Genomic DNA, 121,896 nt, shown 5'->3' with positions numbered 1-121,896 from the left:
CTCTAATAATTTAATGAAACGTCAAAGCTTCCGCGCTTCGCGCGGCAGGGGGGGGGGGGGGGGGAGAGGAAATCAATTCAGACAAGGATTAAGAGTCGAGAACGGTACTCTTTCTCTAATGATTTAATGAAACGTCAAAGCTTCCGCGCTTCGCGCGGGAGGGGGTATGGAAACTGAATTCAGACAATGATTAAGAATCGAGAACGGTACAACGAATCGTCTTCTTTCTCTAATAATTTAATGAAACGTTAAGCTTCTGCGCTTTGCGCTGGAGGGGGTAATCTGAATTCAGAGAAGGATTGAGGGTCGAGAATGGAACAACGATTATTATCTTCTTTCTCTAATAATTTCATTATACTATGAAAGGTCAAAGCTTCCGCGCTTTGCGCGGGAGGGGAAAACTGAATTCAGACAAGGAATAAGAGTCGAGAATGGTACAACAAATCATCTTCTTTCTCTAATAATTCAATGAAACGTTAAAGCTTCCGCGCTTTGCGCGGAGGGGGGAAACTGAATTCAGACAATGATTATAAGAACCGAGAACGGAACAACGAATCGTCTTCTTTCTCTAATAATTCAATGAAACGTTAAAGCTTCCGCGCTTTGCGCGGAGGGGGGAAACTGAATTCAGACAATGATTAAGAACCGAGAACGGAACAACGAATCGTCTTCTTTCTCTAATAATTTAATGAAACGTCAAAGCTTCCGCGCTTCGCGCGAAAGAGGGGGGGGGGGGGCGGAATCAATTCATGCAGACAAGGATTAAGAGTCGAGAAAGGTACTCTTTCTCTAATAATTTAATGAAACGTCAAAGCTTCCGCGCTTCGCGCGAAAGAGGGGGGGGGGGGGGGCGGAATCAATTCATGCAGACAAGGATTAAGAGTCGAGAAAGGTACTCTTTCTCTAATGATTTAATGAAACGTCAAAGCTTCCGCGCTTCGCGCGGGAGGGGGTATGGAAACTGAATTCAGACAATGATTAAGAATCGAGAACAGTACAACGAATCGTCTTCTTTCTCTAATAATTTAATGAAACGTTAAGCTTCTGCGCTTTGCGCTGGAGGGGGGAATCTGAATTCAGAAAAGGATTGAGGGTCGAGAATGGAACAACGAATTATCTTATTTCTCTAATAATTTCATGAAACATTGAAGCTTCGGCGCTTCGCGCGTAATGGGGAGGGGGGAGGGGAACAGCGAGCTGCCCGAATATGAATTTGTTATATCTTTTCTCGTATATTTTGGTGATAAATAACACTTTCACAAAATACATATTATTCTCAAATTTTTGCTCGCTCGCTTCGCTCACTTGCCGAATTGTTAAACCAGAAAATTACTTTTTCGGGCAAGAGGCTTCAGCCCCCCCCCCCCTCCCCGATGAAAATGTCAAAAAAATTACCGGTATGGTGCTTCTAATATGACCTTGTCAGTATTGGTATGTTGAGTTGAAAATGTATGTTGCAATTTTCAAATTTCCGGCCCCCCCCCCCTATTGGAAAATCCTGGATCCGCGCCTGAAGAGCATATGTTTTTTTTGTAGTCACTAATGGGCCACGAACAGTAAACTAGTAGAAAATTCCTTTCCAGAAGCTTCTGCGACAAGCACTATCCTCCACTCGGGCTGTGCATGCACAGATTTGCGAACGAACGTTCGATACGTACATCTTGTAACACTGCACGTGTACCGTTATAATAAGGGGCGCAGCTAGTGGGGAAACTGAATTCAGACAAGAATTAAAAGTATGTACAACGAACCGTCTCCTCTATCTAATAATTTAATTAAACGGCAAACAGCAAATGGAGGGAGGCAAATGAATTCAGACTAGGATTAGAAGTAGAGAACGGTACAACGAATCGTCTTCTCATTATTAAATGCCAATGAAACGGCAAAGCTGTCGCGCTTCGCGCGGGATGAGGGGGGCAACTGAATTCAGACGATCCAACGAGTCGGCTTTTTTCTCTAATTATTAATTTTAATGAAACGTCAAAGGGATGGGCGGAAATGAATTCAGACACGGATTAAGAGTAATAAGTTAAAGAAACGTCAAAGCTTCCGCGCTTTACGCGGGAGGGGGGAGGGGGGGGGGGAGGGAGGCTGAATTCAGACAAGGACACGATACAACGAATCGTCTTCTTTCTCTAATATTGAATGAAACGTGAAAATTTCCGCGCGGGATGGGCGTAAATTAATTCAGACACGGATTAAGAGTAATAATTTATTGAAACGTCAAAGCTTCCGCGCTTCGAGCGGGAGGGGGAAACTGAATTCAGACAAGGACACGATACAACGAATCGTCTTCTTTCTCTAATAATTTAATAAAACGTGAAAGCTTTCGCGCGGGATGGGCGTAAATTAATTCAGACACGGATTAATTAAGAGTAATAATTTATTGAAACGTCAAAGCTTCCGCGCTTCGCGCGGGAGGGGGGGGGGGGGGGTGAAGAACTGAAATTCAGACAAGGATTTAAAGTCGAGAACGGTACAATGAATCGTCTTTTTTCTCTAATTATTAAATGAAACGTCATAGCTTCTGTGCTTCGCGCGGGAGGGGCGAAACAAGAATTAAGAGTCTAGAACGTTACAACGAATCGTCTTCTTTCTCTAATAATTGAATGAAACGTCAAAGCTTCTGCGCTTCGCGCGGGAGGGGGGAAACAGAAAAATAACTTAGTTCCTGGCGCAGTTTTATAGGGTTAAATTTGTAGACATCTGGACATTGGCATAAATATATTTGACGGAAATAAATTGGTGGCTAGTTTTGTTGGTAATCGGTGGCTTCTACACCCCCCTCCCCCACTGAAAAAGGTCTGGCGACGCCCCTGATAACAAGTACCGGTGGACAATAATGCGCCAAATGTGGTTCTCAAATTGCAAAAGATCCCTACTCTTGGAGGGGGTAGGAGAAAGCAATTTCACGTCATCTTACTCCAGGAAGTGTCTGAAAATGCGTCTAATGTTGTTCTAAAATTGCAAATGCTGCCCACTCTGGGACCCCCCCCCCCCCCCCGCTTGGTCGCTTCGCTCCCTCGCCGCTGAAGCCTCGCTCTGTCGCTTCATCGTTTTACATATATTTCACCCCATGCCATGTTGTGCCCCCCCCCCCGGTAAGAAATTTCTGGATCCGCCACTGATGCATATACCCCTTGAACTTCGGGGGCTCCCGCCAGCTAGGGCTTTGCCCCTAGACCCCACTTTGAAAAAAAACGTTCAGCGGGGCCTGCATGTAAGAGTGGGGTGATGCGGATTTTTTTTGTCAGCCCCCCCCCCCCAAATGTTTTTGCCCATTACGCCACTGCTGACACGAATGAATGATAACGTGCAGTGTACAGCGATTGTCTTTGTTCCATACGCAATTGACCCACTTGATCTTTTGAAATATAAATAGAATTCCAAATATTAACAGAGGTTCTTGTCAATCGTAAAATTATTACCAGCAGCGAAAGGTCGAGCTGAAATATTAAATTTACATGCGACTACTACGGGAGAGTACAAATTAAACAGGTGTTGCTACCGATGTCTGATTCTATTTTTATAGACTTATTGATAGATATGAAACAATTTCCCCTTTTGGAAGTATTTCCAGCATATTATTAGTGTGTGTGTCTGACGCGGTTACTGGCCGAATACAGCAAGGTCTGTTTATATCATGCTAAAGTCAATTTTGTTTTAAATGATGAGGAAAAAACATACTAACAGCCCCCCCCCCTCCCCCACAAACAAAGGGGGTAGATGGGAGGAGGGATCTAGGGCCGATGACCTTTCATTATTAATATCATTATTATCATTAGGCCTATTTTTATCATCATTAATTTCACCCGAACAATCCTAAACATCACTCAGAGTGGGGGGGGGGGGGGGGGGGGCACAAAGGCACTTCTCTGTTAGATTAAAAAAAAAAAAAAAAAAACACCTACAAAAAGAAACCACACAACAAAACTATATAATTTTTTTAGACATTGTGATTAACATATTATCAGGGATGATTCCAATATTTTTTCCCACTCTGCATACTGCTCAAGCGTCATGCTTTGCAGTTGGGTGTAATGGTATTCATTTGCGAGCGAGCAAATTTAAGATTTGCGAGGTTATTAACAAAAGAAAAAAGGGACAGGTGTCAGAATAAAAGAGACACCCGACAGAGGTGAAAGGGGGTATGTACCAGAGATGAAAAGGGGGCGCCTCTCAGATTAGTAGAATTGCGATTATCAGAAGAGAAGGAGCACTTTACGTACCTGAAAAGGGCACTTAGGCTACGAAAATTAAAAAGCAACCCTTATTACAAATGAAAGGGGAACTTATCGAAGGAAAAGGGCATCTATAAAATTTTAATCAGGGCATTTATGTGAACGGGAAGGGCTCGCAATAAAAGGGATAAGGCGCACTAATTAGAAGGAAGAGGGCACTTATGAGAAAAGACAAGGGGACACGTGTCAAAATAACAGGGGCACTCTTCAGAGATGAAAAGGGGCACTTATTAGAATTGGAACGAGTACATATTAGTATGAAAAAAGGTGCACTCTTCAAAGAAAAAGGGGTACCTCTCAGATATGAAAAGGGGCAAGAATCATATGTTGTAAGGGGCACTTATATAAATGTAGAACGGGCACCTATCAGAAAGAAAAAACGGAATTTACTCTGTAAAAGCGATAAAGGGGACACTTTTTGAAGACTTGAACAAGTTCTGGGGTTCTGTTCCCCCCCCCCCCATCCCCATGGAGCCTCTGCTCTGATATCACTCTCACCTCATCATACGCACCACGAAAAAACATAAACAAAAAGACATTTTTTGAAACGTTTCACGTCACAATCTGTGTCGTGCAGTTTTTAATCAATTCTGGACTCCTGTTTAAACTTTTTTTCTTTACCAACAGACATCACAGCTACAAAGACGGCATTATAAGCTACACGAGCGCTGACTGTACTTTTCCAGCTTAAAAAGTATAAGAAAAGAAAAAAAAATCACAAATAATAACTATTTCGTTCACACAGCACTGATTCCCACGTCTTGCTGAGAAAGGGACTAACATGGACCGAATTTTTTTTTTACCCTGGGGAGAAAATAGAAACAATTATTCGGAATAAACTTCGTCCGTAAAATCTTTGGCCATTACTTTTATTATGTATCATTAATTTCTGTGATTCCCATTGTAATTCTGGAATTCTCTGAGGAGTACATGCATAGGACTTCTCATCAAATGAATCGCTTGTTTATAAACAAACTATATCTTAGCTTTCTTATATCATTGACTCATATCAAAGTACAGGCAAGGTTGGGTATAAAGGCGCTCCCGCATTCAAGGCCCGCATTCAAGGCCCGCATTCAAGGAATTGTATTCTTTCTGTCTGGTTACCAATTTAATTCACGTGGGTAGAGAGTAGCAAAATGTAGGTTAACGTCTTGCTATACATAACGTTAGTGCCGTGGCAGGGATTTGAACCCCGTATCTGTCACTACTTTGCGGTCAATAGTCCGGAATCTGCTCCACGAGACCACGAAACGTCTATTGAAAATCTATAGATAATAGGCCTGTTTATAAATACCGAATTGTCCCCTTACATACACACAATATCTGTGCTAAAACAAAACCATTTAGCTGTCCGGGGGGGGGGGGGGAATCAACTCAAGGGCGATTTTTAATACCCTATTGTACATCCCATAGCAATCGTGTTGGGATTATGCACAATGCACCATTGTAATGTTCGCACGTGTCCATGCATGACGGACACGGCTATTGGCATTGCACAAGTTTTGTTTCTTGAAAGTCTTTGCGATCGCATTATCAATAATAATAAAAAAAAAACCCATCTACGACTGTCAGCAAGACGTGGTGAACCAGAAATATTAAGATTTTGACAAAATTTACTAAAATATGACCTATCTACTGTCATCACTGGTCAGCCAGAAAAAAATTAAAATTAAAACAAAAATTGAAATCTCAAAAATACAACTCGATGGACACATAAAGCCACACTTTGAAACATCCAAATAGAAAATTTGTCTCATTGGTAGAAAATCTACGTACAATCAGTTAACTAAAAACAACTTTTTCCTTTTCATGTTTAGCATCTATTGCACAAGCAAATCATAAACAAGAACGAGATGGCGATGGCAATGGCATCTAAAATTTGATTACACAAATTAAACACATGGTGTTCTCTAAAAAAGGGACTACACACGAATACTTTGAGAAGAATAAAATACAACCCTTGCGTTCTTTTAAAATCCATACACATGTTTAACATTGTGGGGCCATATTCTGAAAAATATTTATTTTTTTCATGGTAGGGATAATGAAAACGATGTTAATTGTCATAACAAACTGATTTTGCGCGGAACTATACCAGTTACCATCGTTGCTTGCGAAGATGTCTCTTTTAGCTTTTCGTGAACTCAACCAGTTTTGCGCAGACATTTACCAATGACTTGTCCTAATTTTAATCTGGTATGACAATTAACATCATTGTGCAAACAAAGATAGCATAGTTTTCAGGATATTACGTACCCCCATGTTTATCAATATACACAGCATAGCAATGAGTTAACAAACAATATTACTTTCCATAAGCCTTTGATGTTATATTATCTGGTTTAAGAAGGAGGGCGTTAGACTAAATATTATTTCAAGGTAATATTCAACATTAATATGACATGGTCGTGACAGTAATTGAATTGTTTATAAATTTAGCTTAGACTGTAAAAAGTAGCATATCTGATTTGATCCCAATAAAAGGAAAAGACCAACGTTTAGGGAAAGATTGGTTCAGTTTCGATAATAATATTAAAGGGCAATCCAACCTTTGTACATGTAATACGTTACTCTGAATGAAAGTAGAAAAATTAGAGATTAAACAGAATGGAGAAAGTTTGAAATAAATCAGTAAGATTTCAAAAGTCTGCTTTACCAAAGTTGGATTCCCCTTTAAGTAATTGTATTCGGACCAGGTTTGAACAGGAACCTTTATTTTCTGGTCGGAATATCCCCTAACCATATATATCACCACAGCTTGGTTTGCCAATTACATTCGGACTTTCCCGATACCTGCAGGAAAGGAAAGGACTTGTAAGTTGGTGATTACTTTCAATGTACTATCAGGCAGTGATGGTCGGAAGGCCCTCCATCCGAACGCAAATGTTACTAATAAACAAATTATAGATGAGAATTTTGCAATAATTCAGCCTTTCTTCGTCAATTTGTTTACAATTTCTATACATGACATGTTAGTGTGTTCTACCCTGTATCTCCTCACGTGTGTTAAGCACTAGTCATTCTTAATAACAAATAGAAATATGATTCCCTTCCATTCTTGTTTTGAAATCCGTATAGGAGTCCTTGAAACACTTCAATATCCGTAACAGATATAAAAGTAACACATTTGAATTAAATCCACGACTCGGCTTTTCGAGAACGTTTCTCAACGATGGACAATAATCATATTCGACAGTCTACGTTAAATGTTTCAACAAGAATTGTCACAATTCTGACTTGCTGACATTAAATTCAACGATATAGCGAACCATGGTTTGCCATAATCTAGGTTCACAGTAATTATCACAGTGCCACAAGAACCCTTAGGTCCATTACACGTTGTTATCGACTGGGACATTTTGATATAGATCGACAGCCCACGAGACCAACAGTAAACGAGACCGACCAGTCCCTCTCATGCACAAACCCTCATAATAACCTCAGAAGGATTGCAAGGGTAACACTGTCGGCCTTCTTGGTCACTGGTCTCGTCGGTTGTATAGTCGGTATTAACAATTAGCTGTCTGCGAGTATTTGGTCTCAAGGACCTTTGGTTGTATTGTAAGAAGTTCAAGTTGCAGGTAACTTTAGTCTTTTGACATTTCGGTCTCGCGAACCTGGCAGAGGTTCTATGCCGGGCACAGGTCTTCTGCCTTCAGAACATTCGCTCAAATGGAATATACCCCTTAACCACAACCACATCCGAGGTTATTACATCTTGATATATAGTAAAAATTGGCTTCAGGCACCTACAATTACAGAAATATCTTATTTCTTACCTTCTTCATGATCACAAGTAGATATTCCCCTCATCATATCGCATACGGATGATAACTCTATACTGTGGTTACCTCCCCCTGATTAAGGTGAAATATGGCAGGTTAGATGTATAAGGCGTAGCAAAAGCAAATGTACTCACAGAAAGAAGCCAAAAATGAAATGAATGAATGAATGAATAAGCATGACTGCGGTACACAAATGTATTTTCGCAAGCTCTATAAAAGCAACACTGGGACTAACTACTTAAAGAAGCTTTCACGTTAAAAAAAACGACATCATGACGAGTAGTTTGTTCAAAACTGGCTGCAAGGTTCTTCCATCTACTTACACACCAAGAATCACAACCAACAACAAAACTGGAATATTCAAAAAATGTGATAATGTGAACACATTATCGGCTTGCGACCCCTTCACACGTTCTACCGCTCGAAACATTGGCAGAAAATGTTTATTGGTAAATTTGGTCCCTTTCTGTAGAGGCAGCTAGAATAACGCAAGCCTTACTGTCTGATGTTTGTGTCTTATTAAACACTTACGTATAATTCTATCAAATACTATATACACGTGTTTAGTTCATCTCTAAAATTTCGTCAATATAGTAGACTCGTCGTTAGCCGTTTGAACCTCGTTTGTTCGTCTTGTCTGTGTAGAGAACTATCTACTTAAAAACCCAAGAAACACGTAACTGCAAGACAAGCACTGGAGAGGAGTCTAAGTCCTGGCAAACAGCAACGCTTTGTCAAACAATGGAAACAGAAGCTCCAAAATCTCTTGAAAACATGCATAACTAACCTTGATAATCTCAACAGCAAAACCATTAGTTATCATTAGGTTCAAGAAGATGGGTCATTAATTGCAACATAACACTTCATTAAAATTTCCAGTGGAAACAAGTTCTCGTTAACATCAAAAAGGCATGTCCATCAGTTTCATTGGATCTTAATAACTGCCCTATTCCTCTATGACATTTTTATCTCCTTGTCTAAATTGGCTTATAAAATATTCAAAAATACGTTTCAGAGTGTCAGAGTTCACTCTGGCAAGGATTGTAAATACAACATCAATCACTGTTTACAATGCTTGACACGGGAAGATAAGAATATGTCAATTTACCACCACCAAGTGACGCAATCGGGCCGGCCTTGGGTTCGAGACGGAGAACTAGGCAAACTGTCCTGAGTACAAGCTCACCGACACCCTACTTAAACGCGTGATAAATTTAATAGACGCGATTCCAATGGGTTGTCGACGAACTTGTATTTACGACGGTTTCGTGAAACGCTACCCTGAACAAAAATTACTGTTGTTGAGCCAGATTTGTGTCTCAGGAAAGAGAAATGGGTTGTTGAAGTTGAAACGCCTAGATCAAAAACCCATTCAGACTGTTCACAATCCAAAATTTGGTTGTCTGACAGAAAAGAGAGAAAGAGAGAAACTGAGGGAAAAAGAGAGAGGGGTACAAACAAAATATTTATTTCTTGCCCATAATGATTGTATCTTGTTAGAAATTATTCTCTTCATTATTGATAATGAACTTGCCACAATGTTTGTCCGAGGCTTCAAAACTGCTCTGAATTCGGATTCAAGACTTTCAAACAGACCTATAAGTATATCATTTACAATGGGTTTGAAATGACAGATTGTAGCGTATCTTTAAAAAGATAATACCCAATTTGTGAAGATTCTCTTGACACACTATTTACCCCTGAGCTTCACCCAAGGATCTTTCATTTAAACTGTTGAAAGAGTCTTAGAGTTTGTTACCCTAACATTCGTTTTCACTTCATTATTAGTAACCTGCTTAGTTACAGTACCAAGTCCTATCACCACAACGTATCTAGAGATCCACCTAGATGTCTGATTCCTTGCTGTTTCAACATCAGTCCAGTTAAACTGTAGAGTCTGTATGTCTACCATGGATCGGTTCAATCCTGGTAGTTCCTGAGTCCTTCTGCAATACACGTATAGCACCCTCCTTTGTCTCAACCCTGCATGTGCGCTGTACATAGCACACAGCCTTTCAGAATGCTTCCACTTCGACAGTTCTAGATCTATCTGGAAGCCGTGAACATCGGGCCACCCTCTTCTATCACTTTTAGTTAAAACAATCAATCAAATAAACGGTCATTTTCATTTCCAACTCTAGATGACCGAATAACAAATCAATAAAAAATCTGACATATCGGCTGTGAAGCATCGTTGGTATTGTCGTTTGCCATCTTCCTCTCCAAATAGTTTCTAAACGAGGCTCGGTCGTCATGTCATTGGTGCGAACGGGTAGATTTCGCTGAAATGTTTGTGGAAGGTATTGGTGGTCCTCAAAGGCAACTAAAGCGAAGTATCCACGAGGTTTGAGTCAGAAAAAAGTCGAGGAAAAACTGTCACAAAAAAGAATGGAAATAACAATTGCATTCTAGAAGAAAGCCAGAATGTACATGTGATATTACTTGTAAATTTCCCTGGAAGAAATAAGCTTTTGATACGCTGTTCTTTCGACAGTTGTATTATCAGTTTCTTGTTTATGAGTTGTTAATGTTCTCAAGGTCCATCATGCCTGTCTTTTGTTTGGTTACAAACGAGATATCAACAAAAGGACACTTGAAAACCCGGATGCACAAAACGGATGGAATAGAATCGATATGATCGATATATATCCTTAGGACAGAGGAATTACAAGAAACAATCTGTCGATTCCATCATCATACACACCGCCATTCATCCGGAGAAGCCTCCATAGGTAAACCACGCGTCAATGGACAACAAAATAGTTCAGTAATAACACTATTTCTTTTCGCGAGCTCAAGTTGTTGGTTATAAAAAAGCGTATACGATTTTTCCTGATGAATGCATGACAAAATTCACAGTTTCATGTTCTCAGTTTGTTTTTCAATTCTCTACGGTGTTTGTGCTTCGTGCGTCAAAAACAGATTTCTTTTAAACACACACAATAATTGGTTGAAAAATGTCTTCACACTATATAGACGCTGTTGAAGAACATGATACACACATTTGCTGTTCTTGTGACGAGCACTTGGTACCACGGAACCTGACATGGTCAAATCACGTGACACAGACAGCTGAAGGACGCGACACGTTGAACACTACCACATCATTGTTTTGTGCAGATGAACGTGCGAAACAATCACTCTTCATGTGAAACGAAAGGAGCATTCTCTAAACCTTATCCATGCTCTGATGTTAACTCCGATATTCCCTCGCTATCCAGAGACAGTAACATTAAATTTAAAAAACACGAAAGTTCATCTTGTGTCCACTACAAATTGAGTGACGTTCGCGCCATTTCTGATGGCCAGATTCTCTAAGTGGGAAAGTTCTAAATGACCCGGCTCATCAAGCGTCAGCTCTGACCGGTTCCTGCTGGAGATGCGTGCCATTCTGTCTACAGATAATGTCACACCTCACATTTCACACGAATAAGAAATAAAAGACCACTTCGTTTAAAAAAGAAACATAACTCTACACAAAAATACAGTATATCGCAACGACGGCATGATACGAAATAAGTCTTGTACGATGAAGATGTTTTCTCGAGAGTATGTTGAATTATACAACGAACAGAAGAAATAAACCTAATTAATAAAACAAGTCATCAATGGTGTATGCCACATCCACCATGTGAGACGAGACGTGTGGGGTCGTTGCCATAACGACGCGCTAGTCTCTAGTCAAGGCTCCCTCCGACTCACCGTCTCCATGAGGTTGCGAAACATTTTGGAATTTAAAAATCGCGGGAAGGAGTCCCGTAGCATGAGAATGTAGATCTGTTTTTGGGCCTCGTCGAACGCGTGTATGGTAGGGTCTACCATGTTATTATTCACTATCTCGCGTGTGCTCGAGTCGAGACTAACCTGTTAAATGAGAGAGAGAAAGAGAGAGAGAAAAAGAATTAGGATTAACAGATTACACATTTATTGATTAATGATTGATATTTCCGATGTTTCCTGACGATATTCGTCCAGTATTTCGTCCAACAGAACAAAGCTCCGCGCTATTGATGTATACAGTTTGTTATTAATTCAGAGTTCCTGCAAAAGTTCTACAGAATTGATGTCGGCTGCTAAAGGGACATAGTATATTTAAAGGTCGGTCCCCAGACGTTAATAATCATACCTGATTGATACAAGGTTAGTAAGATCGATTCCAAGCAAACACGCTCTTCGCGGCTCAGACCGCCAACCACAGCGTTTTGTGCTAAAAAATAGGGGATTCATTTCGGTTGCAAATCTTCCTTTAATATCATGTTCAAGGCAATGTTAGTAGTTCTGGATTGATCAATGCATATTGGACAGGAGGGGCGTAGGTTGATTGTGTGCAGATAATTTACAAATATGAGCACATAGGTCTGGCATCGTTTCCTCATAATAAATGGCCACACCAGATACGAAAACTCTGCATTTGACGCCTTCAGTTGTCTTCATGAATTGACCATCACAGTCTCTCCAGACTAAACCTTTTCAGTCAGACAACTCAAACGCAATGCAAACGGTGTAGACATTACTCAAATAGCCCGTTGCACACGAGGCGTTAAAGACTTGCGTGGTCTTTGATGTGCCACGTGCAAGTTACTTTATGCAAACCGTGAGTGCTTACTGAACAGCGCAAACATTGTTTCGAGTCACCACCCAATCTATCCATTTCGCATTGGTTATTTATTCATTGTTTTGGTTTGCTGGACCAAAAACCAAAACTCTCTACATCTACTGAACGTGTTGGGTCTTGCACCATATAAGCATTACTTCATTAGCATGCCCCTCCCCCACCCGTTTCAAAATAGGCCTATACGTTTTAGGTGAACTCATTCGGTTATCAAACACAGTTCTTCAATATTTCTATTTATTCTTTTATACAAACTTATTGCATTGTTTTCTTGGTCAGTTGTTGATTTTACATTTACGTTGTAAATGCTGATATTACAACGGAAATGAATCAAGTCACATCACCAGTTGCCTTCATAGGCTCAATTAGCCCAGGGAGAAATGCAATCGTAACAACGCCTCGCGTGCAAAAGGGTTTACATATCCCAATATTATATACCTCCTTTGGTGAAAGAATGGATATATAATCCTCGTAGATGAGTCTTGCCTTCTCCTCTACAGATGCCGAATTGGTTTCCTTGTGAAGCTCCTCGCAGGCAAGCCAGAAGAGCAAGTTCTCCTCGCTGTATTCCGAGCGGAGAAACTCTCGGAATTTCCTTCTACCCTCTGTGAAAATAACAACAAAATATCGAAGATAAAAATGGTTTAGTGAGAAGGCATAGAAGTACTCTTTGCTGGGGAAAAACATTTTAGTTTTTATTTACAGTAAGGCTGCTTTTGCACGAGGTTTAAAACCTACATCCTGAAGTCATAATAACTTTATTATCAAATTAAAGGTATTACAAAGTTTTGGGAAAATTTAAAAATTGGGTGGATAGTGATTCTTTACAATTTGATATATTTGGATGCCCCTGTAGATGTATTATAAGCACTAGAAAATTTAGCCCCTAAAGCACTTCTGCTTTCGAGAAAAATTGAATATAAAAAATTACCGGTGCTCCCGGTAAATATTTAGATAATTTAGATAAATTTCAAATAGCGCCTACGGCCATTCAATGGTAGCTGCGACCATGAAAATCTCAAAATATGTAGTTGTGATATATAATTTCCAAACGAGAATAGCTAATTGGTCGATTTTAGTCAAGAAATATCGTTTCATAGCTTAATTGATATCTTGACCCTGAGAGGGAGCTATACAGCAAAGAGTTTATTAATTAAAATTTCATAACTTTAGACTCGATCTCAACCGCGACAACGATCACTGAATATTTTAGGATCGCATATGCTTCCAATATGTTCATTTGAACCAAATTCATGACCCCATACCAAAACTTTGTATTACCTTTAAGAAAACATGAATGCATGCACGTTTAGAAGGAAAATTAGAATATAATCATGTACTCTGTCATTAAAGAAAATCCCTACGTTATTTGATTTGATTCGTTTTATTGATTTACTGATTTCCTTATTATCTTTTCAAGCATAGGCCTATATATTCATATGCATCAATGTGACATTTTGTATTTGATTCATTTGCATTTGATTCATATTCCAATACAGTACATGATATTGTATAGAAATTAGAAAAGGTATAAAATTAATATGAAAATCATGATATAGGAGAGCTATAGTTTACAGCGTAAGCATGAAGCTTGATGTGCTTGCAACCCCAGTCAAACTTAAAACATATATTATATGTAAAAGGGAGAGAGTGCCCTGTTATCAAAAATTGTTGTTATGAACGATTTTTTTAAAAAAAGGAGAAGACCGCTGGTTTTCTAACTACAAGAGTTTGAGTTGGCTATAATGGAGATATTTTAGTTGACATGATATGCTTCCAACACCTTCGATATTCATAAATCCTAAGTTTTTAGATGGACAAAGGGATTTTCAATTATCGTATGCACCGTATAACGAAAATGTAGAGTAGATCATAGTGAGTGATATATTCAGTAAAAAGAAAAAGAAAAGAAACAAAGAAAGTGGATTAACTATACATATTTTCTTCAGTATTATTTCTTAAATTTGTATCCAATTTCATTACAACATTATTGACACAAGGCAATCTAATGACGATCACTTACTTCCGCTACTCATGAGGGTATCAAACGACTGATGCCACAGCCGGATCTCGTCCAGAGTCGGCCTTCAATTATAAAAAAAGCATGTTAAAAAACAGAGTTAAGTCATAATGTAATCCTTAAAAGCGTGAATAAACAATCGCCATTTAGACAGTACGCTTGGAAATGACCATTTAATTACCGTTATATGCATGTATTTGTTTCGTTTGCGCTCGGCTGTGTATACCTAAACATCGAAATGTGAAACCATGCGTCGGCCTTCAAATAAAATGAACATCAAACAACAGGCTTCAAAATTATTTACAGTTAATATATTAAGTTGGCAATACCGATGATCAATTTGTAAGAAGTTGGCTGGAAGCATTGGTGTTTGTAACTCAAAAATAATATAAGAACGCACGTGTTGGCATTCATTATAACAGATATCACACGAAAGCAGACTTTTAAAGTAATTTTATTTACAAAATTGATATTGATACTATGATTTTTTTTCTCTCTCTCTCTATGCCCCCTCTCTCTCTCTCTCTCTCCCCCCCCCCCCTCTCTCTCTATCTCTCACTCCCCCCCTTTTTTTTTGGGGGGGGGGGGCGGAAGAAAATGCTTTTCGCTTCAATCTTTGAGACATCAACAATTTTGAACGCATGTGCCGGCCTTAAAACAAAATGCATGTTACACAAATAATATTTTAAAGGCATATACAATCGTCGTGAACACTACAATAATGATATTTTTCAAACAGTCAAATAACGACATTAAAGGTAATACAAAGTTTTGGGACATTTTGAAAAATTGGGTGGATATGGATTCTTTACATTTTTGATATATTTGGATGCCCCTGTGGATGTAGTATCAGCACTAGAAAAATTAGCCCCTAAAACACTTCTGCTTTCGAGAAAAATTGAAAATAAAAATTTACCGGTGCTCCCGGTAAATTTTGATAAATTTCAAATAGCGCCTACGGCCGTACAATGGTAGCTGCGACCATGAAAATCTCAGAATGTGTAGTTGTGATATATAAAATTCCAAACGGGAATAGCTAATCGGTCGATTTTATTCAAGAAACATTGTTTTATAGCTTAATTAATATCTTTACCTTGAGAGGGAACTATACAACATGAAGAGTTTATTATTTACAATTTCATAACTTTAGACTCGATTTCAACCGCAACAACGATCACTGCATATTGTAGGGTCGCAAATGCTTCCAATATGTTCATTTGAACCAAATTCATGGCCCCATACCAAAACTTTGTATTACCTTTAATGGCATCGCCATTTGGTTGGTTTCAATCATTCATTATCAGCTCCAACTGCAATCAAAAACCACTCATTACGCAATGAGACAAACAAAAGGGACAAATGAATTTAATTTTTTTTTAAATGTTACTCAGCCAGTGAGCTATCAATAATGCGGTGGTCACATCCCGCCGTACTTGCAAGTGCGTGCTGTCTACGTGAAAACGTGGGCAAAATTTGGGTATTCGTACGTGATGAGTACCGCCTCCGTACGGATTTGGGAGCACGTAGACACACCGTAGCACTTTTAGTGCACGAGGAACTTTCGCTGCGTTCGTGCTGCGTTCGGGCTACCGATTCACCCCAGTGCGTGTGACGTGCGTGCCCGGTACTGACAACGAGCGCACAACGCACCGACTCCGTGCGTCTTTTAAAGGCGCAAGTGATAAGTGCGTGGTCCGTGCTTACTCGCCACTTCCCCAGTTCAGCTATCCAACGAGCACGCAGAACTCACATGGACCGTACCGAGTAAGCACTTACAACGCACGTTGTTCGCACTGATTTATGCAGTATATAGTCTCTTCGGTGAAATGGGCGGCATCTTGAGGCAGCAACAGCAGGGACTTCTGGAGAACATCGGAATGTCGTCCTACATAATTATACACCGAGTTCATCGCACGTGCACGCACTTACAAAATGCAAGTGAGTAAGGACACCATACGTGAGCAGCACTTGTAAGTACGGCCACCGTGCGATAACGTGGCAACCGCACGGAGACCGTACGTTGTAAGCACGTACAACGCACTTACCACGTGCGCAACGTACGATGCACGCAACCGTTCACGGCCAGGCGTGGCGTGCGGGCCACGTACTTACACAGTGCGTGTGACGCGCGTTGCCGGTACTTCCTCCCTGCCTTTGCCACTCCCTCCCTACGTTTTCAAAAAAACGTGGCGGCCGTGGCCTCCCCAAAAACCGTACGGACGGTGGGATGTGACCAACGCTTAATTGATATCGAAGAAAATCTACCTCTGTGAATTACCGCATTGAAAAATGACAATATATCTGCAGATTAAAGAACTGAACCTCAGCTCACATTACATCTCCTTCGAAACTCTTTTAGCTAGATGTAAATCCTGATAATTTGTTGTAATGACTACTAAAACTGTAAACACAAACGAATCATTACAAAGGATGGAGAACAAAATTGATAAATGATAATAGAATTACTTAAACATGTTATCAATTAAAGAAAAGCTTCATCTGTACTTGATTGGGTAATCCCTTTGACAGCTTACTCAGGAAGTTATACTGTGAGAATAATTGGAAAGAAATGGACCATTTTCATAATGTAACCAAATTTAAATGCATACGTTTATGTCAAAATCCTCAATACAAATATTTCATAAACCTGTAATGAATAATTGTACATGTATTTCAATAGTCAGAATGCACAGTTCATATATTACGTGTCCTTATGTTGGACGAGCCATATTGGTTTTCCTACCTAGCAACCATTAATGTATGCAGTTCGCATTCTGACTATTGAAATACAATTATTCGTAACAGATGATTAAGATAATTCGTATAGAGGCACTTCACAAGGACGTTGTATGGGATTTGATTACATTAGGAAAATGGTCTATTGACTATCAGCAGATTGATAAAAGAAAAGAAAATACTCACATCTCGTTTGAATCCCCGTTGACTATGTCGAGAGGTGTGTCCTTTTTCCCGTTAGAATCACTAGAATTATTCCGCATCGTTAGGCTGCATGAAGAAAAAATATGTATTTATTTCATTTATTCGTTTATTACAATTTCAAATGGTGGCATCAAACTTGTCAAAATGTTTCCTTTCGTTTCATATTTGGTCTGACAAAAGCTCTATTCGGGCTGTGAGCTTGATACAATCATAAGATATAATACAGTCGAACCTGCCTGATGAGTGGCCACCTCTCTATAAAGGTCACCTGTCTGTAGTGGCCATGTATTTTGTCTCCCTCAAGAAAGAAACATGTGTTGTAAAACCTTTCTTGAAAGGCCACCTGTTTACAGTCTCTGTTTATTCCATTGGGTGACCTTAACAGACAGGTTTGACGGTACTAACATTTGTAATGTGGTTTGTGACATACATACGGAACAAAAGCTTGGAGTTATCCTTTGCCGACTTACCACGAACAACTACAGCAGCAGCACCAGCAGAAGCAGCAAGCCTTTGATCCTTTGCTTCGGTCATTCTGCGACTGAGACCCTGGCGATGGTTGAGGGCTTCTCTCCCGCCCTCTCTCCCGTTCTCTCATCTCCACGACCAGCAACTTATACCTGCGAGCTACCGCAACAAATGAGATGAAATGAGAAAGAAGTAGTATTTTTTAAAATAAAGTTGTAAAGATGACGTTCAGTACTTGTCATGCGATTTCATTATGAGAGAAACTGTGAGGTAGCAACTGGGAAAATTTTATTATCACTATGTGCATAAAAGAAGTGATGTGTACTCTAAAATTCTATGACTTTCGTGAGCATTATAAATAAAAATATAATCAGGAGCATAATACCAAACATGATAAACTAAATTACATATTCCTGATCACCCTCCGACGGATAGAATCACTGCTTGTTTCGGTCGTTTATGAACCCCTTAAACAAAGTTTGAAAACTCAAGTTTGATTGATTATATTATCTCTCTCGTTATGGAATTATCATTGCTATGTGTTGTATCATTAGAAAGTGTAATTAGTTCACTTTAAATTGATAACCCTATTTCAAATGATTTTTTAGTCATGAAATGTGTATTACATCAAAATAACACGCAATGTCAAAAGTGAAAAGTTGCAAAATTGCACTGCTCTTGTTAGACTGCTTTCTTCTTTCTTTAATTTGAAGAGTGTATGACTGCTGTGCAGTGCACTGCATACTGCTTAGCAACACCAGTGCTTTGATTGATTCGATTTTTGTTGTTGTTTTTGTTGATTTATTTATTTCTGTTTGATTTTTTTATTGTTGCAGTTTTACACTATATATCAACTTATCAAGTCATTGCAAATTGTATTCATGACAAAAGAGAATATGTCGAATATAGTAAGGTTGGCTGTAAGTCTGTAACTAATCTAAAACATCAAACATGAGGGTTGACAAAGTAAGCAAAGCGTGATAGCGTGTATTTTGCCCCCCCCCCCCACTCAGTGTTATTTAGGGTACGCATATGCTCGTTCCCTCTTTTTGAAAGCACCCCCTATCTGAGGACTGCCAACATTTCCGAACCCCCCTTTCGCGGGCTTTTTGCGGGCTTTTCCTGCCTTGGAGACCCCCCTTAATACGGAAAATGCTCAATGTACCCCCCCCCCTAAATTCGGAACAATTTCTCAGGAGTCCCAAGAATTGAGAGAAAAAAAGAAAAACACTCTGGGTGAAAAGTCAAATACACCCCCTTTTTTTTTTACAATTCTCGGGCCGGACTTTGTCGCACGAAAAGTACCCCTTTACCGCACATTTTGTTAACACGCATGCGGTCATTCCGACCCCGGAGTAGGGGGGCCGGGGTATTTTGCCACTTTTCACTTCTGACCCTGCCCTTTATTCTGATGTACAGCTCAGTCCATGGCTACAAAATCATAACAATTATGTTAAATTTTGCAAATAAATAAGCATACTTTCTAACTAATGATAATAATAATAATAGTTCGATTGTTTTAGAGCGCATTTCAGGACCGCAGGCCCTCTCAAAGCGCTTTACAGATAGAGCGATAAAATTATCCCATGGCACGAGAGATATTATAACCTACCAAACTCGAGTTTCCATCTTTTTGAGGGGTTTAAATGGTAAGACAATGATGCTACATAATTAAATATGTAATATAACCATTTTATTTTAATTTAAACAAAGAAGGAATGCAAACCCCCTTTGAGGTTAAGGTTAGGTAAATCGGCAGCTTTTAGTTTATAGAATATAAAGACTTAGAGGAATGAAAGACTTTTCTTTTTTACCATGCGGTAGGAGACGGCTTATGTATGTATTCCAACCAACAGCTGATAAAGAAGAGAGGGAGAGAGAGAGAGAGAGAGGGGGGGGGGCGGCGGATAGAGAGCAATGATGGAAAATCACAGTTATAACATTTGTGGTTTCGACTTCATATCACATGACACCAAGAATTGTATTGGATCATAAAAAAACAGAGCTTTCATATCAAGTCCACTTTTTAAACATTAGAACATCCTCAATATTTGATGCATTGGTGGCAGAAGTTAATCATGTTACAGATCCAATAAGGAGAAAATTACACAAGATAGACTTTTAGTGCTAATCATGTGATTTTTTTTGTTGATTTAAACAAACAAAAAATTTAAATTTTTAATTTTTTACATACACTGTATATCATGAATCGAGAAAGAATAACATTTCTTAATATTTTATTTAAACTAATTAGAAGATTGCTCATCTATGGCAGATATAATTTGTAACTTGTAGTAATTTTGGAATAACATAATATCATATTGTGAGAAGCCTTTCCCATTACATGTATAACCATGGACCCTACTATAACCAATATAGGTTTCATCCGTGAAGAGAAGAATCGCAAGAATTAAAATCAAATTTTGTTTTTTACAATGAATTTAGATATCTTACAGGCCGATATTAAGCGATGGCCTGTATACCACATTTTGTTTTCATATAGGTTCTGTACTAGCTCGATGTATACATATTACTAAGACTGTAATATCCCGAAAGAAAAATAATAAAGTATCATAATTTTAATGACAAAAATTAAAATGTCTTAGATATTCCTTCTATATTTCATGTATGAAAGTGAAAAAGACTGCCATTTCACAAAGAAGAAAAAATAAATGGTGTCAAAATATATGGGATTTTAATGATGGCGAATGTAATGAGAAATAAAGTTGCACTTTCGCAAATTATATAACAAAAGAAACAACCTTAGGTGGTTGGAATACAAGAGGAAAGACATGAAAGTGGGGCAAGATAACGGTGGGTTCACATCAGGCATGGCGGCATCGTCTCAAGTTACACCACCCGATGTGTACTTAAGGTAAGGTTCACGTTGCGATGATTTTCAACGCACACATCTCTACAGCAATGGGTGCACTTCCGAGGAATCCCCCCCCCCCCCAATCTCTCTCTCTCTCTCTCTCTCTCTCTCTCGTTCTCTTTCTCACATCATTCTGCAATGTACTAGACGCAATCGTGTGTGGCGGCTAAATGCCATAGTGAAGACGCGTGTGTATACATGCAATAATGCAGCATTTACGGTGCAGGGGTACGTGCGTGTGCTACGTGCGAGTGTGTGTGTGAGGGTTGTGTGTGTGTATGAAATGCATAGAGGCGCCACGAACTATAAAGCAGCTGATTGCGAACGCCGACTCCATACACTATAATGCCAAACATCAATGTAAATCTCACATTGTTTAGACCTCCAAATTTTTTGAAGATCGTTTGAAGATATCACATCAGACAATGATATAAATGTAATCAACAAGTTACTAATATTAAAACAATGTTATAACTAAACATTTATCAATACAAATTAAACAAAAATCTGCACTTAAAACTGATGAGCATTTGCATTTTTTCTTTCAGAACAGGAAAAATGGAGGGCCTTATATTTCAATGTATTCATGTGAAAACCCTGTCACCCGCCATTCTGTTTAACAGGGTGTTAAATAATCAACAGTATGAATAGAAATCTCTGATTCGTAATTATTCAAACGTCAAGCATAAAGGATTTAAAGGGACTGAGTTCTGATAACCGTCGAGGATCATTTGTGAGCTTTATTTCTCAGCTTTATCAATTTTTAAATGTATTTCTGAAAAACTACATTATTCTTGCTTTATATATATCTCTCTCTCAAGACTCTCATACACCTTGGTGGGGAATCTCGTAGATTCAAACTTTCGCCATTCTGTTTCTCTTATATATTTCTGCTTCCATACAAATCAATTTATTACAAGGGTTGAGTAGCCCTTATGGTGTATTGAACGGACACAGCTGACTAGCAATTGCTACTTGTTGTCTAGCTTTAAGTGATGTATTGTAATGCCGTAATACAATGTAACCTTAACCATTTTAGACTTGTGATAATAACTAAATAAATCAATCTTATACAGAACTACTTGGACACGGGCCTCCAGTGTGGAGAGTTCCATTTTATTTCTCTAAATGGCTTAATGCAATTAAATTCCTATCTCATAATTTCTGGGGCCGGGAACTGTTTACCTTAACCTCTTGTAATGAGCTCCTTTCCAAGCCGTGGCTTAATTAAGCAAATGATTACGTAACACGGATGATGTTACCAAAAGGCGCCACATGACTTAAATACCCTTGATTCTAAAGATACATGCGGCGTATTTCTCACTTTAGGCAAATAAATAGGAGCGATGAATCACTGATACTGTCTTGCAGAAAACAATAAATTACCTTACTGCAAAAGTGCAAATATTATAGGAAATGAACAAGAATGTTACTTGACATCGTATCACAAGACTGTCAAGTGTCACAATCGTATACCGCTATAAAAATAGAGTCAATCGTCCCTGACAATTCCGTCAATTTGTCGATCATTTCGACCTTATTTAAAGGTAAAGACCAGTTCTGGTCATGCGATTGCATTGTGAAAGAAACATTGTGGAATCGATCAGAAAAAGTTGATCATCTAGCATATAAATATTGGTGTGTACTGCTGCTGCAAGGTTCTGTAATCATCAAAATGATAAGAAATTTGGCCCAAGTCTTGGTAAGTCACAGGCACTGTACAGAGAAAGATGTATATGGGACTATTTGACACGTGCACGATATCTATCTAGCAAAATTTGTATCATCACGCATTAGTCACAACAATACTTTCACATGATTGGTAATAAGAGTTTCCATTTCATTTTTTGAGAGGGGGCGTTTCCAAAAACTGGTCTTTACCTGTAAGTCTACAATGAGAACCAAAAAGAGAGGCTATATTTCCCAAGCAAAACAAAATTTATAATAAAACACGTGACATGAATATACGAAAGTTGTGATTATCTAAAAAAGTTTATTTTATTCCGCAAAAACTGGTTCTTTGGTAGCTGGTTACGCAAAAATAAATGTACAGTCATGGACAGCAACAAATGAGGTGAATTATATACCAGCATTTTTATGAGTGAAAATAAGACAATATAAATGTAAAACGTGACTTTTTAAGGCGAGCATTCATAACATAATAATAACACCGATACCATTCATTGACAGAGGATTGATTGAGTTGACAATAGTACTTTGGCAATTGACTTCGAGTCGGAAAACAACTGCACATTGCACAACATTTATTTCACCTATACTGCGAATACTGCGAATCCTGCGATAGGGAATATTGTTAAAAAGCTTCAAATTGTAATAGGTCATTTTGGTAATTTCAAATCAATGCATAAATCTTTGTTAAAGGGACTTGATATCATTGTTCAGACTTCAGATGAGAGAAAAAGGTGCTAACATAGTGACTTCAATGCTAGATGTACATTTAAAGATAATCTGAAAGTGTGAGTGAAAACAAACCATTATTAATGATAAAAAATGGGGAAACAATTATCTGTTCGATTCCTGAATTCTCCCAACTATCTAATTATAATGTAATTCAATTTTAGGTGAATGTTACAATGTAATCGTCACAAAGCAATGAATTGGCATTATACCATTCCAAACATATAAGATTTGAAAGATTTTTAAAGCCTGTTTTATGTCCTATTTTCATGGAAAACGGTTGAGAAAATTCAAAGATTGGTTGGTGGGTGTCGCACAGTGACACCTTCAAAGTATCTTTGTGGTATGAGAATTTTTTTCAGGATTGTTTGCATGTTAGAAGGTAAGTAGAAGGAAGATAATAAGTAACATTTCATACAAAATTACGTATTTGTTTTCATCAACCTCCACCAATGTTATCTGTTCACTTTAGCATATCCGAACTGGATGAATGATATATCTACGGAAAGCTTATTCATAAGCAATAGATTACAATTATATATCAATTATATGCCATTTTAGTGTCTGTCAGAGCAGTATCAGCTCTCTGAAAACTCAAAATCTACAGTTTTGAAAATCGAAAGTTGTCGACCTAAAAACTCGCCATTGACTTGATGACATCATCTTATGTAGAGTACGCATATTCACAATGACTTTACATTAGTTAAGCACGGCTCATCGCCTCGGCTATAAAGGTGAACCGGTCGGGTCCACAATCCACATGTTATGTCGTCACTGTAACTTCGGCAAATTTGACCCATGCTGACCCGTAATTTGGAGGGGAGCGGAAATTGAGGTTTTAATTTGCTTTTGTGCAATAAGGGTAAATACTTTTTATTCCTTTAAATTTGTATTCTACATTCATTTAGTTTCCCATTCATATCAAGTTGTATTTTCATCCGATAGGGTCTTTAAGAATGTGTAACTTTCTGCCTTTACATTGGGCTACCCAAATACAGTGCCTCTGTGTAATTGTAAAGTGATGGGACTCGACTCCAAAATGTATAACACAATTTCCGTTGTTATAGATCAACACTATCCCACTTGGAGGATCAGGGCTAGGAACAGAACAGATTCCGATTCAGGGTTCCTAGCTAGTGGAATACACTTTGCTGAGAATAAATTTCCAAGCGAAAACAAGTGATCCTTACAATGACTCCTATAAGAGTGGATTTAGATCGCGAAAGTGTCGTGGTAAAGGGATTTATTCACTTGACTTTCAATTTAAGGAATGGGAGATCGAAACCCAGCCCGGCACTAACGTCTTTTGGCAAAACATAATTCCACATTTGCCACTCTCCATCCAGGTGTAAATGAGTTCCTGGCAATTGCTAGGATAATAATAATTGCAAGACCCTCGTGAAGAACAGCATCGAGGATGATGAGGCTTCACTGCATGAGTAAACAAAATTATCATTACTATTATTATTATTATTATCATTATTATTATTATTATTATTATTATTATTGTTGTTGTTGTTGTTGCTATTATTAATGTTGTTATTATTATCATTACTATTATTACTACTGTTATTAGTGCTAAGCCTACTACATGTATCATTACTACTTATGCAGGGAGAGTTTAAGAGAACTCCCTGATATGACGTACATTGGAAGGACACGACAAGGGGCAATAGCTACATCAAAAGAGATTAAGAGAAATAATCAACATCAACGGCAATGAAAATATTATTCCTAATCCTATGTTTGCTATTATATTGGCGCCAGATGGGGGGATGGTGCGTAATATTAAGTCAGGGTTATCAAATGGCGGCTCAAAGCACATACCCATACATAGACTCTCGTGTAGTGGCGTACTTGGATCCAGCCAATGAGGGGGCAATGGTGTCCGGGGCGCTGGGGGGGGGGGGGGGGGGGGGGAGCGGGGGCTGTATCGTCTCTTTTTCACGTGTCCCTTCCCTTCCCAGTTTTTTTTCTTTCTCTCTCTTTTTCGATCTTTTTATTTTCTCATTTAACCTAGTGGGGGACCTTTCATCTATGCCCCTACCCATTCCCTATTATATTGTGGGTGTCTACGCCACAGATCGTGCAGACGATCAGGGACATCAGATTAATTAACAAAATCTGCTTTGGTATAAATGACACTAATATACATCAAAGAGAATGTACATCGGGTCGTTGTTGGTGGCGGTGTTGTTAATTTAATTATTACTTCACTTGACATTCACATTTGGATGGTGATGTAATCTGTAGTCTGCAGTTTGTATAATATCTGCAGGTTTGTTTTAAGTTAGAGGTCTGAGAATACTTATCCAGACTCTTTACATAAAACGCATGATAATAATTACGTGTACATAGTGTTGTTCTGTAGTAGGTCAAATTGTCAAATTAAACTAGAGAATCTTGAGCACTTGATGTAAAACTCTACGTTCCATCTACTACGGTAAATTTGAGACATAGCTTTTTTTATCAACTTATTCGACATGTTCGAGAAGTAGGCCTAGATATAATAGCGAAATCCTATTTTTTACCTGACTGGATTTATGCCCCCATCCTCCTTCTATTCTACAGATTTTCCTCTCTCTAGAATATTTGTTTTCGATATGACCTGGCTGTCAAATCATACTAACTATATTATTTTCCCATACAATTCATATCTCAATTCACTTTCTCTAATTGCTCTACATTCAGCTTCATCTCTTCCCCCACCTTACTCATTAAAATCTCCTTCCTCTTTTTGTCTTTTCCAATATTATTGTAGCAACAACAATTTCCCTCGTCCTACAGATCTCTCACCTCTTTAAAGGGACTTGATAACTTTGTTTCAGATGAGAAAAAATCTGATGAGAGAAAAAAAACGAGAAAAAAATGATCTGTTTGATTCCTGAATTCTCCGAACTATCTTTTTTTTACATAATTTAATCAAATTTTAGGTGAATGTAAATCGCCACAAAGCAATGAATGGGCATTATATACCGTTCCAGACATTTCAGTGTTGACAGATTTTGAAAAGCCTGTCTTTTGTCTTATTTTTAAGGAAAAACGTTTGGGGAAATTCGAAAGAATGGTTGGGAGAATTTACTGTTAGAGCCTAAGAGGGTGTCGCACAGTGACGCCTTCAAAGAAAACCATAAATATTTTAGTTTGTGGTTTGAGAATTTTTTTTCATGATTTTTAGCATGTTAAAGGGTTAGAACAGTAGAAGGAATATAATATGTAATAATACAAAAATTACGCAGTTTTTCATCAACCTTAACAATGCTACCGGTTCACTTTAGGTCTTCTCAGCAACAACTAGGTTGTGTATAAGGAAAATAAATTTATTCGTTTGACCTTTGAATATTTTGGTCATTATGATTCACGAGATTGATAGCCATAGAGTAAATACCACATGATCCACATCTATGAAACATAGTGTGGTCATACCCATGAAGAATAAAGCTTCCATCCCATGTCCTCGATAACTATATAACTACGACTATAAATGTAACTATAACTGCATGCAGCTATAACCTACAACCATAACTATGCCCATACTATAAGTGACTATAATCATAACTTCAACTACAATATAAATGTAACAACTGCGACTTCATATTTTATACCAATGATTACCTTGAAAAAAAAACATACGTTTGGGTCTATCTATACTATAGAATATTTTCTTTTTCTTCCTAAATTCTCTCGTATGTCTACAAAATACAAATTACTAGCTTTTTACAGATTTTCTTCAAACTAGAATATTTGTTTTTCGAGGTTCACAGATTAATTACATAATTATACAGCTGCATGGCTCTTAACTTATTGGTACTGGTACATGCACCAACTACCAAGGTTTAACGAACTTAATGGCGTTTAGCATACAATACATGTACATTGCTCATCGTAAATACGAAACGAAACAAAGGAAAATTCATCTGACCGAGACAGTTATCATTATAGTAAAATAATATACAAATATTTACTTCCGGCGGTATATCACAATGAGCAAACAAATACCAGTGACTCATTTGCATCAGGACTTTCTACCTTTCAATATTGTCAAATTTTAAATGAATATATATATGAAATTTATAAACTTGGAGTGCATGAACCTTCCTTTATTGAATTTTGGACCATTACCAAATGACTAGTAAATTAATGTCCATTAAGTCACCAAGAGTCGGGGACGACTCGATGGAACCTAACAACAACAACAACAAGACGACAGAGAGATCTATCCTGTCTTTCCCGTGTCTAAAGCCTACATGTTTCTTCGCCTTTCAATCGATTGTCTGGTTTAACGTGTTAACGACTTATACTATAATTCAGAAAATATTCTCCACAGAGATGCCTGAAACGATGCTAATCTTGAAGATGCAATATGAAAAATATGATGTGCCTTTTTCCTGTAAAGCTATTTATTGAGACTTTGAGAGTTTACTTGAGTGAAGTACGGAATCTGAGGATTGTCTGTTGAATTAATCACTCATAAATGCAAATATTTATATGAGCTTAATTATTTTTGACAGATGAATAAAAGTGACATACAATCTAAAAAGGACTATCTTTAAGAGTTCTGCCTTCATGATATTCTAAAAACCCATTAAAATACAGTTACAAGGGGAGGGTGCTTCTTTTCTCATGGATAAGTCACAGTGACCCTTAAATCTTAATTTACCACAGTTAAACAAATATTTTCATTATTTGTTACCATGCATGATTCGAATACGTTATGCTAATTAATAATCGATTATTATTTCATATAACCATTATTAAATGACGGCCTGATCCTTCCCCTTTTCTAAGATGGTACCCGTACATGTTACACATATTTCCTTCATTATTTGTCTAGGGATTAAATCGTTGAATTTTATACTTGCATTTCTCCTGCTAGCTTCCTCTTCTTTGCAAAAAATATGTACCGTTATAATTTAAAAAGCCAATTCATACATTCCAGACTAGAGAATCCAGGCCTACGAAATTGCTATAATATTTTTTCCTTTTCGTGTTTATTGTGCCAAAAAGCGCATGACAATCCAACCATGCATGTCAAGTATAGATACAAGTGCATTGTTGAAAATATACGATGCGCTTGTTGTTTGATAGAAGTGTATGCCGTATATGGCATGATTGTGGGTCTGGGTAAGTAAGAATAAAATTATTGGAATGAGTTATAATATTCGTGTTTGTTGTTCTCCCCCGCTCTGTTTTACAAAAACATATTCGTACTGGACAATGAGCAGTGTCCTTGCTTGCTCGTGATACCACACAAAGAAACGCATAGTATAATATGTTTGTGTGGACAAATTGTCTCACAGATTCATGTTGGGAAAATTATGACTATATGAGATTTACATTGAAAGCAGTGCATAAATGTGTTTTGTGTAGGAAAACTGTCTCACAGACTTATGTTTGGAAAATCATGACTTTATGAGATTTATAAAGCAGCGCATTAATGTACGTTTGTGTGGCAATATTGTCCCACAGATTTATGTTGGAAAAATCATGAAATTTATGAGAATGGAATTAAGAATAAAGTGGAAGGGAAACCTCGAGTCTTCAAACTTCAAAGGAAATCATGGAATCATGAATACATGAAACAGAACATACAACAGAAAGTTTGTTAAGTACGTGTAGTACAAATACTCTACATGTACGGGTCTGGAGATGAAATCCATCCTCAAAATAGTGGAATAAACCCTCAAAAGAATAATTCAAAACACTACTTGGAGTAGATATAAATTTAAACTGATATGATCCTTATACGACTCATCAAAGAGTGATTTCCTTGCACTCTTCTTCATTACTACAGTATGATAACTAATAGTACATTCTAACAGGCAAGGTTTCATTTTTGTTGTGTTTCATTATCCACGATGACAGAGATGGAAAACAAATTGATCTGTTTTGGAATGAAGAAGGTCTAAAATACAAAGTATAATCTTCTCATTTTAACACGTACAACAGGATGATGACCTTTGGAATTTGAACCATTCAGGGATATCAATATAGCATAAACATTGGAGTTATTGTTCAGCTTCTTCAAGTCAAAACATCAATTGCTCGCCGCAGTTGACTATGAAATTGTGTATAATCTGTACTGTATGAGATAGTAAATGAATATGACATAATATACATACCAAAAAATATCCCGTAAATCTTTGTCGATATCTAATCGGGCCTAAAAACTTGGCATTATGATTCTATACATAATTTCTTGCAAAATATACAGCACAAGTTCACAACGAAAATATTTTTAAAATAGAAATATTGAGATGAATGATTCTCGTGGTATCTGCATTTCATACATCAATAACTGTCACTCAATTATATATATATATATATATATATATATATATATATATACAATGATCTTCTGAGAAAAATGTAATCATAACAATTTAACAAACGTTACGTTTCCATTGTTTGCCACTGATATTATGAATGGTCTCATTATTCTGATCACCTTTTATTCATTTCAAATTCAATTGCATTTTGTGATAAACATTTTAGTGATCCATTGTAATGTTTTACATACATGTATACATGTAGTTGATTACACAAGTTAGGTCGTCGGATAATGTTTTTGATGCTCTAGTTGACACATGCACATCCCCTCCCAACCAAAACAAAATAATGGGCACGGCTTTGTTTTTCTTTATAGAGCACATGCCCCACTAATGTTTACTGCCTTTTCAGTTTGAGACGTAAAAGGCTTATATAAGCCTAACACTACAATCATAATACTCTGAATTCTGAAATATAAGGTGACCGGTATTTGACCTTTCATGAGGTTAGAGATAGACCTTTCATATCTAAGTGAAACCAAACTGAACTTGAGCAAGATTTTATTCTTATTATTACGATGTCTTCGTCTTTATGGTGGAAATTAATTGATGTAAAACACGCGCGCTTGATGTTGTTAAAAACACAATCAGTGCATTGGATATAAGGACAACAAGGCCATGACACTCATTGTCATTGAGCATGGATAACCGCAGGAGTATTTCGATCCATTAATTTCGTTTCACTTTTGCTTTGAATTCTTACACGTTGAATTTCAAGGGTTTCCAGTAAATTCTTCATCCATTTCGATCTACTCTTCCCCGTATATAATATATATACATGTGTATCCATGTATTTACCTAGAATAGATGTATGTAATATACAGTATACATACAGAACGTTAAAATACCGTGGAACTACATGCATACACACATCTCAAATACAGAAGATATACCGCGGAGCCAACCAGCTGATGCGTGTATGAGATGGAGACTGATGCAAGAAGATGAGAATGAGGAGAGATGGTGAAATGAAAGATGGAGCACTGGAGAGAAAAAAAATGTCTTTACTTACCCAATGGCCAGCTAGAATAACTCCACCGAGATCCTTCTACAGCCGACATACAGACTCGGTCATTGGGTATTGGGTAAAGAGCCGAGGATACCCCTATTTTTCCGAGCCCAAACCAAAAATGGATCTCCCCTTGTATCCCGCCAGAAAATTATATGCCAGACAGGCTTCCCCTATGCTTTGCGGTGCACAGCAGTAGACCCGGGTGTAATGTTGTATTCCATGCACGGTCGAAGTACTGTAAAACATGTACGCATAAAACACGGGGAATGTATGGGGGAGCTGGAGTGCTGCATTCACGGTGTTATAAGATAACTGGAGCGGGAGTCTGTGCTCTGTGTGTAAGTGTGTGTGGTGTGTGTGTGTTTCTCTCTATTTTCTCTGCAGCATTTGGGGTGCCCGTGTATCTATGCACCGTCCAGCAACGGCAATTATGTTAATGAGCTAGTCGCGATGGAAGAACAGGGAGAAGGAGATAAGAACGTTAAGGAGACAGAGGATGAGAGGAAGAGAGAGAGAGAGGAGAACGAAGAGGAAGAGGGACACAGGAAAGGTGATGATGCAGAGGAGATAGTTTTAGAGAAAGAGAATGGGGTGGAAGATGGGGAACAGAGAAGAGCAAGTAGAGAGAGCAATAATGTGGGTTGAGAGGAAGAGAGAGAAAGAGAGAGAGAGAGAGAGAGAGAGAGAGAGATTGAATATCTTATCTCAATTTTTCCAACCCGAAGGGAAAATTGAGAAAATGGTGGCGGAAAATGGATAACATTACCATGAAGGCATATTCCAAGGAGGAATTAAAAGTTTCGAAAAAATATAAGGGTCACAAAATGTAACATGGTTAGGGTGGGAAACAGAGAGGGAAAACTGCAAAGGAGGAATAGAGGATAGCACAGACAGGGGGGGGGGGGGGGGGGGGGTAGACAGACTTAGAAAAGAGGGAAGGAGAGAAAGATCCCAAACAAAAATCGAATATGAGTGAGGGTGAAGACAGGAGAGGAGAAAGTACAGACAGAGGAGGATGCGAGGGAGAGGTTTTGTGTGTGTGCGTGTGTGTGTGTGTGAGAGAAAGAGACAGAGATGGAGAGAGGAAGAGACTATAATACGAGAAATATAAAAAGAAGGACATTGAGAAGAGGGGGAGGAGAGAGATACATAGAACTGGAGGGAGTAAGAGAAAGAGGATGAGGGATTGACGGAGAGAGAGATAGGGGGTAGAAAGGGAGTTTAAAATATCAAGAGATAGAGGGAGATAGAGACAGAAAGTTGGAGAGAGGGAGGGAGAGAGTGGAGAGAAAGCAAGAGAGAGAAAGAGAGAGAGGGGCCGGGGAGAGAGGGAGAGATAGATAGAGAGAGAGAGAGAGAGAGAGAGAGAGAGAGAGAGAGAGAAGGAAGAAGAAGAAGAAGAGAAAAGAAGATGGAGGGGAAAAGAAGATCAGTGGCTAGGAGATGAATGCGGAGGAAGAGAACGGGAGCTGAGGAATGGCCTTATTGGAAAGCGTCTCCCAGGCAACCAAGATTCATCTCTCTTTCTCTCTCTCTCTCTCTTCCTAGTCTCGGCCGGGATGTTGTAGTCTTTGCGAACAGACTACACTAATAATTGTACTCTCAAAATATTAATGAAGGTACGCATTTTTTGCCTTTTCCATCAAAGGAGATGTTTTAGTTTACCAATAAATCCCCTTCATATTTTCAGTTTTGTATCTGCACCAGCGTATTTGAAGGGGGCAAGGGGGCAGTTATTTGGCCTCCCCGGCAAATTTCCTATCAAAAACGAAAAGTGAATTTTCAGTTTAGTGAGGATAGATTCGCAAAGTAGAACTTTGTAATCATCAATTCGCTGTTAAACTTTTCTCAAAAAATTCTGCTCGGCCGCAAATCAAATTTCTGCCGCCTGGTGGCAAAGTTGTTTTACCCTATCAAATTTTGAGATTAATATCTTGAAGTTGAAGGTTGATGAAAAAACTTTGTATACGTATTATATTCCTACTAGTACTGTACTAACCCTCTAACATGCGAATAATCCTGAAAAAATTCTCAAACCACAACGATATTTATGGTTTTCTTTGAAGGCATCACTGTACGACACCCTCTAACTGTAAATTCTCCCAACCATTTTTGAATTTTCCCAACCGTTTTTCCATGAAAATAAGACATCAGACAGGCTTTTAAAAACCTTTCAATACTTAAATATCTGGAATGGTATACAGAGCCAACTTCATTCCTTTGTGACGATTTACATTCACCTAAAATGTGATTAAATATAATATAGTTTGGAGAATTAAGGAATCAATCAGATCATTTTTTCCCAATATATGTCATTAATAATGGTCTGTTTTCACTCAAACTTTCAGATTATCTTTAATTGTACATCTAGCATTGACGTCACTACCTAAGCACCATTTTATCTCATCTGAACAATGTTACAATGTCCCTTTTTAGGCCAACATCAAATTCTGTAGAACTTTGCAAGAATTATAAATACGTCATGTAATGTGATATATGTGAAATTTAAAGATTAGCAGTGTCCTAGTATTCAAATTATGTAAGAAGACCCGTTACCTTCTAGACCCCCTGTGAGACGCTATTGAGTGACTGACTGACATTTTGTTTTCTTTGGTAATAACATAATGAGCTTTAACAGGTACATGAGCATGTGTCTACATCACTCACCGTACTTGTAATCAACATTAAACTGATTTAATCTTTGCACAGCAAAAAATGTACGACCATTCGGTAAAAGGATCTGAAAATCAGACCATTACTTAGGTGATTGCAATCACTTAAGTCAATTTGACAACTAATGGTCGTTATTTTTTCACTAAAAGCCATTTTTAAGCCCTTTCGTTTTTGAGGGGAGTTCTAAATGAGTATTGTCTTTCAAATGCCGTTGAAATTTAATCTTTTCATTTTTAGGCCTGCAAATGGGACATAGTACTTGTTCGCATCAGGCTCATTACATAAATAGCGCCGTTCGCCGCGCCACTTAAACCGCTTTTTTGGGGGGGGGGGGGGGAGGGGGGGGGGGCGTCGCTTTGAACAGGCCTTATAAGGCTCGTTCAGATAAGACACGGCAAAACCGCGGCGGTTTTTTTTTAATACTCTTTTTATACTGACGTAAAGTGTAAATCACTGTGCGCTTCATATTTCTGTATCTAAGTTTTATAATACAGAGCACAGTAACCGCGTCCATTTAAGGCCCGTTAAAATGTGAAGTGGCAAAACCCCGCAAAAAACCCCGCGGTTTAATGTTCAGATATGGCATGCGCAGTACGCGTCAAAATGTAGTTGATTTAACAGAAAAGAATTTTCTGAAACCATGAGATTTGTTCCTGCCGTTCAATTTACAATGTTCAATACGAACATGTACAAGAGATATTCTTGGCATAATGTATCGCCTGTTACTATAGTTAACATCACATGGGCGCAGGCATTCATAACCAGGCGAACGTGTACATACTGTAATCGTAGCCAGAGTTAGATGCTTGTTTCGTTTTTGTTTGTTTGTTGTTGTTGTTGTTTTTTTTTTCTCGTTTTTTTTTTTGGGGGGGGGGGGGAGGCACATACATGTAATTGATCGACGTCCTGGGGAGGGGTCTACAAATTTTCAACCGATCTTGGAAATGAAGGGGGGCATGTCACCACCCCTCCCCCTGATAATGTAAATTGATTCCGAAAATAAAGTTGACGCTGAAATACATGGACCGCCATTGGTGCAGAAATGCCGTATGATTGTGGGTTTGTTCCTCCTTTTTATTCGTTCGATATGAATTTTTCACTAACCTTTCACCATATTCCTCTTTTTGCATTTAGTTTATAGTTAGCTTTATTTTAGATCTTTTTTAAAATTCACATCACGGAATTGTAATTTTCACGAACATTAATCCATTAACATTTAGTTTATACAATATTATATAGTATGCAGAATTAATTTCTATAAGACAATCATGCTCATAGTTGTACATGACAAATTCTATTCTTCACAAAAATTCAACTTTAAAAGTTCAACATAGACAAGATACTGTAACCGCTTCGATAAGGTAATGGTATAGTTAAAAACGCTTTATTTTAAACAGATGTTATCATCATCATTATTATTATTTTTATTATTATTATTATTATTATCATTATTATTATTATTATTATTATTATTATTATTATCATTATTATTATAATTATTGTTATTATTATCATCATTATCCCATCACGCACACGATTTTCTTCTCTTTTCTGTAAACATAAGAGAGGAAACAAGATATACAGTTGCAATGTACTTCCCACTTTCCAGGAAAATGAAAATGGCTTCCAGCACCGTATCTGTGAATGAAGAAAAATTCCACCAATCAAGCGCACATTATACTATGCTTTACTGGAGGGAATAACTCGAGATTAATTCTGTAATGTATACCTTGACATGAACGAGAAAGATAATGACTCGAGGCTATAGAAGAGAGACGATTTTTGTTCCTGTATAAGCTACCGATTTTTGAAATCAATGTTTACTTCCGCATTCTCCTCTCCTTGCCTTGAAATTTTAACACTGTTTCCTAAAACTTGGATGCCACGGGTATAGTATTTTGTTTTGAAGAAGTAATTGTAACTAGAAAGTTATAGCATTTTGCTGCACAGTACGTGACTGATCTCCTAAGCTCACAATTACTACGTTTTCTCAGGCCGAACTAAGTTGATTCGATGAGGTATCAGAATTTCTATTCAGTTCAATTCAAAGTCATTCTGCTTTCGTCTGGTAAATTCTTTCCATTTTAAATTAACAGAAGATAAGCAAGCAAGTATTCCGTATTCAAATATATATATAATTATCAAAGCAATCATTGACCGTGAAACAGTTACGTATTCGTAACAAAATATGAATGTACATGAGTTGTAAGAAAGTGTCTCGAAATCGCGCAACCTTGAATGTCCTCCTCCCGTTGCACAGTGCTCCCGATATGATCTGAAGGGGGAGCATTATACTTTATTGCGACAATTTATCAAATACGTGTATAAAAAGAATATACTCGCGAAGAATTTCGAGAAAATCCACCTAAGGCATTGCAAGAGCCTTGCCCATTACCGAAGTTAAATGTGCTAACGTTTAAATCCGAACATGATTTTTAGGGGTTGCATGCTACGATCAGGTACTGGAATTGCTTTTGATTTGATTTCTTGGAAGTCTTTATGACCGTGGTGATCTGTGCTCGATGCAGTATTCATTTGAGGTAAAGGCCTTGTATTGCAGCTAAGAGTAGCCTTCGCGTACTTATAACATTAGTTATATAATTATATAGTTATCTTAACTTACCTATATACCTGCATGTATTACGTGATTATTAATTATATTCTACATACAAATATATATCAACAAATAAAAGAGAGTGAGAGAGAGTGAGAGAGAGAGAGAGAGAGAGAGAGAGAGACGAGAGAGCGCGCAATTAAATACAACACGATCGCAGCTATTTTCTGAAAAAACACTCAAAGGAAATTTCAATACCTTATATTGTACATCCGATAGAAATCATGTTATATCATATTTCAAAAGTAGTTGCGATATTGTTTAACAAATATTTTCAAAGAAAGAAAAGGAAAATACAGCTAAAAACATGATTACAAAAAAAAAAAACAATAAAACAAAACTTACCTGAGTTTAAAAATCCGTTAGTACGACGCAAGTATAGACGAAGCGCCTGAAGCTGTGAAGAGCCACTGTACAAAAATGATCCAGATACTCGCTTTGTCGATATGAAAATGAAACCCAACACTAATTATTGCGGTATAGCAGCAGGGTACAAAAACAATATTTATATTAAGCCGTAAAAGTTTCCTGATATATGTGGCTTAGGTTAAGTATAAGCAAACTTAGTTGAAATGACACGAATATGACACTACTTGGTGAGCAGTATCAGAAGTTGATTTTCGCGAATCACAACATGTAAAAGTAAATCCATGTCTCGGACAAAATGTCATCCCGGTTTATTGTAGGGCGGAGTTGGCTGAATCTATTGGGAAGTTCCTAGTGCATGACTACCTGCAAAATATTCATTTTGGGAGCATTGGTTTCATGAAGTTCAATATTCTTTATATGGGCGGGTTATCTACTGTCAATTCCTTTTTAGCTGGGGCGTATCCAACAATAATATTATTGCTAGATAAGGGGGTGGGGCGGTTTTGCCATCCCGGCGCGTTGTAAACCAATTGCAAGTTGTATATTGATTTGTTTACAGTATGTTTCTAAAGAATGCTTGTTGGGTGGGGTAGTGGGGGTTTCTCTGCTTCATTCTATGCTGGATACGCCACTGCCCTATACTATTAACTAAATTATTTATATAAAAAAACAGATAGTGATGATATACAATATAAACTTTCATTCAAGTAAGCAATATGTTAGGAGTTCCGCTCAACCCCCATCTCCACCCTCCCCATTTTTCATCTACAAAATAATCGTGTAAAAGGCCATCTCGAAATATCCGGTTCAATGATCATGTCGTTTGGTACGTACACGCATCCGGAAACCGGATATCTGAAGTGCCGACACGCCTTCTTCGGAGTATGTAATTTCAATCGTTTCTTGGGATTTATTCATAGAATAATGTTTCTAACAACAGGAAGAGTATTTTTCTTTACAGACTTCTGACATTCGCAACTGATACTTTTGTGTGTGTGAATCGTTCGATATATCGTAGAGGTTAGTATAGGACCACCACCAAAAAAAGAAGAAAGAAAAAAAATAATAGCGCAGTTACTTCGGGAGGCTCAGAATGCATAGGCCCCGAATCAACGATAAACAAGAATTGAAACTCTAGACCTGTTATCTCCGTTCTTACGATACATTAGCGTTGTGGCATGAACATATACATCAAGATTATTACAATCATCATCCCGATCGCTTATGCAAGTTAATCAGCCTTTTATACGGTATAATTTACATCAGGAGTTCCCCGATAGTAGAACAGACTCCCAAAATTGTGATTGTGAGGGAGTATAAATGAATTTGAACACACCAAATGACAAGTGTTTTCTCCTTAATAATTATGTTCGATATTATTTGTTTGTAAGCACTTTCACTTTTTGTCATTAATCCGTTTACTGTAAGTGCGTTGATCCCGTTCTGTGCGCTGCGCAAAAGATGCTCGCGTTTTCATAAATTATTATATGCCAAGATATTGGCATTGATATTTTAAAACTGTGAAGAAACACTCTGATGGATAGCTAAGTCTGTTGCACTGATTATTCATTAAACTCGTACAGATATTGTTTTTTCTCGACGTACGTATAACCTTACAGCATAGTGGCAACACAAGACCCATGATTATAATCTGCAAAAAGCAAAATCAGAACCACTAGATAAGTTAATTCAATGATATCCTTGTTTCTGAGAAACCGCTTTCAAGCAGTGTCAAAAGGACCACAAGACAAGGAAACGTCCGTACTACGCAAGGAGGACATCCGACTTGAGTGGCGTGGGGTATCTCGGTCACCAATCGAGGAGGAGGGGGGGGGGGGGGGGGGTGATGATAAAGGGGGCAATAATGATCTCACTATGTGAATTAAATCAGAATTAATAAGGCCATCGATTGGGGGAACCGGGTGCGAGAGGGGTCCTTTCTTTTTCATCTCCTGTCAATGTTCCATGTCCCACTTTCCCATTTTCGTCATGACATCGGATTTTCCAGTTGACCGATAGCATGAATAAAGGTCTGCTATATTATTGAAGTCTATATTGTATTTGAACTATTTTCAAGGCTGAAATTAGTGTAGGACCATACTATACCAGATAACATCATGGATAACTAATGTTGGATTATTGATACAAAATGTGCTATGGGCGGACAAAAGTTTTGCTGTCGGATTGTGAGAGTTCGGGAAGTTCTGAATTGGGGAATACACTGGTCTAGGCCCAAGTATTAAACAAAGTTCAGCTCTCTCAAAAATAAAAGTTTTCTGTATAAAGAAATGTTTTAAGAGTTTGCTGTTTGCTGAGTATAATTATACAAAATATGTTTTTCTTCTAAATGTCAATGTTTCTTCTTTTTATCGCCTGCTCTTTCTCTCTCTCTCTCTCTCTCTCAGTTTGTTTTTCTTTCATTCTCTCTTCCTCAACCCAATTCTCTTTTCTCTAATCATGCTGTCTTGTCCAACCCCTAACACACACACACACACTCTCTCTCTCTTTCTTTCTCTCTCTCTCCGTATACTCTCCATACTCTCCTTTCTAATATCTCGCCTATTTCTTCTTGTTAAGATGATGTTTCTTATCATCAGAAATGAGTTATAGATGCGATGGCACTAAATGTCGGCAACATTATGATTAGCATGAGATTGGAATATCAATTTTTTTTTAAAAGTCACACCATGCAGATGTCGTCTACAAACTGTCCATCACGCTTGTGACCAACGATTTCTTTCGATTTTTGCAGTAATATAAACAAAAATATATAGGCCTTAAATATTGAAACTAGGATTATGTTTACACGTACAGGAATCACAACAGTAATTATGTGCCAAGGGTTTTCCCCCATTTAATTTCCAACATACAGCAAACACGCTAAGTCTGATCACGCATGGGTCCTACAGAGTTGTGAAGGGAAGGAGCTAGCTAGTAACGAGGTCGGATAGAGAGAAAATGGGACGGGGCTGAGACTGTCAGAGAGGGGGAGAGAGAGAGAGAGAGAGAGAGAGAGAGAGAGAGAGAGAGAGAGAAAGAGAGAGAGGGAGAGGGAGAGGGGGAGAGAGAGGAGAGAGGAGAGAGAGAGAGAGAGAGAGAGAGAGGGGGGGGGGGGGGGGGGGGGGGGGGGGGGGGAGAGCGCGCGCGTGCGTTCATGTCCACTGTACAAAATGTATTGTGTATGCATTTGAATCTTCCGCATTAAATTTCTACAGAACGAGCGAAAATCTGACGGGGGATGAAACACCTATGCTTCTATATGGGAATCCGTTTTGACGTAAAATCCAGGCCTACTATGAAAGACATTTCTATTTATACACACTAAATGAAGGTGAATAACATAAAGAGTTATTATAACAAATCCATAGTCATACATTGAAAGGGGTCACATCGTGTCAGTGGCGGATCCAGGGGGGGGGGGGGGCGGGCCTCCCTGGGAAAATGTGTATTTTTACATTTTTTAACGTTAATTTTACCCTTTTTGGAGATGGCGCTCAAGGGGGGGTGCAATTTTTCAAATTTTCGAGGACCAAAAACTTAGTGCTCATCCTGGATCCGCCTGCATCGTGTGACCTTTCCTATATAAAATGATATATTACGCTGAATCATAATTTTCTTGGCATTTCTTTCAATGATTTCTCACAAAACAAATTATAGTTTTACCCGCCCGATTTCGTCAGCGTTGCATATAATTTAATTGTATAAGCATGCGATTTCACGATTTCCTCCAGGGGGGGGGGGGGGGGGGGGGGGGTACTCACCGATTAGGACATACGGGGTGTGCCGCTCTAATGGGTAACTTTTTCACAAAAAACCCATAACCATGGGTCCCACTTTTAACAAAAATACCATTAAAAATCGGTCCGTTTTTCAAAGTTTGTAAAATTTTCTAGTTGCCGGAGTGATATAAAACGAAATAGAATGCTCAAAGAATGAAAAGGAACCATGGGAGCAGAGAGTTGACGAAAATCGTTTGAACTTGAACGCCTATTCATGAATGCGAAGGCAACTCTGATGAAATTGGGCGGGAAAACCTTTAATAAAATCATATTGCGTGATTGGTAATGTTGAGAAAGAGATTTTTTGGGGTGATTCCTGGAAGAGAGAAAAAGAAATCATGCCTCACGACTTTGGTACCAATTGCAATTGTTAGGGTTTACCCCCCCCCCCCCCTCCCTTGGGCTGCCAAGCGAAAATATGATGTGCATAGAAAAACGCCATCATGTGTCACACATTGAAAAACAAATTGTTTCCTTCTTCTTAGTGGGAAACAGTGGGTTTCAGTATTGGTTTATTGTTTTATTGTTTTCATATTTCACATGATACAAATATTACGATATAAAAGAACACTTTATAAATTATAATCACACGAAATGAAATTAGATACATGTTACAAATATAGTTATTGATCGAGTTATATTAAACATTTTTTACAAGAAGACGACATGTTTATTTGATAGTGAAATATGACGAAACCTAATAAAAATCAAAACTTGTAAAGAATAAGTTCCGTACAAAATATGATGAAAAAGATTGTCAATAATTCGACATGGAACGATGAGAAAGAAAAGAAAAAAGCTTAATGCAATACAAAAATATATATATTTCGTCCTCCAAGTGCAACGTTGTGGAAATAAATAAGTTGTGGTCACTAAAATAAGAAATAAGAAGAACGAAGTACGATAAAATGCTGATGTCAACAGGCTTGTTATATACTTATATCTGGATATTATCTGGACCATTTTATATTTGTATATCTATCTTCATGTTGATTAAATAGTATATAATAAGCCCCCCCCCAAAAAAATAGGGCCTATAATCAGTGGCTGATCCAGGTGGGGGGGGGGGGGCACAGGGGGCACGTGCCCCCCCCCCCCCGGCCAAAAAAGAAATTAGTGTTTTTTGTCTGCGATTCCCAACTGATCGAAAATTTCAGTCATTTTTCGTCGGTGCAACAGACAGCTTCTCAGATTTTACTCGATAAAAGGATAAAGTAAGAATTCTTGGTAGATTTTTGTTTGAAATCGGCATATAAAAGGGATATCGACTGCTTTAATACTCAAGGGCTGTCTGTTTCTATACTGGCTCTCGATCGCCCAGGCGCGCCGAGGGGTGATAGCAGCGGAGGCAATTTACCGTGAGCGTATAAAAACAGCCAGTCCTCTCGTAGCAGTCGATATCTCTATACTAAATTGCGAAATTCCCAACAAACTATTCATATTTGTCCACTCTCTGCCACCACGACCTCCAGTTTAAATTCCACCAGGAATCTTTTGGAAGAACAACAACCAAGTACCAAGTATATTTTATTGTAGCAGACGACACAACTTCGAGATGGCGTATTCCGCAATCCCACAAGGCATTTCGAAATCTACTTCCTCTTCAAATTTAACTTCATTTCGTGTGGTTGACATGTAAGTGAATGCGATGTAAAATCTCACTTTATTACATATTTCCGATATAATCCTGAATGAAAATACATGTCACACTGTAGAATGAATATTAACGTTTCATATTTTTGTGTTTTTGTTTCAGCGAGGACGTCCGTTTACAATGTCTGATGCGGAAGGGTGAGTAGTTCTTCAATATCGTTTACAAATGTGTCGTAGGGAACTGGGCCCGGTGATCGTGAGAGCCTGTATGGTTGCACGTGTATATGAGAGAAACGAAGTGAGCGAGATTATCAGCTGTAGGCCTAACGAGAAACAATTACGATCTGATTAAGTAGATTAAATGAGCTGAATATACATTTGAGTAAACAATTTACGGTGGAATGTGCCCTTGATTCTCTTTTTAAAGGTGGCATTTGATGAGACTTGTGGCGTTTGCTATTGCTCTGCCACTCGTCTACTGCCTGGTCTAAACTTTCTGTGCCTGGTAGTGCCTAGCCTCTTGTCGATGCCCTCGCGCTGTTGGAGTCTCTAAATTCTGACGAGCGAAGCGAGTCAGAGAAACCGAGGCGCTTGCGCGAAGGGCCTCTTGACAAGTGATCTGAATTATATATTCATGAGACCCGATTTCCTACTGAATTAGACTAGAGTAGAGTCTCCGGTTTGCGGCATTGCCCGGTTTGCGGCCAGGGGTAGGCCTATTTGTTTTAAAAATAAAATGAATATGACTCGATAATAATCATTGAAACCTACCGTGGATTCCACGGTAAGTTCTGCTTTGCCGAAAACGTCCGTAGCAGGTGCTCCTGTCGGTACGGAGTATCCGTCAGCGATGTCGGAAATCTACGGCACCAGTCGCCGATGAAAATTCCAGCAGGTACTAACTTTTAAGTTAAGAGATTGAGGCATGACTAGATCAATATTGTAGCTCTATTTGTCCGATATTTGTCCGATTGGAGGTGAAATTTGATGTTTTGTGGAAGTATGATGGCTGTGGTCTGTCTCCTATCGCAGATATTTTGATTGTGCCACCGCATGGCCAGTTGCATGGGGTGGCCGCAAACCGGCACGTAATTACGTGTTTTTTCTGGTTTGCGGCGGGGGGTGTTAATACACACATAACATGCGGGATCGTGTATGATGGTATGTGTGCTGATGTGTGTACCCGCTATGACCAGATAGTTTCTAGTAGTACGTACCCCCGTATGGGATGATCCATTCGAGGAAAAGGTGAAATTGTTTAAAACTTGACAAATTTACCGTAGCAACAGATAAACATGAGAATTTGGGTTACCCGTAGTAATTTGGTACATGCTTTCATCGTGACGTAGCGCATAAAGCTTTGTGACGTACGCGTGCCGCAAACCGGTACTGCGTGCCCGCAAACCGGGGAACTCGAAGCATTTCGAAACGTGGTCAATGCTGACCACGCTGTGGGTCATTTATGTTATTTGTGACTTCTATTTAATAAGTAAGTATATGGACTCTTTATTGAGGGTATTGAAGTATTCTGTGAGTATTCCAATAAAAATAGAATCGGCAGTTCCCGCCGATCGGCCGCAGACCGGAGCCACTACTCTATGCATGTCTAGACCGCAGCGATTGTGTGTGTGTACGTGTGTGTTCGGGATGGCCCAACTAGGCTAGTCTGCAAGCACAGACCCTAATTTGACACTTTATCAAAAAATCATTGTGCCTTGAGAGAAGCCTAGCCCAGCTATCTACTGGTACCTACTGCTTGTACCAATATAGGTCAGGAGCAGCTATAGTACGTGGCATATGGTAGTCTTATAGTGCACACTCTCTTTTACGACTGACCAGGGCTTGTGCTTGCAGACTACAACTAGGCGGCCAGTCCCGCTCTCACGGAGGGAATTCGCACAGAGCGGTAGATATTACGTCATAGTAGCTCTCTCTGATTGGATGACTTTCACCGAACTCTGCTGGGTCGGAATATTCGCCAAACAAAGTAAAACATAAGAAATTCAGATCACTTGTCAAGAGGCCCTCCGCGCAAGCGCCTCGGTTTCTCTGACTCGCTTCGCTCGTCAGAATTTAGAGACTCCAACAGCGCGAGGGCATCGACAAGAGGCTAGGTAGTGCCAAGTGGTACTGCCACGGCACTACGGACGCAGCAGCCACTTCGAGGGCGCTGCCGCGGGCTTAAAGAGGGATGGGCTCATAGTGAAACCCATGCAGTGAAGTGTACACACAAGCTCGATCTCCGTACGTATGCCGTGGCGTTAGCGCCTTGTATAGATATATCGTAGATATAGAGTAAAGGAGCCGGTTTTCGGCCACTAAAGACAAAATCCTATTTTTTGGACCCTTACTTCCTATTTATTATCATTTCTTGTTCAAATCATGAAGCAAATATTATTAATATCTAATCAAAAAAAGAATCCCAGAAAAAAATCACAATGACAATATTCAGTTCAATTTTCACTGTTTTGGAGCCGGTTATCGACCTAGCGAGTCAGTTTACGACCGCATGTACAAAGTCAATAGGAAGCGCGCGCGTGCCGTGCGTTTCTGCGCTGATCTATAGCACAAGCGGGCGGAGCCTACAAAATGATTACAGAGGCCCGAGGGTTTATGAAATAGCATTGATTGCCTACCAGCCTACTAAATAAACCATCGGCCTTGGCAATCATTAGAGGCTCTGGTCCGAGAATGAGGATCGTCCGCTTAAATCAGAATATCCTCGTGAATGCGGACAAATTGCGTCCTAAAAATAAGGATCGATTTTCACAGATGTTTTGATTCATCAATGCTCTGCGGGTTTCAGATTCCTCCTTGTATTGTAAGAAAATACCCCAGTTCACCGTCTACTTTTATGGGTTGTCTGTCTTTCCGGGAATTTATCGCTCGTAACATGAACATCTCTGTACAAAGTCAATGTAGAAGTCTAAACTGTATCAACATAATCAAGAAAATCATTGCAGAATATGTTTTCGCATTGCCAACGCGCGAATCGTAAATATGAAACGTCCGCGAACGATCCTTGTTCTCTGGATTCTGCCCAAAGTATTTATTACAAAAAAGGAATTAGTGGAAAGAGAATAGTTTCTCATTTTTAGGGTAAGGGTTTAGGGTTAGAGTTGGGTGGGTGCGAAGCCTGATGAGGAATAGTGCGTTGCTATTCTCTATCCAGGCTTTTATCTACTTTGGCTTTGGGAAGAATCTAGAGAATCACCAAACCTTCAATTTAACTTACGTTACATTCTTCATAACTTGAAGTTGTAGGAATGTTTATATCAGTTTTTTTCTTTCAATTATGTTGTTTTTTGGTTGGTTAGTGTATTTTGTTCCTTATTTTACCCCCCCCCCCATATGGGGTCAATTTTACTTTTTTTGAGTTCCAATAAAGCAATTTCTAGATCAACTTCCTTGCATTGCCATTGGAACAAGTCTTTTTTAGTTGTTCAGGCTTTTGTAGTTAATGAATACTTCTGTGAATCTGTCACACATTTCATTTTTTGGGTGTAAATTAAATTTAAAAAAAAGATTTGTGGGAATCTTGGGCTGGTTTTGATGGAGATGAGAGTCCAAGGAGTAGTCATTCCCCTAGCATTGGGAGAATGTCGTACTTGAGACAGTCTTCCATATACTGTATATTGGATACTAAATTTGAAAGAAAGTACACAATGAGGCATTTTTTTCTGAAACAAATTTTCAGAAGCTTGATATTTTTCACCTCGCCTCTCCCCTCCCCCCCCCCTTTTTTTTTTCTTCATAAAATTTAAGAAAAAATATTGAAAAGGTAGGCAGGAAATAAATAAAAAGAGAGGAAGTAAGAGATGACAAGAATCTCTGAATTGATTTCACTCGGCCTAATCTAATGGTTTTAAAAAATATTCCCTAATTGTATGTCTGGTTATCTACACATGTCTCGCCATTTCTTATGAAGAGCATTAGATCTAGACTACCAATACCATTCAAGGTCCCATGAATATGTTGACAGAAACATTACTCATGGACTTGAAACTTGGAAAGTATCATTTATTGATAACATAATAGGCTCATTATTCCTATACATTTATTTATTATATTCTGTTTATTTATCTACTATTAATGCAGAGATGATCAACCAGCTGCTGCTGCAGCGGCTGCCGCCGTTTCTGTCGGAGGCCCTATGGATGTGAACACTGCCCTGCAGGAGGTGCTTAAGACTGCCCTGATCCACGAAGGTCTGGCCCGCGGGATCCATGAAGCTACCAAAGCCCTGGATAAGCGTCAAGCTCATCTGTGTGTCCTAGCCAACAACTGTGACGAACCGGCCTACAAGAAGTTGGTCGAGGCTCTCTGCGTGGAACACAACATCAACCTTCTTAAGGTATAAGCACTCTCCTTGCTAGACTTTGCTTCATCTCTTTTTTTCTTCTTCATAGTGAGCTCATTTTTCAGCAATGTAGGGCAACTTAGTTATTTGTTCAAGCCCCCCCCCCCTTTCAAAAATGTTTTTAATAATCTCTTGTCATGTTTTTGCAAGAAGCTTGAGACCTTGTGAGAATTGTTTTAGAAAATTCAATATTTATTCATAATTCTCATGCTTTGGTTTTCCACGTCAAGCATATGTACTGGTAGTAGTCTTGTTTCATATATAGGGTATCAAATCATCTTAAAAATGTTATCGTCATCAATCTACTGTGTAAAAGTGAACAATTAAACTTCTCATGGCAGAGCACTTTCAGTCAAAGTTCAAACTGTATATATCTGCATTACATTCATCTTATTGATAAGTATATGAACATTGACTTAATGAGTGATCTGTGTTTATTTTAATGTCCTTTTTCAGGTTGATGACAACAAGAAGCTTGGCGAATGGGCTGGACTTTGTAAGATTGACAAGGAGGGAAAGGCCCGTAAAGTAGTGGCATGCAGCTGTGTTGCTGTTAAGGTAAGCGAGTCAGGGAGTGATTTATTTTTTATCAAAAGCACTTCAAAGTAGTTATAAAGAGCTGCAATATAATGAGATCCCTACTACAACATGGTAATTTGGTGACACGACATTTGCTCCTGCGACAATTGCTCCGGGCTTTATTTCGTCTAAGATGTAGGGTTAGGGTTAGGGTTTCAATAGGGTTTTATGTTAGGTTTAGGGTTAGGTTTAGGGTATGGTATAGTGTTGAATCCAGGGTTGAAGTTAGCCATTCGATTAGTGTATGACATTTACAGCGGAGCAATTGTCGCCGGAGCAAATGTCATGGAATCGGTAATTTTGATGGTCCAGGCTCTTTATGTATATTTTTTTTCCCATGCTGAAGTATCAAGTTTCCACAGTATTTCTTCAATTTTCTGCGCCATCATGAAGTACTTTGTTTAAAAATTGATAGTTGGCAACTGAGAGGAAAATATTGTGCAGACTCCTTGCATGTTACAGGTCCTGCACTTTTATGATTCTTGTTTGCAGTATATTGATGAGGTGACTTGTTGGACATTCATTCAATATCAACTTCAACAAATCATCAATCTTTGCCAACATCCCATTTATCTATGAGCCATTAAGCTGTCCCTGAAAATGTTTTCTCTGTTCTCTACTGTCCTGCAGGATTACGGAAAGGAGTCCCCAGCCCTGGACGTGGTCAAGGACTACTTCAGCAAGTAAATCCTGATGATGACCAGAGGCAGCCAGTACTAAGCGACCCTCACCAAACGAAGCACCCCTCTGCAGTGCACCAATTCACAAAGGGCTAGGAAGGACATGCAAGAATGTGTTTTCTTGGATGTTCTTTCTAGGTTACCATCTTCCCTTTCCATAGCACACAGCAGCAAGTGGTCAATAAAGCATCAATATCAAGTGCATTTCTTTCACAGTTCTTAATCAGTCTTTTTGTTGTGTTCATGTTGTACAAGGATATGGAAAAGTTTGAGCAAGTTTCTGGTTTTACAGTAGTTGTGGAAAAGGGATTGAGAAAGATATGAACAGATATGAGAGATTGACAATGAGGAAAGACGAATGTTGGGTTTGGAAGAAGGGAGAGAGAGAGAGTGATGAAGGATAAAGATATATTTAAGGGCAGTCCAACCCATGTAATATGATCATTTATGTGAAAGCAGAAAAATAAGATGAACAGAATGGCAAAAGTTTGAAATAAATTGGACCATCAATAAGAAAGTTGAATATTTGAAAGGGTAATGCAAATATTCAATTGACAATATGATTGTGACGTAGTCTCTGATAACTCTCCTGTTAGTCATGTTCATAAACATTCATTTTTTTTCCTTCTAAAAGACTTCTCCCTTGGGGGCACTACTTGGAATATATTACGGATAGCATATTACAAAAGGTCCTTTTTTATAAGAGAATAGTTCTTAGTTGTAGATTTTTGAAAAATTGAAATTCTAGTAGTATATTGTGTTAGAAAAATTGGGAAAGTTGTCCGCCACTACATCACAGAGACATTACCGATTCAACCAATTTGAAGAGCCCATGCTTTAAGTGGTAATAACTTAAAAATTCATAACTTTCTAATTTTTGCCTGATGCCATTCAGACTTTTACAAGTCGGCTTCTCTTATTTTTCTGCTTTCCTCTAGGAGTGTTTTGCTATCGAGGTAGGATAACCCTTGAGTAAAGTGAAAACTTGTCTTAGAAGATGATTAGAACAAACTTGATTATAAACAACTTAACAAGGTCATTTTCCTAATCCCATTTAATTCTCGTCATTTACTGTTATAGCTCTGATGAAATTTTATATAAAAAGCTCTCCAGATAAGTGTTTGTTATAACAAGGTTTCACCGTACATGGAAGGGGTAGAAGGGCTCAAGAGAAATATGGATAGTGAGAAAACGAAAGATAAAAATCGAGTTGGGGAGTGGGTAATTTTAAGCAAAAAGGTGAAAAATTGAAGATAGGTAGAGAGAGATGAAATAAGGTGAGAAAACGGGTGGAAAGAGCAGAGATAGGAAGAATGGTATACATTGGTGTTAGTCGTGAAAGAAAGGTAAGGCTCGATGTGTTGAAGAAGAAATAAGTTTTAGAGGAGGGAAAGGAAGAGATGAAATTAAGTGGAACTTTGTTAAAAAGATGTTTAATGCTTTAAAGACCCCCCCCCCCCCCAAATAAAATTCAAACATGGTTTATTTACGTGATACCAGTGATTTACGAATGTTGCTGAAATGACACGATTTTCCGGGGATTTACTGTCAATACCGCAGCCCCCCCTTCTTGAAAAACAATTGCCCATCAAACCACCTGTTGGTGTTGCAGATTTTGTAATGCCCCCCCCCCCCCCCCCCCCCCCCCCCACAAAAAAGGTTTTGCTCATTATTTCGCTGCATTAGCCCTAATATAACAACAAGGTTAAAACCTTTAAAGTAATTTCACTGGTCCTGAGGAGTTTATTGTGAGGTTCCACTGTAACTGTTGTGACAGAGAATATAGGAAAAGAAGGTGAAAGCGGTAGAGAGTGAATGAAGTGAAAGATTTATTTTCAAAAGCCAGAAAAAAGGTGAAGAGTAAAGGAGGGGGTTCCTATCAAGACACTTAGCGTCATTCAACAAATTTCTCATTATCAATACCGTACAAAAGCAAACAGAAAAAGACCCAAAACAAAATACTGTATTTTTGCAGATCAAAAGCTGACAGACAAATTTACCAGTAGTTGAATTCCCATGAAGCCACAACCACTACCAATTACATGTACTTCTCAATATTATCATTCTGTTTTCATGGATAGTGAACTCATTACAGAGTACATGTATCACAATCTCATAAGAATTATTTCAGGAGAGAAAAAAGGAAAATAAACTATAGAAGTGCCCAATCATAATCTGTACGGTCTCAAACTGGGCTGCATAACCCAGTGACTGGGGGCGGGGGAGAATAGCGAGCACTAAATGTGCTCCCAGTAAATTTGGATAAATTTCAAATGGCGCGTACGGCCACACAATGGTAGCTGCGACCATGAAAATCTCAGAATATGTAGTTGTCATATATAATTTCCAAACGGGAATAGCCCATTGGTCGATTTTAGTCAAAAACATTGTCTTATAACTAAATTAATATCTTGACCTTGAGAGGGAGCTATACAACATAAAAACTTATTATTTACAATTTCATCACTTTAGACTCTATTTTAACCGCATCAACGATCATTGAATATTGTAGGATCGCATATGTTCATTTGAACCAAATTCATGACCCATACCAAAAATTTGTATTACCTATAAATTCGCTAATGAGCAATTTGCGAAAAATTAAACCTGTGTAAAACTAAACTGCTTGTACAGTAATCTTATTGAAGGGCTTTGAATTGAATACTGTATACGCCCCCCCCCCCCCCCCTAATTCTGCATGACCCTCAACACTACAGCTACAGTTCAAGAATGATATAACAGATTACAACAAACTTTGTCTTTATACCAGTAGACTTTATTATACATGTATGTCATACAAATTATGTAACCAGTCAAACAGTGACCTGACATTTGCTCCGGCAACAATTACGCTGGGCTTCATTTCATCAAAAGCTAAAGGACAAGGGTTGGGATTGGGTTTCAGGTCAGGGTTAGGTACAGTGTTGGGTCCAGGGTTGAAGTTCAGAATTCAGTTAGTCTAGAAAAATGACTTGAAGCAATTGTCACAGGAGCAAGTGTCATTTCAACCATTCAAATACATGTATATAATTATGAATCCAGTATAGAAAAAATAAAGAAACATCAGAAGTGAAAGGTAATTGGCACTTGTCTTAAAGATTAACAAATGTCTGTACAGTGATAAAATCAAATTAAATTTTTATGCCAAAGAAAAAAGTATTGGTCATATCAAATGAAGAGTAAAAGTGTTCAATATCTTCATGATTTCTTAAAAATCTATTTTTTGGATAACTTTAACAAAAAGAGTACCGGTACCTTCTATAGATCCAATAGAAAACGTGCATTTAAAAGCAGAAAATTATTTCCCTTCATCATAAGTTTTCAAAATTGGCTGGAATGAATGGAAACTCTTACCAGATGACAAATGGACGTAGAGGTCGATTCTAAGTAATTTTCCATTGATTGGAATAAATTTCAGGTTTATTTAAAAAAAGGTGTGTTAGTTACAGACATTCTATATTCAATACTCCTTTGACTCAAGAAAATTAGACAATGTCTATCCAAACATTAAAACAGCTACATGAAAATGACTGTTACTGTATTCCAAGAGGATTCTTCCATATGATTAATAAAAACAAATATGGATACATTGTACACAGAATTTTTGCCCTTTGTAGTTTCTACTCGTACTCGCATGATGTACAATGTTAGGGCTCTGAATCAGAAGTTATTGAGCCAAACCACAACCTGTGTAAAGACTGCCTTTTAAGGGGGTGTAGCATGACGAGACTATGTGTCTTTCCCATGGCCTGACTCGGGGCTAATCGGGTATAATACGATTACGGACGACAAGACCGCAGTATTTATGTGAGTGCAACATACGCAAAACCGAAGCGTGAGGAGAACTTCGGTCTGTTTCGCGAACGCTGGTGTGCACTGACCGTTAATCAAGTCCATTTGTTTATGTTTTCCAAAAGAAGTTGTACATGGCGTCATCCAGTATTTGGCATGCTACATCCCCTTTTAAAGGGTTACTGGAATTTTCAACGAGGTCATGATGGAGTCCAATGGCGTCTCTTCTTAGACAGGTTTCCAGCAGATTAACACAGTTCTATCCTCCCTTAAGGTGTCATATAATCTCTGATGATATCATAATGGAGAGGTGGCCAATTCTCGCTACCACAGCTACATTATTTGGCCATAAATGGCAGCACCGGCCAAGGTTATATTTGGCAATGGCACTTCCGGTTCCCATACAAATACAATCATATGGGTCGAGAACTGGAAAGTCTGATAAAAATTATAATTTGAAACTAATAACAGATTATGATGGTACCTACATAGATCTCATCAAATCATTGGGGGAGTTCATGAGACCTGAACAATAGTATAGTAAAATGAGGAATTAGTTTACACTGCCGGAAGAAACCTTGGCTTATCGTCTGCTCTAGTTTCGTAATCTGATCGTGCTGACCTGCGCAGTTTGGGAGTAAGGTCGCCATCCACTGTCAAACATCGTATATGCTGTAGGGTCAATGAACTGGTCTAGTTTCCTCCTCCTTTGCGTGGTGTCATACAGTCTGCAGTATGATGGAAGTATTCCTGAAAAGTTTCTTTTTCGGCAGGTTGCGAACCTATCAACAAAGTTCTTGCACTTTATGAAGTGTAATTCAATGACATCATGACGTGGTGGTACGATTGTGTTTCTTCTTAGAGAGGTTACCAGCCGACCGACGCAGTTTCCTCCTCTCTTTATGGTGCTCTGCAGCTGCCTCTCGGTTCTTCTGGTTCTTATCGTTCTAAAGACAGTCAGAAATCATGCAGAGGGACTAGTGAGTTTGGAGTGTTAACACAATGAGAAACTTTGCACAAAAACGTGTGAATTTAGCATGAAAATTGGACAGTGTCATCAAATTACTTCTCACTGACATGTGCCAATGGGCATGGAACACAAATTTGTACAGGGAGGCATGCAAACGATTCCACACAATACTACATCATGAAAAGAATCTTTACTTCCATAATAGTCATTTGACAGAAGAAAAATGGGTGGGGGCATTTTGAACAGAACAAACAGAGAGTTCATACCATTCTTTATCGTAAACATTACTTAGTAGTATGTAATGATGAAGATAAGTGTACTTGTAAATTGTAAGAATTTATGTGTATACATGTACCTTGCCCATGATTGTTTTTGTTTTTTCACTGAAATGTAAGAAATAAAATAATATTCAAACAAAAGAAATTTGCAGCGGATTCCAATTAGTGTGGAGGCACAGATCCTGGTCAGTCGTTATATGTAACTGTGTCTGCAAAATTAAACTAGAATAGGCTCTGCTCAACGTTTTCGGAATTGTGATAAAGTGTCAAATTATAGTGCTGATTGCAGACTAGATTCCACTCAAACCTACATTTTATACCTGACTTATTTCCCTTTCAAATGATTTATAGCATTTTCTATTCTTTAATCACACCATTGACTGGTAGAATCTATACAAGTTCTCTTGAGCTTACCTTTACAGATTTGAAGCTGATTTGTTGATTACCCAAAGACGATGACGTTCTCCTCAAAAAGTCAGCTTCTTTTTCTACCCTCTCCGCAAGGCTGGCTCTGTACAGCAAAAGAATGGTAATAATAATTGAAAGTTTAGGGCAAAACACATAGGCATAATTGAATATCTCTATGCGCTTTCATAACAGAATAGAGAAGGAGTGGAAATGGTGCACTGGGTTCATACATGTAATTGTGAGATCTTTCAAAGTGCTAAATAGATATTTTTTCAAATTTCTTCAGATTTGTTTAGATGTTACTGTATTTCTAAGGTATTCCGGTAAGGTATTCCGATAAGTTATTTGGCAAGTTTGACTAAATACATTCAAATCGATCTTTGTATATCTCCACACAATGACCACAAATCAATCCAACTAAAAATTAGTAATTATATAACATCAGTGTGAAGATACAACAAATACACTGTAGTGGTATAACTAATGTGCTTGCTTAAGTCGGGTCAACTGCCCGAGCTGTGATGGCCATCCACACATTCCTGTCCAGCATGGCTGCTTTTATCTCTGACAGTTCAAGTCCCGTATCCTTCTTGAGTAGGTCTGTATAAGTAAGATGAGGTCTTCCAGGTTTCCTCTTCCCGTGTTTAGGCTTCCAGAGTATAAGCTGAGATATTGGTTCATTGATGTTCCTACAGCTGTGTCCTGCAAAACGTAGTCTTCTTTTTTTGATCTTTTCTGATACTTTTGGTAGATCCTTCCCATACAGCTCTTTATTGGTCATATGCTGGTTCCAGTGCACGTTGAATGCTGTCCTAAGAAGTCTGGTGTAGCAACCATCTAATTCTTTTGCCAGCTTTGTTGTAACTGCCCATGCTTCGCAGCCGTATAGAAGCACAGATTCAACTGTAGCAACAAACAAACGTTGTTTGAACTGCCTAGGAAGAGAAGATTTCCAGATTCTTCCAAGCTTGCTACACGCTCTCCATGCTGCTGACTTACGAGCTTTCACATCTTTTTCTGTGCTCACCATCAATAACTAATGTACTATAGCACTTAATCACTTTCAAAATATAGTCTCACATTGTTGTTCTTGTACTATACATGATACATATTCAATGAGAAACCTTTTTCAAGAGAAACCAAAAAAATGTGGTCTTTATGGAGATGTGGTCTTGCTATACAGGTGGTTGATAAAGCAGGTTTGACTGAATATTTTCTCCTCTATGATATTGGCAAAACAACCAATAAGATGAAAAGTGGCCCAGATTAAAAGCTCAAAAACATTTCAAAGGGATAAGACATGATACTGAATTGCAAATACCTCCATGAAATGGTGTAGGATAACAACTTTTTAAATTGTTTATCATATAGATGAATCTACTGACTGAAATTCTTTAACAAAGATCTTGCGGGAAGATATGACTGTTATAAGATCTTTGATGGCTGAATAGACCAATCTTGTATTCATGCATACATGAAAATCGACATGATTTCTATCGTGGTTGTGGTATCCATGGAAACGTAAGCTAAGTCCTCTCAGAAAAAAAGCACCTGCTTGGTGTATGTCATTCACCAAAGGCTTAAGGGCCAGGACATGTAATACAAAACCCCACTGCCAAAAGGATTCCAAGCTGATTCTTTGCCATTCAGTGTAATGTAAATTCTGTTTCAAACTGTTGTTAGTCTGATGTCGGTCTCATCTGCGTGACTGGGGCAAGATACTCACTTCTTTAATCTCTTTAATGCTCCTTCTGTTTTCTTTGCTGCCATGCTGAATTCCTCCCCCGATTTTAGTTCGTAGAACTTTGGTCCTGCTGTTTGGCCATCTCTCTCACGAGCCGCCTCTTTTTTCATCTCCCTCTCTTGGCGGAGAATGAAATGTTGCCTCCTGAGCTCCTCCTGCCAGGAGCGGTCATCCTCGTCAGAGCTGCTGTCTCCATCGCTGCTCGCTCGTCCTTCCATTTCTTCATCCTACAGGAGACAACGAGAATAACCAAAGTTACACTATGAAAAAATGCGATAGTGGGAGCTTAATATTCACAAGAGAAAGGAGAAAAAGGAGAAAGAAAGAGAGAGGGAGGAGGAGACGGAGTTGAGGGGGACTAAGAAAAGAGTCAGCAAATAGATAGGGAGTGTAAGAGTGAAAGAAGAAACTAGATGGACCTTCGACTGCTCGAAGTCTAAAATGATGCCTCTGCCATGGAGCGATTTTACAACCCTACACAGAAGTGATTTTAAAAACCAAGGTTGATTGCAATCCATGAACAAGACAACCCGAAAAACATTATGTCTCCGGCTACTCCGTAATGGAGGCATAAAAAACTAGATGAATCTTCGACTGCGTGCAGTTCAAATTGATGCCTTCGCCAATAGAGCAATTTTAGAAATCAAAACAGTATCAATGTTTAAAATTCAAGTTTGATTGTAATCCATTTACAGGTTCCCAGAATATCGTGATTATTATTCATATACATGTATTACCCTTTGATCTTTGACCTTGTGACCCTAAAATCTAATAATTTCATTGGCTCTGCAAGATATATACATGTCCAGAGTTTGATATTAATCCATCTGTCGGTTCTAATGATAATGCATTCTCAAGCTATTTTTGCATACATAATGAGCCCCATCACCTTTGACCTCATGACCCCAAAATCAAATCAATTCATTGGCTCTGCAAGATACATACATGTCTTGAGATTGATGGTAATCCGTTCATCGGTTCTAATGATAATGCGATCACAAGCTATTTTTCATTTCATAATGAGCCCCATGACCCCATTGGCTCAGAAAGATACGTACATGTCTCGAGTTAGATGGTAATCTGTCCATCGGTTCTGATGATAATGCGATCACAAGCTATTTTTGCATACATAATGAGCCCTGTGACCTTTGATGCCAAAATCTAATCAGTTCATTGGCTTTGCAAGATACATACATGACCCAAGTCTGGCAGGAATCCATCTATCATGTCTTGAGATAACGCAATAACAATAACGGGATGTACACACGTACGTACGGATGGATGGACGAACAACCCCAAAACATAATGCCTCCGGCTACTTCCATTGCAGAGGCATAAAAAGAGGGAAGAGGGTAAAATCATACAAATTATAAAAAAAACTAGAAATTTAATTCGTCATGGGGACGAATTAGGTGGTCTGTCTTCAATTCCTATGTTTATGCTCATCTTTAATTCAATATTTACTATATTGAAAAAGGGAGAAGTTATATAGACATGTAAACAGCGCTCAAAATACACGAGGGCGATGGGCGATTCGCCCCCGTGAGCTCCATAATCGCCCCCGTCAGGTTGCTCACGAGGGCGATTGAAAAATTAAAAATCGCCCCCGTGGAATTATAAATTAAAGATTATCTTTTCTGATATAACTTTAACACAATATTGAGTATCAATTTTCAAACCTTAAACCAATGAATTGGAACTTAGATGGCGCTTTCTCTCCCATCTCTATGAGTATTACCGATAAAAACAACGGAAGCTCGCAGTGCAGCTAGTGCGGCCCTCAGCAGTGGCTATACTGCGCCGGTAGTACCGGTGTGCACGCTGACGCCCAATATCTGCTTGAGCTGGAGACGATCGCGCAAGGACTGAAACATGGAGAAGTTTTTCGTTGTGAAAAGTGTGAATCCTCTGAAATCTGACTATTCTAAAAGGCCAGCAAATAATGTAACTCGACCAGTAAATCAATATTGAGAAGGAGATCACCAAAGATGTTGCAGGGTGTAAAGTTGTGTAATGTTTTATTACACGACTTAACACAACCCGTGTTTAAGTAGTGAACCATTCAATGTTGTGTAAAGTCGTTACACAACGAATTTGCAGTGCACACACATGTAAATCTGAGATTGTTCATTAATATTATGTTATTAAATACAGTTTGCAGAATCATCTGTAAATAACTATGTTAAGCATTTACAGTCTATAAAAAAAAGTTCCATAAATTAATACATCTCTGTGTTTGGATCAAGCAAAACAAATGCGTTTCCGGAAGCGAGAAAAAAAATATGGAAAGAGGGGAAGGTCGAAATCTGTTTACGTGCAATACTTTTACAACTATATTATGTCAAAGTCATGTTAATCCAGATAAGGTTATTCGAGGAATAAACTTTCAGATTCATATTTAAATCCCAATAAATAATATGTAGTCAAAATTAAATATAGTAAGGTACAATCGACATGTCTACGGGTGCTTCCACTAAATGACATGACTTGAAAAAAAAATAGAAAAGCACGCACGTGCAACGAGGACAAAATAAGAATAATGTAACGGACCAGCCCGTTACAGGTAGTTATCTTGCAGAAAACGTAGAGGGCAGTAAGCTTTTGGGGCGTAAGGGCTCAGAGCGCGATTACGGACGCACCATGCGTAAAGCAGCTCTCAGAGCGTCTCAGATCCTATAAATAGCGGTATTGAGCTGAGATATCGTCACTTCGACACTGGCTCTCGTCTTGGTCAGATAGCGAACTCTCCGCTTTCCTCCAGCTGAGCTAAAGTAAGGAAAAGGACTGGAAGCGAGAAATAGAGTTCCTACAAAAGGCAATCCCTGCCTTTACTACTTGTTGAGATTAATATAGGTAATTGGTGTCGGTGTTAACTATGATAACGTGTTGGAGAAGTTGACTTATGTTTGTATTAATAAAGTATACAGTTAAACAATCCATCGTTTCATAACGTGTAATTAGTTGAGTCTCCATAGACTGATGTAATTTCATAGAGAATACACGTCCAGCTATCCAAAACACCTTTCATCTCCACACTCATATACTTTGGGAAAACGGAGCCACGTCAGGGTCTCTAAACTACAAGCCAAATAGAAACCGCTCGCATTATTCAGGATGGCAAATTCTTCGTCAGATGACAGTGATACAGGCAAGGGACAGGCCAGCCCTCCAGCATCCAGGACCCGTTCTAGGATGGAGGGCCGTAACAATAAGATAACAGCCCAGTATATACATCATCCATCTTTCGAAACTAACTTCGAGGGTGGCGCTTATTTTCTCTTTCGATTTATAATTATAGAATTATAATCAGGAAATATAGAAATAAGCTTACCAGTACCATAAGGCTATCCAAAAAATTATATTTTTCAAACAAACTAAAAAATGCTGAAGGTAACATATCATCTACATGGAATGTCATTAAAGAACTGCTTAATAAGAAAAGTCGTACACCTACTCAACAAACCTTTAATATAAATGGTCACAAAGTAGATGAGCCAGATGAAATAGCAAATTTGTTTAATGAATATTTTGTTAACATAGGCCCTGACCAGGCTTCCAAAATCGATAGACATAACCATGACTTTAAGGAATTTCTCCCAGAATCAACTTACCCTTCGCTCTTTTTATATCCGACAGATTTTATTGAAATATTAAGTATTGTTCGCTCATTAAAATCCAGTCATTCTCATAGCTATGATGAAGTTAGCACCCATTTGCTTAAAAAAATTATAGGCAGTATCTTATCACCTCTAGTTCACATTTTCAATCTTTCGATGTCTTCTGGTGTTATTCCAGCCTCTTTAAGACGGCTAAAGTCATACCAATCTATACAAAAAATGACCCCCCTTCTATGTCGAACTATCGACCAATATCCATATTACCAAGTTTCTCTAAAATCCTCGAAAGAATTGTTTACAACAGATTATATAAATTTTTAACTCAAAACGACTCGCTGAACCCAGATCAGTTTAGTTTCAGGAAGTTCCATTCAACTGATTTAGCACTACTCCAACTATTCGATAGAGTATCAAATGCCTTGGCTGATCATAAACATGTCATAGGCATATTCATGGATCTCAGCAAGGCATTTGATACTCTTGATCACACTATATTATTGTATAAATTAAAGCATTACGGTGTACGAGGTAAAGCACTTGATTGGTTCGAAAATTACTTGTCATCAAGAAAACAATATACTTTATTCAATTCAGTTTGTTCTAACGTATCATCTATTAAATGTGGAGTTCCGCAAGGCTCCATACTTGGGCCACTATTATTTTTGATATATGTCAACGATATTTCTAATGTTTCACCAATTCTACAGTATATATTATTTGCCGATGATACAAATGTATTTTATTCACATTCCGATTTAAATTCGATGATCGCAACCATGAACACTGAATTACCTAAGTTATCGAAATGGTTCAAAAGCAACATATTATCATTGAACCTAAAGAAGACCAATTGTATTCACTTTAGAAACTCAAGAAATCACAATATTTATAACTTTGAGCTGCTTGTCGATAATGTTCCAATAGAAAAAAAGTCATCAACGAAATTATTAGGTGTATATATAAATGAAAAATGTAACTGGAATGATCATGTGAATTATATCTCTACCCCTATTTCTCGCAATATTGGTATACTATTTAAGCTAAAATACTTTTTGCCAACACATGTGCTTAGTATGCTATATAATACACTGGTTTTACCATATATTTCTTACTGCAATATCATATGGGCTACTCATAAGTGCAATACTAATCGTATATTACTGTTACAGAAAAAAGCAATTCGAGTTTGTACCGATGCAGGTTATCGCGACCACACTGACCCTTTATTTGCCACATTAAAAACTCTAAAAATAAGTGATATACACTACATGCAAAAATCTGTGTTCATGTTTCGACTTAAATCCGGCAATCTTCCCCCATCACTAGTCATTTTATTCCAACATAATTTTAATTTTGATTCCTACCCAACCAGGCATTCCAATGACTATCACCTATTTAACGCCAAAACAGCCTTAGCTCAAAACTCAATTAGACATTCTGGCCCTGATACCTGGAATGCACTACCCCCTGAAATAAAAACGATGAATACAATGCTATCCTTAAAAGAGCGGTGAAAAAGTTTCTTATTGCTCATTATCTTTAAATCCATCAACAAAATAAATTCTCCTCGTTTACCCATCGTTACAAAACTCGATAATTTTCTGTACTGTTTACTTTTTTGCTTCCATTTATTGAAACGTTGATTATAACCTTCCATGACCTGGTATGAATACACGTATGAATAAAGAGTGGCCTACTTGGGATACTGAATAAACACTGTCTTCTATACAAACATTTCAAGGCTCTGACTAGCAGGCCCAGGTTTAAAACCAGCTGGCTGATCTTACTTTCACATTCTTACTGTCCGAACCTTGAGAGTCTTCTCATTCTATTGTATCCCAAGTTGGCCACTCAGTATTCAAATTTGCATTTCTTTTCTTATTTAAAATCTTTATATATCAATTTGAAATCCAACTACCACATAAGTCTGTGAATATTGATGTGCATCCCCTCTCTCTTTTCTCTTCTTTTTTCTGTCTTTTCCCCCTTTTTACCAATATTTTGTTCCTCCATATTTGTATTATTATGTATCCTTTGAGGGTAGTCATACTATCAAGCTTTGCTTATTTTGTCAACCCTCCTGTTTGATGTTCTCGATTAGTTACACCCAGCCTTACCTTATTCTACATATATTCTTTTGTCATGTGTAAATTTGCAATATTTGTTTGTTATATATTTGTAAAAATGCAAAAGAAAAAGAAAATCAAACAGAAATAAATCAAATCAAATCAAATCAAATCAATAATTAAATAGAAAACAGGATGAGCTCAGAGTTTTTATGTTAACCATTACCATTAAAACCATTTTTTTTCTTCTTCCGCGAAATAAGGGGAGGGGGGGGGGGTCTGGTCTAGGTCTCTACTTTTCTGAAGAGGAGTGTTAATTACACTTGTGTAATAAGATTGACAAGGTCTTCATGTCTTTTGTCCTTTCTGCTATTTATTCTGAATAGTGTAGTTGTGTTTTGTGGCCAAGTTTCTATTTCGACATCACCCCCGCGTGAGAACAGTGAAGATATATATTTTCGAGCTCAAGTACTTCCTTATTTCAGCTTTTAATCAACTACAAAGGCGATATGGGCGCGACAAAAAAAATTAACAAAATAGGCTAAAGTTCAGTCGATTGCAACGGTTTTTCACTCTGGCATTCACGAGTGTTCATAAAATTATATAATACTTGTATATGTTTAAGAGAACTAGTCCTAACGAACAAAGGAAACTCCAATTTGACTATACTACATTGCGACGATCATATCCGCTATACAGATTGAGTAATACGTATGTATACGGGCTTGGACCAGAAATTTCGTACAAAGGGAAAAGATCTGACCATTAGCTGCATGTTATAACTTGTAAAGTTGTAAGAGAAATAATGCCGACTATTAATGATAATGATGAAATAGCAAATAATTTAGGAGTTTCATGGGTACCACCAATTCAATGGAAAAAGAGCCCCCGTCTGTACTAAAAAAGCCCCCGTGAGAAGGCTCACGGGGGCGCTTTTTATTTTGGAAGAGCCCCCGTGGACAAAAAATTAATTTGAGCCCTGCATGTAAACAATGATGATCATGATGATGATCATGATGATGATGATCATCATCATCAACAGACCATGATGACATCTGATTGAAAAAATGAGGGGACATTTAGATAGCATATAGTCTCAGCTACAACATACTCAAAAATCAACAAAAATTAAGCTGAAATAACGGCGATATTGCTCGCAAAAGACATGAATGTAGAATCCAGATTTGAGAAAAAGTCATCTCCCATAAGGATTACACGCAAAAAGTAATGGATCAAGTGATAATAGGGTAATAATAAAGTAAATATGGTTGTTTATTACATTATTTGCGATTGTACGTGTTTTAATATTCAAAGGAGATGGTAGAGTGAAAGGTCAAAAACAAAAAAAGTGAAGAAAAAAAATTGTTGGAGACGCCCGGACTCGAACCAGGGACCTCGAGGTCGGAAGTCAAGTGCGTTACCGATATACCAAAACATTTCCCATAGAGATTACACGTAAACGGAAAATAGAATATTCAAATCCCACTTTGTAAGTGAAATATGAGCATGATCCCGGCATCTGATCGAAAAATAAAAGGCACACATGTGATAGCTTATTGTCTCAGCTACAACATACTCAAAGCTCAGCGTAAATAAAGATAAAACGACGGAGATATTGCTCGCCAAAGACGAGAATGTAAAATCCAGTTTTGAGAAAAAGTCATATCCCATAGAGAATACACGCAAAATGTGAAAAATTGACATGCCACCTTTAATCGCAAGAATACGCCATGATACCTTTGTCAAAATGAAATAATGTGGTGACTGCATTTGTAGCGAATTGTCTCAGCTAGATCATATCAAAATTTGGAAGAAAATCGATCAATATTTACAGAGATACAGTCAATTTTCCAGAAATATGCTGACGTCATAATATGCAAATTGAAATTTTGAGTTGGGAGGCCATTATGATGACGTCATGAGTTAATTGAGGGTCAAATGAGACATGAAATCATATCTCCAATTCATACTCTATCAAAATATGGAAAAAAAATTGGGTTCATCTTCCATCCTAAAGCGCTACAATGGATTTTGTATAGGCATGTTTTTGCCCATGTATGCTATGTATTACAAGAGCTCGCACGCACGGACATTATCTTAAACGGACGCTCATTCCGTTAATGGGCAGAATAAGGTGAACAAGGTATCAAAATGCTTGGAAAAATGTGCTAAATATGATGACAGAGAAAATTTTGCGATTTTATGTTGGCAAATACCATTACGCGCGTGCGAGCTTTTTTTACGAAACGCTTAAAATGGCCTGAAACGTATGCAAAATTAATTTTAAATGATTTGGAGCATTTTAATTTTTTGCGCGCGCGCTGACGCGCGGACGTACGCGTGCGCGCGCGTTTTTTGACCTGAAATTGACCGGACGGATATTGACCTTAATCATGATAAATATGAATGAGAAATGCTTTTCCGTTAAGAAGATATGATCATGAGTAAAAAGTACCCCAAAAACACAAAATGGCGCCTCGATGACGTCATGAAAATTTGATGACCTTGAAAATGTTGAAACTGTCACGTCTCATGACAAAGACCTATGACTTTGCCGAAATTGAAGGAAATTGATTGAACCGATCTTGAGTTATCTTGTAAACAAAAAAGGGGTAAAATAAATAAAAATAAAGAAATAATAAAAATAATAAAGAAAGAAAATTCTGACGAAAACAATAGGTGATCTGTCGAAAACGACAGACCACCTAAATAGAAGCCAGAGAGAGAGAGAGAGAGAGAGAGGGATGAAGAGACAATAAGGAGTGTCAAGCAAAGACCTTATGATGTCTCACAAAACCAGCCTTTCTGGGGTTAAGAAAGGAAATGAAAGCCACAATACGGATGAGGAGGTATGGAGAGGGGGGGGGGGGGGGGCACAAACCTGTGGGTCTAGTTCCTCAAACTGTTCCACGATGGCCGGCTTCTCTTTCTTCTTGGACTGTTTGTTAACCAGGGGCTGTACCAGCCTGAATTCTTCACTCTCCTGATCAACTTGGAAGTCTGGGTTCTTGAAGAGAGCTGAGAAACGATCATCAGACAAGATGTTTGCTGCCCCCTACATAAACACAAAAATAATGAAAAAGTGATGATCAAAATAATACAATCAATCTACACCTGATTTAATCCCTTCACACTGATCACCAACTTTGAATAGTGCTGAGAAACAATCATCAAACAACTTATTTCCTGTTTAGACTTAAACAACAAAGACTTTTAAAATTACCAATGTTCAGGCAACCTCCATGTCATATTTGCGTAACTCCTACCTATGGTGTGGGAGGATTGTTACCAGAGCATATGTGTCTTAGAATCAGAGATTTGTTTACTGTACCTCTTTCTTTGCCTTCTTTGCTTTCTCTGACAGTTGTTCATCTTGGAGTTTCTCTGCCAGGGCTGCGTTGACTGACGGCAGTTTCTGAAATGAAAACATGATATCATTATTCAATGGAGATTACATGCACATTGTTTGAAATGGACATAACTGGGACAAACACACTGTACACGGTATGATACAAATTATAAACTTTCAAGTCACACGACTGTCAATAACACATATTATGCATGATACAGGTTTTTTTAAAGGTCACTAAAACCAATCTGGAATCGTCCAGATGGCAATTCTTATGTTTTTAGTTTTTTTTAATTTTCTACATATCTTTTGAAACTTTTCAGCACTAAACCAGACTCAGATCCTATGCCATTTAAACAGGATTATGTTAATAAAATTTAAAAAATATATTTTTTTGGATCAAGAACATCAGAGGTTCTTGTTTGTAATAAAATATTGGATTATTTTTTTTCATTCTTCCATTTCACATTATTCATTCAAGAAAATGTGAATAGCGTATAAAATGTTTGTACAAACCTCAAATCAATTCAAATTCCTCAACCCATTTAAAGTACCACTACTGCATATAAATTTATATCAGAACTTCAATTTTCAAACATATTTCATTGAAGTAATAATTATCACAAGGGCAATCATTATTTTGTGTAGCAATCATCAATTATTAATGTCATTTGGCAAGACATTAATTTACACTTGCCACTCTCCACTAAGGTGTTAATTGGGTATCGATAGGAAGGAATTCCTAATTCAGTAGCCAAGCAGAAGGGTATTATTGGAGTGCCTTGAGCATCTTGCATGATGGATAAGTGCGCTATAAAAATATCATCATCATCGTCACCACCACCGCCGCCGCCGCCACCACCACCACCACCACCACCACCACCACCACCACCACCACCACCACCACCACCACCACCACCACCACCACCACCACCACCACCACCACCACCACCACCACCACCACCACCACCACCACCACCACCACCACCACCACCACCACCACCACCACCACCACCACCACCACCACCACCACCACCACCACCACCACCACCACCACCACCACCACCACCACCACCACCACCACCACCACCATCAGCATCATCATCATCATCATCATCACCAGAATCATCATCATCATTACCTTGACTTTGACACGGCTTGTTCGCTGCTCCTCAATCTTCTCCTTAATCTTGTTTTTCCTGTACTCTTGGTATGCGAAGGGATCAGCGATAGACTTGGCCTTGTGGTATAACCTGATGTCCATGAAGTAGCCATGCATGTAAGCTCGGAGCAGGGAGGTACCGATTAGATGACTTAAACCTGGGGAAAGCAAGGAAGAGGGTAAATATTGATTGAATCACAAAAGAGAAACTAAATGAGAGAAAAAGAGAATGAAATAAAGAGAGACAGATGAAGAGAGACAAACAGATCTAAAGGAAAGGAGATAGAGGGAGGGAGAGACAGAGATGACAAAAACACTGATAGAGAGGGGGGGGGGGGGTCTGTGCGATACAGAAACACATTGGGTGGGGGAGGAGGAAAGAAAGAGGGGGAAGAGAAAGAATGAATTAAAGGAAGAGGAGACAGCCTTCAAACATGGAGCTCAAAAGGAAAGGAGAGATAGACATACAGACTGATCTACAGAGAGAAAGAAAGAGAGGGAGAAGGCGTGATGGAGGAGTAGTAGAGCAGTGTTCTCGTAACCGGAAGGTCTCTGGTTCAAAACCAAGTCAACGCACTCATGCTCTTTGGTTAGGCTTTAATCCTCATTATCAAGTCCCTGGTTGCTTACTTACAAGCATACACATGCTTTCTTAGCAGTCAGGAAAAAAAAAAAAAAAAAGTCTCTCGGAGAGGACCTAAAAGCCGTTGGTCACCTGGTTGCTTACTTACAAGCATACACATGATTTCTTAGCAGTCAGGTAAAGCGATCCTCAAATCATGTTTGCTTACTCATCATCGTAGTTAATGAACACTACACGACAACTTGCCACAAAGCCAAGTACATACCTAAGCTTTCAAGCTCCGTCTTGGTGACAAACTTGTAATCATCATAGACAGCAGATGTAGGGTTCTCCTCCAGCTCCTCGGTCAAACTATCCAGGAACGAACACCACTTAGGAGCTTGTCCAAGACCCTAACAAAAGACAACAACACAAGCATGAAAGTATTCTTTTCTTTTTACATTATACATTCTATCATCATGAAGGAATAAGTAAACAAGATAACATATCTAACATTAAACCCCATCCTACACATACATGAAATAGCAATTTGATGATTCACCAAATACTTAATTAATAATACTAATACTGATATGCCTTGTGTGCCCACAGTGACCTCATCAATATTGATACTGTTCTCCCTGAGAGCCCCGCAATCATTTTATTACCCCGGATTAGGTCGAGCTACCATGAAAAGGTGTTCACGCATTTTACATGAATTTTCAATTTTGATTATACAGTGAAACCTGTCTATAAAGACCATCCAAGGGAGACAAGAAAAGTAGTCTTTATAGGCAGGTGGTCTTTATGTACAGGTTCCTTTAGTGTGTGTTTCAGTGAGAAACCATTTTTAAGGGAAGCAATAAAATGTATAAAATAAAGTAGTTTTTGTAGACAGGTGGTCTTTCTATACATGTGGTCTTTAAAGCAGGTTTGACGGTACATGTATCTTAATTTCAATTTTAGCTTTGTAGGGTTAAGAGAACCTGATAGATTGGAATTCAACAATCCATTCCTGCATGATTGACCTTCACTTAACTCAGAAGCTTTGAATTTGAAAACCGCAACTTATTTTAAGTCTGCAATTATCATTGTATGATTTCTTTGTCCCTTTTTATTTGTGTTCATTAATGCATTTTGTTTAGGATCATCTACTTATAAGTTTCTGTAACTTTTTGATGATCAAACCACTTTGTGATAACCTTTAGTGTATTTTCCATTTTATTGGATTATCTTTACTTGTAAGTGATATTTTATTGTATTCTTTGACTTTGCATGTTTTTTTTATCAAAGTGGTGAATGAATTCAATTCAATTCAAAGAATTAAGTTGGCAACCACTCAAACAAACAATTTTGAGTCATCCTCCCTCCCCCTCCTTGTAATAGACAACAAGAGAGGATACTTACTGGAATGAAGTAGGAGAGAAGCTTTGCACAACAAGAGAGGATACTTACTGGAATGAAGTAGGAGAGAAGCTTTGCACAACAAGACAGGATACTTACTGGAATGAAGTAGGAGAGAAGCTTTGCACAACCAGAGAGGATACTTACTGGAATGAAGTAGGAGAGAAGCTTTGCACAACAAGAGAGGATACTTACTGGAATGAAGTAGGAGAGAAGCTTTGCACAACAAGAGAGGATACTTACTGGAATGAAGTAGGAGAGAAGCTTTGCACAACAAGAGAGGATACTTACTGGAATGAAGTAGGAGAGAAGCTTTGCACAACCAGAGAGGATACTTACTGGAATGAAGTAGGAGAGAAGCTTTGCACAACAAGAGAGGATACTTACTGGAATGAAGTAGGAGAGAAGTTTTGGTTCTTCACAAGCCATCAGCATAAGTCCTGAGTTTGGAACCAAGCATACATCATTGAAGTCATGCTCAGCCTCAACCGTCACGTATGGTTTCCCCTGTAGTCAAAAATTTAATTAAATTTATTTGGCATCATAACAAAATTACAAATCATATATACAGAATACATAATAGGCTACTACCATCAAGAAGCAACTTGTACTTGTAAATGAGGCCCCTGACATGGAAAACATAACATCAAATTAAATAACAAAAGAAATTAAACTTACTAGGTAAATTATATACAGTAAATCCTGTCAATGGAGACAAGAAAAGTGGTCTTTATAGGAAGGTGGTCTTTGTAGACATGTGCCTATAGTACATGTTTCAATGGGAAACTATTTTCAAGGGAAACAAAAAATGTTGTCTTTGTAGACTAAAGCAGGTTCGACTGTATATTTATTTATATATGAATATACATATACACCTGTATATATATGTACATGGTCCCCTTTTTCTGATGTTATTGAGAGCTGATTGGTAGATTGGTTGGCTACTTGGCTCAGTGGTAGACGTAGAGCAGTGGTCTCATAACTGGGAGGTCCCGGGTTTAAAACCAATTTGATGTGTTAGTGCCCTTGGTAAGGCATTAACCCTAATTACGGTCCCCTGATCGCTTACTTTAATACAAGCATACACATGCTTTCTTAGCAGTCGGGTCAAACAAATAAACAGACAAACAAACAAACTTACATCTGACTGACTCCATATCTTTGCAGCCCTACTGTCTGCAGAGACGACCATCTCTGTGGCTGGGCTGAACTCTAGGCTTCGGATGGCTAGACCGTTCCTATGGTCCTTGACCAGCATGGGTTTATTGGAACGGATATCATACATCAGTACCTAGCAAACAAGACAGAGAAGGGAAGATTGTACGAGTGGCAGCTAAACATTATTGTTCCTAAATAATGTTGAGCGCTTTCACATTAATTGCATAATGTATAATAGGATGACTGCCCTCTCACCTCCCCCTTTCCAACAATTAGCCCCCCCCCCCTGCCCCCCTCCTGGACAATTACAATATCCCTGGCCAACTATACACGTACCTGTAAAAATTACTCCCAAATAGCAACGAGATAACTACAGTTAACAACTAATTCATTCATACCCTTACAAAGTTTTGGCAACTTTTCAATTGTGAAAAATTGATTTGTCCAGATTTGTTTCTTGAAAATGTGACATATTAAAGCATTCCCAAAATGACCCAATTCAACCAGTCTACCTTTTATTTTTTATTTATGAAAAAGAAGGAAAAAAAAAATATTTACAAGGGGCATGAATAATTCAGCTGTTAACTGTACCTTTGCGATAATTTGGATACATATACAATACATCCCCATTACTTGTTAAAAGCATAAGACTTACTTAGAGTGCATGACCATATATGTGCAAATGATGGACAAATGTTTCTGGAATTACCCTATAAAGTGACTCTGAAGGTTGATGAAAAAACTGTGTAATTTTTGTATATAATGTTACTTATTATATTCCTTCTACTGTACTAACCCTCTAACATGCAAAAAATCCTGAAAAAATTCTCAAACCACAAAGTTATTTATGGTTCTCTTTTAAGGCGTCACTGTGCGACACCCTCTAACAGTAAATTCTCCCAAACATTTTTGAATTTTCCTAACCTGTTGGTCTGTTTTCACTCAAACTGTCAAATCATCTTTAATTGTACCTCTAGCATTAAAGTCACTACCTTAGCACAATTTTCTCTCATCTGAACAATGTTACTAAGTCCCTTTAAAGTAAGTACAAATACTATTCAATATTAAGAATGAAAGTGAAAGTGAAAAGCTTCCTGTGTGATACATGTATATAGGTTATACATGTATCTATTCATTGTATTAATGAATACAACATACATGTACATGTGTTGGTGTCATAGTCAAGTGGTTTAAGCACCGGACTTAAAATTCAAAAGGTCGTGGGTTTGATCCCAAACATGGCACTAAATTTAGGTCCTTTGGCAAGGCATGAATCTACATTTGCCACTCCATACCCAGAAGAGAAATGGGAAACTTTTAGGATAACGAAAGCCTTTGTGTCAGCAATTGCCATATGCTTACACAATGACCTTATGGTAGGAATACTCCCCAGGGAGTGGAGATGGTGCTCAATGCGTGAATACTAAGACCAGGGTAATAATATCTGTTTAGCGCTGAGAGACGGTATTTTGTATCAAGTGCTTTATAAATCCAGATTATTTTTCATACGCGTACATGTATAACATACAGAAAGTAATTATGAGACTGAATGAGATGGAGTTACCTGGCCTGTTGAGGTTCCTACAGCCATCCTCATAGCCCCATTGAATGCTAAAGATGTGACAGCAGGCACCCCTTTCACCCTGTATTAACATTCAAAGAAAGAAATCAGAAAGATACATCATATAATGACAAAAATTATACCAGAAATCTTCTGTAGCAATGCTATTGCAACATATCAGTGCATGTGGATATGGTAGACAACAAATAGCATGGCTACTAATTAGTAAGAAGAAAAAAAAGCACTACAAGTACTAAGGGTATATGGATGTAGAGTAAAAGATGAAAAGACAAAATATAGAAAGAAAAAGAGAGAAAAAGGAAGAAAACAAACACAAAGAGGGAAATAAGGAATGGATGAGACAGGGAGCGAGAGAAAAATGAAACCAAAAGATGAGAAAGAGACGAAAAGAAAACGAGAAGAGAGGAATATGAACAGAATTCCCTTATTTACTCACATTTTCCATTTTATCCTTTAAATTCATATATATACTCTAAGGTAAACTATAATATCAGCAATTAGGCATCATCATGCAAAGAGAGATTAAGTTGAATACTAACTGTGTTTGGGGTGTAATGCTACTAAGGGCACAATCAAGCACCCCTGCTTTCCTCCTCGTCCGTGGATCCCAGCACTCCACTCGCCCCTCAATGGTCCCTACAGCCAGCAGCTGATGAATTGGGTTTACTGAGCATGTATTGATGGCTCTGTGAATAAGAAGAATTTAGGGATAAAGTGAAACCTGTATATAGAGACCACTCAAGGTAGACACAAGCAAATTGATCTTTATAGGCAGGTGATCCTTCGACTCTGCCTGCAATGGTCCCTACAGTCTGGGGATACTGAACATGTATTGATGGCTCTGAAAACAGTGAAACCTGTATATAAAGACCACCCAAGGAGACAATGAAGGTGGTCTTTATATTCAGATAGTTCTTCAGCAGAATAGTAGTCTGGTTCACATGGATCCCTTTGTTTAATACTCCAAACCCCTTAAAATACCTACCATTATAAATAGGGGTTTCACCCTACAAAGTTACAATGAAGACCCCATGTGAAAAAGAAAAACAAAAATTGTGGAGCCACGACTTAGGTACATGTTCATTTAATCCAAGTTTCAATGTGAAATGCTGTCGAAGAAGAAACAAAAACGAGAAGAAAACAAAGGTGTGGTCATTCTGAATAGGTAATAATTTGATGGTCACTAAAGGAAATTTGACTGTATATATTTTGTACCCATCATCAATTCATCTCAGATTTATAGCACAAGGTAGTGCATCTGTTTCACAATTTCCTAAATATTTCTATACTTACACTGAATCAGAGACAAAAGGACTCAGGAACCGACCCTGTTCCAAGTTGATTCGATATATTTCAGGACTGTGAAAACAAAATGGGCAGAAGTTTTGTTAAGACAGGAAACAAATAACAGCTGATCATGGACCATTTCTAAATTGGTCTTGGTTCATTTATGAATGTATAATCCAAATTCAAAGTGGCTTTATGCCCTGTCTCTGCCTCATGCAATATCTATCTACTATAACACTTTCAAGGTAAGTAATTTCCTTGCTACATACACATCTTCTGTTGGTTTCTAGACAGTACCTTTTTGAATGCAGTTTTCAATTTCAATATTATTGTTATTTCTTCAAAAGGTATTGATTATAATTGTCTGAATAATTGAGAGTGTTGGAGGACTTTTGCCAGCGTTAGGCTTGCTATGCTGTGACTTGGATGCAGGCGATTCAGCCTTGGTAACTCGAGCCAAGGCTGGTTTACGGCTGCAAAATACTGGCTTATTCCGCAGGACTGACTTTCATCTTCCATGTGTTTTTCTGTGTTTTTTTTCTTCAAATATTATGCATAATTGTCCTTTATCGATCATTATACTGGTTCAGTGATATCTGATTGATTAATTGATAATTCAATACTAAAAACATCTATTTCGAAAATATGGTTCCACTTGGAATATAAGGTAGTGACTCAGAAACGGCCTTGCCCTTTTAAAGTTGTGGACTTGACTACAACACTGGTACATACAGATAAAATGACATACATACAAAACATTTTCTCACCTGACACCAACAAGAAAAAGGTCACATGTCGGTTTGTGGTAGGTGAGGTCGCGCCCAAACTTAGGTATCCTGAGCCGATGGTAGCGACCATACTTGGCGTGAAACTCCACGTAGCGATCACACTGCAGGAATACAAGCTGGGTAAGCAAACACATGGGAAAATGTCAAGAGATCATATTTGTTTCCCTTCATTACTGTTGAATTGATGTAAACCCACAGTATGTAAACTAACCCCTTCTGTGCTCTGGGGCAAAAATCCTTCCCAAGAACTTGAGGGAGGATGAGAGAGAGAGAGAGAGAGGGAAAGGAGAAAGAGGAGAGAGGGAGAGATAGGAGAGAGAGAGAGAGAGAGAGAGAGAGGGGGGAGAGAAGATGAGAGAAAGGAAAAGAGGGAGTGAGAAAGGGGGAGAGAGATTAGAGAGAGAAAGAGAGAGAGAGAGAGAGAGAGAGAGAGAGAGTGGGGGGGGGGGGGGGGAAGAAGATATTGAAAATTGTGAGTATGACATTTCTCCACATCATTTCACGAAAAATAGAGACCTCATTAAAAGTCAACAGTACCTAAAACAGGCAAGACACAATTGAATGACGTAACACAAGCCCCAAAACTGAATAATATTGGTCGCGAAATGATTTTACTTCAGTTTAAATTCAGTATTATTTTCCAACTTTATTTACTTTTTCAAATAACTTGCCTTTATGAATAACTAACCTTGGAATAGTCTTCTGACATGACATGAAACTTGACAACTGTAAATGTACAAGGAGGAGAAAGAGAGAAAATAACAGATATATAGTGTCATGGTGCCACATTTCATATTGATAATAATAATAATCGTGGCAAAAGTAATAATAATAATGATAATAATGACAATAGCAATAATAATATATAAAATTACAGAATGTGAAGGAGAAACATAAAATACATAATACTTATAAAAATAGGTGATTCACATTAAATTACTGAGGAAGAAGTCAGTTTTAAGGGATCTTTTGAAAGAGGAGAGAGTTTAATTCTCTGATGGAATGTGAGATATTGTTCCACTGTAAATCATTTTCTGTACATTTAATAAAAGAACCAACTATAACATTCTTCCCCCCCCCCCCGCCCCCCGACAGCCCAAAGCCACAGACCAAAATCACATTTGGTATGGTGACTATTTTGACGAGGCTTTATTCTGCCAAAGGTACATGGTTAACATTATGGTTGAAATTGGGTTTTCAGGTGTTAGTGTTAGGTCCGGGATTATTCAGCAAAGACAAATTCAGGAAAGCAGTAAATACAAAATAACAATAACAAAACTAATACTAAAGTGTTTGAAGAGAGTCACATGGATGAAAAAGAGAAAAGAATTACCGGTAACTAAATAACTATAAACCAAATGTCTTATTTTCCAATTCATGTGACTTTAAGTAAAGGGTTCAAGTTAGACAGCTTAACAAAAAGAAACTGCTAAAGTGAACCAAACATCATGTCACAGTACGTCATGAAAGAATATCCATTTATCTGAATGCATTACCAAAATATTTTTTGTTGTTGTGAGGAAACCATTGTTATGACTGCATGTAACTTTCAGTAGGGGATTCAGTTAGTTGGTCTTCTTTTCCAATCCATGTGACTTTAAGTTAGGGATTCAGTTAGTGTAGAAAATGCAGAGCAATTGTTGCAGGAACAAACATACCTTCTGAATCCATACATCTTTCAAATTTCATGGAGAGATGGTTGACGTCATAACATCTCACTCTAGGCTTGTAGGTACCTGTTATTTAGAAGAAGAAAAAAAGTAATCTTTGAAGGCTTCCTTGGTGAGGATAGATTTGAGCGAGGTTTGAGGCAACATCATGTATTCAACCAACACAGCACTGTTCCCATTGACAGTGGCCTCTAGATCAGCAACATCTGACTCACTATACTTGATACAGACACTGCTCCCCCCAGGCGGCACTTCTGACCAATCAGAATACACCTTTAGCTAATAAACCAATCAGAAATCCATCTGACTGGTGCAGTGGATCCTACCCAAGGGCATATAAACCAGACCTGCCAACCTCTGGAGTTCAAAAACTGTATTCTTTAATCCCAAAAGTTGTATTTTACTGACAAAAATTGTATTTTACTGACAAAAATTGTATTTTAAAATATATATGGATCAATGCCTCTTACAGTTCATACATACAGGAAGATATTTTTATAGATCATTGGTTGAATATGCATGATTTCGTCATGACTGGTGTGTTCGATGAACCAATGAACATCCCACAATTGCCGATGTGAGATGCTTGTAGGATACTTTACAGGACAGAATGGGCATTTTGCCATTGAAAAACACACTAAATTAAAAATTATAAAAAAATTGTTTGGAAAATCGTACTGTCGTATTTACCATTAAAAATCATACAAAATATGATTAAATCGTACTGGTTTGCAGGTCTGATAAATCCCCGATCGAACCAGACACACAGTACTACATACCACAGTATTACATACCATATTTGCCGGTGATAAGACCGCAGCGCCGCATTGGCCGCACCCCCGATTTTGACATTTAAAAAAAAAAAAAAAAAAAAAAAAAAACTTTTGTCGAACTTTTTGACGGGATTTCATCTCTTGCGTATAAATGTTGATGTGACTAAAATCACCGCCTTAGACCGCTCGGCCATCCCGCACTGATGCTATCACCTGCAGTTTCCTTTGATGTATACATTGCGCCTCTCTCTTGTGTATTGCGCCATAGCTCTTGTGTATTGAAATGGATTCAAAATCGCGTGCTGGATGTTTCGCGGCAGCTCGGTTTAAACGGGTTCTTCTTTTACTTTTGCAATACATTGGCACAAACTTAGATCAAGATCTATCGGCAGATGTTGTTTTTGGAAGTTTATTTTCTTCTTCATGTCAACAATGCAAGATAAAATTGTCGGTAAGATGTGTGGAAATGTCCTGTACCATAGTGGTATAGTTATTGTACCGTTCGTAGTCCCATAAGTGCAAATTCGTGCTGGTTTTGACATACTTTTTTTTTTTTTACTCTTTCGCCGCATAGGCCGCACCCCAACTTTTTGATATTTTCTCTTCCAAAAATACTGCGGCCTTTACGCCGGCAAATACGGTATGTGTATTGCCAATTGCATGTTATTGGAATTAATAATAATAGCTAGTTCTTATATAGCGCTTTTCAGGACCGAAGGTCCTCTCAAAGCGCTTTACAGATAGTTATATTATTACCCCGGTCATAGGATTCAGGCTTACCCGCACACAATGTATGCACATTCTCCACTCCCTGGGGAGCATTCCAGCCAGGCGTCTTTTTTACAAGCGCACACTTGCTAATCTAACCACATTAGCGTCCCCGAATGGTATCTAAATTATTCTCCACCTAATTAATTTTTCACCTGACGAGGGAAAAAACTTTAGAAGCAGCTCAGTATTGCAGTATCTCCCAATCTATCATCTATTATCAAAGAAATTTTTGGAAAAAGTTTTTGAGGGCTTACCAAAAGTGAACATGACCTTGAAGGGTATGTGACATAGGGTGCCACTGGCTTCATGAGAGGGGGGGGGGGAGCACCAGACATAATAATGAGCTATGATTGAACAAAGCTATCAAATGGGACGTGGTTGAACTACCCTCTTTTGGGCAATTTCTTTTCTTCTCTCCCTTTCTTTCTCTCTTTTTTCCCCACTTGCACATGCCCGGATGCCCCATGCCCCCCTCCCCCAATGCTACTGTATTTGGTCACATATTTACACTCACCTGTGGCCAGAATATACTGTCCATCTGGGGAAACTTGGATGCACCCACTGACTGTCGGCATCTCAAAGTCTTGGATGAGTTGTATGCGCTTTTGAACATCTACGGCACAAACAAACAAAGGTAGAATGTATAGATAATAAAGTTAATAACTTCTCAGCTGCAACTCCTACATGGCAATATCATATACTTCCTAAGTGCTTTAAGAATTCTCACTTCTTATCCTGGCTTTAGCTATATCAGTCATTATCAATGCACCTTGCATTTCAAGAAAATTTTTGCCAGGTACCAGATTTTTTATATTTTTTTATATTGGTACTTGACTGTTATTATCTCAAAAGTAGAAACTCGTAACAGTCTAAATTTGTTACATTGTTAGTTTGAAGGAATACAAAGTTTTATGACATTCCTTTAAATACAATCTGAAAATAATACTTTTAGTAACTGTAAGTAGATCTAACACAATTTTCACTTTTTTGCAAACAAGAGCCAAAAAATGTTGTATCAGTAATTACATAAAAACACAGCGCATCACAGCTAAGGTTCAAGAGAAACTCTTGTCAGTTACAACCCATGGGAGCAAAAGGTTGTCAGTATTGACAGTTATGATATTCATTAGTATTTTGTTATGAATTGATACCAAACCCTACCATGATCAGATTTTTGAAGTGCTCTTTTCTTCCGATCTGACAGCCACTGCAAGAAAGAGACAGAAAGAGAGTGAAGAGAGTGAAAAAACAGTAGATTACAAACCTCCATTAAAACTGATGGTACACTTTGTGGAAAAGCAAATTTTGAAGACACATAAAAGTGGGCTATCATAATAATAATAAATAATAATAAAAACGTTACTTATAAAGCGCTTACCACCGAAGTCTCTAAGCGCTATACACACAAAATAGACTGATATACAATTACATCTTATACAAAACTAAAAATGTAAATAAACATACAAATTACAATACATATGGAATACACATCAAAGTGAACAGAGTTAATTAATCATCGAACGCAATTTTGAATAAATGTGTCTTGATACTAGTTTTGAATAGCTTAATGGTTTGACAGTTTTTTACATTTAAAGGTAATCTGTTCCAAAGTTCAGCAGAAGCTTTGCGAAAGGAGCGATTACCATAAGAAAGAGTTGACACAGAAGTAGATACAAGGTTTAATTGTGAAGATGACCGTAAACTGCGTGAGGGTTTGTATTCCTCGATTAATTCTTGCAGATAAATTGGTGCCAATTCATGAATGCATTTATAAGTTAAAACTAAGATTTTGTACATAATGCGGTACGTCACCGGCAACCAATGCAATTCGCGAAGTACTGGGGTGATGTGTTCACAAGAACGTGTGCATGTTACAAGTCTGGCAGCAGAGTTTTGGATTCTCTAGAGATTTGCAATGTGCGAGTGCGGAAGGCCATAAAGAAGGCTATTGCATTGATCAAGCAGCATGTAATAAATGCATGTATAAGCGTTTCGGTAGATTTTTGATCAAGAAAATTTCTAATACGACCTATCTTGTACAAGGCATATGAAGCTGAGCGACAAATATATTTTATATAATCATCCATCCTAAGATCATTTTCAAAGATGACACCAAGGTTACGTGCACTTTTGACAGGTTGTATCGGAACATTAGCAATTTCGACAGATGGTAAATGGGAGGACTTTCTGAATCGAGATGTTACATGTATAACCTCAGTTTTATCCTCATTTAACTTCAAATCATTAGCAGTGGACAAAGCTTTGATATCATTTATACATCTTTCAAGTTTAGTTATAACAGAATGGTCGGAATCACATTTCAAAACAACATAAACTTGGGTGTCATCTGCATATATCATTCGGCCTAAACCATGCGCTTCAATAATATCTTCAAGTGGTGCAGTATACAGAGTAAATGATAAAGGGCCGATGACGGATCCCTGAGGAACACCTTCAAGTGGAACATGAGGTTTGGATAATGAGTCATTAATGACAATAGATTGTGAACGATTCATAAAGTATGTTTTAAACCAATTCAAGGCAGTCCCTGATACACCATATCTATTACGTAAGCGATCAAGAAAAACATCATGACTGATAGTATCGAAAGCTGCAGAATAGTCTAAAAGTATTAAAACAGCTTCATCACCTTGGTCCACAGCTAATAACAAATCATTATATACACGTAAAAGAGCAGTTTCAACACTATGAGAAGATCTATAAAAGCAGATTGCATTTTACTACACAGATTGTTTGATGATAGATACCCGGGATAGATAGCCCTGAATTTGAGAAGCACAAGCGCGTTCAATTGTTTTAGCAAGAAACTTAAGGTTGGCAACAGGCCGATAGTTTTTCAAAATTTCACAATCCAAATTTGGTTTCTTCAAAAGAGGAGTGATTTGTGCCAATTTCAAAACATCAGGAAATTGACCACTTTGAATAAACATGTTTATAATTTTGGTAATGACTGGTAAAAGCTCATTTAAACAGTTCTTAAGCAGCCATGTCGGCATTGGATCGAGACTACATGAAGTTGATGGAGATTTCATTATTATAACTCTGACAGTATCCTCTGATACTGGTGAAAAATCATATGGAAACATCCGTTTTTGATGAATCCTTAACCCTAATAAGGCCGGGGGGGGGGGGGCCATTATGGCCCCCCCCCCTCCACAATTTTTTCGATTGCTCGGGAACGCATATGGATGGCGCCCCGCCGCTCGCTGACTTTTTTCTTTCGAGTCTTGCGCAACTTTTAAAATAATTTTTTTGAAAATCGGACCTACGGTTACAAGGTCACGTGACCTTTTGTCTTCGCATGTCAGCCTGAAAATCGCTCATTTTCGTGATTTGTGTACAAAACGTATGGCAAAGTCATTTTTCCTAAAAGCAGATCAAACATGGGTTATTGGGTCTTGTTTAAAGCTTAGGTGGTTGTTTTGGGAGTCAAAATAGTTGAATTGTAGTAAAAGATAAAATAAAACTAGATGGAATTCGACTGCGCGCAGTCGAAAATGATGCCTCCGTCATAGAGCAATTTTACAAACCGAAACGGAAGAAATTTTTCAAATTCAAGTTCAATTGTAATCCATTAACATGTTCTCAGAATATCGTGATTACAAGCAATTTCTCATAAACATATATGACCCTTTGATCTTTGACCTCATGACCCTAAAATCTACTCAGTTCATTGGCTCTGCAAGATTTCCTGAGTTAAATAGTAATCCATCTGTCAGTTCTAATGAGAATGCGTCCACAAGCTATTTTTGCATACATAATGAGCCCATGACCTTTGATCTTATGAACCATTCATTGGCTCTGCAAGATACATAAATGATCTTAGTTTGGCAGGAATCCATCAATCTGTTCTAATGATAATACGATCACAAGCTATTTTTGCATACATAATGAGCCGCATGACCTTGACCTTTACCTCATGACCCCAAAATCTAATCAGTTCATCAGCTCTGCAAGTAACATACATGACCAAAGTTTGGCAGGAATCCATCAATCGGTTGTTCAGATAACGCGATCACGAGCTGTTTTTGCATACATAATGTGCGCTGTGACCTTTGACCTCGTGACCCCAAAATCTAATCAGTTCATTGGCTTTGCAAGATACATACATGACCAAAGTTTGGCAGGAATCCATCAATCGGTTCTTCAGATAACGCGATCACAAGCTGTTTTTGCATACATAATGAGCCCTGTGACCTTTGACCTTTGACCTCGTGACCCCAAAATCTAATCAGTTCATCAGCTCTGCAAGATACATACATGACCAAAGTTTGGCAGGAATCCATCAATCGGTTGTTCAGATAACGCGATCACAAGCTGTTTTTGCATACATAATGAGCCCTGTGACCTTTGACCTTTGACCTACGTGCTCCAAAATGTAATCAGATTGTTTTCCTATAGTGATACACACTATCACTAAGTTTGAAGTTTAAATCTCCAGTGGTTCTTGAGATATCATGATAACAATCTCAATGTATGGAATTTCATAAGTTGACCTCTGTGACCCTTGACCTTTGACATACGTGCTCCAAAATCTAATCAGATCGTCTTCCTATGGTGATACATACTATCCTTAAGTTTTAAGTTTAAATCTCAAATGGTTCTTGAGATATCGCGCTAACAAACTCAATACAAGGAATTTCATAAGTTGACCTCTGTGACCTGTGACCTTTGACCTACGTACTCCAAAATCTAATCAGATCGTCTTCCTATGGTGATAAATACTATTCCCGAGTCTTAAGTTTAAATCTTAAATGGTTCTTGAGATATTGTGATAACGGTCAAACGGGACGGACGGACGGACGTACGGACGGACGGACGTACGGACGGACGTACGGACGTACGGACGGACGTACGGACGTACGGACGGACAACCCGAAAACATGATGCCTCCGGCACCACCTTCGGTGGCGGAGGCATAACAACAAAAACAATGAAATACATAAGTTAAAAAAACAATGAAATACATAAGAAATTATCAAAACAAGGGATAACATAAGAAATAAGCTGGCTCTTCCAAATTTTTTGTCTTATTATTATTCAGAATGGTCTAATGAATATATCTAGTGAAAAAGAATGCTTAAATATGAATAATATATGATTTATTGGTAAAAATGTGATTTTTATGACTTTATTTGCATAAATTACCATAAATATGCAAATGAGTGAATTTTTCAAAAAATTGAAATGATCATATTATTCTTTACACTTCACTTGACATGTGTGCAAATTTTCTCGGCGATCGGTCGCTTCGCGGCCGAGATCTTGAGGGGGGGCCATAATGGCCCCCCCCCCCGGCCCTACTAAGACTTCAAATAGCCCGGCCTTATTAGGGTTAAGAACATTTTTGATACTCCGAATTTTGTCTGTAAAAAAGGCAGAAAAACGTTCAGCAAGTAAAAGATCAGAATCGACAGAAGGTAACACCTTGGATACTTTTGGTGTACACAATTTGTTGACTTTTTGAAATAGCTGCTTTGAATTACAGCCTTCAAATTGTTTTGAATGATGGTTTTGTTCAGATTGGTTTGATCATGCGATTATATTCATAACATTGGTTTTTGAAAATTTGTCTGTCAACTTCTAATTTAGACGCAATCCAACGTCGCTCAAGGCGTCGTAAGATCCGTTTCATTTCATGTAATTTTTCATTGAAGCAAAATTCGTATGTGTGGTTCAAAACAGCTTTGCGTTTATCATCTCTCAGAAACGTGATTCTGGCTGTATGTCACATTCAAAACGCACTTTTTGTAGGCATTTCAATATACCCATATATCTAAAGGCATTTGAAAAAGGCTTTGCGTTGCAGTGATCACCTTAAAAATTTGCCTGAAAGACGTTTGAAAACGCTGATTCTAGGCAAAAAAATGCACTACAAACGCACCCTCTGAGAGACAAAAGGGTATTTCTTGATTAGCCTAAGGGTTTGCTGTGTGCAGACTTGTAAAACAGTGTACACCCATTAATAGTAATTAGTATTTCCATCAAGGCTGGTTTCGGCGAATTAAGACTTTCTGGAAATTGACAACCCCAGCCTTTAAAGCGGGCCTTCTCAACTGGCGGCGCGCACGTCACGTGTGGCGCTTGAGGTCAGTCGGAGTGGGGCGCAAAATCAAGAAGTCGTAGTCAAAGGGGAATTTACGTTTTTATCATTTTAAACGACGTTTGAAACCCGAGCTCTAAACAACAATGAACTTATGATGTGCTACCATTGCCGATCTCTGGAAACATCTTAGTAGATCCTAATAACTAATAGCATTAGTATTAAGGCTGTGCACAACAGTGTAATGAGGTACCCGAGTACACTCCCAGGCTTACAAGCGAATACTCTAATATTCGGACGCCATGTTTTTTTATAATTTTTTTGAATTTTTTTGAATTTTTTTTTAATTTTTTCGAATTTTTTGGGTATTTTTTTGTTGTTTTTTTGCCACCACCATACCTTTGGAGCAGCATCCCAGTTCTTTTGCCAAAAACGCATGCAATTTTACTTCGAGTTGCAGTTGAAGGCCCCGATTTAATAATAATAATAACAGTGAACAATGCTGTTTTCAAAACCAAAGATGGCAGAATAATCCATTTTCCTCCAAGTCCAAACAGAAATCCAGACATTTGGTCTCAGTTTCTGAGTGGTGAGTTTGACAGTGCTTGAGTTGGGAAACATTTTTACCGACAGTACCATGCCAGCGGCTGCCGCTCACCCAGGCACGGATAAGCGTCGACCTGGACAGATTTTATTCTTTATTTTATTTATTTATTTTTTTTGCGGCCGAATATTCGGGTACGAGAAATCGTACCCGAGTAGTTGTCAACCGTGCGGGTACTCGAGCATTCGACTATACGTCGCAGCCCTAATTAGTATTGATCAATTGCTTAAAATTACAGTCGCTAACTTAACACAAACGCGCACCCACACCCTACCGTCGGTACGGTATGCAATTGTATTGTGTAGCAGTTTGCCATGAATCCTGTGAGAAAGTCTATATTATAGATCTAGGTCTAGATCTAAGTCTTTGTTTTTAGGAAAAATACTCCAAAAAAGATAAGAAAATTGACACGAAACAGGTAAGAAACATAACAACTTTTAAATCATAACCATTATTGAACAATTGATGAGGATTTAGGGTAGCGCGCCCAGTATTCGGTCCATTCCCAGTATTCGGTCAGACACCCGTTTCAACTAGCCTTAAGGGATCCCTCGAAATGTTTTTTATGATATTATTCGAGGGAGCCTTAAACGGCACCCATAGGGTCCCACGGAGAGGTAGGTAAACAACAACTAAAATGTGTCCAAAATCACACTTTCCCGGACCGGAACAATATTGGACGGTGGCTTTGATAAATTTTGTTGTAATTGTAGTCCTAATTACCTCCTAAATTTAAAAATCGGAGGTAAAAATAATAAAATAAAAGCAATTTTCTTACCAGACCGATACAGCTCAGCTCCCTTTTCATGTGTACCGTGTGAATTCACGATCTCTACACAATGGTGATGACCTCTGACTGGCACTTCCGTGATTGTGCTGCTTCCGTATAATGCGCTGTATGAGTGTTATTCAGCGCATTATACGGAAGCAGCACAATCACGGAAGTGCCAGTCAGAGGTCATCACCATTGTGTAGAGATCGTGAATTTACACGGTACACATGAAAAGGGAGCTGAGCTGTATCGGTCTGGTAAGAAAATTGCTTTTATTTTATTATTTTTACCTCCGATTTTTAAATTTAGGAGGTAATTAGGACTACAATTACAACAAAATTTATCGAAGCCACTGTCCAATATTGTTCCGGTCCGGGAAAGTGTGATTTTGGACACATTTTAGTTGTTGTTTACCTACCTCTCCGTGGGACCCTATGGGTGCCGTTTAAGGCTCCCTCGAATAATATCATAAAAAACATTTCGAGGGAGCCCTTAAGGCTAGTTTCAACAGCTGTAACAATTAAAAAAAAAAATTAATGAGCCTGCACAAATCAGGCAGCTGAACAACTTTTCTTAACTCTCAAAATTAAATCAGATATAGGGCCCCGGAAAGATCTCCAACTTAGCTCGAAATTGGTCAGTGTCGCACAACTTTCTGCACTTCCGCGTTCTGTTAGTACATGCGCTAACATGCATAGCCATATGTAGAAGTCTCTTGCGAAACCACTACGTGTGCTGTCGCAATGAATTTAGTATGTGTGTGAAGAGGAGCTCTTCCGTGTTCGCTCCATTGCAGCGAATTTGCAAATGACTCACTTGCCGATGTTAGGCACATTCATGGGGCACTAGAGGGCGCTTCGCGAACGTACGAAAATCTGAATGGCCTTGCTGCGGTGGGTCGGCAATAATCAGCGCAAAACTTGGATATGGGAGGGTGGAAGGATATATCTTTTTTATAATGTTATCCGGTCTTACCCCTAACCATCCTATGTTTAATCTATGAAGAAATAACATGCGAGTACGATAAGAGAAACATCGGGCCCATTACTGATGCAACTTTTTAAATATTAGCCTAGAAATGACCACCAAACGGAAAAAAAAGACATTTTTTTCCGACAAATCTTCATAAAATCTGAGTTATAAACAACTCACAACTAGGCTCGGTAATGCAAATACGATTTTCTGAAAATTCGGGTGTGATTTTTTAAGTTTCTTTCAAGTATATTTCTGCGCATCGCAGCGCAAATTTTCTTCACTGCTTCAAAATCACCCTTGAAATTTTTTTTTGCAACGAATTTGATACGGGGTCCGCGAGTGTTCCCCGTTCCTTGCGTGTTGAAAGTTTGGTAATACAAAGTTTGCATTGACTCGCGCACGAAAAAATGGCTCGAAAACAAATGTCAAAACGAGAAATAAACAAGCTTTTGTATAGTTATAAGAGATCTACCGAGGTTTCTTTGTCGATATAATTTATTATATAGTCTCAATTAGAATTCAGAATTATCTCACTGAAACCGACGATGTTCTCGATCGTAGTTATTTTCACTTTGCCAGCAGACGTTCTAGCGTGGGTTTGGCAAAAAGCTAGCCCGCCACCTTCCCACCTCGAACCTTTCGAGTTCCGCTAAAATTGTGCGCTGCGGAGCTCCGAGGGTGCGTTGGTATCGCTGGCAAACTCTCGGGCGGCTAGCTCCCCACGACGGACCATTCGCGGTGTGGCGAGAGTGTGTGTGTGAGATACAATTTTGGATTCGAGAACGCACGTACCACAACCGTGCGCGTCATTTTCAGCTGTCGAATGTCTACGACCAATTTTACATGTACAATTTTTAGTACAGATACTTGGTCAGTTTTCTTCTTATATCATTGGTTTTACAACATTTAAAAATATAATTTCTTCAAATTTGCTCCTGACTCGGTTCAGACTAATTGTCTGATGTGTTTTCAAGTCAATTTCTTGAATATATTTTTTTGCATGAATTTGCCTACCGATGTGCAAGAGGTATTTATACAATACCCTTAGGCCTTACCATGCGGTAGCGCTCATCCAGTATTCGGTCAACGCATTGACAATCAGTGCTTTATCGCGCAATTGTGTGACAATAGTGCGCAAATACGCTTCACTCCTTGGCAACGGAGATACCGCGCACAAATCCAAGACCGAATTCTAATTGGCACGACACCCTAGTTGATTTTCGGTATGTTTTAGTCGGGTATCTCCACGCCGGAGTTCCGGGATAAAGTCTGGAGAGACTTCTGAACTAGCATGACTAGCGCTAGACCAAATTTTTCCGTCTCTTTCGTTCATTAAGGTCGACTCCTCTAAAGAGAGGAGCCGACCTTACCCAAATCAGAGGCTAACGAACGAAAAAGACAGAAAATTCGGTCTAACTTAAACTAGCGCCACTGGCGCAAGTGTTTCTTCTTCTTCTTCTTCTCCTCCTCATTTTCTTTGTCTTTTTCTGCAAAGAGTGAGAACCAAATATCATTAAGCCATTAAACTTATCAGCCTTGTCTATATACGATATTTAAAAAATGGCAAATGCACCACTCCGATGGCACGAGAAAATGTTATTTAAATCTGAGCGATAGTTACATTAAAACAGTACATGAAATGAAACGAGTGGGACTGCGATTGACAATCGCGCTGAAATATTCCAAAAATCTTACCTCTGGTAGGCTCTTTCCAGTGCTAAGGTTATAAACCTTGACGTTGTTGGCAGAAGACACTTGCATCTCACTAACAATTATCTAAAACACAATTGCAAAGAATCCTATAGGTTTATTTTTGCGATAATCGGCAGGATGAGTTCCATTTCACGTGCATGCTGCATTTGGTTTTGGTTAAATGAATATGCATAATATAATATGACGTAAAACGTGTCCTACTAAATATTCATATATTCATTACCTAGAAGACGGTGAGGGGCGTATCAGGACAATCACCCCCTGGAAAAAAAAACACCGGAAAAATGACCCCCCCCCTCCACGAGGCCAGAACAACCACCCGGGACAATTACTCCCGAAAAAAATTACCCCTTGGACAATTACCCCCCCCCCCTGAAAATTAGGTAATTTTCAGGGGTGGGGAAATTTTTTCCAGGCTCCACCCCTGAAAATTACCCCCTGTTCATTGAAGGGGAAGTCCACCCTGGAAAGAAGTTTTTTTTTAAATAAAAGCAGAACTTTTTTTTACCGGGGGGGGGGGGGGGTAATTGTCATCGGGGCCTCGGGGTAATTTTTTAGGTGGGTCATTGTCCCGCTGGTAATTGGCCGGGGGCGAGTGAACCGATGGGGGGGGGGGGGGCAGCACAGCTAGTCAAACTAGATCTTAATGCTCCCCCTTATAAGGGTCGAATCTAGGGCCGGGACGTGTGGATGCACCCCCCCCCCCCCCGTTTACCTTCCTGTGTGACTGTGTAAAACGTAAATGAATAGATACTATTCAGTATTGATCATGCAGGGGGTGAGAGTAGAAATACATGTATATATTAAACCGGCGGGCACTATAGCCTTACATTATAGTACATACATTTCGTTCATGGAATATACTGCAACATATTAATATGGCTCTGACATATATATTCGCGTGCGTTCTGACCTGACTGTACGTGCGATCATTCGCCTCTCAGAATGCTGGCTGTAAAATGTCTAGTGGAATATCTGAATACAATGACGCTAAACGTGATCACTGCATAAGCTTGCTCGATACATACATGAACATTAGTGATACAGACAGACAGGCACACTGTGCACACTTTAGACGACGAGGGGAAAACCCGTTGGCACTGGTAGATACGCCCTAACACTGCAAGGTAATTGCGTCTCATGTCGGAACGGTTGTGATTTAATAGGACACACTTCATACGCAGTATATAAATACCAAGTGCCTTCTAGTATTTCTTCCGATGCATTCTGGTTTACTCAAGATTTCTACAAAGGAATTGTCCATATTTGTCGTGTTCCACCATTTTTGTAGAGTTGCAAATGTCGTTTCCTTGCTTGGTTGTTTTCTTCAAACGACTTCAAGCGAATAGAGAGGAACATAGTCTTTGTCCTTGGATATTTAACGAGAGAAAAAGGTTAGTATGTGTATTTCTGTTATCATAAATATGGTGTTTTTGATGGTATTACATTACACGCCATGCTATATATTATGCGCATATTGTGATGGTGGTGATGGATGATCGCGGTGTATGATCACGTACGCCAATATTTGTGTGCACATTATCGCTTTCACGATATACCTCATTGATATTGTATAGACTAGACAGTTTAATATAGTTCTGTGTTGTGCATCATCATCATCACCATCATCATCATAATAATAATGCTATTGCTAATACTACTAATAATGATAATAATATAAGTCACATTCGTATAGCGCTTAATATTGATACCTCGTTTCTAAGCGCTTTACATCCTAATTATTATCACCCCAGTTATTGATATTGTATATACAATTCCCGGATTCAATTTCTATTATATCCGCACATGATTGAGCTCACGCTTCACTCCATAGGAAGTATTCCGGCCAGGCATACATGCCAACCCAACCATCCTACCAGGCAACCATTTAACACCTGGGTGGACAGTGGCAAATGCAGATTCATGCCTTGCCAAAGGATATTAATACAATACTGCTGCAGTAATATGGTTAAGCTTTATTCAATAATTGATTTTGTAAAATTTTAAAGATTTTTATTGACTCGATCGACCTCCTCTCGGGGTGTGAGCCGGTCAGGCGCGTACGCAGGGGTGGGGGGGGGGGGGGTGATTAAACCCCCTTGATTTTTTATTATATGTATGTTTTTGTGCAAAACTCCTCCCCCCTTTTGATTTTTTTTTGTTAATAATAATTTTAAAAAAAACAACAAAAATTATGCCAATGGCTGACCTAAAAAAGGTGACCTTACCCCCCCCTAACGGAACAAAATGTCAAATTTTGAAATTTAGAGACTCCCCCCCCCCCAAAAAAAAGTGTCCGCTTACCCCCCCCCCCCCTCCCGCTTATTCAGCGGCTGGCTGAGTCGTTGCGAAATTTTGGGCTCGATTTTAAAACCCCACCCCCCCCCCCCCTTGAAAAAATCCTGCATACGCCACTGGAGCCGGTACAAACTTATTTGCATAGTATCAATATAAAACAATGATTAACATGTGATAAGACGAACAATGATAAACGTTTGATAATTATGAAAAAATAAACATATTTATAAATCAAGGAGAACTGGATAATGCACTCATTTGCCGAGCTGAATGAAATGAAAGGATTATTGACAGGATGTCGGGTTTATTGATAAAAATTCAAGCTCACAGCAAAATTAAACGTCTTGAATTTACAAAATAATAAGAATAAAAAGACATAACAAGGCATGTAACATAGTGAATAGGAACACAACTAGAAAATTGATATGATAATAACAAATAATAATAATAATGATAATGATGATGATAATAATAGTAATAAGACAAAAACATCATCAACATCAACATAATCATGATCATCAGTAGCAGTAGCATCAGCAGGATAGTAACAGCAGTACTAATATTAGCAGAAGTAAATTAATGTAGGGCATGAAGCTTAAAGCCGATCTGCACTAGTTTGGCCAGGAAGGAATAGACCACCCAGCGTGGTCACTGACAGGTGGTTATCTCATCAAATCAGCTCTCCATAAATATAAGAAAAAGGGGATCATGGGGGACCAGCGTTCACCAATTAGGCATTGTTTGCTATATAGAGGGCGCCAGTAGCTATAAGTAGTGTAGTGGGGCTTTAAATCATCATTAATTTTTGCAACCACTTTACTGATACGATGATGTAAAATTGATATAAAATAAAATCATACTGTAAATTACTTCAAAAATTTCATCTTGTTACCATATTTTAACGTTATTTATTGTCTTATCTACAGATGATCCGAGAGATATTGATAGCCTCCTTGACGGTGATCGTCCACGGGATGGTAGACGCTGGCGATGTCTGCCTTTCAATAGGGGGTTGTGAATGCAGTAGTCCACCCATATTCAAAGTTACAAGACCAACATTTGGTGGTAGGTTTATAATAGTTGTCATCAAAACTTTGATACAATTCCTAGAATTGAAGGGAAACTCGACCGTTATATCAAGTTCGAATCTGAAAAAATGAGAGAAACAGATTACCGAAAATTCGATGAAATGCTGACAAAGAAGGAAATGTATGTGTACTGATGATCTGTATGTTTAAAACTCACTCCACAAATTGGCAATCTCCGTCATTCAAAGTTCCAGAGCCAGCAGTTTCCAACGATATGTCTTTCACGTGTGTTCTAAAACTTTGGTAATATTGGATGAGTTGATAACTCAACCGTTGTCATAAAGTAGAAGAAGAAAAACGCGAGAAATCTGCAAATTTTATTAAACTTAGCCAAAAATAATATGTATTTAGAATCATGATCTTTGTGTTTAAAGCTTCCTCTATAAACCTCCAGCATTCAGAGTTCCCAAACCATCATTTTGTAGTGGTATAAAAATTAAAGTGTATTATGTGCATTTCAAAATGTTTCATCACTGGGAGGGAGAGGTTCCCCTCAATTTGGAAGAAGGGAATAAGAGAAGCAGATTAGTGCAAATTTGAAGGAATTTAAACAACGAATAAAGAACAAAGAATCATTATGTAGCCTATTATTGTGATCTTTGTCAGGTATAAATATTACTGCGCTAAATAGCAACTAATTGGGGAAAAGGCAAATGAAAAAGACAAAATTTAATGCAAATTTGATAAAATTATGTCGCCTCGGACGAATTCCACAATTCAAATTAAGTATTCGATTATTCAGATTTAAAAAAAGGTAGGCAATCTTTTGGAACCTGTAGAGGTTTGCGCACGTCACTACGTAAAGGAAATGTTGACGCCCCCTAATGAATATGCATTATGCTTGTGCCGACACGGCGTGTGTACTGTCCGTACACGCTGTGCATGCATATCTATCTAGGCTATGACAGCACATCTGCACTACTGATTCAAGCAAGAGAATATATGTATATTTCACTACACTTTTATTGTTTTGAATACATTAATTGCATCTATACTTGCATCAATTAAGTTAGTGCATTTCTAAATTTGTATTGTACTGTTGTGACTTCATACTTGCATCAATATAAGTTGTTGCATCTAACCTGTTCCAAACTGCATTTTGCGTGTCCCAAATTTATATCTTTGTCATGGTTGCATTGTTTGCATCAATCAAGTAATTGCATTGTACATGTTCCAAGCTGCATTCTACGTGTTTCAAAATTTCTATCTTTCGGTAATTCGTCCCTATTTTCACGAAGTGACGGTAGTGAGGAAAATCGTAACGCAAAGTGAATGCAATTTTTTTTCACTACCGTCACTTCGTGAAAACAGCGACGAATTGTATTGTTTTGACTACACACTCCAATTATTTAAGTTATTGCATTGTATATGTTCCAAGCTGCATTCTACGTGTACCAAAATTTCTATCTTTGGGTAATTGTGTTGTTTTGCCTACACACTCCAATCATATCCAAATTATTGCATTGTACATGTTCCAAGCTGCATTCTACGTGTTCCAAATTTTCTATCTTTGGGTAATTGTATTGTTTTGCCTACACACTCCATCATTCAAATTATTGCATTGTACATGTTCCAAGCTGCATTCTACGTGTTCCAAATATATCTTTGGGTAATTGTATTATTTTGACTACACACTCCCATTATTTAACTTATTGCATTGTATATGTTCCAAGCTGCATTCTACGTGTACCAAAATTTCTATCTTTGGGTAATTGTATTGTTTTGACTTCACACTCCCATTATTTAAGTTATTGCATTGTATATGTTCCAAGCTGCATTCTACGTGTTCCAAAATTTCTATCTTTGGGTAATTGTATTGTTTTGCCTACACACTCCCATCACCCAAATTATTGCATTGTACATGTTTCAAGCTGCATTCTACGTGTTCCAAAATTTCTATCTTTAGGGGATAATATTGTTTTGCCTACACACTCCCATCATTCAAATTTTTGCATTGTACATGTTCCAAGCTGCATTCTACGTGTTCCAAAATTTCTATCTTTGGGTAATTGTATTGTTTTGCCTACACACTCCTATCATTCAAATTATTGCATTGTACATGTTCCAAGCTGCATTCTACGTGTTCCAAAATTTCTATCTTTGGGTAATTGGGTAATCTTTGGGTAATTTTCTGGTTTCACAATTCGGCTAGTGAGCGAAGCGAGCGAGCAAAAATTTGAGCATAATATGTATTTTGTGAAAGTATTATTTGTCACCAAAATAAATGAGAAAAGATTTTTTTTTAAAATCATATTCGGGCAGCTCGCTGTTCCCCCCCCCCATTACTGGCGAAGCGCATAAGCTTTGATGCTTCATTAAATTGTGAGAGAAAGAAGATGATTCGTTGTTCCATTCTCGATTCTTAATCCTTGTTTGAATTCAGTTTTCTTTAAATTATTAGAGAAAGAAGACGATTCTTTGTATACCATTCTCGTCTCTTAATCCTTGTTGAATTTAGCTTTCCCCCTTCAGCACGAGGCGTGGAAGCTTTTACGTTTTATTAAATTATTAGAGAAAGAAGATGATTCGTTGTTCCATTCTCGACTCTTAATCCTTGTTTGAATTTATTTTTCATAAAATTATTAGAGAAAAAGGGTCTAGCGACGCCCCTGTGCGTACCCTAGATAACACTGAGTGGGTGGGGAAGAGAAAAGTCGGGTGAGAAAGGCGAAAAGAAAAGGAAATGGCGCTAAGTGACAGTAACGACGAATAAGGGAAAACTGTAATCCGGAGATTTGGGGGTCATTCCTGAAGGCTTGGCAAACGTTATTGAATAGAGGGGGCCGGGCCGGCCGCATAAAATCTCGAGCCGCGGATTCAAAGTTAAACATTAAAAACAGCCCCTGCGCTACAAAGGTCATCACTCTTTAGTGAGAAATTTGAAAAGGGCACAATATGTTGGATCTCTTTTAAATAGAAGCTATACACTCAACAGTCAGATTTTAAATAAACGGTAGGGCGCTTCACAACTCTTATTTTGCCCTTCATTTGGATTCAGCTCACAACCAACTCGCTTGTGTTTGTATTTGAACTCATGTTGGTAGTAATCATGGACAGGGGCGGCAATCCTGGATCCGATACGGGGACACGTCCCCCAGGAAATTTAGTAATATAGCTAGAAAGAAATCTAGCGGAAAGAACGTACATATTGAGCTTAGGAATTTTCTAGAATACATGATTTCAGCATTCAACATTGCAAAATCTCGCTTGGTCGCTATACACCCCGGTCCTCGCCCGATAACACAAAACTATGATATGACGCTCCCGGGCCGTGATTTATCCATGGTTGGTGTAATAGATCTGTTTTTTCTTTTATTTCTACTAACCTAATTATGTGCTATCACAATCATGATTGTTTTACTTTCCCTTTAAAGCAGGCGCGTAGCTAGGGGCGGTAGGGGTAGTAAGAGGACATAGGACGAAAAAGTAGCAGACAAAGAAACATTTTTGGAAATTCTGACAAGTCGAGAACGGTACAACGAATCGTCTTCTTTCTCTAATAATAAATGAAATGTCAAAGCTTCCGCGCTTCGCTCGCTCGGGGGCAACTGAATTCAGACAAGGATTGAGAGTCGAGAATGAAACAACGAATCGTCTTCTTTCACTAATAATTTAATGAAAACTAAATTCAAACAAGGATTAAGAGTCGAGAATGGAACAACGAATCATCTTCTTTCTCTAATAATTTAATAAAACGTCAAAGCTTCCACGCCTCGTGCTGAAGGGGGAAAGCTGAATTGAAACAAGGATTAAGAGACGAGAATGGAACAAAGAATCGTTTTCTTTCTCTCATAATTTAATGAAGCGTCAGAAGTTTACGCGCGGGCGGGGAAAATTGAATTAAGACAAGGATTGAGAGTCGAGAATGGAACAACGAATCATCTTCTATCTCTAATAATTTAATAAAACTACAAAGCTTATGCGCTTCGCCAGTAATGGGAGGGGGGAACAGCGAGCTGCCCTAATATGATTTTTTTTTAAAATCTTTTCTCATTTATTTTGGTGACAAATAACACTTTCACAAAATACAATTTATGCTCAAATTTTTGCTCGCTCTCTAGCCGAATTGTGAAACCAGAAAATTATTTTTTCGTGCAAGGGGCTATAGCCCCCCCCCCCCGATGTTCCGGTATCGTGCTTCCATTATGACCTTGTCAGTATTGGTATATTGAGTTGGACAAAAACGGTCTGCGCAATTTTTAAATTTCCGCCCCCCCCCCCCCCCAACCCCCTATTGGAAAATCCTGGATCCGCGCCTGAGTGATGTGTAGACAAAACAATACAATTACCCAAAGATAGAAATTTTGGAACACGTAGAATGCAGCTTGGAACATGTACAATGCAATAATTTGAATGATGGGAGTGTGTAGGCAAAACAATACAATTACCCAAAGATAGAAATTTTGGAACACGTAGAATGCAGCTTGGAACATGTACAATGCAATAATTTGAATGATGGGAGTGTGTAGGCAAAACAATACAATTACCCAAAGATAGAAAATTTGGAACACGTAGAATGCAGCTTGGAACATGTACAATGCAATAATTTGAATGATGGGAGTGTGTAGGCAAAACAATACAATTACCCAAAGATAGAAATTTTGGAACACGTAGAATGCAGCTTGGAACATGTACAATGCAATAATTTGAATGATGGGAGTGTGTAGGCAAAACAATACAATTACCCAAAGATAGAAAATTTGGAACACATAGAATGCAGCTTGGAACATGTACAATGCAATAATTTGGATGATGAGAGTGTGTAGGCAAAACAATACAATTACCCAAAGATAGAAATTTTGGTACACGTAGAATGCAGCTTGGAACATATACAATGCAATAACTTAAATAATGGGAGTGTGTAGTCAAAATAATACAATTACCCAAAGATATATTTGGAACACGTAGAATGCAGCTTGGAACATGTACAATGCAATAATTTGAATGATGGGAGTGTGTAGGCAAAACAATACAATTACCCAAAGATAGAAAATTTGGAAAACGTAGAATGCAGCTTGGAACATGTACAATGCAATAATTTGGATATGATTGGAGTGTGTAGGCAAAACAACACAATTACCGAAAGATAGAAATTTTGGAACACGTAGAATGCAGCTTGGAACATGTACAATGCAATAATTTGAATGATAGGAGTGTGTAGGCAAAACAATACAATTACCCAAAGATAGAAATTTTGGAATACGTAGAATGCAGCTTGGAACATGACTTGTACGGTACAATGCAATAATTTGAATGATGGGAGTGTGTAGGCGAAACAATAAAATTACCCAAAGATAGAAAATTTGGAACACATAGAATGCAGCTTGGAACATGTACAATGCAATAATTTGAATGATGGGAGTGTGTAGGCAAAACAATACAATTACCCAAAGATAGAAAATTTGGAACACGTAGAATGCAGCTTGGAACATGTACAATGCAATAATTTGGATATGATTGGAGTGTGTAGGCAAAACAACACAATTACCCAAAGATAGAAATTTTGGTACACGTAGAATGCAGCTTGGAACATATACAATGCAATAACTTAAATAATTGGAGTGTGTAGTCAAAACAATACAATTACCGAAAGATAGAAATTTTGAAACACGTAGAATGCAGCTTGGAACATGTACAATGCAATAACTTGATTGATGCAAACAATGCAACCATGACAAAGATATAAATTTGGGACACGCAAAATGCAGTTTGGAACAGGTTAGATGCAACAACTTATATTGATGCAAGTATGAAGTCACAACAGTACAATACAAATTTAGAAATGCACTAACTTAATTGATGCAAGTATAGATGCAATTAATGTATTCAAAACAATACAAGTGTAGTGAAATACATATATTCTCTTGCTTGAATCAGTAGTGCAGATGTGCTGTCATAGCCTAGATAGATATGCATGCACAGCGTGTACGGACAGTACACACGCCGTGTCGGCACAAGCATAATGCATATTCATTAGGGGGCGTCAACATTTCCTTTACGTAGTGACGTGCGCAAACCTCTACAGGTTCCAAAAGATTGCCTACCTAAAAAAAACAGGCCACCAATCTCACTTTCCAGTATGTGCACTTAAGTTTAAAATGTATTTACTTTGTTTAAAATATACATGTATAGATCCGCCTCCAACACCTCCACCACCTCCACCGCGTAAGTGACAGATAAGCTTGTACCTGTCATGCACTTTCAATTATAGGCGACCAATTTTGCTTAATCGTGCATTCAATTTAATTAATTATTGTTGTTTTTCGTGCTGTGGTGGTGGTGGTATGGTGGCCCTGAAGGGACATCGCGAATAGACTAAATCGTGAAAAATATGCGATAAAATTCACGATATCGTCAATTTTATCGCATATTTTTCACGAAGAAATTCACGAAATTGACGATATCGTGAACTTTATCGTGAACTTTTCAAGATGAAATTGACGATATCGTGAATTTTATCGTGAAAAGTTCACGATATAAAGTTCACGATATCGTCAATTTTATCGTGTACTCTATCGTGTACTCTATCGTGTACTCTCCTGACGGGCGCTTCGTAAACAAAACCAGCCCTAGCTGGGGGAGACAGAGAGAAGGAAAAAAGGGAAAGGGAAAGAGAAGATAAAAGGAAAGAAAGAATAATAAGAAGAAAAGAGGGAAACGGGGGGGGGGGGGGCGAAGGGCTCTTGCCTCCTCCTCACTCCCCCCCCCCTCCCCGCCAAAAAATAAATCAGAGAGAGAGAGAGAAGGGAAAGGGAAAGGGAAAGAGAAGATAAAAGGAAAGAAAGAAGAGGAAGAAGAAGAAAAGAGGAAAACGGGGGAAGGGCGAAGGACTCTTGCCTCCCCCCCGCCAAAAAATAAATCAGAGAGAGAGAGAGAAGGGAAAGGGAAAGGGAAAGAGAAGATAAAAGGAAAGAAAGAAGAGGAAGAAGAAGAAAAGAGGGAAACGGGGGCAAAGGGCTTTTGCCTCGTCCCCCCGCCCCCCGCCAAAATATAAATAAGAGAGAGAGAGAGAAGGAAAGGGAAAGAGAAGAAAGAAAGAGAAAAACGAAAAAGAGGGAGAATAGGAAAGAAAGGAAAAGAAAGAAAAGAAAGGAGGCAAGAGCTCTTCGCCCCTGTTTCCCTCTTTTCTTATTCTTTTTCCTCTTCTTTCTTTCCTTTTATATTTTCTTTCCCTCTCCCTTCTCTTTCCCTTTATGGCGGGAGGGGGGAGGGGGAGGTAAGAGCCTTTCGCCCTTCCCCCGTTTCCCTCTTTCCGTCTTCTTCTTCTTTCTTTCCTTTTATATTTTCTTTCCCTTTCCCTTTCCCTTCTCTCTATCTCTCTCTCTCTCTCTCCTATTTATTTGTTGGCGCGGGAGGGGGGTAGGAGGCAAGAGCCCCTCTTTTCTTCTTATTCTTCTTCCTTTCCTTTTTTATTCTCTTTCCCTTTCCTTCTCTCTCTCTCTCTCTTATTTATTTTTAGGGCGGGGGGATGCAAGAGCCCTTCGCCCCCGTTTCCCTCTTTTCTTCTTCTTCTTCCTCTTCTTTCTTTCCTTTTATCTTCTCTTTCCCTTTCCCTTTCCCTTCTCTCTCTATCTCTTATTTATTTTTTTGGCGGGGGGTGGGGAGGGAGGAGGCAAGAGCCCTTCGCCCTTCCCCCGTTTCCCTCTTTCCTTCTTATTCCTCTTCTTTCTTTCCTTTTATATTTTCTTTCCCTTTCCCTTCTCTCTCTTATTTATTTTTGGCGGGGGGGGGGGGGGGGGAGGAGGCAAGAGCCCTTCGCCCTTCCCCTGTTTCCCTCTTATTCCTCTTCTTTCTTTCCCTTTCCCTTCTCTCTCTCTCTCTCTCTCTCTTATTTATTTTTTTGGCGGGGGGGGGGGGGGAGGTAAGAGCCTTTCGCCCTTCCCCCGTTTCCCTCTTTCCTTCTTCCTCTTCTTTCTTTCCTTTTATCTTCTCTTTCCCTTTCCCTTTCCCTTCTCTCTCTCTCTCTGATTTATTTTTTGGCGGGGAGGGGGGGGGGGGAGTGAGGAGGAGGCAAGAGCCCTTCGCCCCCCCGTTTCCCTCTTTTCTTCTTATTATTCTTTCTTTCCTTTTATCTTCTCTTTCCCTTTCCCTTTTTTCCTTCTCTCTGTCTCCCCCAGCTAGGGCTGGTTTTGTTTACGAAGCGCCCGTCAGGAGAGTACACGATAGAGTACACGATAGAGTACACGATAAAATTGACGATATCGTGAACTTTATATCGTGAACTTTTCACGAAAAAATTCACGATATCGTCAATTTCATCGTGAAAAGTTCACGATAAAGTTCACGATATCGTCAATTTCGTGAATTTCTTCGTGAAAAATATGCGATAAAATTGACGATATCGTGAATTTTATCGCATATTTTTCACGATTTAGTCTATTCGCGATGTCCCTTCAGGGCCACCATATGGTGGTGGTGGTATGATAATAAAACATAATAATAGTGCATGACATGTACCTAACGTGTCAAAAAGCGCTAGGGAAGAAAGGGAAGAGCAAAGCAAAGAGCAAAAACGTGACTGATCGAGTTCCTTTTATCTGTTTAAATTTTGAAATTTTAGTGTTCTTTAAGAAGACTTACAGTTATCTATTGTAATAATGTTTTTAAGAGAGTCGGGGAGGCGATTCCATAAAACTCGGGCAGCATGGCAAATGAACATTCACCATTATGTTTGTCAGAATAGGAGGAACAGTACACCAATTCTTTTTAAATGATCTTGTTGGTCAGTGAGAAATTCATTTAAATAAAAGGGAGCTAGTCCATTCAAGCATCCATTAGCTTATAGCCATGATAACAGTATCTTGATCTGGATGCAAGACTGGGATGTGAATCAATGTAAACTTCGTAGGACAGGTAGGTCTAATACATTCCAAAACGTTGGTACTGTTCTATGAGTTGGAGGGAAATGCTCCACTTGAGTTAGGAGAAGTAAAATAAGAGAAGCGGATTTTTTTGTATTGACTTTATTTCATCACCTTACGTACATGTTTAAATGGGTCTTTTACACATCCTCCTGAAATATAGCTATTGCACACAAGGATGTTTTAGTTTGTTTTTTGCCTCCAACCAGACAACTGAACTACATGTACATCTATAACAGTCATGTTCCTTTGTGCGGCTGCCAAATCGATCGGGTGTTTTTGTAGGGGGAGAGGTGGCGGTGTATTCTCCTGTTGTTCCAAAGCCACCAAAGCATTATAATGTATCTAGCGCTTAGATCTTATATTTTGGTGAAGTGTTTTCATTGATTATGAATGATAAATTGTAAAGCGCATGTAAAAGGTATAAGGTCCCGAAATGAGCTATGTAGCAGAACAATACATAATCATTATTACTAACTAAATGAACATGCAACCCAGACAACGCCCTCCCACTAAGTCCGCAGACGGGGAAACCCCTTTATTGTTCCCTTCATAATGACGTCATCTTGTTATCGCGCTACGGTGTATTGTACAGTATGGTCATAATAGAAAAAAAGGTAAAATGGATTAATGCCCAACTGTGTAGAGGAAAGGGTATTCCTTAATATTTTTATACATGGTAGTTATGGGGTTCGATAGAATATTTCTTGTCTCTTAACTCTATATTATCTAATTTTGTATGAAATTTGCTTCATTCCGGTTTGCCACCCTGATGTTAATGTGGTTTAATAGAAGCGAAAACTGATACGAAAGGAACAGATCGGTGAAAAAAATTGAAATATAAGGAAGTAATGACTAATGAGTACTTTGTGAACTATCGAACCCAAATTAGAAACTCCGTAACGTACCATTGCGTATTGAAAAAGATAGTTGTGACACGCCTCGTATATAAGCGTACACAAACGCGGTCATATAGGTTAAATCATGGAGCTCTACATCAAAGACGTTCCAAATAGTCTCTATAGTCTCTATGGTGGGGGGGGGGGGGGGGGGCTATTCGAATGAATTCCCCATGAAATAACTGACCAATCAAAAGCGACTTCCATTGTCGTCACTCTGTGTAAATAGATATGCTCTGCTCCTGAATATTATAATCACTCCACGTATTATTTTTGTGGACAACGCCGTTGTGAAATATAATCTATTCTGTCATCAACAACCAAGGAAATGGAAATTTATGAAAATTTAAATACACTGCAAATTAGAGAGGTGCTCGATTATTAAGACCAACTTAATATGTCAGTGTAGCCTTCCCCTCCCCCTTGATGATTGCTCCCGTTATTTTTCTTCTCATAAATGCCCCTTTTCCATTTTCTTACCATATAATACGCTCACATAGATGTGCCATAATTCCTTTCATATCATCTCGTAGTCTTTTCGTTCTTTAACGCTCCGCCCCCCAAAAAAAAAAATAACAATGGCTATATGATTACTACCATGTGCAAACATGCAATCTCATCTATTCATTCTTTGCCCCATACCCTTTATGGTGAGTAGGCCTACTGGCCATGCGATTGCATTGTGAAAGACATGGTGTGGAATCGATCAGAAAAAATTGATTATCTAGCATATAAGTATCTATGTGTATTGCAAGGTTCTGGAATCCACAATTTGGCACAGTCTTGATAAAGTAACTCGCACTGTACACAGAAAGATGTATATGGGACTACACAAACATGTGGCATAAAAATTGGGCCTCATTTTGAAGCTGTTACTTGTTATTAAAAAAGAAGTCAAAATTTGCTCCCCCCCCCCGCCATGCTTTTCAGGGAAAATCTTTTCTCTGATGTTCTTCCACACCTGCATGATAACAATGATAACGCTCAGAAATTATTTTTTCACCTCTCCCCAAAACTCAACCTTCTCCTTAAAATGACACACATTACATTTCTGACATAAAGATATTTAATTTACACAGATTTTTAAACCTTTAATTTCTTATCATTATGCTTATGCTTTCATGAATCAAAATCTACATTTCGTAAATTATTAGCACTAGCAAATTTATTAAAAGGATACATAAAAATAAAAAATGTTTTCAATGACACAAATGAAAGTACTGTGACAGTTATTGTTTAAACTATTGCAGCTGGGATCTGCCACTGTCCCGTCGTGGAACGTTTAATGAGAATAAAAGATGAATATTTGTGGTAAGGATTTCTGTTTATTCATAAGGTTGTTAGATTGCTAATTTTGTTTACATTTAGCGTCATATATTTTCTATTAAAAAAAATGAGATATCAAATTAATATTCTAATTTTCTTGAAACCAACGCGAATTGTAAAGGTAATGTATAATTGACTCGTATTCATTTTCTAAACATTTAAAGACATCTATACATTTCTTATTTTCTTTTTATCTTCTCGACAGATTGCCCTGCAGCTAGTATTCGTTGCAACAAGGTAAGCATTTCAATTTCAATGCAATTCATTCATTCAGGCTTTGTGAATATAAAAAACGCATTCAAAGTGTACCGATCACAAAATAGTAGTTTAAGTACTTGTGAGTAGGCAACTAGACGCACTCGTGTGCGCTCGCTTAAAACAGGGCCCTCATATACGGAACCTAAGTCTTAATTGGGGTGCAGGTTTATGTTATTTTTATTTGCTTAATATTCCTTATCTAGATGTACATACACTGTCGCTCATAAAGGTGGAATATTTTAGTTTTACCCCAATGTATGGAATTATTTTTAAAAATTATTTAAAAATAATAGATCTAGATAATAGTATACATTCTCAGATTTTATTGAATAATAATTTGCCAATGTGTGTTTTGCGGGACTGCTAAAGCATGTGTATGCTACTATGCTTATTAACTAGGGGAACTACGCCCTCAAGTCATAAATGACAGTAATGAGGATTAATGCCCCTACAAAAGGGCACTAATATAGCAAATCGACACGGTTTTGATCCTGGGGCCTCACAGTTACGAGGCCATCGCTTTGTCACTGAACCATGACTGTACGCAGCGGGGGCTAGGGTAGGGGGCAGTTTCCATAAATTAAAAAAACAGAGAAAATGCAATAAATTTTCAATAATTTATTGCATTTTACCCCGGTCTCCAACATAAAAAATCCTCTGGACGGCCATGGGCACACAGATTTTTTTTTTTTTTTCTTTTTCCCCTTCCACAGGGATCCTTTATTAAATAATATCGTTCACATTGTTATGTATACAAGAATTGATTTTTACATGCAGAAATTTAAAATAATATTCCTGGCCATTCAAAATATGAAAAGAAAATACATTTATAGATATCAGTTACAAATTGAAGTTCACTTTTTTAAATAAATATCACAGATTTAGTTGGCAAAATGATTTTAGAAGAAATAAACAATCAGAAACACTTTGGCAAAAAAAAAAAAAAAATTTATGTTGGGAACCGGGGTAAAATGCAATAAATTATTGACAATTTATTGCAATTTCTGTTTTTTTTTTAAATATATGGAAACTGCCCCCTACCCTAGCCCCCGCTGCGTACAGTCATGGTTCAGTGACAAAGCAATGGCCTCGTAACTGTGAGGCCCCAGGATCAAAACCGTGTCGATGTGCTATATTAGTGCCCTTTTGTGGGGCATTAATCCTCATTACTGTCATTTATGACTTAAGGGCAAAGGTCCCCTAGTTGATAAGCATAGTAGCATACACATGCTTTAGCAGTCACACAAAACAAACATTGGCAAATTATTATTCAAAAAAATCTGAGAATGTATACTATTATGTAGATCTATTATTTTTAAATTATATTTCAAATAATACCATAAATTGGGATTAAAAAAAAAAATTCCACCTTTATGAGCAACAGTGTACATTATTTTTTTAGGTGATTGGTACACTTTGAAATGGGATAAATGATTGTAGTCCGAAGACTAATGATATCATGTTTACAATATACAATAAAAAACATAAATTAATACACGTAAAAATCAAACATCAAAGTCATAAATAGAAAGTTGACGAACCTATAATACAGATCGTAAAATACACATGTACATGCATTGGATTTGTGAATAGCAAATTAACATATTGCACAATAAGTAAAGCTAGAGTTAGAAATAGGCCAAACAAAACATATTATCGTTAGGATGGGTTTAAATGTAGAAGTGTTTGGGGATTAAAGGGGACACATTGTGAACATTACACATGTACATTGGATCAATGGAGATCAATAATGGCAAAGAGATCTATAGTAGTAAAAAGGCTCGTTTAGATATGACGCAGCAAAACCGCGGTATTATTTTGTGCTTGTTTTATGATGAGGTAAACTGACAGGCTTCCTTCGAATCATCGGGTCATCGGGTTCGGTCGGGTGGTCGCGTTACACGACCTTTTCTGAAACGAAAACGGAAGATCATGTGAAGATGCACGTTAAGAACGCGATCTTTCGTAGATTTGCCGTAGGGTTTTTACAAAGTGTCGGTTAAGTTGGACCAGACCATTTGAAGATGAGAGGGGTTTACTTCACAATCTTTCCCCCTGACATTTCATGAATGAAGGGGAGTCCCGGTGATGATTCAAAGTAAGCCATGTTAGCCAACTGTAATACGTTTCACATTTCTGTATCTTATAACACAGAGCGCAATAAATACTCGGAAGTCGTTTCTACGAGCAATTGCAGTTCATTTATTTATACTTTTATTATTTTAAACCGCGAAGGCCTTTTTTTTTGCAGTTTACCGCGCCATATCTGAACAGGCATGTGCGCTAGTTTCCTTCGAAGGTTTATCTAGCGTGGACAATCAGGCAGTCGAAATGAAACCTCATTCGCAAGTCGCAACGGACATTACACGCAGCGGTTGCGTTATTAGCTGCTTAGTGGCGATTGCGTTATTGGCTACGCTAGTGAAGCCAGTATGTGAAGGCAGTTATCGCATATTTATGTGCCAGTCTTTAAGCGTATAATATTTTGTCTACTTCCCGGGTGCGTTATTTTTTTATGCGGCACAGATTGGGGCTTTTTTTTAAAAGGGGTCTTGATTTACAGACTAATACTGGTCGTGTGCGTACTAGACAGTTTAGTAGTAGAGGTCTGTTTTTAATAGTGTTACATTTAATCCACTACCGCATGGAAAATTATTACATCAACAATTAAAATCAAATTGGAAATCTGAAGAGGAGGCAGCACGTCAATAAGGAGAACATCACAATAATTAGTCAATAAAACTTAACTAATTTAAACAAAGAGGAATGTCATCTAAACACAGTTCGCGATGGATATACAAACTTCTTCGCAGCGCTAATGCGCTAGCTTTAAACATGACTAGTCTCACGTACGTGCAGACACTATTCAGAAGGGAAAGAACGTACTTCCCATAGGTTTAACACGCGCCATGCCCCAATCTGTGCCGCATAAAAAAATAACGCTTCCCGGGTCTACTCTCTTTTTGCAATGCCAGGCAAATAACGCCTCGTGTGCAATGGTCTTCATACCTCAGTCACAATAACTAGACCGATACCAGACCGAATAAAACATTGTATTGACCCGAATGACCCTAAATGGGTCGGTTTTGAGTCGGTGTAGAGTCGGTTTGGCAATGTATTGCAATAGTGAGAATGCAAACAGCATGCAGTAGTTGTTGCCAGGTAAGGAAACATTATAAATTGCCCAACACGTGATATATGCATATTGCATTCTGAATATTTATATACAATACTTGCATGTGAATGAAATATTCGTAATAAGGCAATTCACACAGACGTATGCATTAAAATTGATAACATCATGAAAATGGTCTATTGGGTCCGTTTTTCACCTTATTCTTTCAATCAGATCTTAATCATCATCGGATGCAGTATTGACATAGTCTGTCTCGTCGTCACACTGGTCATCTACATTATCTGCATTGCAAATAAGTAAGAATCCTTTGGTTTGATTACATTTCTTTCTTCTTTCTTCTTTTTTTGTCCTATAACTTTTACACTATGTCATTAATTGAGGTCATACCTTGCAATTGTAATTTTCCATAACACTCCATTTTTATCTTAAGGGAAACCTCACCCCAAGATAAATATTTAGTTATTCTGAGAGATCTATTGTATAACTGCCCATTAAGATATAATTGTCGTAATGATGATGAACATAGTGCTTGATCCCGTGATGATTATTTAAGAAATAACATTTGTGGATCTTCAAAAGAAATTATGAATGTTCTGAGGCCTTGTCTCCTCTTTTCAATCATATCACAAGTTCACAACAAAGTGTACTTCTCAACCTTTTAGGACCCGTTCACAGCCACAACAGTTGAGTTTCATGAATGTTTGCATTGCTCAACTTGGCCTGTTCTTCTTCGTTCTTTTGGACGTCGAAACCGACATCGACATCGCCATCAGCTTCTTCGTCGACTGTTTCCTATTCATCTCGGTGTCTTGTGTCCTGCTCGAGGCCGTTGCCATATGCATCTCGGTCCTGGACAAGACCGTCCATCGTAATATGACGATCGCCGGGGTTAGCTGCTGCTGGGGTAAGCCATAGCGTGTTTAGAGAGATAGTTGTGACACGCGCACACGATTGTGAGCGCTAAGACATGTCTAATTCATGGAGCTCCAAATGATTGCTTTCCATATACGATCGCTATGGAAGTGATCTATTTTGGTACTCCATGGAGTTGACCCTATGAACGAAGATGATTTCCGGTAAAGTAACTATGTCTTCTCTAGTAGCTAGTGGCTAAGTTTCTTCAGGCATTACACAAGCTTGTTGTCCGAGAGGACTCTGTCTTTTATGTATTATCCTAAGGATAATACATGAAATGAACATTCGTTCTTGGGTAGTAAATACACGTTCTTTATTACATTTCAATATAATTTTATTTCATTTATTTTTCAGTTCTGGAAAAAAAAAAGTCAGTATAGATTACAACATGCATGAAGAAATATGAACTTAATTTAAACATCACTAGCCGGGGCTCCAAGAAAATTGAAGCTTGAAGCCTTGTGATTTTGCATGAAGTTGTCCCCATCTTCAATAAGTAGGAAGTTTGGGAAATCTTACCCCTTTTATTTTGCTTACCCTGTGCAAATGTTTGTTTCCAAAGGCCATTTTGAATGATTTATCTAATCTCTTCCCGCAGTGACTATTTCCATTATTGAATAATGATTATGCCTCTCTGACTTATCAATGAACTATAGGTCGTGCGTTTAATGTTATACATGTCTTATGATTCTCATGTTTGTATTCTAATGCAGGTCTTCCTCTCCTTAAGAGCATTATAACGGTTGCTGTAGACTCCTACTCAGACGACACATACTACTCATATGGTCCTGAAGAGTAAGTAATATAGGATGTTTCGGCCAGATTCGCGAGTTTGTCATTCGAATTCATTTACTTTGCATTTATGTTAGCGCAGATCGGCGTGGCCATGCCAATTATCATTCAATTTTCCAGTTTTGTATCATTTTTATCATTTAAATTAACACCTGTCCTTCGTATTCGAAATATTTTTTATTCAAGTTAGGAATGTTAGGGGGAAGAAATGCAACACACGTTTATATGCTCAAATTATATGACTCTAGTCCCCACCAAGTCACGATATTGTATCTTTCCTCCATAAAATATGATGAAATTATGACAAAATTATGATGAAATTATGACAAAATTATGATGAAACACAAGACAAACAACTTCCTTACATGAATATTTACAAACATAATGAGACCATCAAGTCCGTAGATGCAAGTCGTTTTTTCCTTAACAATTAAACTTAAATGCTGATGAGTATTAGATAAAGAATGAGCACCAGCTCCACTCCCTGTTTCATAGTACATGTATTTCTACCATGTGGTCACCTTGAGGGTACATGTATATGGCAATAACTAACACAAAGGATTTAGTCATCCTACCAGGTCCTCATTTCTCTCCCGGGTATGAAATGGCAAATGTATATTAATGCCTTGCAGAGGTCATTGGTGCCGTTGGTACCGATCGAACCCCGGCCCTGCATTTCAAGTCTAGTGCTTAAACCTCTCGACTACGACACCCCTTCTCTGTCTCTCTCTCTCTGTCTCTCTGTCTCTCTCTCTCTCTATTCCTCTCTCGCATTTGGGTCTCGTTGTGTGACATATTAATTTTAGGCTACTGTCTCTTTTTTTATAGATACTTCTTGGGTACTGGGCAACCTCTCAATACAGCTGAAATCGTCATCATCACACCTTTGTTTTGCGCCACCATCGCCGCGATTGGTTACTCCGTATTTTCACTGTGTCACGCTTCCACAGTCAACGGAAAAGAGGAGGAGAAACAGCGACACGAAGCGTGGCTTCGGATTGGCCATATTTCTGCGATATGCCTGTGCTTCTTCTCGTGGATCATCGCCCTTCTCGTTGTCGGCATCTGCAGGCAATCATTCTGCATCGTTTTTATTGTCTTCGCTTTGCCTCAGGGGATCGTCATCCTCGTTGGTTTCTGGTACCGGATTACCGGAAAGAAGGAGTTCTGCGAGTCGAGCGGTGAGGACAACCCCGGACGATCATCGAGTGTTAGCCCTTTGCAAGATGGCGATGAAAAGAAAGGGAATACCGAATCGATCCAGATCAACTCAATGGGCGCTACCGGTTAGGCTGATTAAGGCATGGTGGACCAACCGAATTAAACATAGAGATGGGTGGTAATATATTACACACATGTGAGGATTTGGAGTCACCAAAGTTTGATCAAACGGAAAAAATATGGCTAGGATATAGATTTTGGATAAAATACCGTTTTATTTCCAGTAAACAAAGCTAGTTCAGAGATATTATCTGCCCATGGACAGATAAAGGTGATTTGTACAAAACTGTAATGCCGGATACACATTCGTGAAATTTATGTAATCGTTATTCATTCTGTAATACAAAGCCGGATATTTTTTTGAGGGGGCAAAAACAAAGGTATTTATAAGCCATGCAGTTCATAGTTGCAGTCTGAGCATGAGCAGATAAAGGTCATTGCAGACCAAATTGTGAAATACATGGAGACAAAATACTGCATGGATGCGTGCTCATGAAAGTTATGTAATAATTATTAATTAATGCACAAGCAGTGCACTCCATGATACCCAGATGGAAGTATTCTTTAAAAAGGGGGAACAAAGGCTATTTATGTAGCACCTCCATCGCTGTAGGAGTGATTATTTCCAAATGTACAAAGTGGGACCTCTTCATGTTTTGAAGATCTGTAGATATTCGGGGTCATTTGGGACATGTGCTAACCGTCAACTGGTCTATCAGTCAAGCACCTCCATCAGTGATTGAAAATGTGCAAAACGGGACTTCTCCATATTAAAAAGAAAATTAAAAATTAATACCAAACTACTCTAGAGAAAGTGAAAGCTTGAATGAAATCGGACAAAAAGATTAGACAGTTATTAATTTTTGAGATTTGTAATCACTGTAAATTGTTCATAATGTGTGAATCAGGAGGGTCTCCTCTTTTTAGAGAACCTATGATTATATGTTATGCATAAATATAATTTTGAGTAGTGCCCCAAAGGGAAAAGGCGCTTAGGAGAAAACCACAAATCAATGATACTTTTGTTTCCGAACTGGTCTGTACTAGGACCCCTTGTGTTGCTATGTGTGTTCCATTGCCTTTCATGATTTATTGTACTACTACTAGTAGTAGTAGTAAAACTTTTATATAGTACTTTCTTTTTTGCACAGCAGCTGTTTAAATATAATCATACAAGGTTGAATTGCCAAACGTTAAATGATCTCTTTCTGTGCAATTTTGATTTCTTGAAAAAAATAGCGATCGTGTTCTTGGCAGCCTGTTTTTTCTTCATTTAAAAAAAATGATTTCATTAATCCTATTGAAATCGTAACGAATGTATATATAGATAATTTGTTTCTCTGATTTCTTTTTATATAAGTGAAGTGGGATGTAGACCTATCCGTAATCATTTTATTTTAGAGCTCCGTTGTCTGGTCGATAAAATACAATTTTGTTCCAGCAGCGGTATTAACGTCCTCTGGCAAGACATTGAAAATTTGCCATATTATAATCATTTTAAAAATTATCATTATTATTATTTTTTTATCATTATTATTAAAGATATTATTATTATTATTATTATTATTATGATTATTGTTATAATCGTTAATTATTTGGCGTCACCTGTGCCTGGGTGGGAAATAACGAACTGAACCACTGTAACCATCGGGTCTCTCCTCCCTGTTTAACTGATTAGCGATGTGCAGGTGGAACCCTACACCGTACGTGGTGTCCTCCTACTATAGGATTTCCTCGCGAAATTCCCGAGTTTGTCATTCGAATTAAGTTACTTTGCATTTAAGTTAGCTCTGCCATGCCAATTATCATTAAATTTTCCCGTTTTTGTATTCGATTTAGGATTTTGGTCGAAAGGTTATATAGATCTGTCATTCAATTTAGAAACTGCTCAACTAGCATTCAAATTAATCGTCACTTGTCGAGGTGTCATTTTTGTCATTTAAATTAACACCTGTCATTTGTTTTCATGACATGTTTATTCAAGTTATGAAAGTTAGGGGAAAGAAATGCAACACACGTTTACAGTTTTAAAATTGTGTGACACTAGTCCCTACCCAGTCACAATATTGCACCCTTCCTCCAAAACAAAGTTCTGATAAATTTATGATGAAACACAAGACAAACAACTTCCTTCCATGAAAATGTACAAACATATTGAGACCATCAAGTCCGTAGATGCAAGTCGTTTTTTGGTCTTAACAATCAAACTTGAATGCTGATGATTATCAGATCAATCTTATAAGTATAAGTGCATAAATTCAAGAAAATAAAATATGATGAAATACACATGAAAAAAAAATCTTGAAAGAAAAAGGATGAGCTATAAAAACTGTGTAATAATAAACGAGAAATGTATATTGACCATCAATTTAAGGGCACAAAGTGCTAATTTGAATGCTACAAATTAATTAAAATGCTAGAAGTACACCGTCGCGATGTCAGAAAATCGTGTTGTGTCAAATCGAATGACCAAATAGCGAAAGAAGCACATTGTTCATTAATTTGAATGAAGCATACTATGCATATATTCTAACGAAAACTTCATATATTTGAAAACTAATAAAAGGAATATAAACCCGAAACATACCTGACAGCACTAAACCGTCGAATTCAAACGCAAGACAAATTGATTGTAATGACAAACCCGCGAATTTGGCCGGGAATCCTATATTATACGAATGTATATAGATTTTATTATTATTGTAATCATCGATATCATTATTTTTTATTATTATCATCAGTATTATTATTTCTTATTATTATTATGATTACTGTCATTATCATCGTATTGTTATCGTATTATTGTCACTATTATTATTATAATGATTATGATTAGTAGTAGTAGTTGTAGAAGTAGTGTAAGGGTCGTTATTATAATTTTTATTGTCATTATTATCGTTATTTTATTATTAGTACTATTATTAGTCTCATCATCATCATGTACGTCATTTCTCATTACTCTAGTTATTGTTGTTTTTGAAAATATCATTATCCATTTCCTTTACATATTACATGTATGTATCATATTGTTGTACAGAAGCTAGGTATGTATAAGCGGAGTATCTACGTGCCTTTCATGACTATTAAGTGTTGCTATTATAATGTTTACACAGAAGCTTGCCATTTTCAATGTTTGTTTCCTCGTCTGTTTTAAAACGCGTACAGTTAACAAATTTATTGACACCCCATGTAAAATTGATGTTTTTTTTAGTGTTTTCGTAACTCAAGAATCATCGGTGCACATGCTGTGTATAGTTTGTGTTGTGTTACAAGTATCCTAGATAGTTTTTCATTGTTACGATATCTTATTGTTCAAGTTGTTTGCCTATCTTGCAACTAGAATTTAAAATCATTTTTCGTCATAATAACGGTTATACGGTGTATTCTTAATTTATATAATTAATATTATTGTATGCGATGCAAACGTAATTTGATTGTATTTGGCTATATGCAGCTCATTTTCTTCACCCGACAATGACCATTACTTAGTGGCGGATCGGGGGGGGGGGGGGGGGGGGGAGGGGACAAGTACAAAAATAGCAAAATCACTCTGCATAGGCCCGACAACAATGAGAGTTGTGGTTTTTATTCAAGACGATTATTACAGATGTTTTTATTTTACCAGTTAAAACTTCTGCAGGATAAACAATCCAGAATGAATGATAGCCATGTTCTCTCGACATACCAAGGAGGATAGCTGGTATCTCTTTGGACATACGATGTCCACATCAGAGCTCGCTCGCTCGCAGGGCTATTTCCAGCCCCGTTGTTTACGGAAAAGATATCAATTGAAATTGCTTAGTACAGCTCCCTATGGGGAAAAGTTACCCTAATCTGTGTACAGTGATTATTAAGCAGAAGTAATTATTTTACAACGTATGTTTTCATGCTTCATTAAGATAGAGGGGCTCACTCGGAGAGTATAAAGGGTATGATTCTAGGGTAAGAGGCAGATTCACTGGAACTGAATATATATGCAGGCCAGTGCGTGCTGGGGAAAATGAAACATCATTTCGAGGGAAATTCGGACAAAGACACAGCGGATCGGATTTGCCGAACACCTTTTTTATTGCATGGTTCGGATGATTGACTAATTTTTCTTACCATTACATGTACATTTCACTCAGCTACTTTACACTTTCTCCAGTTTGACACATACCATTTTCTTTTTGTTTGGCAGATATTATTTTCTTTGGTTGCACAGATGCCATATTATTTCGGTGTACAACCCGAAACGGTTTTTTGTTTCCCTCATAAATTTGGCCATGCTCTAGACAACAACTAAAGACTTTCCTTAATAAAAAACAAATGATAAACTTGATTAAACATTGTTGATTGGAAGTTGTTGTTTTTCTTCAGATTGACTCCGTGGCGTGGCAAATCATTTAAAACAAATGTTCTAATAGAATGTCGAAGAGCAACCCAATTTATATAAAGAGAGAGGGGGACAGACAGGGAGGTAGTAGAAAGAAAACAAAGTTGTGACGGAGAGAAAGAGAAAGAAAGAGGAAAAAGAGGAAGGTATTTTATGAGATAAGCTAGAGAGAGAGAGAGAGGGAGAGAGAGGGGGCAGTTAAATGTGGAGAGAGAGAGAGAGAGAGAGAAAGGTAAGTTTGGGAAGAGGAGCATTATCAAACAGAAAATGTATACTGAATTCGAAAGCTTTCAAACTCCAGGTCAGAGCATAATCCTTTCTCCTTATAATTAAAAACAAAAAGTTAGTCGGTATTCATTTAGCCTGCGAGATTCAGGTTGTGCATAGTGGCGGATGCAGGCAAAATCTAATAGCCACCCCTCCCGGCTGCCCTGTAAGGGAATCATAAACTGCCAGTTATCAGGGCGGTGTTTCACGAGACCGTCATAAGTATAAGTTCACCGACATGCCATTGAAACGCATGTATTTTAATAACACGCGTTTTAGTGAGATATCGGTGAACGTGTACATAATTATGGTGGTTTCGTGCAACGATGCCCTGGTTATACTGCTGCATCTTCATAACTTGGTGGACTGGTTAGCAGAGTAAACCTCTCCACACCGTGAGCAAACTCCGTCCTAACTTTGCATTGTCCACTCGTCCACTGTATACGGCGATAATCTTATTTGAAATAAGAGCGTCTTCAGTGGTTCTTGCGGGATAAGACAAACATTGTGTAGTTTTGTAAGTCCATCCACGGTCAGTAAAAAGTGGGTTAAAACAAATGTGGCTTGCAGACTTACAGATCCCTGTCCAAATGTGATGACCCTTTTGCCCGAGACTTTGGCCATGGACCTATATGCTTTGGCCTCTTGGAAATGAAATGATGGGAAAATTTACAGAATCTTGTCAATATTGGCACATTAGCTATAATGATTGGATTAGCGCCTATTTGCTTAGAAACATTTACTGGAAAGGAGACGGCCATTCCTACAAGGTGTGTCAACAAAAGAAAATGAATTACCAAACAGTCGGAAACGTGTGATACTATATCCTTGAGCGATGTTATAGACGTTTCAACGACGAATTTACAAAACCATAGATTTAAAAAAATATGATCTATTATATTCAGAATGCGATATATAGCACTATACATACCTAACATCAACGCTGGACGTAACACCTTACGTAACACTTTACCTTAATTTTGAATCTCATGATTTGAAGTACCAATGACCATTTTTTGTCGCTCCGTTATCTTTTGCATGTTTTTGTTCCTTATTTCATGTATTTCTATAAACGTGGTGTATTTATTTCTTGTAATTATGTGTTTTCTTGAATATTACTGTAATGCCAGTGGAAACCAAATTTGTTTGTAACTTGTTTGCAAAGACCAAATAAAATATCTTGTATCTTGTATCTTGTACCGTATCCTAACCCTATCAATAAGCCAAACTTTAAATCCATTTGCTAGCCTAACCATGCTAACCTTAACCCTATTTCCTATCCAGAGCACAGGAAACAGTGCAGTGACCATTAAAAGGGTGCTGTTTCCTTTTTATTTATCTATTTTTTCTTCTGGTAAGACCATACTTGCTTTTCTATCTATAGTCGAATCGTGTCTTGCAATATCGCATTTCTCTACAAGTGTACAATTCCATATTCTTACACTTTGTGCTTCACAAATTTCCGATGTGAAACGTGTGAGAAAATTTAGTGTCTTTTGTTTTTTAATAGATCAGTGAAACATAACTTCAGCTGCAGTGAATATTTAAAGGAAAACTAACCCCAAAGAATAAGTGCAGGTATTCTGAACAACGAGATGAACTCCTGCCTTTTGATGAACAATCAATTTTACAAACGTGTACAAGAGATATATTAATGCAAATTTCTTGGCATTATGTAATGCCATTTAGCCTGACATGGGCGCAGCCATTTTTTTGAAAATGTGACGTACTAAGCGGAGTTAATAGGGACTTTTAGATTTGCGTGGACTGATAGGTGTGACGTCCATTCAAGGCAGTGCATTAAAAGGACGTCGATCGTAGCAATCACCATTGTCTTCGTGCGAATCTAAAAGTCCCTATTAATGTGTCATGCACCAAGCTTTAAATGGAAAGACTTTTTAATTCAATACCGAAACCTTTACTCTTCAATGAGGGAAAATCATAGCCGAGAAGGTAAAAATTACATTTGGTAAAAAATATATAGTAGGGTAACTCATTTGTTTAGAAATATTAGAATATAGCGGTAGAAAAATCTATTTTATTTATGCGAAACCTTCACCCCAAAACGGCTCCAACTTGGTTATACACAAAAAAGGACAATTGTAAAATAGACCACCCCTCAAAAAAACAAACCTCAAAAAATTATGATAATAACAACAATTACAATAATAATAAAATCATGAAAGCTGCGCATGCTATCCGAATACATTTCAGCCAGCTTCCCCCCCTCCCCCACCACATGGATTGGTGGTAACGTGAATCAACATCCCTAAGCTCCATCTTCTAAGCACCTGCATGGCGCAAGAATGTAGATCTGGGAGTATTTTAAAATGATTTTGTGGTTTGGTTTTGTGTCACCATGTGCAACTATCTGCGATGTCAAGCACACATGATGACGTAATACCTTCTAGTTTAATTTGTCAGTCTTTCGATCACTGCCTTCCCTAACTTTCCCCTTGTGTACGCAGCTTAATCACCTTCATCAAATATTGATAATGCCCTAATGAATTTTCACGTGGCACCACTTCAAGACCACACAATGACTTGGGGATAATTCAAGTCACACTCTTGCTAGTTCACAGATTAAATCTTATTTTATACTCATTGCCATTGATCTTCTTTTGCAGTCACTGATCTCATTTTAGAGAGCGAAATCCAAAGAAATAAGGTAGGGCATGAAAACGTAAGAACTCGACCTGTTGCAGCCTCTGAGTTAGACCGTTCGCCGTGAACATACCAAGTAAAGATTTCAGGTTTATTTTTGCGTTCAGTACGAGAGAGGTCCACGATTACTGCCAGGAGGTTTGGCAAGACTTTGTTATCGAGAGTAAGCTTTCAACTAAAACCTAGAAACAGTAATCAAGAAAATATACTTGTATAGCGTCAAGTAATTTTGTTTAAAGCCATTGGAATCTGAGATTTTTCGCCGCTTTTGATTGCAACGGGTTCCCCTTCTATGAGATTCTCTGGTCGACAACATTTATACGGTTATTGAAAAAAAAACAACAGTTTCTTCAATTAAATAGACCTATCTTCATGAACCGACGACTGCCTTGCCTTTTCGAGATACATTTGGGTCTTTGTAACAAGAAAAGGACCACGAGGAATTGATGTTCATATCGTCTTTAAAAGATCGTTTAATAAAGGTAAGATCATTTTTTAACGATTTCTTTTTGAAAGAGTCGTAAAGAATTTGTGATTTTGGCGATTCTACGTGCTTATAAGATATCAATAAAGTTATACAAACATTTGGCAATTTAGTTCCACCGACATAAGACTGTTAATATACATGTATGACTTTATCGTGATTTTGTAGTGTTGTTCGCTATATCCATTTAAAAAGTATGTTTAGATTTATTCGTGCTTGTCCTCTTTCCTTGCAAGTGTACCTGTCCTGTGAATGCATACAGTATCAGTTCTGTGCTGCAATGTTGAATGAGAACTTTATCAAATCAACTCAACTCAACCAAATATTTATCGTATGCTTGTATTATATCGTTCATATTTTGACTGCCAATTGTACCAAAGAAAATGAAAGGAATGACCTATAAATTCTCAATTTTATACTAATATTTTCAAGGTGATAGTTCTTGTTTGGTAGGCCTATTAATATAGAATATGAGAAAATAATGAAGTAAAAAGGAAAGCACAAATGATCACAGATTTGAAAAAGACAAGTTTATAGTGGAGCATATCCTTCAACCGGCGGAGGCTCCTCTAGTCGACTCGAAGCTTGCTCGAGATTTGTCAAACATAACGAAAATAGCAAGTGATTGTCATTTATACAGATAGCATGGATTACTGCTAATAAATTTGAATACATAATACGCATAAACAGGTATATTGCGTCTCATCGAGTTGGCATTTGGAAAATTTCTTTTGAATATAGGGCCAGGCAGATGTTAAATGTTTTAGTCTAGACAATGAATGGAGAGGCCTGTTGGGTTTATGCATGTAGTTGTTTCTTGTATGTGAGCAAATGTGACCTGCCTTTTCACCTGCTCCATGTAACGTGTCATAAATTTGCATGTTATGCATGTGCAAGGTGTAAAAAAACAACCATTTTGATTGTTAATAACTCAAAAAGTTAATACTCGTACAGCACCGAGGTTTGCACATTTATTCTAAAGCTGGCGGATATCTTGATTATTTCAAGTAAGTTTTATAACATTTATTTGAATACTATTCTTTATATATTGGTAAAAATCTTGAATTATATTTCGCCTCTCTGAAAATTCAAGGCAACAGAACTGTGCGTATGTAAACACAAATGCGATTTTTCGTGGCAGCTGAAATTCCAGAGTGCCCCTTTCAATGCATAGTCATGAATCATTAATGGCACTGGATAAAACAAGATGGTAGAAATGGCATGTGTGATGCACAATGTTATTTTTTTTTGACTTTCAATTAATTCCTGATACACAAACATTTTATGGTCTTCATTCGGCAAAAACTGAAAATGTCATTGAAAACCCAAAGTAATAATTTGAAAACAAGATTATTTGAAGAAAAATAAAATCACAAAAAACATTCCCACACCAATTTGACGTCTTTCTACTTTACAATGTAAAAATTGTCATCTGACACAAGTTGTACATTTTGAGTAATTAACAATCAAACCCAGCATTCAAAATTGTAAAAAAAAGTATATCAACTTTTACATTGATATTCATATTGATTAATTTGCATGGTTTATTTCCACACAGGCACTCGACTAAAAGTAAGCGTGACCTCTTTCTGGCCTATTGTAATGCTATCACATTCCTCTTTTTTCTCGATTCATTTGGTGCAGTTTATAACATGCTTTTTGCTTTATTTCCTTATTTTATGAAGGACGAAATGTCTAAACCAAATTCACCAGAAGAGGAACATATTGGGGAGAACGAAGTCTCGGGCTCCAAGCAGCCACAGGACAAAGAAGAGGAGAGTAAAAACCACGCCCAGTTCTCGGGGTCGGAGGAGCCTGTGGAGGCGGTGGATAGCACGAAACACATGCAGCTTGTCGTAACGTTGAAATGGTACGTTTTTTAATTGCTATCAGTTACAATATTTTGAAGGCCAATGGTCGTAATGTGTAAAATACCATTACATTTTAATTATCCAATGATGAAATCATTTTCAGAAATCCTTTGAGCGTCTTTATCTAATATTTATGATCTAGGCTTATCAAAAGGTTGCTCCTATATTTCAAATGATGGACCATCACCAGGTGATGGTGATGGTAATGGTGATGATAATGATAAGATAAATTAATATGTAGAATTACTTTTTTAATCACATTGAATTACAAATGAGAAAAGTATTTTAAACCACTTGTGATGAGTTAAAAGACGAGGTCAAAGATAGTCGGTTAGTTGTGATGGTGTTTTCCTAGGGCTTTTGGAGGAAATTCCTTCTCTACCCCTTATATTGCGAATTTTATTCTGAGAGGGACATAGACAGAGAGAGACAGAGAGAGAGATAGAGAGAGAGAGAGGGGGGGGGAGGGGATATTTCACATGACGTTTTAAAAGTCGAACCCAAATCCTGTACATAGAACTTAAGCCCACAATATACATTTTGTAATTCAAAAGGTTCATAATATTTCCCCCTTGCAGGTTGTCTGGTAACTATGAGCGTTCCGATGGGGTTTGTGTGCCTCGCTGTGTACTCTATACGCACTATCTCGATTTCTGTAAGAAACATGACTTTTCACCTTCTAGTGCTGCAACCTTTGGAAAGGTAGTAAACACAGTTCCTTTCTCTATGATAATAATAATGATAATGATAAGTTTTAGGTATTTGAAAAGTAGTATTTCGAAATGTTCAAGATTCCAATGCTATTATTTCTTCCTCGTACTACTTGGATAATGATAGACAAAACAAATGTAGGTTGTGATTCTGTTCACCATCGTTGATAACTCTCGCTAAATACGGGCGGGGGTAGGTTCATTAATCTATCTCTGTTTGGTGCCTGGTATAAATTTATGCATTATGTTCATTTATGCTAATGTTTGTTATTCCGACACATTTACTGAGCTTTATCTACATTTCAAATATAGTTTGTCTTTACAGGTAATAGCTTTAAGAAGTCACATAGCACATTGTCAGAGGTTAGCACAATTTTAAGTGAAAAGGAACCTTACCACTAACCCGTTTTAGCCGAGTATATACAATGAACATACAATGATTAAACAATCCTTTACCTTGGTATACTATGTGAACACGACCGCAATGACATTACAGAGATCAACCGAATGCAATCTCTATAACCTTGTCCTTAACTTCGTCTTTAACTTCGTCTTTGTCCGTCAGCTATAGTCAAATGTGCAAATACGTACTTGATTTTGATAGGCAATACAAAAGCTTAGGCCATTCAGCGGATTTCTCGAAAGTCTTTGCAATCGTGTAATATTCCACTGATATAATGCTTTCACGCGTTATGTGTATGTAGGTTATTCGGCAGAAATTTCCCAAGCTTACTACCAGGCGTCTTGGTACTAGAGGTCAATCAAAGTAAGTAACCTACACCTTTATAATAGGCCATTTTCGTAATCTAACCAAATTTATGCAACTTTATGCAATTTATGTTATTTTATTTACCTGTTACGAATGAATGTATCTCAATACTTTGAAAGAATACTTAGTGTAAATCCATACAAAATTGTATCTACAGCTATCATACTATAATCTTCCAAACACCATTTCTAATTAAGCTCTTAAAGCCATTCTATATTCGAAGCTAAGAGGACACCTTTTTTTTGTTTTTTTTTGTCTCGAAATTTGGAAATTTGACATTTGCTCAGTTGAGGGGGGTAAGGTCACCTTTTTTAAGTCGGTCGTGGGAATATTTAAAAAAAAAAAAAATCTAAAGGGGGGGGGGGTTTAGGTTTTTTTAGGGGGGTTTACAAACATTAAATTACCAAGGGGGGGGGGGTTAACCCCCAAACCCCACCCCCCCCCTCCCCCCTGCGTACGGGCCTGTTCGAAGCACTACAGCAAAATCCATTCTAGCGCCATCTCAGGTCAGATGTAGCAGTATGGTCCCGTAACTCGCTGCGTCCCAAGCTGCGTTGGTTCTCGCATCGCGTGCAAGTTGATTATGAGATAGCGTTGTGCAACAAAATATACACAAAAAATTCAACAATTCAGTATCGCTTTAAGAGGTCTTATTATTTCTATCTTCCAGGTACCACTATTATGGAATCAGCATCAAAAGGACTTCTATCTACTATCATTCAGTCTACTCGGGTCCTGGACTTACAAGGTATAATAACAGATGTGGGTATACAGTCGACAGGACACTAATGCCCTTTTGCAAGACTAATCTACATTTGCCACTCCATACCCCGGAGAAAAATGGGGACCTGGTAGGATTACAGAAGCCTTTGTTATAGAAATTGCCATATAGCCCTCCTGATGACCAAATGTTAGGAATACTCCCCAGGGAAAGGATATGGTGCACACTGTGCGTGAATGAATCCAATGAATGGGGTAATAATAATATTTGTAAAGCGCTCAGAGATTGTACATATCACTAAGTGCTATTTTAATCCAAATTTGCTATTAATATTATAGTATGACAAGCGGGCTATCTCGAAATTTTAAGAGTTAGTATCACAACACGAGTCGATATATATGTAGGATCTAACTGTTATTTAATCAATTTATGGTTGGACCTTGAATACTTGACAATTTTGTATGGCTCATAGGTTAGACGGTCACGATCCTGTTGCCTCAACTGAAATTGTGTATAAACTGTAACTATATATTTTTTGTCCATGAACGTGAGGATTAGCATTATACTGCACTGTCCCCATCAGTGGAACAGATCCAATGATTCCACAGATATGTATCTGAAAGACGGGAGCTACAGCTTTCAAGCACTTCGCTTCTTTATCACGATTATTAATTTGTCCGATTCAACTTTTTAGTGTAGCTTTTTTAATTATGGAGCTGAAATAAGTTGAAATGAAATAGAAAAAAGAGGAAATTGGTTAGACCCTAATTTCCATGATAGTCATTTTATTGTTTGTTTGTTTGTTTTGTTTTATTTCCACTTTTTCATATCAATACAAAGAAACATACAAATAAATATGATGAATAACATGTAAGTTTGACAAAATTTGTTTCTAGTTAAAATAAAAGTTTCATACAAAAGGAAAAAGCAGGAGACCACATGTCGTAAGCGTAAATGCTTGAACATGACCGTGGCCTCTGCCGAGTTAACAAAATAAAAGAACAACCCATGCAACTGCATTGTATTCAATGTTAAATAAGATATAATTGAAGTGATTAAAAGTGAAAAAGTGATTAAAAGTGAGCATGGCTGAATTAATTTTGAGCGAAAATAACAAAACAAATTTAGTGAAATATTTCGTGTTGAGAAGTGCATTTGTGCAAGGTGCAAAAATTTAGCTTGGTGGAATAAAAAGAGACTAATACCGTGATATTAATTGTGTGTTGGTTTCAGTAACGGGTGATAGTATTAAAATAAAATGTATGCTAAATTATGTTAGTAGGAATTGTAGAGCATTCAAATGTCTTTTCTTGAAATACTTTTATGCAGCGTAGACCTAAAACCCTTTGATGTAATAATTATGAGGTTTAATGATATCTAAATTTAATAAAAAAAGAAAAAAATATTTCGTCAAACATAATTGTACTGAATATAATAACGCTTCAGAATAAATGATAATGCAAAAGAAATCTTATTTCTTCCAGATTTTCGGAAAAGAAACCGAAGATGGAGGTAAGTACAAAAAAGTAGTAGCATTTCGTTCAAAAAATGAATTCTTAGATAATTTGTGAGGGGAAAATGGTCCAGTCTATATGAAATGACGTGAAAACAATAGTAAGAAATAGGCTAAATCACAACTACCCTCGCCCTTGAGAAAACAAAAATAATTGAGTGTCATACAAAAAACAAAAATAATTGAGTGTCATACAAAAAAAAATGTGAAGCAAGGCAATACTTGTTAAAAAGCGATTGTTGTTCCACAATTTCCGGCAAATACTTCAATATAAGATGATACAGTGGTTCCCATGTATGCTCCTACCCATGGGTACCCAGTAGGATGCGAAAGTCCATGCAGGTTGATCAGTATTATGAGCGTCTGTTTAATATCGCCCGGTTTTAACGCTCCCCATGGAGTGGAGAATGGAGAATGTGCTTACATTGTATGCGGGGGGGGGGGGGGGGGGGGGCTCATTCGATGTAAAGAGCTTAGAGATCTCGTCGGAGTATTAAGCGCTAATTAACCCAAAATATTATCATTTTCTTATTATTAAGGGATCAAACAAGAAGTTCTCTCTTAGCTCCAAGACAGGAACCCTACTCCCAGAGTACCCGGATGCAAAAAACCTTGTTCTCCCTCCAGAAGTACCATGCGAAAAGGTAAGAATCTAAAATGATTTTAAACCGATTGGGTTTACTTTTTCATTCCATTCTAGCGATGAAAATGTATTTCCAGTTATTATGATTTAAGCTTGGACCACTTTCCTTTTGATATTGTTATCAGTACATTTAGTATATCTTTTTGTCATGCCGCTGTTCGTTGTACATATTACGATGTGCAAGGAACTCGTCTTTAGTCCCATGGGGGACACAGAGAAAACGAATTATCATATTGAAACGGGAAATGCATATTTTCAATGCAAATCAGTGTTTAAAACAGCTCATTGTATATTTTTATATGATTGAAAAGTCAAAAGAACAATACAAAACTAAAGACAAGAATACTGAAATGCCTATAATGAGTGTTTTTTTAAAAGTATTTACTATCCCAAAACTGATTGGAAACTGAAGCAAATTCCTACAAAGTAATATCTATAGCACACCGTAAAGATATAATTCTTCCCCAAGTCACATACCTACTACTCCGATCTCCTTTTCCCACATTTTACCGTTCTTATTTGCATGTATATTTCTGATTCCCCGTTGGTTCTCTTTTTCCTTATATGTACATTTGAGATGTCAAGTAACTGTTTTTAATACTTCATTTAACTATCATGTTCTGACCGTAGGTGGAGATATTCATACTGATGTACCGAACTCACTCGCAACGACTGCTAGATGTAATCGTTTCGAATAACTTTGATGAGGTCGGTACAATAAGAAGTTGATTAAATGTCTGTTGCATGAATTCATATATGAAATAGGTTTACTTCATAGAAATGTGTATTCATATGAATGTAGGAAATCCATTTCATATAAAAATCCATTTCATATAAAATGACCTTATATTTTGTATTGGCATCACGCTGCAGAGAGCGTTTTTGTACTTTTCATTATTTTGCGCGATGATAATTGTATGTTTTTGAAATATTTTGAATACTACAAACATTATACAAAGTACTAGTGAGCCAATGAGCCAATGTTTTCTGCCTATAGAAATGTGAACATGGTGTAAGTTCTGCAGTTTAATATTCTCTTATCTAAATGTGTAGCTGGTCTAATCCTTTATTACCAACGTTTGTCGTTTTACCGTTATAATATCAAGAGCTCTCAAACAAGAGAGCCGTACTACTTCATTTCCATGAACTTGATTTATACTTGAATAGTATGACCGTCGTTGACAAATCCATTGCTTTTCAGAGCTAAGGCAAGTGTAAGTTCTGCAGTTTAATATTCCCTTATCTAAATGTGTAGCTGGTCTAAATCCTTTATCATCAACGTTTGTCGTTTTGACCGTTGTAATTTTACATGAGTAGTACTACTTCATTTCTACATACGTTAATTTATACTTGAATGGTATGACCATCATCGACAAATCCATTGCCTCTCAGAGCTACACAACATGTAGGAAAGTGAACGTTTAACTTAAGGCTTTTTTAGGTATGACGCGACAAAACAGCTGCAGTTTTTATCTTTGGAATGATTGTAATCATTAGACTTTGCTTCCCTTTAATCATACTTCATTTTATTTAGGTTCAGAATTTTCTTCTTCATTTCTGGCAAGGCCTGCCTCCTCACCTCTCTTGTCTACTGACGTATGACGTCATCCTTGATGTCATAATTCTGTGTGATTCGGTTCTTTACAAGGTATTTTTTACATGTATCCCGTCGGGCCTTTAGTAATCAATGAGGATTTCGTAGTAAACAATTGGGAAAAGATGTGCCGTTTCTTTATGGAATCGCTCCATCCCTCCCCTCCCCCAATGAGCCTGTCAAAACATACTGAGCCTGGAATTAGTTTTTTCCCACCATAAATACGCATTTCAACGTAAATATCATTTATGTATATTTATTTTGTGTTTAAACTGCGTAACCATCATCAATTAATTGCATTTAGCCTAGCTATTCCCATGTAATATCTTTTGTTAGAAATTCTTATTTTTTCGCACATTTTCTGCTTTTGAAATAAAATCATTCTTTACCCACATTTTCTGTTTTTCTAATATTCTTTTAGGTTCTTAACGACGTGCTGATCCCTGCAGCCATTCAAGATATTCCTGAAAGGTTTGTGAAAAGATTTTCCTCTTTAACATCTTATCCGGTTTAGTGAAAAGTGGTACTTAATCATAATATATTAAACAGCCAAATGATAACTCAAGAGCGCGTTAGTTTAAGTTGGTTTAGTTTAGAGACATGTAGCGCTAAGTCCCATTGATGTACATTGT

General features: G+C 37.9%; 5 protein-coding genes and 2 long non-coding RNA genes across 8 annotated transcripts in view; 5 read left to right on the top strand and 2 right to left on the bottom strand.

Annotated features, from left to right (window-relative positions):
- Positions 1 to 4,779: 4,779 nt before the first annotated feature.
- LOC589900 (regulator of G-protein signaling 20) lies at positions 4,780 to 36,762 on the bottom strand. 2 transcript variants are annotated; one of them, XM_011680719.2, is made up of 6 exons: positions 36,336 to 36,762; positions 18,072 to 18,228; positions 17,584 to 17,667; positions 14,665 to 14,726; positions 13,080 to 13,246; positions 4,780 to 11,893 (listed from the first exon to the last, which is right to left on the bottom strand). In XM_011680719.2, exons 2-6 carry the CDS (start codon positions 18,197 to 18,199, stop codon positions 11,711 to 11,713), a joined length of 624 nt encoding a protein of 207 aa, XP_011679021.1. In that variant the 5' UTR covers positions 18,200 to 18,228; positions 36,336 to 36,762; the 3' UTR covers positions 4,780 to 11,710. The 2 variants fall into 2 exon arrangements, with proteins under 2 accessions (XP_011679021.1, XP_794623.4); XM_789530.5 differs by lacking the exon at positions 36,336 to 36,762 and adding an exon at positions 30,704 to 31,144.
- Positions 36,763 to 41,683: 4,921 nt separating this feature from the next.
- LOC590740 (40S ribosomal protein S12) lies at positions 41,684 to 47,554 on the top strand. The gene is made up of 5 exons (XM_790334.5): positions 41,684 to 41,773; positions 41,895 to 41,929; positions 45,830 to 46,085; positions 46,548 to 46,649; positions 47,301 to 47,554. The coding sequence occupies exons 2-5, from the start codon at positions 41,913 to 41,915 to the stop codon at positions 47,355 to 47,357; spliced, it is 432 nt and encodes a 143-aa protein (XP_795427.2). The 5' UTR covers positions 41,684 to 41,773; positions 41,895 to 41,912; the 3' UTR covers positions 47,358 to 47,554.
- LOC115922954 lies at positions 41,936 to 44,095 on the top strand. The gene is made up of 3 exons (XR_004063692.1): positions 41,936 to 42,239; positions 42,939 to 42,940; positions 43,846 to 44,095. It is a non-coding gene; the product is annotated as an uncharacterized LOC115922954 (long non-coding RNA).
- Positions 47,555 to 50,104: 2,550 nt separating the features above from the next.
- On the bottom strand, positions 50,105 to 85,025 carry LOC590723 (nucleolar protein 10). The gene is made up of 18 exons (XM_790319.5): positions 84,842 to 85,025; positions 75,893 to 75,938; positions 75,246 to 75,344; positions 73,176 to 73,253; positions 72,206 to 72,243; positions 71,497 to 71,633; positions 70,736 to 70,801; positions 69,982 to 70,128; positions 69,425 to 69,503; positions 67,844 to 67,993; positions 67,090 to 67,209; positions 65,585 to 65,711; positions 64,716 to 64,894; positions 63,557 to 63,640; positions 63,107 to 63,280; positions 54,525 to 54,769; positions 52,805 to 52,901; positions 50,105 to 52,089 (listed from the first exon to the last, which is right to left on the bottom strand). Exons 1-18 carry the CDS (start codon positions 84,905 to 84,907, stop codon positions 51,970 to 51,972), a joined length of 2,052 nt encoding a protein of 683 aa, XP_795412.4. The 5' UTR covers positions 84,908 to 85,025; the 3' UTR covers positions 50,105 to 51,969.
- Positions 85,026 to 85,657: 632 nt separating this feature from the next.
- Positions 85,658 to 99,822, top strand: LOC115922952. The gene is made up of 3 exons (XR_004063691.1): positions 85,658 to 86,253; positions 88,084 to 88,222; positions 99,537 to 99,822. It is a non-coding gene; the product is annotated as an uncharacterized LOC115922952 (long non-coding RNA).
- Positions 99,823 to 102,934: 3,112 nt separating this feature from the next.
- LOC100890871 lies at positions 102,935 to 106,115 on the top strand. Its single transcript, XM_030982756.1, has 4 exons — positions 102,935 to 103,021; positions 103,388 to 103,629; positions 104,354 to 104,435; positions 105,261 to 106,115. Exons 2-4 carry the CDS (start codon positions 103,419 to 103,421, stop codon positions 105,721 to 105,723), a joined length of 756 nt encoding a protein of 251 aa, XP_030838616.1. The 5' UTR covers positions 102,935 to 103,021; positions 103,388 to 103,418; the 3' UTR covers positions 105,724 to 106,115.
- A 6,652-nt stretch (positions 106,116 to 112,767) lies between these two features.
- Positions 112,768 to 121,896, top strand: part of LOC100890949 (DNA-binding protein RFX6) — a 14,972-nt gene continuing 5,843 nt past the window's right edge. Inside the window, exons 1-10 of the mRNA XM_030982754.1 lie at positions 112,768 to 113,441; positions 115,129 to 115,313; positions 115,893 to 116,016; positions 116,729 to 116,790; positions 117,464 to 117,541; positions 118,999 to 119,026; positions 119,567 to 119,671; positions 120,301 to 120,378; positions 121,205 to 121,318; positions 121,686 to 121,735. Coding sequence (XP_030838614.1) covers positions 113,406 to 113,441; positions 115,129 to 115,313; positions 115,893 to 116,016; positions 116,729 to 116,790; positions 117,464 to 117,541; positions 118,999 to 119,026; positions 119,567 to 119,671; positions 120,301 to 120,378; positions 121,205 to 121,318; positions 121,686 to 121,735 — 860 coding nt within the window. The 5' untranslated portion in view covers positions 112,768 to 113,405. The remainder of the gene's footprint in view (positions 113,442 to 115,128; positions 115,314 to 115,892; positions 116,017 to 116,728; positions 116,791 to 117,463; positions 117,542 to 118,998; positions 119,027 to 119,566; positions 119,672 to 120,300; positions 120,379 to 121,204; positions 121,319 to 121,685; positions 121,736 to 121,896) is intronic.

This window comes from Strongylocentrotus purpuratus, unplaced genomic scaffold (assembly GCF_000002235.5).
Source record: "Strongylocentrotus purpuratus isolate Spur 01 unplaced genomic scaffold, Spur_5.0 spur5_scaffold_13, whole genome shotgun sequence".
Lineage (NCBI taxonomy): Eukaryota > Metazoa > Echinodermata > Echinoidea > Camarodonta > Strongylocentrotidae > Strongylocentrotus > Strongylocentrotus purpuratus.
The sequence above is the reverse complement of the archived record's forward strand: the minus strand, read 5'-3'. Positions and strand labels throughout refer to the sequence as shown.

Bases quoted from the DNA above. Each gene is read 5' to 3' on its own strand.
- LOC589900 (XM_789530.5), bottom strand. From the start codon at position 30,752: ATGTCGGCTGTAGAAGGATCTCGGTGGAGTTATTCTAGCTGGCCATTG. The intron at 18,229-30,703 runs GTAAGTAAAGAC...TTGTTGCGGTAG, and splicing joins TTATTCTAGCTGGCCATTGG to CTCGCAGGTATAAGTTGCTG. The intron at 17,668-18,071 runs GTAAGTCGGCAA...TTCTTCATGCAG, and splicing joins TGCTGCTGTAGTTGTTCGTG to CCTAACGATGCGGAATAATT.
- LOC590740 (XM_790334.5), top strand. The intron at 46,086-46,547 runs GTATAAGCACTC...GTCCTTTTTCAG, and splicing joins ACAACATCAACCTTCTTAAG to GTTGATGACAACAAGAAGCT. The intron at 46,650-47,300 runs GTAAGCGAGTCA...ACTGTCCTGCAG, and splicing joins GCAGCTGTGTTGCTGTTAAG to GATTACGGAAAGGAGTCCCC.
- LOC590723 (XM_790319.5), bottom strand. From the start codon at position 84,907: ATGCAAGTGTCTTCTGCCAACAACGTCAAGGTTTATAACCTTAGCACT. The intron at 69,504-69,981 runs GTTAGTATTCAA...ATGTTAATACAG, and splicing joins AGCATTACACCCCAAACACA to GGTGAAAGGGGTGCCTGCTG. The intron at 65,712-67,089 runs GTAAGTATCCTC...GTCTTTTGTTAG, and splicing joins TTCTCTCCTACTTCATTCCA to GGTCTTGGACAAGCTCCTAA.
- LOC100890871 (XM_030982756.1), top strand. From the start codon at position 103,419: ATGAATGTTTGCATTGCTCAACTTGGCCTGTTCTTCTTCGTTCTTTTG. The intron at 103,630-104,353 runs GTAAGCCATAGC...ATTCTAATGCAG, and splicing joins CGGGGTTAGCTGCTGCTGGG to GTCTTCCTCTCCTTAAGAGC. The intron at 104,436-105,260 runs GTAAGTAATATA...CTTTTTTTATAG, and splicing joins TACTCATATGGTCCTGAAGA to ATACTTCTTGGGTACTGGGC.